Source organism: Melozone crissalis, unplaced genomic scaffold (assembly GCF_028551555.1).
Source record: "Melozone crissalis strain CALT ecotype California unplaced genomic scaffold, PUWL_Pcris_2 ptg000016l_1, whole genome shotgun sequence".
Classification (NCBI taxonomy): domain Eukaryota; kingdom Metazoa; phylum Chordata; class Aves; order Passeriformes; family Passerellidae; genus Melozone; species Melozone crissalis.
Window position 1 is genome coordinate 2218818 of NW_026535794.1, and position 144179 is coordinate 2362996.

Here is a 144179-nt window from a genome sequence, read left to right on the forward strand (position 1 = left end):
AGCGAGACTGACTTCTGTTATCTTTGTTTTTAAAATATATGTTTAGGTTTTATTGGCACAGACATTTGTTTGAGCGATCCAACTATTCATTACAGACCTCATGATTTTCCACAGTAAATTTTCGAGACAATCAACACAGATCAACATTATTTCGTGTCTCATTCCACATTCTTTGGGAGAGTTATGTGTTATGAACAGCCCAATGCCTCAGATTATTACCTTCCATACACAAGATACCCTCGGAATCAGAGGATATCTGATGATATTCTGATGGCTAGACTTCCAGATGTTTTATTTTATTTATCCTACTTGGCTTGTTTTCTAGGACCGAGTCCAAACCAGCCTTGAATCTCAGGGGTTGCTCAACAAATTCTGTGAGGGGCTGTGAAAAGTTAAAAAGCACAGGGGGGGGAAAAGTCTTTGCACAACAAATAATTCTGCAAACTCCAGTATTGTACTTGTGTATTTAAAATAAATGTTGATTAATAACATTGTAAGAAGATTAATAAGGAATTTTAACATGGACTTTTGGGACAGCATGTAAATTCCCAAAATAAACTGATTTCTTGCTGACACAAGTCAGGAAGAAACTTTGCAAGGGCAGCTTTCCCTAAGTGTTATTATGAATATTTTTTCCTGTAGAAGATGGCACTTTGGGAGTCAGGAGAGCTTCTGGATGTGTATTTGAGTCAGGATATCAGCCTCCATTCCCAGGAAATAAATGGAACCAGGATGAGAGGAAGAAAACCACGTGCTGTGGTGTCCTCCTGCCCATGTGGAGCCTCATGGAGCTCAGAACCAAGGAGCACCTTCCTGGAAGGAGTTACCACATCCACCTGAGCAAGGGAGCACATCCAGAGGTAAACAAAGAGCTAGAAGAGGCCCAGGGGGCTCAAAACTAGTCAGAATAAACAAGCCAGTAAGTTGACAACTAATAATTTCACCTCAGTGTGTAAAGACATTGACATAGTTCACTTACTGATAGGCAAGAGGGGTATTTTCATAAAATTAAAATCTTATGAACACTTTTAATGAAAATTTTTTAATGAAAAAATTTTATGAAATTTTTCTTCTCTGAGAAGAAACCATTTCAGTCCACTCTGTTTTCCCTGTAGTTCCTCCATGGTTTTTGGTATTAAATGAGGAAATCCAGAGCTTTAGAATTAAGAATTTGCATTTAGGTGGGGGAGTTTCACCTAAATGTGCAATTCCAGAAACCTCACCTAAATGTGAAATTCCAGAAAAGCCTAATTGCACCAGAAAAATCAGCAAATTAATGATGGACACCATTGTGGTTTGGTTATCCTGAGAAAACCTGCATTGCCTGGCAGCTTTGGAGGCACCATCCCATTCCCTGGAGCTCGTGGACTGGGGACCTCCCCAGGTAGGAGGAATCCTCTGATTCTGGATCTGGACTGGGAGGAAAGTCCATGCGTGGTGCCAGTCATCCAGATCCAGAAAATAAAGTGGTCTCATTTATCCCAGTGTCATCTCTCCCCATTGGGAGATAAAATCCAACCCTGGAAGTGTCCGAAAGGTCTGTGGGTGTGGCAGCTGGGGACATGGGTTATTGGTGTGTTTGGCACTGCTGGGTGAGGATCTTGGAGGGTTCTGCCAATGTCAATGATTCCACGATTCCACTCTGCCTCCTTCAGTGGGAATCACAAGTTCAGTCACAGGTGGGTAATCCATGCTCATCTCCATTGTCCCTCCATGATTCCCATGGGTTTTCAGCTCCCAAATCATGGATGTGAGCTGAACCAACCATATAAACCAAGCACACATCCCAGCCTTGTCAATTTGCTCTGGAATTCCTCTCATCAGGTTTTGTGGCCTTGGTTCCTCACAGCCAGGCCCTACAACACCAGCAGGGCCCTTGGGAAAGACAGCAAAATGAGATAAAAAAGACAAAAATCCCCCGATTTTTGTGAATGTTCAAGGAAGTTTAGAAGCCTTTTGGTAATTTTAAGCCTTCCTCTCTCAATTTCATGTAAATCTCTTTCTGTTCTTTCAAACCAAGTTCAAAACTCGCAGGCTGAAATTCACAATACCCAAAAAAAAAAAAAAAAAAAGGGAGGGGGGAAAGAAAAGGTAGAAAAAAAAAGGAAAGGTAGGAAATTTGAGGATTTTCCCACCCCACCCCACTTTCAACAGCTTCCAAACCTTTTTACTACGATGGCCTGAGAGGGCTCTTTATTTTTACAGCTGCTGCATACCTACTTCTCCTCGCTGGAAGACGCACACGCAGCTCCAGCGATCCTAATCTTCTCATTCCAGGAAAGGAACCAGCTGTAAATCCACTGGAGCAGGATCAGGATACAGCACCGAGGCTGTTGTTCTGCCCTCCTGCTGCTTAAGACTTCCCCTGAACCTCTCTCACACTCAGTCCTGTCGTGGCTCCAGGAGCCTGTGTTTTGAGAATCCCTTCCCATCTCCCAGTCCAGCCCTTAAAGACACTGGAATTAGGATTTTCCAGAGCTGCTGAGACACCCCTGGAAAGCAGCACTGGAGTCAGGTTTGGGTGGGTGGGGGTTTTGGTTTCTTCCAGGCTGAGAGCACCCGAGAGAGGGGCTTGGTTTGCATCCGCTCCCAATTTCCAAACAAATGGCAGGGATAAACTTTCTCCATGCCCCCTCCCTGTCCCTGGGTGATGCAAATGAATTTGTTTAATGATGTGCAGCCCTTGAAAGCACAGCTTCTTCCCACTTTTACTCCAAGCAGGATTTTCCCCTATCCCTGCTGATGTCTTGTCATAGGGCAGGCTGTAAGAGCAACAAAAATACTGGCATTATCTGAAAAAAAAAAAAAAAAAAAATCCTATTGATGCTTGCAAAGAGTGAGAATTTCCCTGCACCCCTGGAAAACTGCTCAGGGAGTCACCTTGTATCCATGAAAACGTCACCTCCAGGCTGAGTCTTTCCCAAATTTTCGCGGTAACCTGGTGCGAGTGTGTACAAACACTCACAATGAGCGCTTAGCAACCCCTCCTGCCAGCCCAGGCAGGGGCAGAGGGAACAAAAATGTGTGGGGATCTCTCCAGCCCTTCCTGCAAGGAAAATAAAGCGGCAAGGAATGGTAAAACCTGGGCTGGGCTGACGGGGAGGAGGCGGAGAAGGACCTCTCTCCCCCTCACCCTCTTTCTCTCTCTCCCTCTTTCCCTCCTTCTCCCTCTTTCCTTCTTTCCCCCTTTCCGTCTTTCCTTCTCTCCCTCTTTCTACCTTTCCCTCTTTCTCTCTTTTCCTCTTTCCCTCTCTCCCTCTGTTCCTCTTTCTCTCTTTTCCTCTCTCCCTCTCTCCCTCTTTCTCCCTTTTCTTCTTTCCCTCTTTTCCTCACTCCCTTTCTCCCTCTTTCTATGCTGTCAACATAAGCCTGGCTTTCTTGGGCTTGGCAAGTCTGATTTGGGGTCCAGAGAACCTCTGTCCTCAGTAAAAGTGGCACAAATGAAATAAAAATAAGAAATACAAAATAAAAATAAAAATAAAAATAAAAATAAAAATAAAAATAAAAATAAAAATAAAAAAAAATAAAAATAATAAAAATAAATTCAAATGCAAATATAAAAAATTAGGAATGTAAATGTAAATGTAAATAACTATAACAACTATACCTAACTATAACTATAGCTATAACTATACACAATATAAATATAAATATTAATATAATATAGATATCAATATAAATATAATTTAAATATAAATTATATATATATGAATATAAATATTGATATAAATATGAATAATATAACTATAGCTATGGCTACGGCTATGGCTACGGCTACGGCTATGGCTATGGCTATGGCTATAAATATAAATATAAATATAAATATAAATATAAATATAAATATAAATAGGGGTAGAGGGATGCCTGTTGTGTGAGGGGATGGGGAAGGAGGAGGCAGCCCAAAGCTCAGGAGATCTGCAGGACTTTTCCACACTGTGCTGTCACTTCTTACCCAGTCTGGACCCAGGGTGTCCCAGCCAGGGGGAATGTGGCCATGGGCCATGGAATGGGATCATCACTCTCAGGGCCAGGGAACGAGGAGATCCTGATCCCAAGGCCACAACACAACCCCCATGGATCTGCTGAGTGTCCTCCAGAGCTGCCCAGGCAGGACAGAACCCCACCCAAGGCTGGCCACGACATGACCCAGGTTTCCCACCTCTGGTCTTGGGGTCTCTGTGGTCAGGATGACCCCGAGGTGTTGGGAAATTTCTTTTTCCCAGCCCTGAGATCGATGGAGTCAGGATTCTTCAGCTGTGGTTCTCAAGGTTGTTTATTTTCTGTTATCTAGAATATTCTTTCTCTGACTGCTGAGATCTGTCCAGCAGGTCACTTCATGGCACAGTGACCACCCTTGGGGTGGTGTTAGCTTTTCATACGTGTACTTTATTTACCATAATTATCCAACACCTATCACCTATGTTAGACAGTCTGTCTCTACTCTAAACCAATCCAAAAGTGCCAACATCACCCAGAAGATGGGAGGCCAAGAAGAATAAAGAAGAAAGACAAGGCACGCCCAAATCCCTCCATCTTGGCTTCTGAACCCCATTCTAAAAACCCCAAAATTCTACTTTTCTATCTTGTGACAAACTAACTATTGTTCTACTTAAACTCTCATGGCTTGTAAATCTTCATCTAAAGTTGTTAATTGTTTCCATGGGCTAAAATCAAAGGCACAGCTGTTTGTGACTCCATGCCTAGGTCTCTGAGCCCCCTGGGCAGGGTCTTGAGCCCTCCAGGGCAGCCAGAGGGATGTCCTGGGTTCTGACACTCTGGGATGTCCATTTTGATGTTTGGTGGCAGTTTTGGAGATGGGGGTGCCTTTATTGACTCAGGAATGATATCCTAACATGGAGATGATCCAGTGCATCCATGGGGTACAATCCTTTGTCACATAGAAATGTTCAAAGACACAGACTCCAGTCTAAGAGCTGCTGGCCATTTGTGGGCTGTGACACTCCCGATCCACCACATTTAAAGGAAATAATGTCTTTTCCCAACCCTTGTTGGCAATGTCACCTCATTGCTCACTTGGGGACAACAGTTCCTTGCTGAATCCTTCACCCTCACATGGCACCTCAGAATAAAACCTGTTTTTTTTCATTTTCTGATAGGCCAGGAAAAATAATTTCTTCACTGGGGGACAGTTATGGGAGATGTGCATGGGTGTCACCAGGATGATGCTCATTTGTCACCAGCTTCTCTTCTTTCCTGCAGTCTCCTGAATGCATTAAACTGCCTTAAAATCCAGAGCCTGGAATGTGAAATGTTACTGAGTGGGTGTTAATGATCCCCAGTCAAAACTCAGCGGCTCTGTGTAAGAAACACCGTGCAGTTTCTAAACAAGCATTTAACAAGCACAGCAACCCTTGTGAGTTATGTTTGGAAAAACCCTTCAAATATTTGTGAGCTGGAATATATTTTAAATTACTACTCATGGGTAGCTCCTCCTGCTGACATCCTTCTTTCCCTTGCTGGAATTCCACTCATGTTCCTTCCCAGGTAACTCATCCAAATGGAAAGTTGACTGCAGGACACCCTCAGAGCTGGAGAAGAATGGCAGAATCTCAGATATTCACCTGCTGAACGGTGAACACCATTAGCAGACTCTCTCTGGCATCCCTTGAAGATTGATTTAGCTGAAGACATTTAAATTTCCTCCCATCCCAGCAGCATTTCAGCCTTGGGATCAATACCTGCCTTAGCTCCATGCAGATAACATGACACAAACCCATAAAAACGCAACCTGGACCACACAACACCGATTTCCCGCTCCTGTATCCCCCAATTCTACCTATGATTTGTCTCCCCTGCTGATGCCTGTGTGTACAAATGTCAGCTGAAAGGGACACCAGCTGCTCTGCAATCCTCAGAGGCAATTTCTAGGCACAGCTCATAAATACCAGCCCTTAAATTTGGCTCTGTCTGAGCCTTTCTAGCCCTGCTCTGCTGCCCTGCTCTCCACGTCTGCAAGGATTAAAGCTCCCCCCAGCCCTGCCCCTCCCTGCCTTTGATCCTTTTGTCTGGCCTGGAGAAATCCAAGCTGAGATAGAAAAGCATGTGGGATACATCAGCCTGGTAGAAAGCTCCTCCGTGTATTAGGCTTCTGGAGGAGCGAGATTTTTGTGGTATGATGCACAGAGCCAAACCTGCCAGCATTCCCTGGAAAGCAAGGAGAACAGGGAGAGGAGGAGGAGGGGAGGGCGAAAGAAAAATCTGAGCTCATTATTTGAGACCTGAACGTGTCACGATGCAAATATATCCTCGTCACGAAACAAAACATCCACCCAGCTGGTTTCCCCACCGCCACCTTGGCCAAGGGGCTCTGAGGAATGGGAGGAGAGGAGAGTCTGGGATTATTGATCCATTTGGAGGGTGAGGGCTGGGTTTGTCCGTGCTGGTGAGGAGGAACAGCTGGAGGGAGCATTCCCCAGCAGAGCAACAGCTGGATGGCCCTGCGTCCATCCCAGCCACATCTGGCACAGGCACGGCAGCGCTGCCACAGCTCCTCGGGCTCCCCATTCCAGGGCTGCTTCCATGGGTTATTTCCCAAAAAATCCTCAGGCTCCCTATTCCAGCGCTGCTTCCATGGGTTATTTCCTTCCCAAAAAATCTTCAGGCTCCCCTTTTCAGTGCTGCTTCTGTGGATTACTTCCCTCCCAAAAAATCCTCAGGCTCCCTTTTCCAGCGCTGCTTCCTTGGGTTATTTCCCTCCCAAAAAATCCTCAGACTTGTCTTTCCAGTGCTGTTTTTGTAGGCTCTTTACCTCCCAAAAAATCTTCAGGCTCTCCAGTGCTGCTTCTATGGGTTATTTCCCAAAAAATCCTCAGGTTCCCTTTTCCAGCGCTGCTTCCATGGGCTTTTTTCCTCCCAAAAATTCCTCAGCCTTTGGCTGTTTGTCACCCGAGTGTCCCCTCAGGCAGTGACACAGCACAGCCCCAGTCTCTGGCAGGGTGACCAGGAGCCAGGGATTGTGTCCATCCATCCCTCAGGAATGCCCTCAGACAATTCCAAACCCAGCATCCAGCTGCATCTAGGGGTGCCAGGGCCACTCCAGGAGCAGCAATGGCCCGTGGGCTCTGTCACAGGACATTCCTAAAGCCTCTGGGCTCCCTCCCAAGTGGAAAACCCTCCCGGCTGGAATAAACCTTGTGTTCAACCACACAAAGGATCCCTCTCAACTCCCCCTCGTCCCAAAGTTCTGACAAATCACTTTGCCCTCCTCGTGCGTGTCACAAAGGGCTTGTCACCCTCCCTTGGTGACACCATCCCAAAAACCCTCCAGGCCAAGCCCTGGCACTCAGAGCCAGCCCACAAACCCTGGGGATGTGTGGATGACCTCTCCCTGCAAGCATCCCCATCCCACCACCGTGCCCCAGAGAAGGGCTCAGCTCTCCAAGCCCTGAACCAAGAACCTCCTGTGCTTGCTGCAAAGCCACAGGGCTCTCTGACCATCTGAAGGTTTCCTTAATTAAAACTAGAAATCAAATTCTCAAAATAGATCTGACTCTATTTTGGGATGAGTCCTGGGTTTGGTTTTGTCCTGGTCAAACTGTCTCCTTCTCTTCCACTGGCCGCCAGTGGAACCAACTTATTATAAAAGTGCTAAACAGCAGAGAAATGATTCCTGAAATAATGGGACAGGACACAGGAGTCAGCTAAATTGCTGGGATTTTAGTGCTCTTGCCCACCATGTATTTGTCACCACAAAGTGTGGAGTGCTGAGGGCCTGAAACACTTCTGGCACAGCAGGCAGGGTGCTAAGGACAGTAAAGAAAAGTCCCTTAAAATTAAAATATTAGATATTAGAAAACCAGGAATGACAGACTTTTTTATTCACATTGGGGAAACTGAGGCAAGACGGCTGACTTGTGAGAAGGAGGCTTAAAGTCTCTTCAATGCACTAAATCCTTTATCTTGGTTATAAATCAAATGATAAATGGGTGAGCAGGAGTATTACTAACATTGACTTCTAATTTAATTGTTTGGAAAAGCTCCTGGGAAAATCTAGGCCTAAAGAAAGGTGTTCCCATCCTCTGTTTTTACAAGGCTGAAGGTTGAGGGGTGCAAAGCCTTCCAAGATGAATGCAATGCAAACATCATCTGCACCTGGAACAGAGGTTGTGTCTGCGCATCCCTGGAAATGCCCAAGGTTGGACAGGGCTTGGAGCAGCCTGGGATAGTGGAAGGTGCCCCTGGTCATGGCAGGGGATAGAAGATGACCTCAAAGGTCCTTTCCAACCTAAACCATTGATTCTATCATTTAAATCCTATGGTGTTGGAACCCTGCTGAGAATTTCAGATTTCTGTGCTGCCAGACCCCAAGAGAACACTGCATTGACCTGAGGCTGTGGAGAAGCTTCCAAAATGGAATGATAGAACTGGGATTGTGGGTGTGGAGTTTGAATAGAAGTGTGTGATATCACAGGGTGGGAAAATCAGAGTTTAAGGGTTTAGAATATAGAAATAGATATAAAGCAAGATGGGGGTTTTAGGGCGAAGGCTGGTCCTTCTACTTCACCTTCTTCCTTCTTCTTCTCCATGGGTTTGGGTGGTTTTGTGTAATTGGACAGAAAAGTCCATATTTCAGACTTTAAGTGATTAATTATTGGGTTAAAAGTCAAAATAATTTAGGTGTCATTTCTTAATTGGACAGTTTAGCCTTAAAAGCCCTTGTAACAAGAGATAGTTGGCCATTTTGTGCCTTGTTAGTGAAGAACTGCAGAACTCACTGCTGTGAAACTGTGACATAGATAAGAAATAATAAACATCTAAGCCTGAATTTGAAATCCTGTCCTGAGAGCTTCAATCCCTACTTTGACAGAGGTAGACAAAAGAAGCCCAAAACTGGCTCTATGGTTTCCCTAAAACCCAACAACAATCCATGAGGGGCCTGAGGACATATGGCATTAACTACCCCACCCATCCAAAGAACCAGGGGATAAAATCCAACCTCAGCTGTCCTGGGAGGCAAATCTAGGGCAAATCTGGATGAGGATAAGACACCCGAGACTGAGGTGAAAACCAAAATCAGTCTTGAACAGCTATATTCCAACTTTGGGATGAGAGAAGGGGAAAAGGAAGTTATTTAGGACATTGAAGGGCTGGAGTGTGTCCAGAGAAGGGAACAGAGCTGAGAAGGGGCTGGAGAATTCCTGAGGGAGCTGGGAAGGGGTTCAACCTGGAGAAAAGGGGGCTCAGGGGGGACTCTGTGGCTCTGCACAGCTCCTGATTGGAGGGGACAGCCGGGGGGATTGGGGATCTTATCCCAGGGAACAGGGACAGGAGCAGAGGGAACGGCCTCAGGCTGGGCCAGGGGAGGTTTAGGTTGGATATTAGGGAAAATGTTTTCCCTGAAGGGGCTGTCAGGCACTGGAACAGGCTGTCCAGGGAAGTGGTTGAGCAGCCATTCCTGGAGGAATTTAAAATATGTGTGGATTCGGCACTTGGGGACAGGGTTTAGTCATGGCCTTGGCACTGCTGGGGCAATGGCTGGACTCGATGATCTTGGAGCTCTTTTCCAGCTGTGAATGATTCTGTGATTTCTCTCTGCTTTGCTTTATTTGGTTTGCTTTGGTTTTCCTCGAGGTTCAGAAATGGGGATGGCTTTCTCCACAAATCCACACTTAATCAGGGTCAGAGCACCGCGCCTCTTCCCACTTCCCAACCGCTGCCTCTGCTCTGCAGAACACCATTAATTAACCCCTGCACCAGAGCTGGGTTTGGCTGCTCCGCTGAGTCCCTGGGCAATTAAAGATGTTAAGGATGACACAGCCCCTGGGTGTACTGGGAAATGGGCTGAGACCACAAATTTGTTTCACGTCAGTCACCACCAACACTCCAGAGCCTTTGGCCACTGCTACCAAAACAGGCTGCTCCAAGCTAGAAGAAAAACAGGAGAGGGATATTTTCTATTTTTCACAATAAAAGTGGATCCAGCTTCTTCAGTGGCACTGCTTGGTTGTCAGTACTGGGACCCTTTCTTAGAATCTCCACAGATGGAATAAAAACAAACTGACCTTTCTTTTCTAATCCAGAGATACAACAGGATGTATTTATCTGGTGGACTTCATTAATTGCTTTCACAGCTACCTTTCCAAGGCAAATGCAAGTTAGAGGGAATTCTTTTAAGGGCCGGATCCAACCCTGGACATCTTTGGCTATTAGAAATTGGAATTTTATAGGAATTCAAATAACAACAGGCACAAAGCTACCTAGTCCAGAGCAGGAGTAAGGACTGTTCTTATTTTATGGAATTACTTGAGAAATAACCAGAAGAGACATGGTTATTATCTCCTAATGCTGTGGAGATATTATTATTTATTGGGATTTTCCCTTCACAATATTTTTGACCTAGCAAAATTATAACTTCTTATTTAGAGCATAACAATCCTGCTCGATTAAGCTGTAAATGCCACTCAGATAAGATTGCTTGGAAATTTGCTTGGTTCCAAAGGGCTCCTGGATTATTGTTTGTGATGGAAAATTTTCTAATGGAAAAATGTCATTTCATCACAGGAAAAACTTGTTCTTTCAGGAAGATACTACCTTAGACCATGTCAGGTTCAGGGTAAAATTTCCCATCAGAGCCTGAAAAATATTCCCAAGCTTGGGAAAACAGATTGGATGAGAAAACCAGAGTCAGCGACCAATTTCTGGGATTTATGATGATGCACGAATTTTATTCTGTAAGCACTCTTCCTTCCTAGTTCTTTGCCTTTGGAATTCCTTAGCTTCCTGAAAAGTTCTGCTGACTTCAGACATCAAATTTCTCAGTTATCCAGGTAGAAAACAAAAAATACTGGCAACATCTTTCTGGCTATGGATTTTAAGAGAAAAGCTGAACTTGGCCCTGTGCTCCATTTCTTACTGATCAGACCCTCGTGGTAATTCCAAATTCAGCCTGTTTCATTTTCAGACACAGGTGTGAAGGACACTTTTCCAAATGGCAGTGTATAGTCTCAGTCCTAGGAGAGGGCTCCTTTGGCAGAATGAGGAGGAACAAGCAGAGGAAGGCTAAGGAGCCATTCCAACCTTGGATGCAGTTAGGATGACACCACACATCCTTCCTGGGTGCTCAGGGCCTCAGTCTTCCAAAAATCCTCAGGAGACAGGGTTCTGGGTTGTAAGAGAGGTGTGTGTTCTATTTCCATCTGTCAGAGGTGGGGCAGTTATCGCTGTTCATGGGGCAGTTTTTTCTTTATCTCTGCCACAGCCAACCCTCCCTCCAGGAGATCTCTGCTGTCCATGGCCACTGAGTGTCCCTGCAGGGCTGATCCAATCCCAGCATCCCATGGGGAGATGCTGCGCCCAGGGGAGGAGCCAAGCATTCCTACCTGGATCCAATCTGGGCCTGGCGCAGCACAGCAGCCTTTGCCCCCTGCATTGCCAGAGGAGCAGCTTTCTGCTGCCCTGCATGGCCAGAGGGAGCCCAGGCCCATCTGCAGCAGCCCTGGAGCTGCAGAGGAAAACTCCCCCCTTGTGCAGGATCCCTGCTGCAGCAGAGCCACAGCTGGCACTGCAGGAGGGCTGAGCCCCCCTGGGATGGGGCTGGGACACCACCCTGGCACACAGGGAGCAGGGACTGCTCTGACTCTGGCAGGTTTTTTTTTTGTTGTTGTTGTTGTTTGTTTTTTGAGGTTTTTTTGGTGGGTTTTTGTTGCTGTTTTTTGTACCATTGCATTTGTATTTTTACTTTTCCTAGTAAAGAACTGTTATTCCCACTCCCATATCTTTGCCTGAGAGCCCCTTAATCTCAAAAATTATAATAATTCAGAAGGAGTGGTTTGCATTTTTCATTTCAGGGGAAGCTCCTGCCTTCCTTAGCAGACACCTGTCTGTTCAAACCAGGCAGATAAATGAAGCTCACCATGCATTCCCCACCCCATGCCTCTGTCCTTGCCAAATCTTCCAGAGCCAAATCCCTGACTTAAGGAGCAAAGTTCTTACATTTCTGTGGCACCTCAGGTTTTCCCACCCTCTTCCTTCCCAGCACAGTTTGTGCCCAAGTCTTCCTTGCACCATGACCAGCAGCAGATGGAATTACAGAGAATGAATTCCCCCAGCAGGGAGGGGGCCAAGGAGCACCCAGGAATTTCCCCCAAAAGCTCCAGGACTCCTCCAGCCTTCCCAGATATCTCCACGTCCTCCACCTCCCAAAATCTGCAGCCCAAAGAGCCCGAGGCTTTGTGCAGCCACTCTTGTGCTGCCCTGGGGGAAACAAGAAAGGCATTTTCTCTTCTTGTCCCTTAATTCTATTGGCAAACATTCCCCACACAACACAGCTGGGCTGGGAAGAATGGCTGGAGGCACCATCTTGCATTTGCCCAATGGATTAGCTGGTAATTGCTTGGGTGTCTCAATTGCAAAAGGGCTCCTGACTCCTTTGCATGGCAGGACAAGGCTTGGTCTTTATTTAATTTATTGGCCATTATTATTTTCCTCCCCCTTTCTCACCCTTTCTGAGCTGTTTCCTAAATCCTTTTTCTCGGGAGGGAGAGGGAGGCAGGGGAGGGTTGTGGGGTTTTTCATTAACAAAGCCTTGTGAGCCCAAGAGTGACTTTGGAAGGCAGGATATTGACCTTTATGGCTCCTAATGCCACGTTACAACATCTAATCCCACATTCCAGGCTGGAAAATGGGGAGAGGATGGGCAGAAGAGAAAATGCCACTCATTGTGCAAAATGCTCCAAAGGAAACAGAGGTCATTGCAAGGGAGGGGCAGAGACGTGGTAACAACAAAAAATGGAATAAAATCAGATTTGGGTGGATTTTTTCTGGGGATGTACAGAAATTTCCAATGCACAGAGGAGCTCTGGAGTGATTTGTCATAATGAGAATTTAATTTCCACTCCTCGACTTCACATCACTGCCCATATTCTCTCAAAATTCATCTGCTTATGACTCTTGCCAAGCATTTATCACCCAGGAGGTGAGGGCAGGGCGAAGCTGCCCAAACCATAACCAGGAGGTGGGTAATGATAAATACAGGCTGGGAAAGCTGGAGCTGCTCATCCTGGAGAAGGGAGAGCTCCCAGGAGACCCTTCCAGCCTAAAGGGACCTTCCAAGAGAGCTGGAGAGGAGCTTTGAACAAGGGCTTCGAGTGATAAGAAAAGGGGGAATGATTTTAAGCTGGAGGTGAGTAGGTTTAGATTAAATATTAAGAAGTTCTTCCCTATAAAGGTGAAGAAACCTGGCACAGTGCCCAGAGAAGCTGTGGCTGCCCCTGGATCCCTGGAATTGTTGGACAGGGCTTGGAGCAACCTGGATAGTGGAAAGTGCCCCTGCCATGGCAAGGGGTGGAACTGGAGGATCTTTAAGGTCCCTTCCAACCCAAACTATTCTAACATTGTATGAACAGCCCTTATGGATGAAAAGTGGAAAACTCCATTTTTTTTTCCCTGTGGGAAATGCTGAAAGACAAAACCTTCTCCCTTTGTCCAGGGAGCAAACAGGCTCACCCCACCAATCCATCCCAAAGGGAGACAGTGTCCAGGACAAGCCAGCTTTGTCCCCATTATCTCCCCAAAAATATTTCCCCCTTTGTCCATTGTTAAATTCTGATTACCAGTCCGTGCATGTCTGAGCAAAACATCATTGAAAGTCTTGTTTCAAGGCACTGTTACACACATAAACAAGGAGGTGGGAAAAAGAAGGATTTGGGCAGAGCAACCCTAAATAACCAATAAGCCATTCATCAAAAAAGAAGAAAAAAATAAAAAAGGAAGGAGGGAATTTATAACATTTGAAAGTCAGCACTGATACCTGTAACCTAAAGAACATCTCAAAAATTTGGTTTGCATCCAAAAAAGAGCCAGGGATGTTTCCAGCACAGCCTTTCCCACTGGTGCTGACTGGGACATCACAACACTGTCTGACCACGGGCTGGTTATTTCTTACAGGGCTCTTTTACCAGCAGCAGTGACAAAGCAAGGAACAGTGACAAAGCAAGGAACAGTGACACAATTTGTTAGAATTTTGGTGGCTGTCGAGCTCCTGAGAGGCTTTAATCTGGAAGTTTGTTTTTCTTGTGAAAAGAAGGAAATATCATGTGAAAACAAATTGATTTTGATAATGCTTTATTCTAGGAAAAAAAAAACCCAATAGAAAATTGATGCTTTAAGAATAAAATTTCCTCGTCTGCCATGTGCAGGGTGGAATGATTCATGTTATTCAAGCAATCTGGGGGAGGAGAGAGGGTAAGGAAGGGGATTAACTTCTTGGGAAAGTTTACAGTGTTTTTTAAGTTCCAGAATTCTCTTCAAAGCCAGGGGCAGGCAGATCCCACACATTTTGTGTGCCTTCCAGTCTGCCTCTCTGTGCTGATCCATCCCCACGTAGAAACCCAGACATCCAACTAATAATTAGAGTTCATTACTGCAGCCTCAGGAAGGCTCCTGGTGTCTTTCTTAGAGCCCTGCCTCCCCTTCTTGTCTGGGGGCAAGTGAGAATCAAAGTTTGTGGCCGGAGATCTGAGAGCTGGGGATGAACACGCTGCTGGAAAATCACCCCTTGGTCCCTTTCCTTGATCCCATCCCGGCTCCTCTGCTCAGACACCCCACTTCTGAACCATTTTTGGTTGATGTTCCTGCGAATTAAACAAAATAAACCCAAGCCAATCAGCCCTGACTAGATTTGGGTTTGCTCCCTTTCCGCAAGACGCACACCAGGGCTTTGCTCGCAGCACAGCCAAAACCAAAGGACAATTAAACTCCAGGTTCCCTTTTAAATTAAACATTCCCTTCCAGGTCGTGGGTTCTGCTCCAAACCAGACAGTGAATCCACCAAGGGGTCGGTGAAAGAGTTCAGTGTTCCCTGAAAATCCCCCTCGCACCGTGGATTTCGGGGATGCCGACCCCATGAACTTCGGGATGGGAACATCCTGATTTTTCACCAGGTTTGTAGAGGGGGGGAGGGATGTTTGTTATTCTCGAGGAATTTTATTATTTTTTTCCTGGATTCACAACAGCCCAGAGGGTTGGAGGAGCTCGTTGCTTTGCTAATGTGTGGTTTGCAACAGGAGCTGCGGGAAGGCTCCTTGAGGGAAAACCAAGCTGGATTCGGGAATGAGCCAAGCCCAAGTGTTTGGGAGGGAAGAGGATGAGGAGAGGGGATGGGGAGAGGCAAGGGAGGGTAATAAGAGCTGTGTGTGGTACTTCCACACAGGAAGAAAAACTCCTGAGGAACGGATTTGGGATGCCTCCCTTTGGAAACAGTTGAAAAAAAATAGGGAGCAGAAGGCTGCATTTAAGAAGAGGTTAGAAATGTTTAAAGAGCAAATAGACCCAAAAAACCCCAAACCATGTCCTTGAGGGCTCCTCTCCCATCAGCATTCCCATTCCAGGAGAGCACACTGGGTAAGGCTACGTGACCAGTGAATGTGTCCTGACCCCAGCTGCACCACAAGAATAATAGAATTCATATTGTGCTTTCCTCTGGTAGAGTTCAGAACACTTTATGGGAAAAGTTGTGTTTTCCACAAAAAAAATGTTCTCCAACAGGAACTGGAACCGGGAAAACAAAACAAAACAAACCCCAACTTTTAGAAATTTTCCATCTGAAATGTAAAAATGGGAGGGAGAAACATTTGAAAGAGGGGAAAACAGTTTTGCTTAAAACCAAAATATTTCATTTCTGAGGGAAAAAAAAAAAAAAAAAAAGCCAAAGCATGGGGGAGGTTCAAGTAGCTTGTCCAGAATCCCACTTGGGACTTGCACCTACATCTCCTAAGCCACAAGTGAGTCTGTCTTCAGTTAAACTGCAACATCAACAGTGATTTCAGGCAAATATTGAAAAATGAGTCCAATTTTACTGGTAAAGGCGCCGGGCCCTAAACCAGCCTCTGGAAAAGCTCTCCTTGCCCACACACATTCCCCAGCACTGGAGTGGAACAGCAGGGAAGGGAGGAAGAGCCCAGAGAGAACATTTTAAACATTTAACTTTTAAAAATTTTGATTGCACAAATGACCTCTCTATCAGTTGGAGGAGTCTGCATGTTTAGCTTGAAAAGATGGGCAAGGATCAAAAGTCCCTCTGAACACCCACAAGCCTTTCCCAAGGCTCCCAAATCCCTGCTGCTCCACTCAGGCAGCTCCTGGAAATTAATTTCCCTGGATGACACCGAGTTTTTTCCGCAGGACCTCCAGGTTTCCTCCTGAGCCAACAGCAAATCCTGCACGGAGTTTTCCCAGGGCACACGGATCATGGGGACTCTCAGGATGTCATCTGCCACTTCAGAGGGACTGAGAGAGCCAAGAATAGCAGAAAGCCAGAGCAGCACATACCCCTGGGTGCTCTACAGCTGTGCTCCAGCCTAAGACCTGTAATTTTCACACCATTTCTCACCACCCTACACTCAGACAGCTCCGTTTTCCCAGCTCTGCGGTCTGAACACCCAGATCTCCAATTTTTACATTGTCTTCTCATTCCGAAGGGCTGGCAGAGCCTGGAGGCAAAGTGCTGTCAGTGTGCTGTGCTTCTTGCTCTGATTTATATTGGCTTCTGGAATTAATTCTTCTGTTTAATAATTATCTCGTTAAGCAAAAAGTGGTGAAAAATACCCAAGCAATGACATGGACGGGTTGATGGATGTTCCGTGATGGTTTTACCACACAACAGCTGTGAGTGAGGTGGGACACTGAGAGTTGGAGAGGAATCCACAGTGGAGTGAGGCAGAAAAAGTCCATTCTGCCTCCTTTCCACCTCCTCCTTTTGGGGGTGAAGAAATCTTTGTAACTTTCAGTCCTTTCCCATCTTTTCAAGCTAAACATGCACACTCTTCCAGCTGATAGAGGTATGGAGGTCATTTGCATAATCAAAAATTTTAAAAAGGGTAGTAAAAGGAGGAATTCTTTATTTGGAAGGTAAATTTGTAGCTTGGCTGTTGGACCATCTGTGCAGTGACCAATGCAACTCATCTCTCAGCTGGACCCAGTCACATTCCAGCAATACCCTCACCCTAAATGAAGCAAATCTGTTCCAGATGGAGAGATTTCCAAAGAATTTTACACCTCAGACCAGCATGAGGTGTAACCAAGCTAATCTTTCATCCAGTGGGACAGTAGAGGATACAGAAAAACACCTCGTAAGGTGGATTTCTTTTCCTGACTTGGTGGGAGTTGGAGCACAAGTGTTGGATCTGCAATGAGACCTTGACACAAAAGCCAAAGCTTGGTCTCTGCAGGAGGATATTGTTGAGGAGGTATTGCTCAGACAAAGCAGTGTGTGATCTTGCCAGTGAATCCAATCTCCGAGGTTTTCAAACCAAAATGGGCTTAGATATTTAGATTTTATTTATTTTTTCTTGGTATCTAAGTGAGTTTAGGTGCTGAAGACTCAGTGAATGCTATTTTTAAACCTTTTGTGGACTTCTGGAAGTTGTGCTGGAACCAGTTCTGCGGCCAGCCCTGAAACACAGCCTGGCAAGAGAAGGGTTAACACAGCACCTAAGGAACGTCTTCAAAATGAAAATGCATTTAAAGTCAGACTTTTGTGTTATTTACTGGCTGATGCAGGCTCAGAGGAACATCATCCTTTACCAGTGCCAGTGCCAATGCTCATTGCACTCAATTATGCCTTGAGAGGCTGCCCTAGAGCAGAGGCTGGACAGAGCTAAAGAATAAAGCAGGGATTTATTAAAAACCTCCTTGGGCTGCACAAGAGCCCAGCCAGGGCTGCACCCAAGATGAACCAAAATGGCCCCAAAATGCACGAGCGCTCCCGGGCTCTCTCCCTGGGATCAGTTCTGCTCCATTTGCACCTTGCAGTTCATTGTCCCATTCCAGCTTTAGCCCAGGCAGTCCCACCCTGCTTGTTTTTCTCTCTCCAGCCCACGGTGTTTGTGCTCCTGGGCTGAGATTGGGATCATTTGTCCTTGGTGCCCAGCTGGAGCAGGAATTGTTTTGTCTCCCTGCTCTGTGCACAGAGCTCACCATGCCCTGATGGGAAGCTCAGACCCACACACTAAAGCAGCACAGAATCTGAAAATATAAAAGCCAAAACCTGAGGCATCATCAAATCCTCTCAGGCTCAGGTATTTCATAGAGCAGGTTCTTGGTGTAATTATCTGCAGTTTTTTGCCGATGGGTCTTTCATAGAAGCCTAAAAACAAGCTCCATGTGAGGAGCTTGGAAATGAAGGGAACCTGCCAGGAACTGAAAGCAAAGAGAAACTGAAGATTGGCCAGGTCTGGCAGGGATGTCTTCTCCAAACTACAGCTGATCAGGGCTGAGGGAATATCTGTCTCCCCGGATTACAGCGAGGGGCCCATCCCGATTCTCGGGGTGACAGCCCTTGTGAGAGGTGAAGGGTGAAGGTCAGCTCCAAGGATTCCTCTCTCAGAGGAGGAAAATTGCGTTGGTGCCACTCTGGCAGCCAAAATGTTTCTTGGGTTGTGCAGGGATCTGCTGGGGATCATGTCCTGCCCTTTTTGTCCTATTTTGGGGTGGGAATGTTGTCTGAGAGGGATTGCACATCCAACACTCATCCATCTTAGCAAGGCACTTCCCAAAGGGCTCTCTCACCACCCTAAGGATGCCCATGAGCCAATAGATTTTGGGTCAAGATCTAAACCAAATGGAATTTACTCTTCCAGGTGCTGTATCCATACCTAAAGCACTATGATGCACATCCTGGAATATTTGGGATGGAGGGTCCCAGTGATTGGAACAAAAAGAAAACTGCACTAATTTAAAATAGGATATCTGTGTTGAGCCAGTATATTTTGGGTCAAGATCTAAAAAAAAATGAAATTCACCCTTCCAGGATCTGTATCCATCCCTAAAGCACCATGATGCACATCCTGGAATATTGGGGGTGAAAGTGAAGAAAAATGTTTTTTGAGAGAGGATCCCAGTGATTGGAACAAAGAGAAAACTGCACTAATTTAAATTAGGATCAGAGTTGCTCAGAAAATCAAATAAACACCAAAATCTATCTGTCAATCCACATCTGAACTTTTCTTTTACTCTTAAAAAAATTAAAGGAAAAAAATCCCAGTTTGGCTTGGATTGAACTGAGTTGAGTACGAAGACCAAAACCAGTCACTAATTAATGGTGTCTCGTTTTCTGGTATTTATGCACCATAAAAATTAATAAGGGACTTCTCTGGGAAAATAAATGGTTAGCTGGAAAGCCAGCTTTGGCCTTTGGTTTTTTTCCTGTTACTCATAACTCCTCAGTGAGATTCCTTGAAACTTTGAGCTGGTTCCTTCCCAGGAACTTTTAGCAACTTCCCAGAGCCAAGGTTTCAAATGAGGAATTGATGCAGCCTCCCTGATATCAGTGGAGAGAGACTGGGTGTAAAATTAAACTGCTCATGCTGATTTCCAGACCTCATATTCCCAAAAAAAAAAAATCAGGAAGAACACACACAAAATTTTCAGAAGCTGTGGATTTAGGCACATCTATATCTGTAATGTTCTACATTTTAAGATTTAGGCACCAAAACTTCTGTTTTTAACAGTGGTAATCACCTGTAGTGGTCACATGGAAGGCAGCAGGGGTTTCCTTTCCTAAAAGAGGTCCAAAATTTGGGAACATCTCCAGTGAGCAATGGAATCTTACCCTGATACTTAGTTTTGTCCAATTTCCTCATATAATCCATTCTGGCACGACATAAGATATCAGCTTAATCCTTTAAACAACATAGCTGGGATTAAATGTTTTATCTGAGCTGGAAACTTCTGCTTTCCAGGAGGTTTAGATGTGGAAACAAGAGGAGAAAGCCACTCATGCAACAAAGAGATTTAGAGCACGAGCAAAGACCAAAAACTGGGATATCAGATATTACCCGCCTTGCTGGTGGAGCTCCCAAATTCTTTATTGGCCTCTCAGTCCCTCAAGAGGCAAATCCATTCCTCCAGCACCATTCCCACTGGTGGAAGTGACCTCCAGCACTTGGAGGGCTGGAGAGGGGAGAGAGAGCACAGCAGAGCTTGGGATGGATCAGCAGAGCTCGGTGGATGTGGAGAAGATGAATCAGGAGCTCATTTTTAGGGCTTCATGGTAAAAACCACCACTGACTCCACATCCTTGCATGGCAAAGGAGCCTCACATGGAATATCTTGAGTCAAATCTCCATCTGGATTAAGCAGGGATAGCTTTGGACATTGTCAGAGCTTTGCTGGTTGATACCAGCCCAGAGCCAGCCCAGGATCATCTTGATTTTTGTTGTGTTGTTGTTGTGCGGTTTTATTTCCTCTGTTTGTTTTCTCTTGGTTTGAACAGACAGGTGTCTGCGAAGGAAGGCAGGAACTTCTCTTGCAATGGACAATGTAAACTCCTTCCCTCTAAATTATAATTTTTGCATCATTTTTAGAATTACAATTTAATTAAATATTATAATCATTTGATTGATTATTAAATAATTATAATTTCATTACAATTAAATAAATAATTATTATTTTAATTATTATTTTGAAATTAAGGGGCTCTCAGGCAAAGATATGGGAGTGGGAATAACAGTTCTTTACTAGGAAAAATAAAAATTAAAAAAAATAAATGCAGTAATACAAAACAACCCTGCCAGAGTCAGAGCAGTCCCTGCCCCCAGTGTGTCAGGGCGGTGTCCCAGCCCCATCCCAGGGGGGCTCAGCCCTCCTGCAGTGCCAGCTGTGGCTCTGCTGCAGCAGGGATCCTGCACAAGGGGGGAGTTTTCCTCTGCAGCTCCAGGGCTGCTGCAGATGGGCCTGGGCTCCCTCTGGCCATGCAGGGCAGCAGAAAGCTGCTCCTCTGGCAATGCAGGGGGCAAAGGCTGCTGTGCTGTGCCAGGCCCAGATTGGATCCAGGGAGGAATGCTTGGCTCCTGCCCTGGGCGGAGCATCTCCCCATGGGATGCTGGGGTTGGATCAGCCCTGCAGGGACACTCAGTGGGTGTGGACAGAAGATAATTAATAATTAATGGCCCATGAACAAAAGAGATCTCCTGGAGGGAGTATTGGCTAGGGGAGAGATAAAGAAAACTGCCCAATGAACAGGAGAGAACTGCCCCACCTCTGAAAAATGGCAATAAAATATACACCCCCTACCACATCTTGCATTTCCAACCTAAAACAGTACAATTCTCCTGGAATCTTTAATTCCAGCTTTTCCCCTTAATGAATCCTCTTCCTGAGCAGCCCAGCACTGGAGAAGGAATCTTGTTTGGGCATTTCTAGGCAGCCAGGTCTTCTTTGAGGCCTGTGGAGAGCAGCGGGTGTTTGGCTGGGGATGAAAGCAGGAACGAACAATGCTGGTTTATTCCTGATATTTTGCTGCAATATTTCAATGATGTCAGAGCCAAACCTTTCAGAAAAAAATATATATGTAGTACACAGGGTTGGGTCCAGTGGCTGGATTAGAAGAACAGGATTATTTTGATTACCTTGATTTAGAGCACCAGCGGTGCTGAATCATGTTCAGCCAAAGAAACATCACGGAGGCAAAATTTACTCCTTTGTACGGAGAAAAGCAGGAGAGGAGGAAGGCAGGGAGGAAAGAAAAATGACTCTGAATCAAAAGATGAAAATATACACCGGTTCAACATTTTCTCCTTGTAATGATTTTCTTTCTTAAGCAGGCAACCACAAAAGACAGAGATGTTTAATCCATTAAAAGTGCAGCTTTCTGGACAGCATAATCCGAGTTTTGTCAAGCCACCAGCCTGCTTCTCCCTGGGTGGGCCCAGGCTGGGGCAGGAATGGGTTTTTATTTGATTCCCTCGGAACAGGTCAGTGTGCACAGGCTTTAGGGATGGTATCAATAACCTCCCCTGGCAGGTTGTCAACAGGAGCACGGGGGGAAATGGATTTTCATCAGGGAGCAGCACAAATATGAATTTTATCTGGCACCACGGTGGCAAGAGGGAGGATGATTTTGGGGAGAGGGATGAATTTCTGCTTCTGTTGCAATGGTTTTCTTCACCAGTCATTCCCATTTTCTTCGAAGGCTGGAAAGGCAGAAGATTTCCCCCACTTTTTGCAACACATGGATTCATGGAGAGAGGTTTTGACAGCCTGGCTCAGGTCAGAGCAGTGCAAATAATCTCTGGTGAAAGAGGGACTTTCCTTGAGTGTTAGCACAGGCAGAGACAAGGAATGGGTGGAAATCTCTCCTGTCCCTTGATCCCCTCCTCTGGAATAGGGAGGACAAGACCAGGATCACTGCATGGCAGAATTTATGTGCAAATACTGAGGGCCTGACTGGAAAATAACAATTACTGGAAAATAACAGGAGAAGAGAAGAGAAGAGAAGAGAAGAGAAGAGAAGAGAAGAGAAGAGAAGAGAAGAGAAGAGAAGAGAAGAGAAGAGAATCCAGGCTTTGCTGTCATGGCATGAGCACCACCAACCCTCCAGCACTGGTCTGTGTGAGGCTGCAAATCATCTTGGACATGGGACATGGAAGGTCTAAATTCCAATTTCAGCATATCCTTGGTCACTTTTCTTGGTACGAGTTCTTGGGCTGCTCTCCCATGGCCCTCATGCCTCTGATATTTTGAACGAGGGCTCAGGGAGCTCAGTTTTGTCTTGAGGGGAAAAAACTGTGTGAAAGCTCTTAAAAACGAGCATATTGGAAAAAAAGGCACTTGGAAAAAAAAATGTGTTTTCCTACTTTATTATTTATACCTTCTGCTTTCATTTGCACACAGGTAGAATCATTTTCTACAACGGTAGAATCACAGGATCACAGAATCATTTGGGTTGGAAAAGGCTTTTGAGATCATAAAGTCCAACTGTTAACCTTGACAAAAGCAAAGAGGTTTTGCCCCTCTCTCCATTGGGAGAAAAAAAAAACCAACAAAACAAAACGTCAAGCAAACATACAAAAACCAAACCAAATCAAAAAGACAGCACCAAATAACCTGAAAATAAAACCCCAAGAATTACAAGTTTCAGTTAAAATTTCAGTTAAAGAAGATTTCCATATTAAAAATTAATTTTGTTCTCATCAAAATGATCAATAAGTAGTAAAAGCAAACTTGATGCCCCCCCAAGCCCCCAACACAGCAGAGAGCTGAGGAAATGTGAGCTGAAATAGAAACGCTCCATCTACAGAGCATTCTGGACTCTGATGATCCTTGTGGGTCCCTTCCAACTCAGGATATTCCATGATTCCTTAGTTCCCAAGAGGTCTCCACGCTGAATCCAGTGCTGCCATTTATCCCAACCTCTGGAGAGAGCAAACACCAAACACTGCTGCACCCCACTCTGGCAAGTAAGGGGCCAAGGGGGGAAGCAGGAAGGACTGACAGACAGAGGTTGAAGGTTGGTTGGGATTCCCTGGAAGGAAACTCAAGGAAAATCCCTTCTGGGGATTCCAGGAATCTGGCTGTGGGTCCTTCCTCACCAAAGTCATCCTACATTTCTGTGTTCCTTCCTGACTTTGGGAGGAGCCAGGTTTATCCCACCATGGGATTCACGCAGAAGAACAATCAGCTCCTTATTCCCAAGGATTTGAGGATCAACCTTGGCTGCAGAGGCTCTCTGAATGAGTGGACACATTCCTGGCCTTATCAAGGCATTCCTAATGGATAAAGTCCTCCTGATGGAGGGTTAGGATTGTGAGGTACAGTGACAAACCTTGTGGTCCCAAAACCACACCTGAACATGAGGGTGGAGCAGATCTTGCAATGTCCATCTGGTCCCATGGGATAGGCATCTTCATCACTGAGGATTTTCCCACAGAGTCTCCAAGTGCATTACCCAGGCATTAAACCACACACAAACTGAGCCCCCGAGGACGTGGAATTAATTGCTCATTTCCCAGAAACCTCAGGCAGTTTGTCACAGGCTAATAAAGAGAATAATGGATCATGGGGGAAAATCATAATTAGGTTCACCAAACGTAGACTAGGCTTCTGTTTTTGTTTCAAATATCAGTTCCACCAAAGTAGGACTATTTTGTGTTTCTATGATTTCCTGAATAAAATTGGGAGGAAATCGTAAAATGCTAAAAAACGCCCACAAATTCAAACCTCTTATCTTGACATGAAAATATTATTCAGAATCTCTGTGGATTGTTTTACTAATTTCCAAAATGGATGATCAAATACTGAGTGATCCCTCCATGGCTGCCAATATTTTTAATAGGCATCTTAGTCAATGTTAGTACAGCTGTCCTTTCAAATCAACTCTTCTGGTGACTCACACTTGGACTGGGAGATTTCCCGAGGTTTTATCTGCTCTTGGTGGGCCCGTCCTTGGATCCCGTCACACGAGAGAGCAGGAGGTTCCTCCTCATCCAAAACACACAACCCACAGCGCAGTGAAAAGGACACACACAATTAAAAGAGGCAGGAAAAGAAGGGAAAAGGGAAAAAAAGAAAAAAGAAAGAGCGGCGGGGTCATTTCATGCTCCAGCAGATCGGCATTTTTATGTAAAACTCTTGGAATGTCATATTCCTGCAGCCACCCTCCAGCCTTACTCATGGCGAGTTCACATCACCTGTTTCCCCTTGGAGTTGACATTTCCAAGGGAGCTTTGGCTCCCTGACGTGCAGTTGGAAAACTGAAAGGCAAGAAAGTCTCCACATTCTGGAGAAAACAGAAAAAAAAACTTTGCCTCTTTGCAAAGCTTCACGGAAACGTCAACAGCCAACAGAAACGGAGACGAGGAGGCCGTGAGACACTCGCCCTCCTGCAGAAAACAACTGGGAATGTTCATCTGAGGAATTAATATTCATTTCAGGCGTTTTATTCCTCAGATTGAACTTTTCCCAAGTCCATCTGACTGAAGGTTCCAGGAAATTCAGCAGTGCATTGACAGAGGGAGAAAACTTTGCCCTCTAAAATCTCATTTTTCAGGTGCAAAAGTGCTTTTTGACCCCAGCTGTGACACGAGAGAGGTTTTGTTTCAAGAGCTGGAGTTTTGTTACTGCCCAGACTGCTCTTAGTACTGAAAAAGAAAAATTAGAAAACTAAGGAGAAGTCTCTGGGCTGAATAATTTTGAAGCCTCCAGTAGCTTGAAATATCTCCAAACCTATTAAACCCTGAAACCAAAATAAACATTTTGTCCTCCCTTCATGGAAGCATAAAGAATGTCTCAAGGCAACCCGTCCACTTGCCTGCCAATCCCAAATTGCCCTCAAGAACATATTCTCCGGGGCTTTGTCAAATCAGCTTCAACATTCCTCAAGCAACAGGGGGTTCTACCACGTTCCTGGAAAGGCTTTTCCACAACCTGGTCCCGTGTCCTTTTCAAAAGCACCGTGAAGCACCCGTTACCTGTGAGTGCTGGAGCTGCAGAGGAATCCAACTTTCCATTCTGTGGTAAATCCCATGCTTTCAAATATCTTTCCAGTCTGGATGCAAGGGAAAGCAACATATTTTCAAGATTTCCTACTAAACAGGGCTCTGAGGGAAAAGAACACTTGCAGCTGATATTAATGTCAATAAAGACAAAATTCAGGAATGAGTTGAGATTTATTGTTTTTATATAAACAGCATGCTGCAGCATCTAAAAAAATATAGGAATAAAAACATTTCCTGAAATGGAAAACTGAAAATTTTCTTTTTAAAGAAAGCTTGTCAGAATTGCTGTTTACAAACCATATCAGTTTTATCAAATTGGCTTTTTCCAATGGGAAAACATTCCTGCAGAAAATTTCCCACTGGCTCGCAAGCAGGGCATTGCAATATCAAGGTCACAAAAAGTGGGTTTTGTTTCTGCTCTCCAAGAATTTCAACTGCCCAACTACTGCTTTCCCAGAAGATGCATTTCACAGAAAATTATTATATTGGAATTGAATCCTTTTAAATTGAAAGAATTTAAATATTTTAATCAGTGCATTCAGGAGCAGTGCAGGACCAATGACTAAATTCAAACAGTGTTTACGTTGAGCCAATTCTTTATTTTCTCAGAATTTAAATTCTTATACCCTTGGTTTTCAAAATATATTGATTCAATTAAGAACCTACATGTTCCTTAAATTAAAGAAATGTCAATATACAACTTGAGCTACTCCAGAATTTCAAATTAATTCTGGGCTTGAGGTGGATTCTTGAATCACAGAATGGTTTGGGTTGGAAGGGACCTTTAAAGGTCATTTACTCCAACCTCCCTGACATGAGCAGGGACATCTTCAACTAAATCGAGCTCTGTTCAACTTGTCCTTAAATGTTTCCAGGGATGGGGCTTCCACCACCTCTCTGTGCCAGCGTTTTACCACCCTCATTGTAAAAAACTGTCATTTTTTTCTATCTAATCTAAACAGCAATACCTGACATAAACACCCATCCCCTCAGCCAAAACCCAATTCAGGCTTCTTGAACTCCCTTCCCCACCAAAGCCCCACACCATTGATTAATAATTATTTGCAGAGGGAAGCTGCCTGCACTCTCAGCCCTTTAATATTGATTAAGAAGCACTCGGCAAGGAAAGGCTGGGTGGCTCCAGCTCTGGGAAGTGCCAAGGAAAATAAAGCTGGTATTAGTGATCCTCAGCGTCTTTGCTGAGAAAAAGGCAGCATTGTGGGCTGGGAGACTGCTCACCAAAGGCAGATCTTTTCCAGTCATCCAACAACAATAACAGTGTTGGATAAATAGGTGGGATACTCACAAGGCGAACCGATGGAGGGAATTGAAAATGAGCAAAAGAAGCAAAAAGAAAAAAAAAAAAAAAAAGAGGGAAAAAAGGAAGGTGTTAAGACTTTCCAGCATTCTGAGAGAACAAGGTTTTATCCTCCGTCGGGGGAAAAACAGATTTACTAAACAGGGTGACCTCACTTGTTTGCACAGCATTCAGTAACATGAATTTTATTACCTAGGGTACCTCCATGGGAGCTTGCAAAGCCTTTCCAGCAGCCCTGTGAAAGATGCCGAGTGTATGGAAAAGACATAAACCAGCTTGAGGAAGGAATGGCACAGCTGGGGCAAACAAAAAAAGGACAGGCTAGAAACACCCTGGTTGGGTGCAAGTAAAATTGAAAGGGAAAAACCCTTTACTGTGAAGGTGGTGGTTGCCCAGGGAAATCGTGTATGGCCCTGGGAGTGATCAAGGCCAGGCTGGGTGGGCTTGGAGCAAGGGAAGGTTGCAGGGGTGGGATGAGATGAGTTTTAAGGTCCTTTCCACCCAAACGATTCTGGGTTTCTGTGATCTGGTGAGCACTCTGGAAAACATTGCTCTGCTCTGCCAAGGGTGGGATGTTTAGCTGGTGGTGAGGAGGTTTCTCCTTGTTGCCTAGGAGGAAAGACCAACCCCACCTGTCTACAGAAGGGGTCCCATGAGCTGTTGGGTGGGAGAAGCTGTCTCAGTGTCTCCTGGGGTTGAGAGCCTCTCGTGGATGGGAGAAGGGCAAGGACAGAGCATTTCCACACCTGCTGGCCCAGGGCTGATCCAACCAGGGTGCTCAGGAACGCGGCTGCCATTCCCTGAGCAGTCACCAAAGTGTGGGGATGGAAATTCCCTGGGAATAGCTTGAAGCCAGCCTTGTCCCCAGCAAGCTTGGACAGTCCTGAGCTGTGAGGTGACCCCAGGCAGGAGTGAACACTGACCAAGAAGTAGCGCATGAGGTAAATTATGACAGTGCTGTTCCTCTGTTCCACTACTCCTCTGAAGCCAGAGAATCCCAGAAACCCACAGAGGTTTGAGTTTAGAGATCCTAAAAGTCATCAGGTTCCAACCAGCCACACAGGAGTTCACAGAATTCCCAGAATGGCCAGGTTGGAAGAGACCTTCAAGATCATTGAGTCCAACCCAGCCCCAACAGCTCAACTCAACCCTGGCACCCAGTGCCACATCCAGGCTGTGTTAAACACACCCAGGGATGGGGACTCCACCACCTCCCCGGGCAGCCATTCCAGAACTTTATCACTCTTTCTATGAAAAACTTTTTCCCAATATCCAACCTGTATTTCCTTTGGTGCCGCTCGAGGCTGTGTGCTCTGGGTGTGTCAGTGCTGCTGCAGACAGAGCCCAGCCCCAGCTGAGCACGGGCACCTTTCAGGAGCTGCAGAGAGTGATGGGGGCAGCCCTGAGTCTCCTTTTCTCCAGGCTGAGCACCCCCAGCTCCCTCAGGGGTTCCTCACAGGGTTTGTGTTCCCAGCCCCTCTCCAGCCCTGTTGTCCCCTCTGGATGTGCTCAGTGTCCCAAGGTCCTTCCCAAGCTGAGGGGCCAGTTTATTAATTGCAAATTAAACAGTCTGTGATTTTCCCTTTTTTTGCTTTTCATGAGGAAATGTCCCCGTGAGAAAGACGAGAATTTTCTGTGAGAAGCACTGGGAGCAACCAGAAGAGCGAACAAAAATTCCTCTTTTTGTTCGTGCTGTCATCCTGGGGTGCTGTCAGCTGGCCCCTTCCAAGGAATTCTCTCCCAGCTCCACCTGGTGGCAAAAAGGACATTTGGGCCATTGCTGTGGTCATCAGGTTGGGCTCCAAGGGGACAGGGATTGTTTGTGCTGAGTCCCTCGTTCTGGGTGGCACTGATGTGACTCCTCCTGTGGGGTGGGAACAGCCCTTCCCTGCACAGGGGAGCAAATTCAGTCCCCGTCCCCTGCCCATGGTGCCATGGGACAGTCACAGCTGGGAGGAAGGAACTTGGGAGGAAAGCAGAGGGAGCCTGGGGCTGGCAGCTGTTCCCAGTGTTTGTCTTGGGGTGGAATTTTTCTTGACCCGAAAGACCATCAAGAAGAGTTTGGACAACACCCTTGGGTGCAAGGTGTGGCTCTTGAGGATGCTCTGTGCAAGGCCAGGAGCTGCACTTGGTGATCCTGATGGGTCCTGTCCAACTTGGGATAATCTGTGATTCCATGAAGGCTTCTCCAAGTGGGACCAGAGCAGTGAAATCTCCCAGATTGGCCTTTGGGATGTCCAAGCAAATTCAGTCCTCTTTCCCTGCCCATGGTGAGCACCATGGGGAAGTCACAGCTGGGAGAAAATAACTTGGGAAGAAAGCAGAGGGAGCCTGGGGCTGGTGGCTATTCCCAGTATTTGCCTTGGGGTTGAATCTTTCTTGACCTGTAAGACCAACAAGAAGAGTCTGGACAAGGCCTTTGGGCACAGGGTGTGGCTCTTGTGGATGCTCTGTGCAGGGCCAGGAGCTGGACTTGGTGATCCTGATGGGTCCTGTCCAACTTGGGATAATCTGTGTTTCCATGAAAGTTTCTCCAAGTGGGACGAGAGCAGTGAAATCTCCCAGATTGGCCTTTGGGATGTCCAAGACTGAACTCAGCTGCCCAGAACTGGGCATCTCGTGCCCTCTGAGATAACCTGAACGGTCTCAACTGTTCTTCCCAGATGAAGGAGTGGAGGCTGCACCGCTGCAGATAACTTCAGCTTTATCACATGACAGTAATGATAAGGGGTTTTAAAAAGATAAGATAAAGATATAGACACCATGAGATAACACTGGATCAGTGCAGGACCCTTCAAAGCCCTTTGAATGACTAAAAAAAAATAAATCCTGATTAGAATATCTGCAGGATCAGGTCAGTTCCTGGTCCAGAATACAGCTCAGACCAGGCCTTAACACAAATTTCTCCAGACACAATTAGAACAGAAGCAGCAACATCATTGCCTGTTTTTATTTTTTTTTGTGTCACCAACTGAGAGAAGGAAAGAGAGAAAGCATAAAAAAGAGAAAGGGAGAGAAAGAAACCAGAAAGAGAGGAAAAAGATTCCAAAGAAAATCCACGTAGCTGCAGAAATGCAAAACATTCTCTAAAAGCAGGAATTAATAATGGCTCTTGTTTTTTTTTTTGCATACTAGAAATTTGATATTTTAAAATGTATAACAGAATATATTCCTGAGAAAATAAAAAATAAAGAAAAAGGAATAATGAAAAAGTCCCAACTTTTTCTTAAAAATAAATATCTAATTTCTAAACATCATAAATTATCAAAAAATCATGAGCTGGCAAAAATTCCTGGGCCTGGCTCATGGTTAATTAAGATGTCACAGCCCCAAACATGCAATGCTTTGACTTCTATCATCAAGCTGATTCCAAACACTGTTATTTATGGCTGCTGGAAGTGGCTTGGGAATGCAGGGTACATCCATTTGGGATCTTCCCCTAGCTTCCACATGCCAGGAGCTGAGGTCACTGGCGTGAAAAACATCAGGGTGTGGGAAGTGGAGCCTTTCTAGGGAGTTATGGGAGCTATAGGGGGAAATTCCAGGTTTGGAAGCACTGGTGAAGCTGTGAAGAGACAATATGGAAGCAGGAAGCGTGGGGAAGGGAGGCAGAGCCATGGCAACAGTTCCTAAAACTCTGCATCCCATGGAATCCCATTTATTCTGTAAATCACCCCAGTGTGAGCTAAGGCCATGTGGAGACAAGCAGAGCAGATGTCCCAATCCAATCCCCACCCATCAGCATCTCCAGGGGTGTTTCCTGCTGCTCCACGTCCTCCACCCGCTTGGGCACATCCCTGTGGGAAGGGAGAGGTGCCCCATGCCAGGATGGAACATGGAATGTTGTCCTGGGTTGTAAGATATATGTGTGTGTGTTCTATCCTCATCTGTCAGAGGTGGGGCAGTTATCGCTGTTCATGGGGCAGTTTTTTCTTTCTCTCTCCCACAGCCAACCCTCCCTCCAGGAGATCTCTGCTGTCCATGGCCACTGAGTGTCCCTGCAGGGCTGATCCAATCTCAGCATCCCATGGGGAGATGCTCCGCCCAGGGGAGGAGCCAAGCATTCCTACCTGGATCCAATCTGAGCCTGGCACAGCACAGCAGCCTTTGCCCCCTGCATTGCCAGAGGAGCAGCTTTCTGCTGCCCTGCATTGCCAGAGGGAGCCCAGGCCCATCTGCAGCAGCCCTGGAGCTGCAGAGGAAAACTCCCCCCTTGTGCAGGATCCCTGCTGCAGCAGAGCCACAGCTGGCACTGCAGGAGGGCTGAGCCCCCCTGGGATGGGGCTGGGACACCGCCCTGACACACAGGGGAGCTGGGCATGGTCTGGCAGGTTTTTGGGTTTTTGGGGTTTTTTTGTTTGCACTATTACAATTTTATTTTTAATTTTCCTATTAAAGACCTGCTATTCCTATTCCGGTATCTTTGCCTGAGACACCCTTAATTTCAAAATCATAATAATTCGGATGGAGGGGGTTTACATTTTCCATTTCAAGGGAGGCTCCTGCCTTCCTTAGCAGACACCTGTCTCTTCAAACTAAAACAAATGTGCAATTGGCTCTTCCCTGGGGCAGGGGAGAGCATGGAGAGAATTCCCACCCTGAAAAAAGGAAGGTTTGGAGCCACACTTTGTCCCCCAACTCCAGAATAAAAGAAAACACTTGGGAATAACCACAGGGAAGTCAGGAATTGCTGACTGATTTCCAAGGATATTTGACAGTTTTCATAATAATTCCCATTCCAGTTGAGGTGGGCATCCAATGGGAGCCAAGCTGGACAGAACACTGGGGAGGGCATCCAGCAAAAAGGTTTTAAATAAATAAATAATTTATATACCATTCCCATTTTATGCTTTTCTTTCCTCAAAATAATCAGCAATAACTCACATTCCTTCCATTGCTGTAGGTGATTCCTACAGCAAATGTTCCACACAGATATTTAAATAGGGAATTAAAAACCCTGTGTAAAGCAAGAATATTCCAGAATGATCATTTGTACAGAAAATAAGAGGGATTTTAAAAACAACTAATTTAAAATGAATAATAATTAAATTAGGAACCATATTTTCAGTTCTATAAATCCTGAATAGTTAAATTATCAGGCCTCCCACACAGCTGCTTGTTTTGCATTTTGAGTGTGTTTAACCTGCTAGAACTGGCTCTGGATTTCTCAGAAATTCACAATACAGAATCCAAAAATAAAAATGGAATATGGATTTATGTAAACAACCTTGCCCCTCTCAGAGTGCTGCAGCACATCTCAGATGTGATTTCAGGAGAGTGAGAGGTAAAATTGAGGTGGTTTGGGTGAGTTTGGCCTTGGGAACATTGTGGCATCAGGAGCCAAGAAATTGGATCAGGAATCTTCAGGATTATCCTGATGATCTCTGAGAATCCTCTTATCTGCAGAAAACATAAAAATTCCCATAAATTCTTTACACTGGATCTACCTTTTTTAATAAAATATATTCTGATTTTCATGGAAAATATTGCTTTTTTCATCAGATTCCCTCCCTGCTATCCTTTCCTTTGTTCTTCCATGCACTGAAAGTATTTTTTTTAATGAGAATTAAAACTCAAATATCTCCTGTCACTGTTCTGAGACACAGTTCAAACTTCTTGGCCAATTAATGTCCCATGGAGGGGACATTTCATGCATCAGGATAATCTAGTGTGCCCAGGAGACCAATCCATGGGGAAAAGTAGAAATAGAAATCATTAAACTGATTTTTGAGGCATCAGAGCTGAATTTCTAATTATTTCCTCAGTTTTCAAAAAAAAAATTGCTTTTTTTCACAGATAAAAAGGAAATGACCCAAAACATTGTCCAATCCACAGTAATCACTCTCACCTGGGTTGTGTTCATGCTGTTGAAATAACCTGTTCCAGCTCATTTTCTGTCACCAAACCTTGCCGAAGCTTCAGAAAAATTCACCTGTGCCTGCTTCTCCCACCTTTGCAGCCTCAAACCGTGACTGAAAGTGGAAACCTTCAGCTCAGCTTCTCCCCAGCAAAGCCCTCCCACTACAGATCCCACTTTCAACTCAAAATCCAATTTATCGCCACAATAAACCGAAAAAGACTCAACTAAACATGGTTTGGGCAAGGCCACCACCAGCCCAGAGCATCCAAAAAAAAGTCAGGAGTGGCTTCTTTGTGGTATTTTGTCCAAATGGCAGCTGATAGAAAGGATTTTTAGCTGAAGTAGGATTTTTAAGAGGGAAAATTCAAAGTTAATGGCAAATGCAACCCAGAAATAAAACTCATTTACAATCAAACCCCCTCCTCACAGTGGCCCTGTAGTTTTGGAGCTGGGTTGGTGTCCCAGTTACTGTCACAAGGAATTACAAAGTGAGGCACAAGTGAGGTCATTCCCACCTGAGGAGGGGAAATCTCTGGTTTTATTGGAGTTTCCTTGCCTCAGGAGACAACAAATAGAGGAACAAGAGGGGTGGCTCATGGAAAACATGATTCCACACCAGCCTTGATGTTTGGGACATTTGGGACATTCATAACCAAGACACCAAGTCAGACAAAGTGTCCCAAATATCTTATTTATGCCTTTTTTTAAGCTCTGACCATGATAATTTTGGTTCTACGTTGTTAGACATAACAAACCCCATTTTTTTCATCCTTAATTCTTACAAAAATAAGTGAAATTTCAGACACATGGGGGATTCACCAAGCAGGGTTAACTGGTAGAATTCCCCAGCAGGTTTTAGGGGATATCTTTAGGCTGGAGATCCCTTTAGTGAACACCTCAGTGCCCAACCACTTTATTTTCATTTTATTCCCCCAGCCCTCCCAAAAGGCTGCCCAGTTCTCCTGGGACATCACTCAGGGAGAGCCTGAAAAGCTTTAAAGCAGAATTTACTTTTAAAAAATAGAATCCCAGATTGGTTTGGGTTGGAAAGGACCTTACAGCTCATCCTTGTCCCATAGGCAGGGACAGCTCCCACCAGACCAAGTTTCTCCAAGCCCCATCCAACCTGTCCTAATCCTTTGAGAGATTCTTCCCTGCAAGTGAGAGGGAGAAATGAGTGTTAATTTAGGCCGAGTGCCCTTGTAATTAGCACCTTGCAAATTAACACTGCCCTGGGAAGCTGAGAAGGGCAGGAATGAAAGAGAAGCCAGGACAGGAATGCCATTCTGGGGAGTTCATCATCGAAGGAGAGGTGGGAAATGGATTAAAAAGCAGGCTCTGGGCTTGAATTCTAATATTTATAATCGATATTTGAATATTTATAATTGATATTCTGGTATTTATAATTGATGTTCTGGTATTAGTTGTGTGGATCTGGGATTCTGGTCTGGTCAGGGGCCATCAGGGTCTGTCTGTTGACTCAAGAAGATTTTGTGCCAGTCCCTGAGTTTGGAATTCTGCAGGAAATGCTGCCAGCTTTTACCTTTATAGGATATGGGAATGTAAGTCATTAATGGGAATCTTTTAGGACAGAAAAGATTTTTAAGATCACCAAGTCCAAGTGAACCCAGCATCACCATGTTCACCATTTAACCACACCCCAAGTGCTACAGCCTCACATTTTTTGACCAATTTCAGGGAATTCAAACAAGAAATAAATAAATGAATGCAGGGCCAGACACAACAACAACCTAAGGAATGAAGAGTGGAGGAAGAGGAGGATGAAAGGCACCACTTCCCTCTAAATCCCACAGATTGTCCCCCATTTACCCCAGGTGGAGGTTGCACCCCCTGAATTCCTGAAGTCTCTTTTCCCTCATGTAAATAATTGAGGGAAGCCGTGGCTGTTCAGTCCTTGAGGATGTGGAATAAAGCCATGGAAAGGTTTAAGGGCCTACAAACACTGGTAAGCCCCCAAATGGATCACCCCCACTTTGTCATTTGATATGAGGCTTTTTTCAATGTCTGGCCACGTTTTATACAAAAAATTATGAATTTGTAAGGTCCAATTATATTTACTCACGATTATTTCAGGAGTAGCTAGAAGCTGATGTGCTGGAGCAGCTCCATGGACTTGTTCCTTGCTTTAATTCCTTCAGTTAATTTTTTAAGTCCAACCAGGAAGAAATGTGGTTTCTCCACCAGCAGAATCAAAGAACCAACCCAAAACACTTCAGGCTTGGCTTGTGAGGGTTATTTGAATTTCTACATCGATTTTAGCCCATTTAAAAAGTGGTAAGGAACATTCCTGGGCAGTGGAACTTGCTCAAATAAATTGTTAAAATATAAGAAAATCTCTGGCGTGCTGCTGGTTCAAGTAAAAGCAGCTCCCAAGTAATTGCTTGGCATGGCTCAGGAGCTGGCATGGGCCAAGGGCCATTCCCAGGGGACATTTTGGGTGGAGACACCTTGTTCTGGAAGGCCAGGACATTTCACAGGTTGGATGTGGGCTGGTTTAGGCTAGGTGGCATCAGCAGGAGGGCTATGTTTAATTAATTCACGGAGCTGTAGCCAAAAAGTCCAATCCACTCCCTGTACCGACAATAACTCCTGGAAGTGGGAGCAGAGATGGCCTGGGAGAGGATGAGGAAGGTTGGATGGCTCCTCCTCCTCTTTTCCAAGGAGCTTCCCACTATCTGGATATCCCAAATCCTGAGGGAAATCCCAAATCCCAATTTTGCATTTGGCAGCAGTTGCACCCTGGAGCCACCAGCTCACGAGGGAGTTGCACCTTCACCATCATCTCCAGTTATGGTTCCCACTGCAGAAATGGAGGACACAAATTGAAATAAATTCCTTGGGAAGCAGGAAAACCCTGCTGCTCTCCCACCCACATCCCACAGCACAGAGCAGGATGTGAGCTCTGAAATGTGGCACAACTTGGGGCTCTGCCCTGCTCACCTGTGGTGCCCCCACATCTCAAACAGCATTGAGGGCACTTCCCACTACCTGGCCCCAGCTCTCAGAGAGATTAAGGGATGAGCTTGACCAAGCCATGTCTCATTTCTGGCCCTCTTTCACCTCTCTGGCTCTGTGTTTGTCATTCTGTTTAGGCTAAAAAAGTTCAGGCATTGCTTCTGTCCCTTAAGCAGCTCAGTTAGAACCTCTAAAAGGAGATGTTCAAAACCACTACACAGCTTGAGCTATGCTAATAGTGCTAATGATGTTAATGATGATTATGATGATGATGATAAAGAATCAATATCAAGTGTTTAAGGCCAGGCTGGAGCAACTTAAGTCCAGTGGAAAGTGTCCATGCCCATGGCAGTGGGGTGGAATGAGAGCAACTTTAAGGTCCTTTCCAACCCAAACCATTCTGTGATTTTGAGACCTGACCCTTTCATCTCATCTCTTGGTGATTAATTTTATTTTTGTCCAAATAATAGTCAGATTTTAGTCTTTCATGCCTGATTAAAAAGAAGCTCAGTTTAAAGTTTGTCCCCTCATTGTGTTTTCTCTTTCTCCTCATTCTGTGTTTTTCCTCGCGTGCTCTTCTCCATTCATCTGTGCTCCATCACTGGTTCCCCAGCTGGGTTACACACAGTTCCACACAAAACTCATCCCTCAGTGTACCTGCAAGCTTGTAAGAGATTTAGGCAAGTCATTACTTCTTTCTAAGCTAAAGGCAACTCTATTTTTACTGGATTTTTCTTCTTATGCTCCCCACCTGCTCAGCACATCCCCAGCTGCAGCCTGACACCACCTTCAAGGCATCTCAGTGACGCTGAGATAAAAACACCGTGAGAGAAAGGGAGGAAGAAGCCTATTTTATTTTTCTGGAGGTGAAATCTCTCATCTGATCCTTGTTTTAATCCCAGATTCTTACAATGCATTCTGAGTCACCCACTTCCTCTGCGGGAACAGCTGTGAAAACCCCACCACATCCTCAGCTCCTGCGGCTTTACGGCTCCCATTAGCAGCTCCTTAAGGGGCTGCCTGTGAGGTTCCAGACCTGCCAGTTCCCATTACCCAGCTGCCAGGAAGTGCAAACGGGAGGTCGGTTGGGAAGCTGAAGAAGGTTGCCCTGCAGGGTTTGGTGGGAAGCAAAGCCGAGGTAGATCCACCTCCCATCCCATCATCTCCAATTGTTCGCTCTTCTGGCTTAAAAGCTGGTTTAGTGGAAGGTGCCCATGGATGGGAATCAAGTAATACTTGAGCTCCCTTCCAACCCAACCTCTTGGGACTTCTGCTGCTCACAGTGACCCCAAGATGTGTCACAAAGTCTCTTTTCCCAGCCCAGCTATCGAAGAAATAGTCAGAGCTCTTCCGTTCTTGTTCTCAAGGTTGTTTATTGCTTCTTATCTATAAAATTCTTCTTCTGGCCTGCTGAGGTCTGTTCAGCGGTATTCAGTATCTTTTTATACTAAAAACTACCTGTACAATATTTACAACTATTTTCCAATACCTATTACCTATGTTAGACAGTGAGCTTCTACTCTAAACCAATCCAAAAGTGCCACCATCACAGCAGAAGATGGAGGCCAAGAAGAAGAAGGACAAAGGCTGGACATGCCCAAATTCTTCCATCTTGCCCCCTGAACCCCCATTCTAAAAACTCCAAAAATCTATTTTTCACCCTGTGATAAATTCACTATCATTCTACGTAGACTTTTGTGGCTTGCAGGTCTTCATATAAGGTTGGTAATTTTTTCCATGGGTCATAATCAAAGTCCCAGGCATCCTGGGCTCTGTGCCAGGGTCTCTGAGCCCCCCTGGGAGGGGTCCCCAGGACTGCCAGAGGGATGCGCTGGATTCCAACACCAACCCATTCCATGACTGTATGAAAAATACCTGGATCAAAGTGCTTGCCTGGTTCCTCTGAGCTTCGAGCTGATGTTTCTCACCATAAGAATGGGCAAAGAAAAGCAAAAGCAGGAGGAGCATTGGTTGAGCAGATTTTTCACTGATTTAGCAAAAAATTCCTTGTGTGAATAATAATCTGTGAGGAGAACACCAGTGGGACACCATCCCAACACCAGCACAATCTGGGTAAAGCTCCAGCATTTCTGTCTGAGGATGGCAGCGCTGATTCTGTGTAATGGAAGCAGCTCTGAAGGGGTGGATTAAATGCCTGGGTGCTTTTCTCACAGCAGGAAATGAGACTAGAAGGTAAAATAAATGAATAAATGCAAGAATTTTGTGTTTATGGGAAGAAGGGAATTGGAAAGGCAAAGGGAATTTGGAAACCCTTTGGAGACACAAGTGAGAGTTTTCAAAGTAACAGAACCATACAATGGTCTGGGCTGGAGAGGACCTTAAAAATGGTCTTGTTCCAAGGTTTAGGTTGGATATCAGGGAAAATTTCTTCTCCCAGAGGGTGCTGGGCACTGCCCAGGCTCCCCAGGGAACAGACACATTCCCAAGGCTGCCCCAGCTCCAGGAGGGTTTGAACAATGCTCTCAGGGATGCCCAGGGTGGGACTGTTGGACTGGATGATCCCCGTGGGTCCCTCCCAACTCTGGGTATTTAAAGCTCAGCTGCAATGAGGAACTGAACAGCTCCAGAGGTCCATTGTTAAGAAAAGGACATTTAATCAAGCAAGACAATGTGCCAGGCAAGGACACATTGACATCAACAGGTCAAGCAAGTCAAAGCCTGGGATAACAACAGGTTTTTTAAATTGTTGTCATTCCCCCAGACTAAATTTGGCCACATCCAACCTATTCTGAGCTCCAGGCAGTTATTTTGGAATCACATCCTGACAGGGACACTCTGCCAAGGTATCCTGACTTCTCCAGCAAAGTGTGATGACCATGGAATCCCATGGGAAGCCAATGGAGTCCCTCAGCCTCCTGAGCTTGTTTAATGATGTCATTTACAATGGATGGAGAGGCATTTCTCCAGCTCAGGGCACCACTTTTGGGGCCTAAATTAGCCCTAAGGCCAGGCTTATGTTCATGAATAAGGCTGAAAGAAGGATCTCCCACAAACACTGTACAAAGACTTTTCCAGCAGATGTGAAGAAAGAGGAGCACGCTTCAAGTATAATTTAAAATACATTTATTGTTTCATTTGTTCTTGCTTTTTTTCTTTTTTTTTTGTTATACAAAGATGTTAAATAACTTAAATACATTCTCAACAGTCACTCAGAATCAGATTTATACCTACAAGCTGTACATATGAGGTAGAGAAAAATAACTTAGGCTCCCATAAGACATTGGAAAATAAACAAAACAAAACAAAAAGAAAAACAAGAAAAATACTAATCCTTCATGTTAGTATTCCCACCTCCCTTTAAAAGGAAATGCCATCCCAGGTGTGCAAAACAAATCCTAGACTTTACATTCCTGCTTCAAATTATTAAAGGTGGGGGTGGTCCAAGGGAAATTCCTGGGCTGGTTCGGTGATTGGTGTTTCAGATGGATCCATGCTCAAGGGGAGCTGGAAGGATTACCCACACATCTCCTCATTTTCCTGAATTCAATCTCACCTCTGCTAAGCTGGATGTCTTTATCCCCTCCTACTGTCAGCAGGGAGAACTGGGACCTCCACATGGGCCAAGCACCTCCCAGAGGTGCCCCAGAGCTGCAGACCAGGGGCTCCTTTCCCAAGGGGGTCATTCCAGACCCACATCAGTGCCAACACCTCTCCCAACACCCCTGAAGGAAGTCATCTCCTGGCCTTTTGGGTCATCTTTCCCAGTGCTAAGAAGGGTTTTATCCCATTTCTGAAAACACTCAGCAACAACAGAGAGAAAGGCAAAATCCCAATGTTTCCCCTGAAGGTGTGTCTGTATAATTCCTGGCCTCACTCCCCACTCCCTCCCTGCACCTGAGGAACTGTAGTTACAGCAAGCCAGAGTAAAACTGTGCTGCCAAATCCATTTTCCTTTCCTCCCCACCCACAAAGCCTCAAGATTCCCTTTTTTTCTTTTATTTGCTCTATTCAGAAATATTCTGCTTGTGAATAATTTGGTCAAATCCAATGTTAGTTGGTGAAAAATAGATCTAAAAGCTATTCAGTGGTAGTACCCATAACCAGGTTTCAGTGGGTTGAGCAGATTCAACCAGGAAGTTGGAATGAGATGGATCTTAAAGACCCCTTCCAACCCCAAACATTCCATGATTCCTATGATTCCTCTGGACCTGATCCTGTGCCGTACTGAGCGATGCGGTCCAGAAAGGCCACATCTTGCATTTCTTGTGGGAAAACGTCACTTTCTAAAAGTCATCACCTAATTAGCACTCTAAAAACTGAAATCCAGGATGAGCTGGCCACGGAAGCCAGACTCGACCCAACAGATGTGCCCGCAGAGCTGGATAAACTGGGAATGAGGAGCTTTACTGCACCTGTTCCACAGGGTACAGAACAGACCGGATTTTACTGCAGCATCAACTGAGGAATTTTTCACAGGCACCATAATCCACCAGAAAATCACCTTAAGCAGCATCTACTCCATGAAAGTACCCTTGAGAAATCCGTCCCTTCATCTGGGGTCTCATCCAAGCCAACCCCAGCCAAAACACCCGACTGTGTGTTCCCTAAAACAGGGCAGCTGAAAAACCGCGGACAAAGGAATTCCAGACCTGGCCTGAAGGAAGGCAGATGTCAATGAGCTGCTTGACAGCAAAATCTCCTCAGAAATTATTTTAGCCCCTGCTCAGGTCTCCAAACCAGCAATCCCAAAAGTGCTATGGAAAACAAAGGGTCCATAAATCATTCCCTGCTTCCCAAGGTGATGGACAAACTTCCCGAATCACGGCAGATCGAATCCCCAGCTCCCCGGTTTTACACTGCCCCATTCAAATAGATAAAAGTTGCTTATGTTGGATCAAGCCTGGAATTTGGTCCTCTTCATTTAACCTTCCAAAATACTCAGATTATCATTTTATTTTCCCCAACCAACTTTTTTAAGAGCTGTTCTTCCCCAGCCAACTGAGCTCAATGGCAAATCCCCAATAATTGCAAATAGATTTGGGATTTCCGCCATCCAGACCCATCTCAAAACCAGGATGTTCAGCTAAAAAAAGGTAAACTCGAAATTTTGGGGTAGATTTTTTTATCTTTCCATTACAAGCTACTCATTTTTCATAACTCATTTTTAGCATTAATAATTATAATAATTAAAAATCCCCTTTGATTAAGCACTGCTTGTTTCACCAACTGGAGTTTTTGATAACTGGAAGATAAGGAGAACATAATGTTTAGGACTTGTTTTGCATTTCTCCACATCCGGCATAAATGAGTCAGTCACACAGAATAGAAGCTTGTTAAAAAACAGATGACGGGTGCAACAATTATTTCTGTGGGTTTTTATTTCTTTTAATAGAAAATTCTAATATAAAACAGCAAACGTTTTCAGTTTGCCTTGTTTACAAAAATATTATATATATTTTTTTTATATTTCTGACATAACTAAAATGCACTATTCAATAAAAATATTCTTCCATCAGCTAACTTCTCTTTTTTAAAAAATTAATAAAAAAGTTATATAAATAATGGTTGCACCCCCCCACCCCAAAACTGATCTGGCTGGATCAGTTTAGGAGAACCAACACTTTGACACTTTTGGGGGGACAGGGGGTGAAAGGGGGTCAGGAACCAGAGGTCTCCCCTCCACCCATCTGTCCTTCTCCAGTTACATCTGAGCAAAATCCTGTTTCTCTGGGGATAATAAAAAGGGGGAAAGTTGCTTTGCACTTTTTTTTTTAATATTTATATATATATATGAAATGATACCATGAAAAAGTTCAGGGACCCAAATCCACCGTTGAAGTAGTTTTACAAAGCCGAGCAATTACACTGAATTGCACTGGAGATCCAATGGTGTGGTGGCAGAATCAGCCTCTCTGGAAAAATCCAGTTTAATCCAGCTGGGACAAAAAGGGTTTTACAGGACACTCCCCAGTGTTTTATACAGGAGTTCCCAGTCTCTTATTTAGGGTTTTCCAGAGTTGAGGATGGAGTAGGACTCATGCTCCATGAGTTAATTCAATTTCAACACATCTCTCACCATCAGAAAACCCAGGCCTAGCACTCCAAAGGGTTTTGAGATGGTTTGACAGATTTTCTCCCAGCTCCTACTTAAGCTCCACTGGATTTTTCCAAAAGGAGGCTTTTGCTCCAATTCCTTCTTCAATGATAAGGCAAACATTGGAAAATGCTGGAACTAAAGACCCCCCACCCAAAACACACCCACAGCGTGGTGCAGGGGGGAGAAGAAAAGTAACCCACATTTGTTTTACCACCCTAGGTCAAAAGGCCAAGAAGACAAGTTCTCCTGATTTCAGAGTGTTAGTATATTTTATACACTGCCTATACATTTAACACATGTGCCTCGCTACTATTTAGTTATTTATAATTTTTTTTTTAACCACAGGAGAATAAACCTTGCTATTTACAATATATAACAGGCAAGTACTATATCCACATGAACATAAATACAATTTGTGGTGGTTTTTTTTTTCTTGTTATTAATTTTTTTGTAACTATTTTTTGTCTTTTTTTTTTTCTTTTTTGTCTTTTTTCTTTTTTTTTAAATACTTACAGAAAGCATCCAGGCTTCAGTGCGTGAGTTATAATACACAGAAGAGCTCTTTCACTCAGTAGTTCATTCACTCTTTGCTGCTTCCTTCTAGACAAGCTTGGACAATCTGTCTGATTTCCCACCCATCTCTCTCTCCCCCACACTGCTGAACACACCAAGCTTCCCTACCCCATCCCATCCCATCCTGGAATTTTTTTTGGCCAGGATATCCATGCAAACACTCCCCTCTCTTCTGCTTCTAGGGACTCATTCTCCTCTCACACCAGTGCAATGTGGAGTTACTCCAGCGAGGTCAACAGAGACAGAGACACCAGTGAAAAGGAGGAAAATGAGGCCCATGGTTTAAATATAACAATAATAATAATAATAATTAATAATAATAATAATAATAATGCACATAAATTGCGGCCCATCCTTTAATTAAGAACACATTTAAAATAAAAAAAAAAAGAAAGAATGGAGCCAGAAATAGTAATTCAGACCCCAAAGTTCCTGTTTTGAGCAGGTTTGGATCTGGTTTTACTTTGAAGGGGAAGAGCTATTCTAGAACACACAAAAATGTAACAGTGAGTTTGCACATATGTGTGAGAGAGAGAGACAGAGGGAGAAAGAGAATTTAACATAATACCACATTGAAACCATAAGAAGGTCCTTCTGAAGGGCTTTACAATAAATAAATGTTCAATATTTATATATATATATATATATTTATGTGTCAAGGTGTGCATATATATCTATATATACACACTGAATAATAGGTTTCTAGGCAATTTATTTTTTAAACCATTAGATAAACTGCTCAGGGGTGAATTTCCCAAAAGCTGTGAGTCCTTCCTGGTGCTTTGCTGGGGTGGAAGGTGGGAATTCCACATGTGGATTCCACTTTCACTCCTCCAGCATTATCCCAACCTCCAGAATTGTACAGCAAATAAGGAAACACCAAAAAAAGAGACATTTTGCTTCACTCTGCAGAGCCATGGTGCTATTAAACAGCAACACTCTGCCCCTCCCACTCCCCCCTCCTCAAGATTTGATACCAACGAGCCAGGCTGGACTGCAGGTATTTGTTACTAATAAAACCCCAAATCTATCTTTTCTCTTCCCAGTAGATGCATATGAACAGCTTAAATATTAGTGGCTACAATTAAGGGGGAAAAATTAAATAAGGAAAAAAAGACTTTGAAAAATAATGGTTTATCTTGGGGAATTACTCTCTTTTTTTTTTTTTACTAATTTTTACTAATGTTTGAGAATCTTGTCTTTTGAACACCAGATCAATGGCTTATAGAAACTTGGTGGAAATTTCTACTACTGGACAATGAAAAATTGCTACCAAAATTCAAACAAAACACGCTCTGCTCCCCATTTTTTCCTTAGAAGTCTTCATTCAGGCAATTTGCTGGCTGCCTCCAATCCACTTTTATATGAAGAACATTGGCATGCCAAGTCCTGGATTGTAAATCTCCTCTTCCAAGCAAATAAATGCTGGAGGTTGTCATGTGTTTCACAGCGTTGGAGTGATCAACCCCTGCAGTCAAATTTCTGGCTTCTCTCAGGTTGTCTCTGTGTCAATTGGTTATTCCAAATCCATAAGTTTGTTAGGATTTAGCAGGTGTGTTTTTTAAAGTACAGTTCTCGATCTAGTGGTTAAAAAAAAACAAACCAAAATCACCTTAAGGTCGTAGGGTTTACATACAGCTTGTGTCATGTACCACTGCCATGGTTTAGAGTAAATGGAATGATGACCTAGGAAAGAAAAGTCAGCTCCTCCAGAGGTCTGATCCAGGCCAAAACGGCTGCTCCACAAGGCAAGACAGCCCCGGGTTCCAAGAGGCACTCGGATTCCTCTTGTCCCACTCAAGAGAAACACGTCCAAATTCAATTCAACGAGTTCCAGTTGGGATTTCTGAAGCAGTTACCACAGGTTGACCTCCATCAGCAAGAGGTGGGAAGAGGAGAAAAAAATAAACCATGCGCCAAGTGAAAATGAAACAAAAGTATCTAGTGGTTTAAAAAAAAAATTTCAATTGAAGACAGCGATAGTGCTAAAGAGCCTGCATTTGGGTGAATCGTTTTAAATAAAGAATGGGATTGGACTGAAGGGGACAGGCACATCTGGTGTTCTGCTGTCTTCCCAACCTCTTTCTTGGATCTATTTCCGTCTGCAGCGTGGTGGACCCAACGTTTACGAGCTGTACTGATGACAATGCACGCGGACAGGGAACTGTCATTGAAGAGCTGATGCTCCCAGTGGGTCTCTTTGTCAGAGCCTGGTTTGCTCCATGTGCAGAAACTCCACTGGAAGAACCCATCATTCCCTACAAATCCCTCTTGAGCTTTAGGAGAAATAAATGTCCGCTTCCAGCACGACCGCACTCGAAGCAGAAAGATCTTTTGTATCTGCTCAGCTCTCTGAGCAGCTGGGTGAGCTCCAGGAATAATGAAGTACAGGATATTCATGCCAAAGGGAATCTCTTAGCCCAGGAGTTCATGGAGGATGGCTGAAACAACGTTCCAAGGAGAAATGATCCGTCAAACTACATAGACGACAAAGGTGAAGGTCAACTGGTGTCTAACCCCAGTGTGACAGGCACTTTTTTCCACATGGTTGGACCTCATGAAAATTCAGTCTACAGGATAAACAAAACAAAAACAAAAAAAAAAAAACCAAAAAAAAAACCCAAAAAAAACCCCAAAACAAAACAGCAACACAGCTGGGTCACCTGTACCCTACAAAGTGCTTATGTCTCAACATAGCTTCCAGATGCCAGAAGGTCAATCAAACCCTGTTTGTCTCCATAGGCAGTTCTCCAAGCTGGCCCAAGTGCAGCAGAAGCCGTGGGTCGTGTCAGTCCTTGCAGGTGTAAACCTCCTCCCTCTGGGTGCACTGCTTGCACTCCACGTAGCAGCACCAACGCACCTGGCACTGGCACGGGCGCGTCACCACCCGGCTCTGCGTGTTGTGGCCCCGGCCGCAGCAGATGCTGTCGCAGTTCTTGTCCTTGTAACACTTCCGTCCCGACGTGCCGGGGGAATAGCGACTCATCAGGCAGAAGCTCGGGGAGTCGTCAATGTAGACGAGGTCCGTAGTCCTTGGGATTTGATCGCTGTGGCCGGGGATGGATTTTTTAGGGGGGGAAATGTCGCCTTCCCCCGTGGCCTCGTTGGTGGTGCTGCCCACCTTGAGCGAGGTCTCGTACTTCTGCTTCAGCTGCTTGCCGATCTCGTGGAAGGGGGAGAGCTGTCTCCAGCACGTCCGGACGGTGCAGGAGCCGGACACGCCGTGGCATTTGCAGGTGGTCTCCACGCCGGCTTTGATGACCTGCAGACACACACACGGCCCCAAAGAGAATCAATCATCAAAGCATCAAGTAAAACATGATATTTTCTAGAAGATGCTTCAGGGACACTAAGTTGATGACAATACATCTGTTGCAATCAGACAGAAAACGCATCCTACAAGAAATACTTCAAAAATATCTCGGTTCCCAGAGTACGACATTCAAAACACATCCTACAGGAAATACTTCAAAAGGATCTCAGTTCCCAGAGTATGACATTCACCTGCAAAAACTTTGCTTAATTGGCTAATTAAAGATAGTAGAAAGGTGCACAAAGATTGTCCAGTGCTGCCACTCATTGTGTAGATAGAGATCTGAAATTGTGATACAACTAAGAGATTAATACATATTTTAAGACCTATCTATCTTTGTTAGTAATAAGTAGGTAAGATATAAAAGTGGAAGAAACAGAAAGAGGTGGGGTGGCACATGCTCCAGAACAGAAATGTGGATGATAGGAACCTTCTCCATACCACAGGACCCCAAACCCAAGTACAAGAAGAAGCAATCTTAGTTTAGCATCATCAATTGACTGATGTCAAACAAAGGATCCAATTCTTTTCAAATCAATGCAATAAAGAAGTTTCATGGCACAAAACAACATCCATCTACTTAGAAACAGCATTGGAATGCTCCAGCTCTGCTTCTCCAGAGAGAGATTTACCTGGGGTACCTCCATGGGCAACACATGAGCAGAGATGTTATTTGGACAGCCACAGATACCCCACATTTTGCCCAAAGATTATAAACACAAATTTGTATTTCTAATTCTCCCACCCTGCCCCTTCCCCAAAATTAGATTCTGTTGACTTTAAATGGGTAAGATACAACCACCCCTTAAATCAGCAGGTGAGGACAGAGTTTGTTTGACAAAGCTGGGTCCTGACAAGGGACCAAAGTACTGTTGAAAGTGCCCTTCCTTTGGGCATCTACGGTACCTAAAAAAGAAGAAAACAACCTCCCCCCATGCCCATGATGGCATCTGGCTCTGCTGTGGCCTCCTGACAGCAGAGGACTGGCTGCAGTCCATTTCCTGACCATCCGGTTCTTAATTATTTGGCTGCACAAATCCTGCTGAACCCCATGTGCAACCGTGCAATAGGTCATGGACTTGGAATTGGGGCCTGGCCCAATTGTGATATTCCAGAAACATTTTTAGAAAGACAATATGCATAATGCAGCCTTCAGCAGAGCCTGTCCAATGGTCACACTTCATTCCTGTGACAGCCAAAGACCTTTGCAAGCGCAATCCAATAATACACAGTAGCATTCGGAGCGGTGACGGGTTACAGGGGGAGATGTGTTGCTGGTTATAGCGCTCAGCTGGGATGCCTTGGGTAAGGCCTGTCACGCTTTGTGTGCCAAAGTGTCTCGCCAAGTCCACAAGAAATCCCACAATGTCAGACAAGAGCGTGCAGAACACATTTCAACACCGAGGGGGAGGGGGGAAAACCCCAACCCGCACCCGTCCCCTCCCTGGTGTAAAGTCCCGTTTCGCTGCTTGTCCAGAAGTGAGAGCTGAGTTCGTGTGAAACAAAGCTCCTCCACCTGATTTCACGCCCACACCATCAGCAAAGCGGGCAGAAATTGCTGGGATACTTGGGAAAGGGCTGCACACTGCAGTCATTCATCACTTCAGGCTTTCCTCAATCTTTCCTCCTCCCCCAGCGCATTTGCATCTGGTCCACCTGGAAAAGGAGACAACCCCCATTGCCCAGGAGTTGGGAAAGCAAGAAACCAACAGGAACTGGCTCAGCTTGCAGTCCTGCTCCTGGGCTTGGAGCTGATTGAACAAGACAGGGTCATGAAACTCAGGAAGGGAACCTGGACTCGGGGCTGTTCTTGTCAGGAGCCACCTCTCTGGAGCTCAGCGGGAGTGCTGACGTTGCAGGAGCGCTGCAGCCAAGGCGTCCACGTGGGGCCGGTGGATACAGCCCAACACGTGTTGGAAAACCTGATCCTGATGGATTGGCAGCTGGCTGATGGCACAGGACCTTCAGTCAGGTGTAAGTATGTAGGTTTACGCACTTGAATCACATCAGCCAGCCAGGGCTGATCTCACCAAGGCAAACACTCGAGTTTAAACACCTCGGTCTGAGAAACACCTCAGAACTCTCATCGCAGTCAGGGCAGCCAGAGCAGGGCAGGAGCTGCAGTGAGGCAAACACCTGCTCCACTGAACAGCTCTCCAGGCTCCACTGACAGCTGAGCACATCTCTATCACCAACAGGAGCCTGGGGACCCAGCCCACACAGAGGCACCTCAGTTCAGGGCATTCTGTGAGCAGAATCCCACCCTCTGGGCCAAACTCAGGTGTTTAAATATCTCCAAATAGCACTAACTGAGGTGCTTTAAAACATTCTCATCACACCAGCTGTCCCTCCACCAGCATAAAGGTCCCTCAAGGGGTACTAATAAGTGTATTTGGGTAGATTAATTCCATTCTCCTCATCTGGGTTCAAAGTTTCACATGAACTCCAGTCTGGATTTTCCAGACTCGCTTCTAGCTCCATGTTAAGCAAGGGACAGCTTTGGTGGACCAAAGCATAAAAGGTTTCCATTGTCCCTGTCCCCATGAATGCAGCAGCTCATGAAATCCAGCATGTGAATTTTCCTGTGGCTGCCGTGCAAGCGCGGTGCATCCCGGCCACCCCGTAAAGCTTCTCCTGGAAGGACCGGGAAGGGCTCAAGAATGTTACGAGGCAGCAAGAGTGAAAATCCTAGAAAAATTCCCTGCCCAGGCAGCCTCCCCTGCTGCTGTCAGTCACGCTGCAGCTCCTCGAGGCGCTGCGTGATGGGGAACTGCTGCCTGCAGCCCCAGCCACCCACGAGCCAAAATGAATCTTGGCAAAGCCCTTCTGGTTCCCGTCCCGCTCCCCAGCTTCCACAACGACCTTTCCTCCTCTTGGTGCAAGCTCCTGTCAGAGACACTTAAATCCACCTCATTTCTTCAGGAAGCACAGCAAGACTGATCCAAGTCAGCAGGTTGCTTGGAGAAAGCTTTGCTGGCTGGATCCTGGGACAAATGTCTGGATCGTGCTTTCAAACTCGAAGGTCTTCTATCCTTCTTCCAGGATAGAAAAACACAGTTTTTATTGCCAAAGAACTCTTAGTTAGATGAGGAAGAGTAAGGTTTTACCATATAAAATCATATTTCAGGAGCTGTAGCAGCTCCTGCTTTCTTTTTAAGGCTCATCATCAGTTCAGAACCTGATTTACCGCCATCCTACACAGACCTGAACCTGTTCTGAGCTCACTACTGAATAATCACTTCATCCACACCAAGGATGTGGCCACCTGCACCTTTGTCACAGATGTGAAGCAGAATGGCTCAGCTTCCATCCAAGACACAAAATATTTCATGCTGCCCGTGGCCCCAACTCCACAGATACCACACAGCAGCAGAGTTGTAGTAACTCAGGAGTAGCAGCAACAAGGAGCATCCTTTTTGTACTGTGTGCTGTAGAGAGCTCCTACCATGAAAACAAAGCCAAACAAAGACAAGTAGTGGGTCAGGGATGGCATCACACACGGGAATTCTGTCCTCGCACTCTCCTCTGAACAACCACCTGGTCTGGCAGTATCAAACAGAACAATTTGGGAGGAAAATAAGGATTTTTAGCTTGACTTAGGAACACAAATTCCCACTGATCTTGCCGTGAGAACACCCAATACTGACAAAATCAGAATGAGGGAAACACAAAGCAAGACAGAACCGTTTTTCTTGGGGTTTTCCAGCTCGGAGGAAACCAGATAGCTCTGCTGGACTGCCTTCCCAACTGGCTTTACATGGGGAAAAGGGATCACAGCAGAGCATTGCTATGCAACATGTAATCCTTCCTCCCAACAATGGTGCGCCGCGAAGCTCAGACTGAGTGCCCCCGTCATGATCAGTCTCAGACATGCTGCAACACACAATTTCTCAGTGTTTTAGCTGAAACGCCGAGGACAGGATTCCCATTCATTCCCAGCTGGGTCACGGGGCTCTGGCAGTGGTTTTTTTTTTTTTGGTTTTTTTTTTTTTTTTCAGACAACTCTTGTCTGGGCAGCAGCAGCCCAGGGCGGACACCCGGCCGTGGGAATTTCGCGCTCATTGCTCCGCTGTCGTCATGGCTGGGCTGCGGCTCCAGGGCTTCAAACCATTCGCTATGGTTTGGGGGAGAGGAGGCAGCAAAGCCTCCTCACAGGCAGCTCATCCAGGGAAAAGCCTTGCCTGGCTTTGGGAAGGGCTTTGGGATGCTTCCCCACAAATCCAATCCTCTCTGTCCCCTCTCCAATTTAAATAGGCTTAGTCATTCTCTCAGCTCGAGTATTAACGTTTGTTTGGACAGCAACCATGGTCCCCACACACAACCAGTGGACCAGACTTGTCCCTTCACACTGGCCAATGCCACTGGCTGAACTATAAAAGTTTCACAGAGTGTTAGTTGTCATCCTTTCTTTTTTTTTCTACCTTGCTAAAAAAACCCCTCTTTTCAGCCTGTTCTCAACCTGCTTTTTCAGAACAGTTCCCCTCCCATCACCCTTCTTCCCTCTTCAAAAAATTCATATTTCAGTGACATAGGTATTAAAACACAAACATTTAAGCATAGAACAACATAACCCTACTTAAAACTGAGAACTTCAGAAGTATTTTCCCCATGCTCAGTATTCCTAGCATGCTTCCCATGCTAAAAAAGCTCCACATAAACAACCAACTGCAATCACTTATGGGACACAGCAAGCAATTTTTTTTTTCCAGAGTATTGATTTCCAGGCCTAAGAAAGGCTTTGGCTGAGCCATTCTCAGCCTGAAATGAGAGGAAAATCCAGAGAGCACGCCTGGGCATTCCTACCTGTCATAACCTGCAGCCATTAATACCAGTGGTGGCCCTGAAAACTGATCTGTACATTAAGAGCTCTTCTCAGGCTGTTATTTGCCGGGTTTGATTTGTACCTTGGTAAACATGTGATGCCCCATTTCTCACTGCAAACACATCCCTAAAAAACTGCCAAGAAGGATGCTTTATGTCTTCTGGGTTTTTTGCATGCACCAAGTGGATTAAGCTCCAAAATAGCAATTATTACACACCATGAGGGTGCAGCAAAGCCTGAAACTGGACTGGAACTGTGTTAATGAGCAGGAACTGTGTGAGACTGGATGGTCAGTGCTTGTAAACACTGTCTCTGCAACAGGAGAGTTGTGCCTCCCTCCGCCTGTGTGTGACCTTTAGTGAGTCACTTAATCTTTCTGGGTCTCAATTTCCCCCCTCTGCCCAACGGAGCTCCAGAAATGAAGAGGGTGGCATGCTCTAACAACGTATTATGTGATAGCTCATGAAGTTCCTCAGACAGATGATAGCTGGGCAAACATCTCCCTGATATGGAGAGTGCATCTCCAGCCCTCCAGAGAGATCCCTGCCAGCGCTGCCTGGGGGGGAAAAGCCATTCCTCAGATGGAATTTCAAAATAAGCAAGTCAACAGCAAGGGAAAGTCCAGGCACCTCCCACTATCCTCTCCAGAGCATCCCAGACGGTTCCAGGTGTAGCTGCCTCAGGGTGGGTCTGGACTTGAAGCCTACAAGGGTGACAAGGACCATGACAGGGGCTTGGGACAAGGCGAACTTTAGGGTCCCTTCCAACCCAAGCCATTCCAGGATTCTGTGATCCTTCAGAAACACTTGCTCTGCACACACCAAAGCATCTTGTGCAAAAAACAATGAAGCCTCATGAAAGGAACCAGTTTCAAAGCAGGAAACTGCTTGAAGAGAGATCTTTTCTTCTTCTCCATCTCTACCTCCCCAAAATTTTGTATTAAACACTCAAGACAACTGTGGTTATACATGGACTTCAGGCAAAGGTTTGTGGAAGGATGAAGGAAAAAGGCAGTGAGAACATGATAATTTTTTTTCTAGGGTAACAGCAGCCCCTTTTAATTGTGCTCCTCATGAAAGGAACCAGTTTCAAAGCAGGAAACTGCTGGAAGAGAGACCTTTTCTTCTTCTCCATCTCTACCTCCCCGAAATTTTGTATTAAACACACTCAGCTCTCAAGACATGAACTTCAGGCAAAGGTTTGTGGAGGGATGAAGGGAAAAGGCAGTGAGAACATGATAATTTTTTTTTTCCTAGGGCAACAGCAGCCCCTTTTAATTGTGCCCCTTGGATCTGTAAGACATGCTTGACCAGACATACCTCTGGAAGAGGTCAGCACTCCTGGGATTAAGAAACTTAGCAACGCTCCGGAGAGGGAGTTGGAAAGTCATATTTAATGATACTTGGCTGAGAAACTGGGCAAATTTAATTAAAACATCACTTACTCAAGCCCAGTGGAACTAATTGAGTGCTCTAATATTCCGCCTTTTCATTAATGGGTTACAAAAGAGGGCTGCACTTGTGTGTACAAGGGGGAAAAGGGGGGAGGATGGAGAGAAGATGAGAGCTTTAGCAAGGCTGCCTGGGCTTCATTTAATATAACTCAGAAACTTCATTGCTGGCAATGGAGCTTTAATACAGTTGACTTCTCCCCCCAAAACACCCTCTCCACCCAAGACCCCTCGGAAAGAATGGCTGAATGAGGGAGAGTAGATCTGGCAAAGGAAGGGAAATTGCTTTTTTAATAAGTGGTCTATTCAGAGCTCCTGCTTTTCAATAAAGAGAAGGCTGGAGAAGTCCTGGTCTAATTACCTCATCCTCACACTAGACAAGCTCACCCTTTCATTAACCACTGAGGTCATATCATATAACTTGGTGAGCCACCACGGGCACAACATGTTCAGTGATTATTTCACTGGTGGCAGCAAAATTACAGGCAGCCCATCAAGGTTGTAAAAAAGCAGAAGTGAATTCATAATTAAATGAGAACGTCTACCAAGAGACACTAAAACTAGGCGGGATAGGATCATGTCACCCTCGCAGAAATACAGGGATTGTTTGCTGGTGTGACACCATGGAGAAACTGGTGTGGTGACCAGGAGGGGAGAGGATTGCTTGCCAAATTAGTCAGTCCAGCACAGGTCCTTTTTTTTTTTTGCTGGGTCTCAAGGGACTATTTGTATGTTTTGCCACGGTTGGGAGTAATGAGATGGGAGAAATGACACGTAAAGAATCAGTGAGAGACCACCAAGCTTGTGCTGTATCACTCATAGAGACTTCTCCACTCCCTCAGTGAACACACACATCCACACACTGAAAGAACTTCAGCTCCAAACTGCTCAGCTCCAAAATGGCACAAATCAAGGCTGTCTGCACCCCTCTACTGCCTCTGATCAACCCCAAATCAAACCCAGATGAGTTATTGTTCCAATAACCACGCTAGGTGAGTCCAAAAGGGTTTCATTCTGCTGCAGTCACTGAGCAAACCCTGCTTGATAGTGGCAAAGTCTTTATGGAAGGAGTTGGTTGGTGGGCAGCTTCTTTGAAGGCACAGAAAATGTGCTGAGATTCATCTTTAACTCACTGCCTTCCTCAAGGGAAATATCCACAAACTCAGCAAGGAATGCAGTGGTGCTCTCAGCCTCCATCCTCTCATCCCTGCACTTGCAGTGGGAACAGGGGGAAGAGCAGAGATCAAACCTGGTATTAATCCACACCTGAGAGCAAGCAGTGCCAAGGCAATCCATCCACCACATCAAGAGGGTAAAACTGGTTTCAATATTCTGGAATCTGAATTAAGCACTGCAAGTTTTGACTTTGTAGTCACAAAACCAGGCTGGGTCCTCATCTCTGATCATCATCTTAGTGATACCAAATTGTGCCAGTGGTTTAAAGCCAAATATCCTAACCATACAAATGTGTGTTCTCCTGATCTTCTACCACCACCCTCCTGAAAGTTTCCTCCTCAACATTCCCTCCTTCTCTGCCTGGCTCCATGGTGGAGCTGTGAGCCTGCTGGGCTGCTTGGCTTGGCTTTCCACCACGCCATGGCCAGTGAATTATTATATCCAGCAGCACAGATAGAGAAATCATTTCAACTGCTGCTGCAAACAGGCAAAGGAGAGCTGTCACACAGCAATCCCAGCTCAACAGAGACGTTGTGGGTGGACGAAAATAGGAGCAGTGGATCACTGACCTGCAGCAGAGGTCTGTGACTTGGGTTGCCAGGAGGGCTCTGGGTGTCTGGACAACCGTCACAACCGTTACTCAGCTGTTCAGCTGCAAATACCACACTGAGAAACCACTGCTGGTGGCCACAGTGCCACTGTGCCAAGGGAAGAGGAGGCAGAGGATGCTGGGGAGTCCTGCATCTTCCCCTGGGAGCTAACTCACAAGGATCAGGACACACAAGGGAAGGTTCAACCTCTCAGCTCATCCTTGGAGTTTGTTTAACTCAGAGTTGTGCAGTGTAGAGCACAGATGATAATTAAAGACACAAATCCTAAATCCAAGAGTGGCCTCAGCCATATGGACAATCCTGACTGCAGCTCCTGGGATTGGGAACACTGGGAGTTGAGCCAAACCCATCTGGGAGGTTTTTAGCCCTGCCACTGTTGGTGGATACCCCTGGAGCTACAAGGACGTGCCAGTGGCAGCCGAAGTCCCATCCTTGGAGGTTTTGATGAGACTGTGTTGTGTGACTCTGGAATGAAAGGAGAGCCAGGACACCTCAGAGAAACATCCAGCATGGAATCACAGCTCCATGGGCCACCTTCTCCACTGCCATCCCATCTGCTACACACTCAACTCTAAAAGATGGGAATGGAAGGAGAATGAAATGAGAGCCAGGACATCTCAGAGAAACATCCAGCATGGAATCACAGCCTCCATGGGCCACCTTCTCCACTGCCATCCCATCTGCTGCACACTCAACTCCAAAAGATGGGACAGAGCAACCAACACCAGGGTTGAGACAAGTCCCATCATCCTGCAAAGCCTGTTTGACACGTCAGGGAGCTGCCACAGGAGCTCAGAGACACTGAGCCCTTTAATCCAGAGCAGGAAAGCTGTCAGCCAAAACCAGACACCAGCTAAATCCAGGATATTTCTAATCCTGATCTCAGCGCTGTCTAGGAGCATCTGGTAGTGGGGAGAGGGGGAGACACTTTGCTGGCCAGCCCTGGCTGGTGGCATTCCCCAATGCCCCAATTCCGTCGCGAGGAATGACATTTTATACATAGACACAGCAACAACTGAGCTGGGGTGGCCATTCCTAGAATGCACAACTGGCTGGGCTGCATTTGCCTGGGAAACTGGAGACCCAGGTCCCCCATCCCAGCCCCAAGCCTGCATCCAATCACACAGACAATAACAAGGCTTGAGGGCTATTTCTGTCCCAGCAGTATTGGAGGTTGGTGCAATGAAACACTGATCCTGAGCACCTGTGCTGGCCAATCTGAGGGATTTTCGTGTTGGAGCAACTCTAGGCTAGGTACAGCCAAGCATTTTATGGGAGAAGGTGGAAAGCCTCTTCTTTTCCCCTCGCTGGGATGACCCAGCACTCGCAGACACTTTGTCCTTTACATCTGTCACGGAAAATGCTGAGCTGGAAAGGGACCCACAGGGATCATCAAGTCCAAATCCTGGCCCTGCACAGGACGAACCCAAAAATCACACCATGTGTCCCAGAGCATTGTCCAAATGCTTCCTGAATTCTGGCAGTCCTGCAGGGAGGCCCCTAGGCAGCCTCAGAGGGGCTGTAAAGAGCAGGAAGAGAGGATAAAGATGGGAAAAGGAAAAAGGGACTCTACAACCAAGCACCATCTCCCGCTCTAGGTGACACAGGAGGTTTCTGTGTTCTAGGTGACACAGAACACAAAACTGACGGGGCTATTAGGTCTGAGGTCAGCCAGAAATTAATCTCTCCACTCTGGTTCCCTGCCAGCTGTTTCTCCAGCCAGTTTTAAAGAAACCTGGCCAAGGAGATGCTACACTGTCCATGCTTTACTGAGCTGCTGCAAGAGAAGCGTCCCTCAAGGACGTATTGTGGCAGCATAAAACCCTTCCTCCATGTTCTACCTCATGTAAACCTCTCCATCCCTTTGTGGTGTGAAACCCTCTCCTCCAAGTGGGAAACCAGAATCTTTGTCTCCACCTCCTATTTCCTAAACCTGGCCAGTCCCATTCCTCTCCCTCTAGTCTCTCTCCGATGGTTTTGCACAGACAAAACCAGAGCATAATCCCACAGCTCAGCCTTCTCTCCTCCAGGAGGAGCATCACTCCATCCATTTCACCTCCAACACTCCTATTCCACACCCAAAACCAGCATAATTCCCTCCAAAACCCCACAGCAGCCTGACCCCACCACTCCGCGGCACCTTCAACGCACCTTCATGCCCACCAGGTTGTTGTGGAAGTCCACCCTGGCTCGCAGGTCCTTGTTGGGCTTCCTCCCCAGGAACTCCTTGACGAACTTGTTGCTGTACTTGAGGTTGTCCCCGCAGCCTCCCCACTGCCAGGCCTCCCTGTTCTCCAGGTCGGGCGCCTCGTCGCAGGTGCAGCGCTCCATGCGCCCCGCGCTGCACGCCTTGGCCATGGCGTGCGTCAGCCCCGCCGAGGAGATGGCGTACAGGAAGGCTGTCTCCTTGAAACCTGCAGGGACAGCAGGGACAGGCTCTAGTTGCAGCTTAAAGTGCTGGGGGAGATGAAACAGGAAAGCCTTACAAATATGATTTTCTGGCAAAAGATTTGGAGAATATGGAAACTATAAGTGAGATGAAATGAAAGCAAGCTTTGAGATACCTCAGTTACTGAACAATGGGGCAACAATGGTGTGGCTGCCTGAAGGTAATTCCCTTTTGATGGAACAACACTCTCTGCTTGCAGGTAGCCCCAAGGGTCGAAGTAGACCCTGCCAGCTTGGCAGAAGGGCCCAAAGAGGAGTTTTTAGGGTTTAAAATGTAACACAGTATGGTAATGTAGTGATTCTTATAGGCTGTATGTAAATGCTATAGGATTTGTATCTTGGACTAGATTGGTTAGTGAGAATCAGAATATTCAACACAGAAGATTTATTGTATTGTAATGGGAACTTCGCTCTCTTACCTCTTGTCTCTTAGCTCTTACCTCTCGTCTTTTACTTCTTGTCTCTTAGCTCTTGCCTTTTACACTGTTACCCCTTTTACTCTCTTATCCTTTTACTCTCTTACCCTCTCATCTTCTCTCCGCCTCTCTCAGTCCTGTTCCGAGCTGTGGCTGGCAGCTCCCAGCAGGGCCCTGCAGCCAGGCCCTTTGCAATAAACCCCAAATTCCAAAAGGCCCCTGCACACAGGCCCTTTGCAATAAACCCCAAATTCCAAAAGGCCCCTGCACACAGGCCCTTTGCAATAAACCCCAAGTTCCACAACCTGGCTGCAGAGATCTCTCATCTCCATCCATACCGACCGTGCTACCCTCCATCAATCCTATATTAAAGAAAGGAAAAACTCACAGGAAATGGAGGTAAAGCCTATCGGGAGAAGAGTGTGAGTTGCGTCATGGAGTAAGAGAGTGGTAAGGTTGGAAGGTGTGGGAATTCACAAAATCAGAGGGTTTTGGGAAAGCTGCAAAAGGCAGGCCTCAGAGACAGCAGAACTGTGATTAGAGCTAAGCAGCAGCCATGAGATTGGTCAGCAGAAAAATTATGTAAGAAGTAGAAAAGTAAAGACAAATAGAACAATGGTCTGTGTTTTAACCCTTGTCTAGAATAACTCTCTAAGCTACAGAAAAGTTTATCTAGCGAGATATTAGGGAGTTCTAAGCTTACTAATGGAGCTCTGTGCATTGTGTTTTAAGGCTTACCAGCAGGTATTGGATTCGAAATAAGCAAGCATTGTTTAAACTAAGGTACCTGTGCTTATAGTGGTTGGATGGAACTACTGTCAATGGGCTTTTGCTTTGTTTGATTGGTCAAAATACTTATAAAATAAGTTGTAACATTAAGTTCTGTGTCTGCTGCCTAGAATGTGAGCTGCTGGCATCTTCCCATTGTCATAACCATGGAATGAGACTGATGCTGGAAAATAAATCAGCTCAAGGCACGTTCCTGGCAGTTCCATCCCGTTTGTGATTTGTACAGAGACCCCAGCTGGCAACAGAAGGGACCACGGTGGGGCAGCTGGTGGCACCTCCCTGCTCCAGCAGGGCCATCCCACAGCACAGGGCTCAGGATTACATCCTGGAATATCCTGCTCTGGAATATCCCCAGTGAGGGAGACTCCACACCAGTGCTCAGTCACTGCCCAGGAAAAAGTTCTTCCTCAAGTTCAGGTAGAATTTCCTGGGCACCAGTTCCTGCCTGTTCCTCCTGTGGCACTGCTGGGCACCTCTGGGAAAAGCCTGGGCTGTGCCCTCCTGACTCCCTCACAGCATAAGAAGCTCTACTTGCATCACTGATGGTGAAGAGGGCATGGGGGAGGGCAAGGAATGATGGACAGAGGTGGCACAAGGATTCAGGAATACACATGGAATCTGGCCAGCTCGGTGCCTGTCACTCTGTGTCACTCACAGTCTCTGCCTGAAAATGGAAAGAGTTGAGCAAGAGTTGTCCCATCCCTGGAAGTGTCCAAGACCACGCTGGGCAGGGCTTGGAGCAGCCTGGGATAGTGGAATGTGTGCCTGCCCATGGCAGGGGGTGGAACTGGATGAGCTTTAAGGTCCCCTTAAAGCCAAAGCTTTGACTCCATGAAGAGTTGGACCGGACATGGAGGTACCACAGCTGCTACCAAGGGGACACCAAACTGCAGAACCCAGCAGAGGCTTCCAATCCTCTTCACACTTCCCTCTCCTCCTGAATCAAATCCCTCAGTCCTGCTCCAGACTGGCAGAATTGTTGACAGATGACACCACCAAGAGATGTGTCACCCAACGCAGCATCTCACTCAAAAATACCCAGTTTACACCTCAAACCTCCCATGCAGAGCCTTTCTTTACACCTCCACACTCACCTGCAGGGATGTGACAGCATCCACACCCCCGACAGGCAAGTGACACCCAGAGGGACCCACGGTTTCAATCCAAATTATAAAAGCCAGAAATAAAAAGCAAACATGGCAGTATTTATAGCTGCCCATTCCCCAGCTATGGAAGCTGTAAACGACTGCATATTTGAGATGCAATTCCAGAACAGCTTTGGATGGGACTCAAGAAATCCCCCACTCAAAAATAACACAAGTGGATGGTGACAGTCGTGGATATATCTGTGAGCTGGTGTGTCAACCAAGGACATGCAGAGACACTGCCAGGTCATTTTTGGAACTGTTCCTTGGGAGGTTCATGACACTCCAAGCAAACTCATGCGGCCATTCCCAGAGTCTGCCTTCCCAAAACACTCCCAGGAGCAGGAAGACTGATGAAAATCCACCCCAGGACACTGAGGCTTGGTCCTCCCAAGGGTTCTGAGGTTCTACTTCCAAATTGTGGTAGGAATTATCCAATCATTCTAGTGCTCACCTGGAAAAGGAGAACAGGAACCTTTTCCTCTCTAGAAACGACACTAAAATAAAGAAGATTCAGCTCTACATTCACTGAGGACACTGCATAGAGTGGTGAGAGTTAAAATAATAAATTTTGTTATTTTAATATTCTGACAGCCCAGAAACACCTTCAGCACTGCAAATACTCCACTGGAAGTGGAGTATTCTAAATTCATATATTATATATATGTGGAGGTGAGCATTCTTCATATATAAGTGGAGTATTCTAAGTTCTATATTCTAAATTCATACAACAAAAACTCATGGGTACCCAGATGACTCCTCTGGCTAGAAAATGCCTTCTAAGCATCTCTCATCCTTTGTAAACTGTGTTTTTTCACTAAAATCCTTGGTTTTCTTCTAGGTTACACTGCAGGTCAGACTGCCCAGATGCCTGTCAGAGGGATGCCACTACCAGAGAGAAGTCCCCAAGCCTCTGTGCTCCCGGATTGGAGAATTCTTGCCACAGCCACACAGAATGAAGAGGCACCAGTGCCAAACAGAGAATCCTCAATGGGGTGGGGCGTGCAAACCCTCCAAACAGAGAATCCTCAATGAGATGGGGCGTGCAAATCCTGCCCTGGAGCTCTGAGCCTGCAATCATGGCATGGTTTGGGTTGGAAGGAACCCTGAGATCCATCCCGTCCTGGGCAGGGACAACTTCCACTATCCCAGGTTGCTCCAAACCCCATCCAAGCTGGCCTTGCACACTCAACTCCCAGCCATCAGCCTTCTAAGCATCTCTCATCCTTTGTGAACTATGTTTTTTCACTAAAAACAGTTTTTTCTAGGTTACACCTCTGGTCTGACTGCCCACATGCCTGTCAGAGGGATGCCACTACCAAAGCCAGCTGTGCTCCTGGATTGGAGAATTCTTGCCACAGCTAGACAGAATGAACAGTCACCAGTGTCAAACAGAGAATCCTCAATGGGATGAGGTGTGTAAACCCTCCAAACAGAGAATCCTCAATGGGATGGGGAGTGCAAACCCTCCGAACAGAGAATCCTCAACAGGATGGGGAGTGCAAACCCTCCAAACAGAGAATCCTCAACAGGATGGGGTGTGCAAACCCTCCAAACAGAGAATCCTCAACAGGATGGGGTGTGCAAACCCTGCCCTGGAGCTCTGAGCCTGTGGTTTGGGTTGGAATGGACCCTGAGATCCATCCTGTCCTGGGCAGGAACACCTTCCACTATCCCAGGTTGCAAGCCCTATCCAAGCTGGCCTTGCACACTCAGCTCCCAGCCATCAGCCTTCTAAGCATCTCTCATTCTTTGTAAACTGTGTTTTTTCACTAAAATCCTTTGGTTTTTTCTCAGTTACACCCCGGGTCAGACTGTCAGAGGGATGCCACCACCAAAGACAGCTGTGCTCCTGGATTGGAGAATTCTTGCCACAGCCAAACAGAATGAAGAGCACCAATGTCAAACAGAGAATCCTCAGTGGGATGGGGTGTGCAAACCCTCCAAACAGAGAATCTTCAATGAGATGGGGTGTGCAAACCCTGCCCTGGAGCTCTGAGCCTGTGGTTTGGGTTGGAAGGGACCCCGAGATCCATCCTGTCCTGGGCAGGGACAACTTCCACTATCCCAGGTTGCTCCAAACCCCATCCAAGCTGGCCTTGCACACTCAGCTCCCAGCCACCAGCCCGAATTGCTGAATTGGGCAGCCCAGCTCTCCACCCTGCTGAATCCGGAGCAGTTGTGGCATCCCAGCAGAAAGTCAGCGCCGTGCGACCACAACGCATTCCAGACCTGACAGAAAGCCAGCAGGAGCAGCTCATCTGCCAGCTTCTCCCTTTCCACCAGCTTTGTCTCCACTCCTCCCCTTCCCCACACCACTGAGAGCTTCCCAAATTCCCTGTGCCCATCAGCACGGGGATCATCTCACAGCTCCCAACGAGCTCCATGTGACATTTGGCTCTGGCCAGATTTTAAAGCCATCTCCACCACGCACTATTTGATTGCACCAAGATATTTTGTAACAAGATAATGAGCTTTAAATCAATGCAGGCATTCTAAGCCCCAGTGCATTGACAGTCTGCCGGGCCTGGCTATCCAGTTTCAGCCATTTCCAAAATTGTGCACGAGGATCCAAAGAGGATAACGAGTCCCTTAAACAATCCCCTGTTATTTTAAGAAACGGGGGCTGCATCAGCCCAAGCTGCCAACCAGCAGCCAGGGTGACCAAAGTGTAAAAAAGTTTCTGCTTTTAAGTGAAAAAAGTGGGGGTTTTTTTCCCCTTTTTTTCCTTTCTCCCTGGAAGAGGAGGAGGAGAAACAAGCCCTCAGTGATGGATTTGGAAAGCTGTGTCCTAGTGGGTGATACATGTCAGCCTTTGCCCTGGGGTACCACTTGCTGCAATGCTGAGCCAGGAACCAGCAGCTCCTGCAGAGGAGGAGGAGGAGGAGGAGGAGGAAGATTTACAGAGCACTGTGTTACTGCTCAGGAACAGCACCTGAAGGATTTACAGCAGCGGGGCAGGGCAGAGATGCTGCAGGGATATAAACCACGGCAGAATGAGACAGCAGCAGAGCCCTGCAGCCCTCAGAGCTCTCATTTATCACCCAGATCCCTGACAACGGAGGGGTCTCCGTGGGGTTTTAACTCCAGGCTGCCCTGCCCAGGGCACAGGCAGGTCTGAAGGAACGAGCTGTGGCCTCCAGGTGTCAGCATGAGAAAGTGCTTGGCTTCCCCAAGGCACCACTAATCCAGGGACTCCTCTGGCATGCAGGGATATTTTTAAATGTCTTGCAGCTCTGGCCCGGAGCTCTTGGGTTTCATAAGGACTTTCCTTGTTTCCACCAGTCAGTGACAGTGCATTAGTTAAGCCCCGGGTGCTTCTGAATTACTCCTCCTCACTAATTAAGCCCTGCAGACCTCTGCTCTTATCTTTAAAGCCTTTCACACCCTGGCTTTTCCAGGATCCAGGCCTATTGCTGAGTGTGGGGTTTTCTGGAAGGCACTAAAGCCCTGGAGCCCCTCGAATGCTGTCTGTAAAATGGTGCTAAAATAAGAACTGGATTTTACTGGGAGGGTGGAAGAAACTGGATTATATGTGGAGGTACAAAGAAAATAACTAAAAATATCGCCTTCTCTTCCAATAATCCTAATTTCTGGCCATCTGCACCTGAGCTGCTGGAAGAGGTGTGGGAATTAATTACCCACTGCTCACATCTTTGGCAATAAGAGATTTATTGCAAGGATTTATTTATTATTAATCTGCAGGTTTTGCCCTGAACTATGACAGGGCTCCCCTTGTCCCCTCTAACAGGACAGCACAGAACAGTCTGGTTTGCCTTAATTCCTTAAAAAATGTGTTTTCTCAACTTTTTTCCAGAGAGACTGGCGTGATAAACAGGAGAAATAAATAGGAGAAATGAACGGGAGAAATAATAAAGAAAGAAAATAAGAAAGAAATTAATAAAGAAAGAGGGGACAGCTCTGAGAGCTTCCCAACGCTCTCCTCCAGTGGCAGCTGAATTTCCAGCAGAAATGGGCAGAAAATGTAACTGCAGAGAGCTGCACAAACACCTCCAGCCTCCAAGGGGAGCAGCCAGGGCCAGCAGTGGGAAGCAGAGAGAGCAAGCCCATAAATTACCCCCATTAGCACATTCTCTGCCTGCCCTGCACTTCCAGGGATGAGCTCAGGCCTTGCACGGAGCTCGGAGCTCGTGGTGGACCTCGGGGGCAGCACCACCAGGAAAGGACGTCCCAGGGCAGGATGACCCCCCGACTCACCTCTCTTGAGGAACCTCCAGACTCATTTCTCCTGAGAAGCCCCCCAAACTCACCTCTCTTGAGGAGGCCTCCCCTCAAGACCTCCCTTGAGGAGGCCCCCCCACACCCCCCAAACTCACCTCTCTTGAGGAGCCCCCTGAAGCCCTCCAGTCTCACCTCCCTTGAGGAGCCTCCAGACTTATTTCTCTTTAGGAGCCCCCTGCAGCCCCCCAGACTCACCTGCCTTGAGAAGGCCCCTGAGAAACCCCCAGACCCACCTCCCCTGAGGAGCCCCCAGATTCACCTCCCTTGAGGACCCCCTGGACTCTCCTCCCCTGAGGAGCCCCCTAGACTCATTTCTCTTGAGGAGCCCCCAGACCCCACAGACTCACCTCCCTTGAGGAGGCCCCACAGACTCATTTCTCTTGAGGAGCTCCACAGACTCATTTCTCTTGAGGAGCCCCATAGACTCATTTCTCTTGAGGAACCCCTCAGACTCACTTCCCTTGAGGAGACCTTCCACACTCATGTCCCTTGAGGAATCCCCAGACCCCCAGACTCACCTCTCTGGAGGAGCCCCCAGAGTAATTTCTCTTTAGGATCCCCCTGAGGCCCCCCAGACTCACCTCCCTTGAGGAGCCCCAGATCCCCAGACTCACGTCTCTTGAGGAGGCCCCAGACTCCACCTCCCTTGAGGAGCCCCAAGATTCATTTCTCTTTAGGAGCCCCCCAGACCCCCAGACTCGCCTCCCTTGAGGAGGCCCCAAACACACCTCTCCTGAAGAGGCCTCCCCTCCAGACCTCCCTTGAGGAGGCCCCCCAGACTCATTTCTCTTGAGGTGGCCCCAGACTCCCCTCCCTTGAGGACCCCCCCAATCCCCCATACCCCCCTCCCTCGCTGACCCCCCTGCAGCCCCCATCCCCACCTCTCTTGAGCAGGCTGGCACGGTAGCGGCCCTCGAGGGTGCAGTTCCAGCGCTCGAAGCGGAACTGGTACTGGCACTCCAGGGCGCTCATGCTGATGGCCTCCATCAGCGTCTCGGCCACGCCGGGGTCGCGCCGGCACATCCGGCGCTGCTTCTTCTCCAGCTTCAGGCGGTCACACACCTTGTAGTGGGCCTTGACGGCCGCCTCCTCCATTTCTGAGGTCAGAGGGAGGATGGTCAGGGGTTCGTTCCCCGTCAGCCTGCAGAGAGACACAGAGGGACCATGGTGAGGGCATGGAAAACAAAAAATTACTGCAAGAGTTCCCAGAACAACAATGTTGGCAGAGACAGCAAAGCAGAGATGGGTTTAGAGAGACCTTTTGGGATGGGGACACTCCTGCTGCAGCCTTGGAGGAGACCTGTGTGCTCTGGCCAGTGCTTCTGCCCTGCCGTTAAAGCCCCTTCCTTCCACAGAATCACAGAATTCCCAGAGTGACCACGTTGGAAGAGACCTTCAAGATCATTGAGTCCAACCTGGCCCCAACAGCTCAACTCAACCCTGGCACCCAGTGCCACATCCAGGCTTTGTTAAACACACCCAGGGATGGGGACTCCACCACCTCCCCGGGCAGCCATTCCAGAACTTTATCACTCTTTCTGTAAAAAACTTTTTCCTAATTTCCAACCTGTATTTCCCTTGAGGCTGTGTGCTATGGTTGTGTCAGTTCATGGAGAAAGAGCCCAGCCCCAGCTGAGCACAGGCACCTTTCAGGAGCTGCAGAGAGTGATGAGGGCAGCCCTGAGTCTTCTTTTCTCCAGGCTGAGCACCCCCAGCTCAGAAATTCTCCCCTGTGAGGGTGGTGAGGCCTTGGCACAGGTTGCTTAGAGAGGCTGTGGTTGCACCATGCCTGGAAATGTCCAAGGCCAGCCTGGACACTGATCTAGTGAGTGGCATCCCCACTCAGGGCAGGGGCTTGCATCTAGATGGTATTTAAGATCCTTCCAACCCAAACCATTCTGGGATTCCATGAAATACAGCCTGTGATAGAAATGGGATCAGGATCTCCTGGCTGAGCATCCCTGTGGACTTGATTTACAGTGGGGCTCCTCACAGTGTGTGTGCAAGGTGGCAGCAGGAAAAACGAAAGAGGAAATATTTGGATTTATGCTCCCTACTGGATCTCATAGAGCTTGTTTGGGCATAAATCCCTGGCCACCTCCACCGCAGGACTGTGTTTAAAACTGAAAGTGGAAAGAAATCATTTCAGGCGCCTCACTGCATGAACTTGGGGAACTGGCAAAAATACACGAGCACCACTGTCACTGGGCATAAACAAAAAAATCATCTTAGCACACCAAGCAGAGCCAGAACCCAGCTGGGGAAGGGACAGAGGATGATTTGTCCCTTCAGAGCCCCAGAGACACCCTGAGAAGGCACAGAAAAGCCACCCTGCCCTCAGCAGAGGAGATCCTGACACAAAACCCAGCGAGCCACAGCCCGAGGCTGGAGTGCAGGACACACTTTCCAGTGTCGGGATCTCTCACTGCTCAGAGCGACCCCGAGAAAAGTTCCAAAGTCTCTTTTCCCAGCCCGGTGCTTGAAGACAGAGTCAGGGCTCTTCATTTCTCATTCTCAAGGTTGTTTATTGTTCCTTATCTATAAAAAATTTTCTCCTGCCCTGCCGAGGTCCATCCAGCAGGACAGTTCCAGGCACTCTGCCTGCCCCCAGGGCAGTGTTATGTCTTTATACTAAAAACTATGTGTACAGTGTTTGCAATTACTTCCCAATACCTATCACCTATGTCAGACAGTGAGCTTCTACTCTAAACCAATCTGTGAGTGCCACCATCACAGCAGAAGATGGAGGCCAAGAAGAAGAAGGAGAAAGGCTGGACACACTCAGATCCCTCCATCTTGCCTCCTGAACCCCCATACCAAAAACCCTAAAATCTACTTTTCCACCCCATAATAAATTCACTGTCATTCTACTTAAACTGTTGTGCCTTGCTGATCTTCATACAAGGTTGGTAATTTGCTCCACAGGTCATAATCAAACCCACAGGTGTTTTGGGCTCTGTGCCAGGGTCCCTGAGCCCCCTTGCAGGGGTCTTGGCTGCTCAGGACAGCCAGAGGGATGTCCTGGCTCCTGACATTCCAGGAGATGCTGCCAAAAGCTTTTACAAGACAGAACAAGCTCGAAACCTCAAAAAAAACCCCATAACCCAAAGAAATTCATGTCCCTTTGCCTCATCCCCTCCCTCCCCCAGCACAAGGTCCTTGACTCTACAATGGGCAACAAAAGATGCCAGGGGACTGTTCCTGGTGTCAAGTGGCAGCTGCTGGCACAGGACCAGGCTGGCATGGTCCCCAGGAGCAGAGAGGCTGCAGGAACATCTGCTGGGCTCAGGAGAGCTCTGCTGGCCAGGCTGCTGTGCCCCACTGTGCTGGCTGTGCCCTGCTCCGGCCAGGTGCCAGTGCCCACAGCCCATGGGAATCACCACCCGGCCATGAACAGCACCTGCAGACACATCCCACAGCCAGAAAAGGAAAAAATGGATGAAAAATCTGGAAATCCAGGGCTGGGAACACGCTGGAATGTTGCAGGCCTGCACTGGGGAAGGTTGGGGACATCTCCTGTGCTGCAGGAGCACTGGGAAAAATGGGGGTGATGGGAATGGCTCACACAGCACCTGCAGACACATCCACAGCCAGATAAGGAAAAAAATGGCTGGAAAATCTGGAAATCCAGAGCTGGGAACACACTGGAATGTTGCAGTCCTGCACTGGGGAAGGTTGGGGGCTTGGACAACTCTAGTGCTGCAGGAGCACTGGGAAAAATGGGGTGATGGCAATGGGAACCCTCTTTGCTGAGATGCTGGAAAAGCCCCACCTGTCCTGCAGGAGCAGAGATTTTAATGCTGGTTTTAATGAGTATTTCTCTGTAATTAATGGCACTGGGAAAAATGGGGTGATGGCAATGGGAGAGGAGCTTCTTCACCCTCTTTGCTGAGATGGTGGAAACCCTTAAAGCCCCACCTGTCCTGCAGGAGCAGTGATTTTACTGCTGGTTTTAATGAGTATTTCTCTGTAATTAATGGCACTGGCAAAAATGGAGTGATGGGAATGGGAGGGGAGCTCCTTCACCCTCTTTGCTGAGATGGTGGAAACCCTTAAAACCCCACCTGTTCCACACAGGAGTGTGGAACCCAGGACATTCCTCTGACTGCCCTAGAAGACTCAAGACCCTGGCAAAGAGTTTAAAAACCTTGGCACAGAGTCAAAACCACTTGTGCCTTCGATTTTAGCCCACAGAGAAAATTGCCAACTTTGTGTGAAGACTTACAAGCCACACGAGTTTAAGCAGAATGATAGTGAATTTGTCACTGGAAAAGTGGAAAAGTAGAATTTTAAAGACTTAGAATAAAAGTTCAAAAAGCAAGATAGAGAAATCTAAATGTGTCCCATCCTTCTTATTATTCTTGTCCTATATCTTCTGCTGTGATAGTGACACTTCTAAATTAGTTTAGAGACAGACTGTCTAACATAAGTGATAAGTATTAAAAAATTATTGCAAATAAAGTACACATAGTTCTTAGCATACAAAACTAACATCACCCAAAGACAGTCAGTGGGCCACAAACCAACCTACCAAACAAACCTCAGTGAGCCAGAAAAGAAATGTAATAGATTAAAAAAATAAACAACCTTAAAAACCAAAGCATCTTGACTTCTTCAGATGCAGGGCTAGAAAAAAGACTCTTTAATACCTCAAAAGCCATTTCAACCACTAAAAACCCAAGATAGGAGCAGTGATTTTCTGGTTTTCATGAGTATTTCTCTCTAATTAATGGGATGCCAGCAGCACAGGGACTCAGGATGCTTTAACTCCCAAACCTTGGTGCACAATGGGCATAAAATCCTGCCCTGAGTCCCAGCCAGGCACATCCAGTTCAGATCCAGCCATTACTGAGGCACTGATGAGGTGATTTAATATCAGATATATCTCAGGGAGGGAGCAAAAATGGGATTTTTAGGACAAAGATGGGCAGGCAAATGTTCTCCTTCAGTTACACTCAAAGGTATTGATATCTCTAGAAAAATCCTGCGTTGATAAAAGCACAGAGGGATTGGTGGGAAACATGGAAAAATATCTTCCCTCAAGTTTTTCTGCCCTCAAAAAAAAAAAAAAAAAAAAGTCTTCTGAAAGGCTAAACAGCAAGGTCTATTTGAAGCATATTTTAACCCTTTCATTTCTGGTCTGTCCCAGCTGCTCCCTAAGGAGAGGGGGACATCACCCAGCCCTGGTGCCTCCCAAAACTCCCAAAACTCAGCCCCAAAACTCCCAAAACTCAGCCAAAGCTCCCCGAGGCTCATTCGGGAGAGAGGTGCCTCAGTCTGAGCTTCACAGGAGCAAAGATCTGTAACAAAATCTCCAAGATGTTCATTTCTGGCTTTCCTGCTACTCTAAAGATTCATTCCTGCAAAATTCCATGGTTGGCACAAGAGTCCCTCAGCTGGGAAAGGAGAGGGAGCGAGGGAGGCATCCAAGCATTTCCTAAGCTCCCTCTCCCCATTTTTCTTTCCAGCTGAGCAGGGATTGTTCACCTGAATGGTCGGGAAAAAAACTCCAAGGATGCTGTAGCAGATGGCTCTTGGAGTGAGGAGGGAGATGGGAACTGATCCTACAGCCAAGATTTCTGCAGAGCAATTGGTGATTTTCACCCTCTTCCCACTTTTCCCCTTCTTGCTTGGCTTTGGGATACTTAAATTACACTTTCCCACAGATCAGTCTTCCAAAACTGGCTGACAGTGATGGTGTTTAGGTGACAAAAGTCACCTAAACATACACAAAATAAAGATCCGTGGTCCAGCAGATGGTAGGAAATGGGACTCATGGTGCTTCACAGTGCCACAACTGGCAGAAGAACCACCAATGAAACACCAAGATGAACAGAGATCCCATCACTGCCTGCATTGCTGCTCAGAAGCATCCCTGGAAAAAGCCAAGGAGTAAATTGAGGGGGAAAAGGGGTTTTCCCTCACCAGCACACAGAAACCCTGCCAGGTGAAGAGCAGGAGCCACACACACAGACCCACACACACACACGTTTTCCCTTCGGGGGCCCTTGGCTCCGCACGCACATTCCAGAGGCCCTGGGGACAGGGCTGAGGTGGCACTTTGCAGAGCGTGGCATCAATCACAAAGCCCGGGCAGAGGCAGGGAGAGCTGCCCCACCTGACACGCTGCTGCATGGAGCCCTTCTAATCCCACAAAGCCCTTTTATGCAACCTCAGCTGAGCGAGGTCCTGTAAGGCAACGGTGTCAGTCGGACGCTTTCTCAGCTCCTCACAAAGGCCAAGCTGTTCTTGCCAAGGAAATGTTTCAGGGGCTGTGTGTGTGAGTGTGTTTTTGTTTTTTACACACCTAAGCCAAGGCTGTTACAATTAAATTGCCAGCCAGAACCCTGTGATTGTGTAATTTTGCTCCAAGAAGGGGCTGAGCGGGAGATGGAGCGGACACCTCTAAGTGGAAAAAGGTTGAAACTGGATGGTCTTAAAGCCAAGACCGTCTAAGCCAAACTCAGCTGGTTCTAAGCTAAGAACCAGCTGTTCTAAGCCAAACTGTTTTTAGTTTTAAGATTCCAAGATTCTAAAGGGTTCTGTGTGTATGTCCACCAGGAACCTGGAGAGAGAGCAAACAGCTCATTGCACACAACCCAGGAAGCTTTACCTCTCTGGGAGTTAACTCTGAGAGCAACATAAACCTCCAGAGCCAAGAGATTGTTCATAGAATTCAGGATTTTCAATTTCTGCTGCAGAATTTTGCACTTCGTGGGTCCCCTTCAACTCGGGATATTCTGCAGTTTTAATCTTTAATGCCCAATTTCTGCTCCGAGTGCAAATCCAAACCTCAGGAAGGACCTGGCTTCCCCACCACCCTGACAGGAACCTTTGCAGGATCCTTTGTGCTATTCCCATTCGAGTTCCACCACTCTGAAGCCAGGAAATCAGAAGGTTTATAATTAAATCGAGTGCCACTGGAGCTGGGATCCGAGGTGATCTGTTTCCTCTGCTGCTCCCATCTGGAATGACAGGGCTGCTGAAATAATCCATTCCTATCCCACTTCCTCCTCTGTTAGGAAATTTCTCTTTGGTCCATCTGTACAGTGACTGGATTAATTCTAATTCCACTTTCCACATTTATCATTAATTGATGTAAAAAGCAAGACCCATCTGGTTTGCACACACTCTATTTGTGTCACTTCCTTGGTCGTGAACTTCATCTCAAACATTGCTAATTACATTTTTTTCCTGGAGTTCAATCACCCAAGGATTTGGGAGTGATCCCAAGCAGAGCCCTGGCCACTACACAGGCCAAGTTTTATTTGTGACATCACGGAATTATTGCCCTTCCAAGAGGCAACTCAAGACAGATCCCGCTTCCCACTCATCTCAGGGGTCAAGAGTTTCTATGGCCTCATCAGCTCACACTTCCATCAGTGCCCCTGGATTTTCCCTTGCTCAAGTGGGGACTTTCCTGCTGGGGATTGGAGCAGGATGAGGCAGATTCAAGGCACCTACACTGACCTGTGAGTGCACCCTCATTTTTGAGGCGCTCCAGAGTTTCCTCTGCTGCTCCCATCTGGAATGACGGGGCTGCTGAAATTCTGCATTCCTACCCCACTTCCTCCTCTGTTATGAAATTTCTCTTTAGTCCATCTGTACAGTGACTGGATTAATTCTAGTTCTACATTCCACATTAATTTTTTCCTGTGGAATTGCCACACTTTCAGCCCTTTTTCTTCTCTTTCCACCACTTTTCCTTTAATAATTAAAAAAAGCTTCTGGAAACTTGACAGCTTGACCACGAGTCTTCATCACAATACTTAAATTAATGATTGCACAGCTCAAGGAGTCTGAGTTATGCTGGACACCAGGCCTGTATTATTTTATTTTGCACCCAATAACCTCCAGTTGCTCTCTCTCTCTCCCCTATCATCACATTCCCACTCCGTGAATCTTTCCTAAATTGATTTATCACACTCCTCCTCCCACAAAGGCTATTGAATATCTGGAGTATAAAAACCCAAAAGTCCAAGAAAAAAATCTGAATTTCAGGAAGAGTGATGAAGATTTGATATTTGGAAGAAGAGCTGGATATGGAAGGCTCAACCACCTCATTCTGCACTGTCCTGTTTGGGTTTTTAAGTGTTTAGAGATTAAAGTGCTCACATGAACTCTAAAATATCCCAGATCTCTTTATATTACAGAAAAAAAGGCTGTGGACTCTCCAAACTTCAGGCTTCCAAAATGAAATCTCACCAAGTGCTCACAAAGATTGTTCTGCTGGAATTCTCCACTTCTACCTCAATCCTTTCCTGATATAATTTTCCCAGTGATCCCCTGACAGGATACTGTGACATTGTGAGGCTCAAGGAAGGTGACAGGAGGAAAAGTCTGAGGGAATCCAAACCACCCAGGCCTTCACAGGACAGAGCTGGAGCCCAGCCAGGAATCAAACCCAGCTTTGCTAAAACTCATCTTTGCAAGTTCCACCGTCCCTCATGGCCGTGCCAGTTCTCCACCCTCAGGTCCATTCCCTGGGCTCTCCCTGTCATTGTCCCCAAACAATGGGGCCTGGCTGTGGGAGACCAGAAATAAAGCAATTATAAACTCCAGCAAAGAGTGAAGCAATTCCCATCACAATTACACCCCAATGGCTGTTTTGATCCTTATCTTCCTCTCAATAGTGTGGCCAGGCTTTCTTTAGGTGACAAGCTCTCAAATGTCACTTCCTCCTCAGTCAGCAGTGCCCAAATCTCAGTTGGAGTTTCTAGAGGAGTCACAGCCCCAACACAGAGGCTACTACACACAGAATTCACAGAATGACCAGGCTGGATGAGACCTTCAGGACCATCGAGTCCAACCCAGCCCCAGCACCTCAACCAAACCCTGGCACCCAGTGCCACATCCAGGCCTTGTTAAACACACCCAGGGATGGGGACTGCACCACCTCCCCGGGCAGCTCTCCTGGTCTCTTGCTGCTCACAGTGACCCCAAGCTGTGTTAGAAAGTCTCTTTTCCCAGCCTGGTGCTCGAAGGAGTCAGAGCTCTTCATTTCTCGGTCTCAAGGTTGTTTATTGTTCCTTATCTATAAAATTCTTTCTCCTGCCCTGCCGAGGTCCATTCAGCAGGACAGTTCCAGGCACTCTGCCTGCCCCAGGGCAGTGTTGTCTTTTTATACTAAAAACTACATGCACAATATTTACAATAACTTCCCAATACCTATCACCTATGTTAGACAGTGAGCTTCTACTCTAAACCAATCTGTGAGTGCCACCACCACAGCAGAAGATGGAGGCCAAGAAGAAGAAGAAGGAGAAAGGCTGGACATGCCCAGATTCCTCCATCTTGCCCCCTGAACCCCCATTCTAAAAACCCCAAAAATCTATTTTTTCACTATCATTCTACTTAAACTGTTGTGGCTTGTAATTCTTCATATAAGGTTGGTAATTGTTTTTTCCAAGGGCTCAACCAAAAGTCTGTGCCAAGGTCTCTGAGCCCCCTGGGGAGGGGCTGAAGTCCTCCAGGGCACCCAGAGGAATTTCCTGAGTTCCCATAAGCAGCCATTTCAGAACTTTATCACTCTTTCTGTGAAAAACTTCTTCCTGATATCCAACCTGTATTTCCCTTGAGGCTGTGTGCTCTGGCTGTGTCAGTGCTGCTGCAGACAGAGCCCAGCCCCAGCTGAGCACAGGCACCTTTCAGGAGCTGCAGAGAGTGATGGGGGCAGCCCCGAGTCTCCTTTTCTCCAGGCTGAGCACCCCCAGCTCCCTCAGGGGTTCCTCAGGGCTTACTACAACATTACACACTCCCCAAGACACCAAGTAGGGGTGAGAGGCCTTTCCAAGCTCACAGCATGCAGGTGGGAAGCAGCCAAACCCCACAGCCCTGTTCCAAAGGACAGCATGTGCTTGATGGGTTTTTCTAATGGAAGATTCTGGAATTTTAGGACAGAGGGAAATCCTCTAAGGGCCTTGGATCAGCTTCTGAGCAATGGGAAGGAGGAGGATAAAAGCGACAGCACTGGGGAACTTCCAACCCAGCAGATCCCACTCACCAGGAAAGGAAGCACCAGTCTCCTTATGGAATCTGCTCAAACAGATTTTTGGTTTTTTTTTTTTTTTAGGGAAAAAAGGTGCAGATTCATGTAGGTTTGAACCATTCAAGCTCTCTTCAACCATGCCTGGACAGATCCATACAGCAGCTTCCTCTGAGCCATCTCTGGATGGACACATGGACATGGAAAGATCCACAACCTCAGGTCCTACCCAGAGTTATTCCAGCATCCAGCAAAAAGGGAAAACAACAGCTGCTTCTGGACAAAATAAACCAATGGTGCAAACCTCCGGCTTGTCCCTTTCCAGCACAGCTTTCCTCCAGCACTCAGCAACCACTCTGAGCCCAAAGTTCTTTTTGGATGCTACCACAGAGCTTCATTTTAGATGTAGATGAAGCTCACATGGAAGTTGGAAGATTTCCCCAGGCCTTCACTGAGGAGAACACTGGACTCCAACCAGCAGCAGGTTTTTAAATCAGTTCAGAAGGGATTTCTCTGGGAATGGGACCAAACATGGATGGTTTTCTCCCAGATACAGGATGGTTGCTGCATGTATAAATAAACTTACATCAAATTTCCTGCCAAAGCAGGCCCTCACCTTCCCCTGGACAAATTACCAACAAGTCTGGCATGTGACACATAAAGGAAAAAACCTCTCAGTGGACGAGCAGGGAAGATGTGACTCAGCTCAGGTGTGGAGGGCTGGAGATGTTCCCATTCCTGCAGAGGATTTTATGGGATGGAGGTGCCATGAGGAACAGCTCCATGAGGAGCACCACAAGCTCCAAGCTGCTGCAGCATTCCCCTCTCCTGCAAAGCAGGTCTGCACAGGTTATGGATTACAACTCATTGAAGGGAGGATTTGCCTTCCCTGCCCCAGTGAGGGGGAACAAACTCAGCAGAGGAAAGAATCAATTTAGGCTCTTTGGTGGTGCACCTGAACCACAAGGCTGAAGAATTTCTCCCTCTTTTCCCCCTCCTCTCCTTACACCAAACCTTATTCAGGAGGTTTCCAGCCCATCAGAGCAAAAGATAATTTGATTTTAGGTAAAAACCTCAGCCCCAAGACCTCATTCCCCTGGAAGGACCCACTCTGTCCACAAACAAGCAGAGAAAGAGGGCGGGGAGGGAAAGGTTGTGTTGTTTCCTCTCCCCTTCATCCTCTCAAGAATGAAACAGCAATCAGGGAGATTTACAAAGGATTTTCAACCCAACGGTGCCAGTGGAATGCACGGGCCAGGCGGCAACAGGGGCTTTCAGTGCTGAGTTAAGAGGCATTAGCTGTGGCCCTGGCAGCCTGTGCCAGGAATTATCCCCCCACACCATCCCCTCCTTGGCTGGACAGCTCCTGGACCCCCAGTCCAAACCCCTGCTCCTTGGCCAGCCACTGCTTATTTTTATTTTATTTATTTTATTTATTTCAGTTTATTTATTTTAATTTAATTTATTTATTTCAATTTATTTATTTTAATTTATTTATTTTAATTTTTTAGCCTAACATGATTTCTTTTGGCCTGGAGCCTGCTGCAGCACAGGCAATGAGGAGTTGGGACTTTTATGCAGGGAAGCAGAAAAAGTGCAATGGAAGATGAAGAACTAACCCAGAAAAGAAAATAAAAGGTTTGTTTTGACCCATTAACTCCACGTGGTCTAGAGGAGAGGAAAAAAAATTAAAGCCCAAAAAGAGACAGATTTTTAAAATATTGGGGCTTTTGTTTGGGTTTTTTGGGGGGGGAAGGAGGAATAGTTTGTGGGGTTTGGGGTATTTTTTATAGCACTGAATATCCTTTCATCCCAGGATCTCAGCTCCATCCCTGACACAGGGTTAGAGAAATTCACGCTCTCAGGCAGAGGGTGAGATTGTTGAGCTGTCCTGTGCAGGAGCTGGACTCAACCCTTGCAGGGCCCTTCCAACTCAAGATACTATTTTTAATATTCCATTATTCCATTAGTTTTAATCTAAAATTGGGCCTAAAACGACATAGAAGACAAAGGACATTTCTAGATGCCACTTACAGAAGATATGCATCATCACCCTGTCTTGCTTTAGAGCAGCTTTTGGTGAGATTCAGGAACAGGAAAGGACCACAAATGTCACGGATCACACGACAGATCACAGCAAAAGAATTTATACAAGACTTTAAACACAGGAGACCAAAGGAGGTGGCTCAGGGGCTCAGTGGTTTGAGTTTCTTGTGCCAAACTTGAGCCCCATGGAAACCCATCTGCTCCTACCACAAATCCCAAATTCCTAGAAGCCAAAATGTCATCTATAAACCTGCAGAAATAGCAGAAATAGCTTTGATTTTCTGTTCCAAGAAAAGAAAATCCAAGTTCATGACCTTTCTCACCAGTTTCCCTTATCTGGGAGGAGATCCATAGAATAAATGGTATTTGGCATTTGAAATCTAAACAAAGAGGCCCAAAAGCCCCATAAATGTTTGTTCCCTGAGCTTCTTGCACTGATGCTGCTTTTTATTCATTTATTTTACCAAGAAGGAATCAGAAAGCACCACACAGGGGGTAAGGACATTCCTTCAAAAGGGTAATTCAACTCTCAGAACACCTCCTGCCCATCCTTCTTTTAAGGATCAACTGTCCAATTAAGAAATGACACCTCAATTATTTTTACTTTTAACCCAAAAACCAACCACCCATGCCCTGCAATGGGGACTTCTTATCCAATTACACAAAACCACCCAAACCCATGGAGGAGAAGGGAAAGAAGGAGAAGAAAGAAGGAGAAGGAGGAGGAGAAGGAGGACCAAATCCTGCAGATCCAGCCAGGGCTGGAAGCTCCACAGGGAGAGCTCTGCTCAGGGCAGTGCAGGGATCAGACCTTTTGACTCAGACCAGGCACAGCATAAAAATAAAATAAAATAAAATAAAATAAAATAAAATAAAATAAAATAAAATAAAATAAAATAAAAATAAATGGCAGCCATTGAGAAGGGAGCCATTTTTCCAAAGTGCACATCATTGAACGTCAAGGCTCGCTGCCACCGGATGTTGTGGAGCCCAGAATGATGAACAGACTCCAAAATGGATTAAACAAACTCAGGAAAGGGAGGTTCAGCCAGCTGGGTGATGAAACACGAGGGCTTAGGAAGCCTTTAAACCACAGGCAGCCAGAAGGACACGTCAGGAGCCACATCATTGCTCCCAGCTCTTCTTGGATCCCCAGAGATCCGTGAGTGGCTGGAGAAATCTTTGATTGACCCCAGATGGCAGCTCTTGTGTTCCCAACCACCTGCAAGGTGCTTCTTACTCCACTCCACAATGTTAAATGTTGGACATTTAATATTGAACCCATCTGCACTCTGGAACCCTTCAGATCGCAGCAGGAATGGCCCCAGAGGTGTCAGGCACACACCACACTGATATTTTACCAACTGAGGCCTTCCAGGGCTTAAAGGAGTCTGATAAAAGAGAGAGAGGGACTTTTTACTGATAAGAATAAAGGAATAAGTTGAATCTTGTCTTCTTTTTTCCAAGGTCAGGATTAAATGTGTGAGATGGAATTTCTTGTTGGGACTCAGATGTTTATCAGTTCGTATCTCTGTCACAGTCTCACAAACCCTGAGTTCTGCAGCACTTCACTCCAACAAACTAAAAATGCAGCCCCATCTCTCTCTCCACAAGGCCTTTGAAGGATCAGCTGTCCAATTAAGAAATGACACCTCAATTATTTTCACTTTTAACCCAATAACCAACCACCCATGCCTGCAGTGGGGACTTTGTTATCCAATTACGCAAAACCACCAAAACCCATGGAGAAGAAGGGAGAAGAAGGGAGAAGAAGGGAGAAGAAGGGAGAAGAAGGGAGAAGAAGGAGCAGCCTCCACCCCAAAACCTCCATCTTGCTTTATATCCATTACTGTATTCTAAACCCTTAAACTCTGATTTTCCCACCCTGTGATATCACACACTTCTATCCACCCACAATCCCAGTTCTGTCATTCCATTCTGGAAGCTTCTCCACAGCCTCAGGTCAGTGCAGTGTTCTCCTGGGGGTCAGTGCCTGGCAGCACAGACATCTGAAATTCTCAGCAGCCAGGGCTCCAACAGGAATAGGACAAGGGGGAATGGTTTTAAGTAAAGAGATTTAGATGAGGTGCTACAAAAAATTCTTGGCTGGTAAAAAAACCGGTTGTGCAGAGAAGCTGTGGCTGCCCCATCCCTGGAAGTGTCCAAGGCCAGATTGGATGGCGTGGGAGCAATCCCAGCAGGGCTCCCACCCACAGCACCCCGGGCACGCCGGGCTGTGGGCACGGCTCCCACAGCCATGTGTCAGTGTCAGTCTCCCCCTGCCAGGGAATGCATCTGACTTCCCACTGAATTCCTGCTTGTCTCCCTCACACCTCAGCCAGCCCTTCTGTCCACTTTGGGGGGTTGTGACCGTGTTCACAGGGGTCTGAGGATGGGGGAAGAGATGAGGATCTGACTCCATGTTCCAGAAGGCTGATTTATTATTTTATGATGTATATTACATTAAAACTATACTAGAAGAATAGAAGAAAGGATTTCAGCAGAAGGCTAGCTAAGAATAGAATAGGAAAGAATGATAATAAAAGCTTCTGTCTCAGACAGAGAGTCTGAGCCAGCTGATTGTGATTGGCCATTAATCAAAAACAAGTAACATGGGCCAATCACAGATCCACCTGTTGCATTCCACAGCAGCAGATAATCAATGTTTACATTTTGTTCCTGAGGCCTCTCAGCTTCCCAGGAGGAAAAATCCTAAAAAACAGGATTTTTCATAAAAGATGTCTACGACAGGGGGTGAAGGCTGCCCAGCTCTGCAGCAGCAGGGTCTGGCTGGGGCTGTCCCTGCCTTTTCCCATCTGTGGGACAAATGGTGCTGTCCATCCCCAACACTGCCCGGTCTGTTCCCAGCTGATGCTGCAGCCACAGAGCTGCCCTTGCCCAGACCACAGAGCCTGGCAGCCAGGCAAGAAACTCCTTGGAGCCAAGGCAGCAGCTTCCCTGTGCACACATACCCGCTCCAGCAGCACAGCAGCTAAAGAGAAAATCAAGTTTGCTCTCCAGACAACATAAATGAAATTAGACCTTTGAGGAAAGCACAGCGAGTGCAAAGAGCTTGTTGAGTTCATTTGGACAGAAAAAACAACTGGAGAATGAGCTTCTTCCTCCTTGCCCAGCCCTAGTTTTACATCCAGGACCTGGAGGTCCCAGCTGGAAGCAGGGACTGGCTCTTGGTCAACTTCTGGAAAAATGACAACTTCTGGAAACCAGCATGTGGATTCAGGGAGGAGGGGTGTCAGCTCCCCCTCCCCTCCCAACGTTACCAGCCCCTATTAGATATCCCTGGGAGGTCAGCTCATGGAGGATTGGGATGGTTGGGCGGTTTGACACATCATCTCAGCTATTTTGGGAGCAGTTTACGGGTCTGCAATTCCTCCCCTGCACAGCCCCGATAGCTTTTCCACTCTAATGTCACATTATCCTCGTGGCAGGTTTCAAAACTAAACAGGTGAAAAAACAAACATTCGGGGCACTGCACAGAGCAGGATGCACCAGAGGCTTTGGGGTGATGGGGTGCTGGAAGTTTATCCTCATCCTGAGCCCCAGCACAGGTTGTGGGAACCCCTTGTGAGTGAGCACAGAGGTTGATTCCTTACAAAACTCAACAGGAAGACACCCAAAAGGATCTCTCAGGGAACTCATCCCATGCCCAAAGATGTCTTGGGAATGACTTCCTGGAGGAGCCTTGCAGTCCTGAGGCTTCAAATGGGACTTTAATGGTCAAACCTCAGCTAAACAAAGCACTTCTGGCCAAGGTTTCAAACTCTGGTAAGGATGAGCCAACAGTGCAGGGGAATGTTCTTGCTGCTCCATTCTGGAACAGGTTCCGAGGAAGTCACCAACACCACAAACCAAGTTCTGCTCCAGACTCAGGGTCCTTCCTTGCCCACCTTCCACCCACCCTGAGCACTGCTCTTGTCCTGGGGCTCCCCCCGCCCCCAAAGCCCTGCTCCTCCACACCTCAAGTGTCCCAGCAAGAGGAAAATGGAAAGAACAAACAGGGTGAACATCTGCCCTCAACCTCCTGATGTTCCTTCACCCCCTTCCTCCAAGGGCTGCATCCAGGCCCAGCTTTGGGGAAGGGAAGCTGATGCTGGGGTCAATCAGAGGGGGCAAACAGATCAATATTGATGTTTTTACTAGATCTCAGCTATCTTTCCAATGTGACTTGACTGCAGAACAGTGGCAAGGACCTCAGCCAGAGCTACCCTGGCCAACACTTCAGGTGAACACCCTCAGGATCCTTGCTAAATTCAGCACATACCTGGTTTTTTTTTATACTACATAAAGTCTGACCGAACAAAGAGGCACATTAACCAAAATACCCCAGGCCAGGGAAAGCCAGAGTTTTATTCTGTGGACTGAACAGCAACCATAAAAAATGGGGAAAAGAGGGAGAGACTTTTTTTTTACACAGTGATAGGAAAAGCAGAAAGAGTTTTAAACTACAAGAGGAGATATTTTGATTAGATACAAGGAAGAAATTCTTCCCTGTAAGGCACCACACACCTGGAAGTGTCCAAGGCCAGGTTGGATGAGGCTTGGAACAATCTGGGACAGCAGGAGGGTGGAATTTCAAAGTCCCTTCCAACCCAACCCAATCCAAGCTCTGATTTTCTGATCCACTTCCAAGCAATGCATTTGTGCTCAGTAATTGAAATCCTTTGTGCATTAAAGCAGCACGTGGGGCACACTCCACCAACCAGTATTAAGGAAAGCATTTCCTTCCTGTATTGATCACCCACCCACCCCACAAAGTGGCATTAAAAAGGCAGAGGGGGGGGGACAACAAGCCAAGTGTTATACATAGCAAATTCTGATTAGATTATGAAACTTTAAGAAGATCTTAACAAGTGGACAGTGTGCATTTTACATAATTAGCTTGGTTGCTTATAAATGCCTCCCATAGTGCCAATGGCAGATTTTCACCACCTAAAATAGCCTAAAGCTGTCGGATTCAGGAGCTCCTGCCATCCCAATTTAGATCAACTCAAACACACAAAACCACGAGGTGGTTTCGTTACACCGAGATTAAGAATTGAATCGGCTCTTGTGTGCCTGGATGGTGGAAGGGGTAAAAGATTACAGAGGGCAAAGACACATTATGTCACCCTAGCCCAATCCCCACTGAATGTGGCAGCTGTTCCTTGCTGGGTTTTGGGGGATTTTGGGTCACTTTTGGGGGGACAGAGCCCGGCTTTAGGGCTGGATGTGAAGTTGTGGGATGCCACAGCTGCATCCATATTCATGGAGCTGAGAGCTGCTGCCCAGCTCTGTGAGACTCATCCTTCATCAAACTGGGGCTGTTCCACTCCAATTCCAAGAAGCAGCTCGGAGCAAGCCTCGAGTTACAACCACTGCCTAAAAAAGGTGACCTCAGGAGCAGCAGAGCAGGTAAAGAAACCATTTGATTTGCAAGCTGGGGGTGTTGGAGAAGGAAGTCCCAACAAAAGCAGAGCTACACTGTGTTATTCCTTTGCCCTTCTCCATTTAAATTGAAAAATATTTTAAATTCCAATTAAAAAGTGCAAGAAAACATTGTTCCTCTGCCTTCCTGCACTTAAAGGGAAAAATATTTTAAATTCTAACTAAAAAGTGAAGGAAAATGTTATTCCTCTTCCAATCCTCTGCATCCCTGCAGTTAAAGGGGAAAATATTTTCAATTTTAATTAATAAGTGCAAGAAAATGTTATTCCTCTGCCCATCCTATGCATCCCTGCAGTTAAAGGGGAAAAAATTTTCAATTCTAATTAAAAAGTGCAAGAAAATTTTATTCCTCTACCAATCCTATGCATTCCTGCAGTTAAAGGGAAAAATATTTTCAATTCTAATTATAAAGTGCAAGAAAACATGACAGGAGGTATCTTAAGGAAAAACTCTCATGAGAAGAGTGTCCACAGGTTTAGAGTTATCCCAGCAGGTAAACATCATCCAGAACACCTTCTATCAGTCTGTGTGAGTTCCCATTTCCTAAAACAGCCAACAAAAGCTCAGAAAAGCAGCAGAGCAGAAAGACAGAACTGAAATCAGTAAAGCTGCCATGGTCTAAGACTGGTTCCTCTCAATATCCCACACTGGGCATTTCCAAGCGCCAAAGAACTTGAGGGAAAAGGGAAATGTTTCTGGTACCCTCCAGGAGAGCTGGAGAGGGACTGGGGACAAGGGATGGAGGGACAGGACACAGGGAATGGCTCCCAGTGCCAGAGGGCAGGGATGGATGGGAGATCGGGAATTCCTGGCTGGGATGGAATTCCCAGAGCAGCTGTGGCTGCCCTGGATCCCTGGAAGGGTCCAAGGCCAGGCTGGATGGAGTTTGGAGCACTCTGGGACAGTGGGAGGTGACCCTGCCCACATCAGGATAGTGTCATGATGTTGAGTTTTTATCTTTTTTTCTCCATAAGGCTTTTTAAGGACAAATTTTCTAATTAAGAAATGATACTTGAATTATTTTCACTTTTAACTTAATAACTAACTAGTCATGTTTCACAATGTGGACTTTTATCTAATTATATAATGCTACTTGAACTTATGAAGAAGGTGAAGAGGGATTAGTTTCTGTTTTAAAACTTCTATTTTGTTTTATATATATTATTACATTCTAAAATTTTAAACTCTAAGTTTTCCACTATGTGATATATACACATTAATTCAAACTATACACTCATAATTTTAGTTTTATCATTTAATTTTGGAAGCTTTCTCTACAGCCTCAGGTCAATGCCGTGTTCTCTTGAGGGTCACTATTTGTTAGTACAGAAAGTCTGAAATTTTCAGTAACCAGGGTTCCAACAGCACGAGATGATTTCTCCTTTACCCTTCTAATCCAAACTATTGAGTAACTCTACAATTTCCCTTTGTTTTAACAGTTTTACTCTTTAAACCTCAGAAATGGGAGATTTGGAGGGTCTATTTCCCAACCAATCTCCAGCACAGGGTTTGAATCTTTTCCTTTGGAAAGATTGCTGAGTTTCAGCTGAATGGAAGGCATTAGGTTTCACCTGTGAGGAACTACAGTGAGGCCAGAAGTCCCAGCTGAGAGAGACCCCAATAATTAAAACATTTGGGAAAAGCCAACTGGTGCAATTTCTGCACAGAGCATTGACCCAGGAGGATGTTCTGCCTCACAACATAAAGTGTTTGTGTTGAAAACACAGGATCCATTCCCAATCAACTTGCTAAATATTCAGAGCTCACATCTCATTTGAAATAATTATCTGCATCCCTAAATTCCTCTGAAAACGCCCAGAACGCTACAGAATCCATCTGTGAAAGAGATGAAGAGATTTGAAAGTTTGGGGTCTAAATTATTCTTGGTGAATTCCTTTGGGAATAGGAGCGGAAGAAGCAAAAGGAACAAAATCATTACAGACAAATTACCTGAATTTGAGCCACTCAAGGGCCAGGAAACATCCGCATAATTCTGTGTATGTAGTAGGAAATCAATTCTACTAAAAATAATAGAAAAATGGCCATACTCTGCAAGGCAGCAGAATCCTTTTCCGCATTCCCATCTTTTCTTAATTCCCTAAGGACAACTAAAAGGAAAGGAGGCAGTGGGCAATGGGAGGAGAAAACTCAGTTTTGAGAATTAAAATTCATTCTCATAGCATGACAATAAAAAGCAAATTCAGGGAAAGAACATTCACAGTTGTTCCCAGGTCATCAGTATTCCTCATTTTCCCTGGCTTTAGGTTTCCCTGGTGTGACAACCAAATACAGGATGACCTATAATAACTCCAAGTACTCCAAAGTAATGAAAAGAAATCTGATTTTCAGCATCAGGAGCAATGCTGGAGTAAGTGGACTCTTGACAGCTTTCTCTGAGCTCTGTGTCAGACAGCACCTTAAAAACACCCACGAGGACCCAAATGTGTTTTCCATGGAATAGAGAACATGGATAATGTGTTCTAAATCAGCCCTGGGGCCAGGCAGTTAATGAGAACAGAAAAGAAATGTTCAGTAATTGCCCATTCACTGCAAGGGGAGAGGAATTGCAGAACAAACCTCGCATGGAGTCACGGGACAGAATTCCATGGCAGGGCGCAGGCATGGAGGGGATGACTGAGGTAACTCCTCTGCAGCTTCCCAAATTAAACTCTGAGCTCTTAATTAGCAGTAATTGTGCAGTAAAAGGTGTCTCCAGATACCTGGGGTGCTGGCATTGGATCACAGATTACAGCCAGATTCACTTGCAGATGCACTTTTGGTGGTTATGCTCAGTTTTTCATGGATTTGCCAGGAATTGTGTCCAGCACTACAAGGGACAAGCAAATTCCAGGGGGTCCAGAGTGTATCTGAGGGTACAGACACACCAGGAAAATCCTGGGGTGCGAATAAATAAAAAGTGAATTTTTTGACAACACAGGTGGAATTTGTCCAATATGGAAGCACAACAACAAGGGAAATAAAAATTAAATAAAGATTAAAACCCTCACATTGGGTATATTCCATAAGCAAGACAGCTTTGCTGGAAGTCTTCACAAACAACCTGAATCCTCCTTTTCAGTTCAGCTCTTGATATTCCAACACGAGCAGGGATAAAGAACACTGAGAACCATTCTTGAACTACTCCATCAACAGATGCTCATTAGAGCTAATCACAACCAGAGCAGCCCCAGCCTGAAATGGAGTTTCCATCTGTCTCCAAAATGCACGTGGGCTTAGCTGTACAAATCCCACATCCCACCTACTTCTGTGGATCTGGACACTGAGTCATTATTCCCAGGAGGATACAGGGCACAGCTACATGGGGCCTATCAGAATTAGAGTTAACAAGCTAAAAATATATTAAAAAAAATAAAAGCAGAAGGATCTGAATTATTTTTCAAGTGTCACAAAGGTGATTAGCTATAGAGTAAAATCTCAAAAAAATATATTAATAATGATATTGGAGAAAGAGCAGACTTATATTCCCAATTAAAAATTAAAAACTTGCTTATGAATAAATCTCCTCAGCAGGGAGGATAAGCAGAACCAGAGCTGCCCACTCAATACAAGAAGACAACTCAGGGCAAAAGAAAAATTTGTCTGAGCCCTGCCTGCACTCCAATTTAGCCTGAGTAGTTATTTTTTCCCTGAATCCTGTGGCAAAACATATTTAAAAGGAAGGGCATGAATGCAAATTGAATGGAAATTCAGCAGATTCAAGGCAACTTGGGAGTTTAAGCAGACCCAGGGTGAGATCTGCCTTTGGTTTCTTGGACAAACCAAACCAGAATTCCCAGCTCTTTCAGCAAATCCTACACAACCACGTTGCTGAAGCAGCAGCTGAAACCCAAGAGGTCTGTGACAGAACTTGGCCACGTCCTTGCCTGGGAGCCGGGATCACATTCCCCAGCCCCTCGCTCCGTCTGAGCCCGAGACTTTCCCGCTGGCCCCGTGTCAAGAGCCCTGTCCCACTCCCAGCCTCGGTGGCTCCTTGATGCCAGAGCCTCCTGCCAGACCTCCCTGAGGCTGGGGAGGTGTCCAGCATCCATCCCTGACCCTCATAACCCCAGGGAAACCAACCTGGATGTGCCACAGCTCGTTTCCGTGAAACCCCGTGAGCGATGGATGGCATGGCCTGAACCGCGGGAACGAGAGCAGCGGGAGCTTTGTGCTCCACATTTGTTTGCCATTTGTTTTCCTGGTGCTGGAGAAAGGAATCCCTCCAGTTTACCCCTGTCCAGCCCCAAAACAGCAGTGCCCCAAAAATGTTTTGCTCACAGGCAGCTGGAGCAATGAGAAATGAAACCAAAATCATGGAGATATAGGGAGGGAATGACTGGGAGATGTTCACTTCATTGTCACAGGTCTCCGGATGAAGGGAGCAAGAATAACCCATCCTAGCACAAAAATATTGCTATTAATCATCAAAATACTCTTTGTATTCATTTCTTCCACCTTGTGTCACATTAAGCAAGAACTCAAGACTATTTTCCCAGGATCATGACTTCCCACCCAACTTTCTGCTGAAGGTTTTCCACCTTGAGGGCTTTGACATTCCAGGAAAAAACCCTAATCCATTCTAGAAGCAAAGTGAAGTTTAGCAAAGCAAATGGCAGCTTCAAGGAGGAAAGTACTGCCCAAAGAACACAAAGATAAGAGGAAAACCTTTCTACCATAATTTCTTTGTCAATCAAAAGCATTCTTCACCCTGGAATTTTCCTCTGAGGTAAAGAAGGCCATGCCACTAATTAAAAAAAAAACCCTCAAAGTTTCCAAAGCATTTCAAGTGATAAAACCCAAGTTAGAGCCTGGAAATAAATCGTAACAGTAATATGCACACACTTGAGAGAAGAGGGGAAGAAAAAAAAAACAAACCAGATATAAACCTACACTGGAAAAATCTTGCACTTAAGCGTAGCCAAAATGCCAGTTGCTACATGTCACATTTGGGCGCTCCAGGCAACGCTATCACAATGGCTAACAGGGGCAGGCAGAGCTCCAAGACCTGAGTCCAAAGCCCAAGAGGACACACAGATGCTCCTCGGAGAACAAGGATGGCATCTCAGGCTTTCTGCTGAGGCTTTCACACACGTTCAGCATCCTGAGCAGCGGCGCGAGTCAGAGCAAGGCTGCGACCTTTGGGACGCCGTTCCCAGCTAATCCTGCCTGAAGGAGGGCCCCAGAAAACATTTAGATTGAAGGATCCGTGAGATTAAGATGTTTATCCGTGCTGTGTCCTGCACAGTTGGGATTTCAGTGTCTCCTGGCTGCACGAGCTCGGGAGGACCAAGGGCCAAGAACGAGAGAGGGGAGGGATAGCAACGCTCACAACTGCTCCGAGTGTTTGCTGGAAACCTGTCCCCAGGCTGCAGATAAAGGAGTAAAACAGGATCAGGGGAGATTTTCCCCACATGGAAACACCTTGGGAGGCTGAGCTGACACAGCTGTTGGGGCCAACAAGCAAAGAGCACGGTGTGAGACTATGTAGGGTGAAATGCTAAAGTTTTACAGATGTTCGTATCTGGCTTTGGCCAGGAAAGGTGCTGTGAACCCCTAAAGGTCACACCAAGCTATCAACAGCCCAAAGAGGACTCAGAACAAATATTAAGGTCAATTAACTCCTGCTCAGCCTGGAGAAACCAACTGTGTGCAGAGCTGAGGGTCTCCCTCCCATTCCAACCTGTAAGGGCATTTGGCACCAGAGTCCCAACAGAGAAACCTCATGAAGACACTCAAATCACAGAATATCCTGAGTGGGAAGGGACCCACAGGGATCATCAAGTCCATCTTCACCCATGCAAAGACACCCCAAAAATGCCAGCCTGTCCCTGAGAGCATTGTCCAAACACTCCTAGAGTTCTGGCAGCCTCAGGGCTGTGCCCAACCATCCTCTGGGGGAAGAAGTTATCCAACCTGAACCCCTCAACAGCTTCCTGCTGTTCTTCTGGATCCTGTCTCTGGTCACTACAATGCCTCAGGTTTCAGCTTTTATGTTTTTCAGATTCTGTGCTGCTTTAGTGTGTGGGTCTGAGCTTCATATCAGGGCATGGTGAGCTCTGTGCACAGAGCAGGGAGACAAAACAATTCCTGCTCCAGCTGGGCACCAAGGACAAATGATCCAAATCTCAGCCCCAGAGCACAAACACCGTGGGCTGGAGAGAGAAAAACAAGCAGGGTGGGACTGCCTGGGCTAAAGCTGGAACGGGACAATGAACTGCAAGGTGCAAATGGAGCAGAACTGATCCCAGGGAGAGACCCCGGGAGCGCTCGTGCATTTTGGGGCCATTTTGGTTCATCTTGGGTGCAGCCCTGGCTGGGCTCTGGTGCTGCCCAAGGTGCATCCATGGAGGAGATCCTTTGAATAAATCCCTGCTTTATTCTTTAGCTCTGTCCAGTCTCTGTTCTAGGTCAGCCTTCACAAGGCATGAACTACAGAGAGGAGATCAGTGCCTGCACCTCCAATTCCCTCAGGAGGAAGCTGCTGACTGCTGTCCCTGGAGAATAATTCTGAGCTCTCCCAAGTTTGCAGCAAGGGAATGAAGGTCCCCAAAGCAACTTTGGCCACAGAAAAACACACCTTGGACAAAGTGGAGGAGAGTTTAGGTGATACCGTGGGAGGGAGGATGAAGACATCAGCAAGAAAAGAGACTTCCCCAATGCACATGGAATGAGGAGACAGGGATTTATGGAAAAGTGACCAGTAAAGACCTTTCTATCCCATCTTCATCCTGGAATAATTATCATTTGTAGAGAGTCCATAGCAGTTTGCCAACTCCAGGTTTAGGAAGACAATTTGGGTCACAGGTGAGGAAACAGCACAACTTGGTTCCAGCACACTGCGGTTCCTAGAGAGGTTGTGGATTCCCCATGCTGGAAGTGTCCAAGGCCAGGCTGGACAGCGCTTGGAGCAACCTGGGACAGTGGAAGGCTCTCTGTCCATGGCAGGGGGTTGGAATGAGATGGGCTTTGAGGTCCCTTCCTACCCAAACCATCCTGGAATTCTACAGAGTCATGCTTGGATGCTGCATGGCAGGAGATCCATGAAGGAACAGGACAAGTCTGGCAACCACTGCTTCCAAAATATTCCTGGCCCAATACCTCCTGTGGCTCATTTAGGATGATGGGAAGCAGGTCCTGGGCAAGGATGGTCCCTGATAATTCTATGTTCTTCCACATTTGGTCATAATAAGTGGATGGGTGAATCAGAGAGAAACTACTGGACATTCCCCAGCAAGGTTTTACAGCTTCCAAAAAAAAAAAAAAAAAAAAAAAAACCCCAACCAAAAAGTCCCCAAAAAACCCCAACATTAGTTCCACACTAAAGGTCCCAAACCTTGTGAGGCAGGTTTAATTTTAGAGCACACTCATCGGATTTGCTTACATAATTTTCTTGATTTGGAAAGCTTTTTATTTTCCTTAGTGAGAAAAGCTGTCCAAATTTATCACGTTAAGTAGGGGGCTGCTTGCCCAAAAGGATCTTAAAATACATTGGCTGCGATTTTCCTTTTAAAGTTTGCATATCACAATTAGGGCAACATGGAATTAGAGCAGCTTTAAAGAGTGAGGTGGGAAAGAAACCATTAAAAAGGACAAATCCTTACCAAATTATCCTGGCACCTAAATGCAACAGCTCTCAGGTTGTCCAGAGGCTGCTGAAAACAGGGCAGCAAGAGATCAAGAAGTGTTCCAGTGTGAACCCATTAAGCAGGATGTATATAAATCCCACAGCAGAGATTTTGAGTGATTTTTAAGAGTTTTCAGTGATTTTGAGAACATCATCTTTCTCTCAGGAACTACTGGAGAAGATGTTGGCCTAACTGGACAAGAGTTTGGTGGGCAAAGGAATTTTCCCTTTGGATCCTCAAAGGGACAGGACTTGGCTATGATTCTACTCCAGACTTAAATCTGTTCAGCTCCTCCACCCAACCACCAGTTGATCGCAGCAAGAACTCATGAAGTTCTTAGGCTCTTCCTAGATTTGTTCTTCCCAACACAAAACCACAAAAAGCCATAAAATCCATACACCAACATCTCACTCAATCCATGACTCCCAATTTTGACGCTGATTAGTTCATTTTTGTAGATGGAAGTTGAGGATCTCCTCAGAGTTTCCATCCCTGTGGAAAAGCTGCAGGAGTAAAAAAAAGGGGGCAACTTCCACAGAAAATACAGAAAACTTCACCAATCCCATGAATGCCACAGGTCAACATCCCTCAGATTGAAAGTTTACAGGAGGAAAAATCCAGTTTAGGTGTTGCCAGGTATCTTCTACCTACTGAAAGCTCATTTCTAGGGCCACTCCAGCAGATCCTTTATCCCCCACACCCAATAGCCACAGTAACACACGATGCAAGAAGTGGCACTGAAGTGAAATAATTTAATTTGGGTCTAAAATGAAAACCTCCCAGGACAAGCAGGTCTTGCATTTATGGTTCCAGCACTCCTGACTGCTTAGAAGAGCAGCTCTGGAGCTCTACAATCCCCCCACAAGGGATGGAAAATGACACTGGGCTGCTTTTGGATGTGAGCACTCTCATCTTGAAGGCAGCTTGTTGGATTCCCCCTCTGGCTGATGGTCACAAACTCAAACTTCGTGAGCCTGACCTCAAAGAGGCCTTCAAAAAGCTACTCTAGAACAGACAGAGAACCATGGAATGGTTTGGGTTGGAAAACACCTTCAAGACCATCCAGTGCCACCCCCTGCCATGACAGGGACGCCTTCCACCATCCTAGGTTGCTCCAAGCCCTGTCCAGCCTGGCCTTGGACACTCCCAGGGATGGGGACACTCCCAGCTATCCCCAAGAGAGAAGAAGGTTTTGATGTATTAATGCACCTCTTCATAGATCCTGAGGTTTAAAACCAGCATCATTCCCAAATAAAAATATGTCCTGAGGTGAAAGAGTTCTCAGCAACACCTCGGTGTCTTCTCAGGAGTTTCTCAGTTGGACACCTAGATAAAGTTGATGTGTTCTCAGTAGTCTTTCAGTATTTCCCAGAGCAAAAAGTCCCCAAAAGCCTTAAGAGATGCTAAAGATGAAGTTAATGGACTTGTGTTTTAAAGAAGAAAACACCAGCACCTCATGGTGCTAAACTCACCAGGCACTGCCACCAAAACCTAGGGAGAAAGAGCTCTCGGCCCAGATAATTAAAAACAATGTCATATAACTAAAAATTTAAATTTAAAAAAGTATTTATTTTTGTGGGTACTCTTTGAGCAAGAACAGACTTAGATTAGATATTAGAAAGAAATTGTTCCCTGTGAGGATGGGCAGGCCCTGGCACAGGGTGCCCAGAGGAGCTGTGGCTGCCCCTGGATCCCTGGAAGTGTCCAAGGCCAGGCTGGACAGGACTTGGCACCCTGGGACAGTGGAAGGTGTCCCTGCCCATGGCAGGGGGTGGAACAAGATGATCTTTAAAGCTCCTGCCAACCCAACTCAACCCATTCCAGAATAAAGAATAAAGAATAAACTCCCCAGATCTGGCCTTGATTTCCATCACCGCTCCAGAAAACTTCACCAGAGAAACCAGGCTTGGAGCAGAACCACAGCAGCCACATTGTCACTGTTTGTGCCAAGCTCCAGCCAAGCCTGAAGGCCACCAGGGCCTGAGGAGCAGCTTGGTGATGTCCTTCAGCTGCTGTGGAGAGGGAAGGAGGAGCTCCTTGGTGGCAAGAAAATGGGATTAAATCAGTTTAGGGCTCAGGCAGAGCTGTAAGCGAGACACAGCCTCTGCAGGGCAGCACAGAGGGGCCTTTGAGGGACTTCTGAGCTGCAGCACAGAGAGGTCTCACAGCCCCAGCACATCAGGGCAGCAGCAGCAGCATCCATGTCCTGCCTGTGTGCAGTGTCTGTTCCCTTCTCCACAGCCTGCAGGGACCCTTCATCAGAGCCATGAACAGCCCAACCTGATGAAACTCAGGGTTTGTTCACCAACCCCCCCCCAAAAAATCCCTACAGGGCTGCCAGCTGCTGCTGTGGCCACCCAAAGTGCTCCCCCAGCTCTGAAGGGATGCTGAACCAAGGAGAGGAGCTGAAATATCCTGAGCAGGAGGGGAGGGTGAAGTTACACAGGGCTATTAGTAAAATAAACCTTGCTCTGGCACGCTGGAGGAGCCTTACCCAGAGCAATGCTGGCACTCACTGCAGTCACTGCGTTTAACCCTTCCTTCCCTTGGGCAGGAAAGGTGGCAAAGCCGTGCCCAGCAGCCATTCCCTCCACAATCTGCTCAAAGTTGCTCCTCAGGGATTAAATTTGGATGCAAAGCAGGGATCTGACAGGGGTCAGGATGGTATTAGGTCAGAGAATGGGGTGTGGGATGAGGACAAAGGGTGGAGAGCCCCATCTGCAGAAGGGTCAGTGCTATATCTTCTCCCCTTCACAGTCAAAACATTTAGGATCAGCATGAAGGAAATAAAAAGTCATGATATTTTCCCCTCAGGGATCTTCCCTGGCACTGGCAGGATTCCCCTCTTCTCCTCCACACCCACATCAGCCAACACTCCAAATGCAGAGGAAAAGCCCTGTCCCACCCAGCTCCCTCCAAAGCAAGAATTATCCAGGGCACCACATGGAGTGAGACTGTTTTTCACAAAAACTTCAGGAAAACTGAGGCCAAAAAGTCTTTCACAACCACAGCTCACCCTCAACTGGAGGGAAACTCCCCAGCTAAAGGAGGAGTGTGCTGTTGGTCAAATATTCCCAGTTCACCCAGAGATTCAGAACAGCAGGGAAAAGCTGATGTGTGACTCACTGCCCTGCATTTTTGAGTGAAAAAGCAAAAAGAGCCTGGGTTGAAGAGTTAAAGGGGGAAAAAAATTAAAAAATATTTGAAAACAAAAGTTCAAAAAATTAAGGAGAGTAAACACCTGTAAAACACCAATTTTCAGCAGTGGCTCAGCGGATGCAGGAGGAGCTGGTTCACACATGAGCTGAGGTGAAGTTTGCAGCTCTCAGTGTGAGAGGCTGCCTGCATTAGTCACCAGTAAGGGGACACTCCAGCAACGCTCAACTGGAACGAATGGAGCCCAGGAATGCAAAGTGGGGCGGTGAAACCACATCAGTTCTGGAGTGCCTCCTCCAAACAAGGCTCTGAAGTGCCCTTAATTCAGTTCAGCCTGCTTTGCATTGAAATCGAGTCTGTTAAAGTGAATTAAGGACCTTTAATCCCCAAGGAGAGTGTTTCCATCAGAGCTAGTTAAGAGTAATTGAACTAATCCACTTTAAAAGTCACTTCAGATTAGTTGTGCTAAGTGGCTGTGCAGATGAGGCCTGGGAGCACAGGGACTGTCTCTAGCATGCAATAATCCCATCAATCTGCCCCAGGGAGGACAGCTCAGGCCTGGGAGGGATCCAAACCACTCCAATGAGAGCACTAATAGAAATGTCTCCTGGTGCCTGACAGGTGCCACCTGGTTGCTACCAAAGGCATTTTCCACGTGGATTTTCTGGGCAGACCATATTTGCTGGGCATGGCCAAGGGGAAGTTGGGTTTTATGGGCAGCATCTCCCACTTGAGCCATGCTCACATCCCCTCACTGAAATACCAAACACAGCTCTCCCTCCATTCCCCCTGCCCCAAAGGGATCAGAGGATGGATATGGGGTCTGTGCAGGTGGGAAGGGGTGAACTCCACCCCATACTGATGGCTGGGGGTGACTGGATCCCCCATTTAGTGCTACCTCACCCACCCCACTCTTCTGCAGGCTCCCAGGGTGTTTGCCCCCTCATTTTCATCCCAGCTTCTCCACTGCTTAGAGCAAAAGCAGGTCAGCCCCACACAATTCCCACAGAAACAGCAATCAGGAAGCTAAGAAGGGCAATAAAACCAAACAAAGGGCTATCATCCCTCACTAAAATATCAAATACAGCTCTCCCTCCAGTCCCCCTGCCCCAAAGGGGTCAGAGGATGGATATGGGGTTCAGCAGGTGGGAGGGGGCGAAATCTATCCTGCACTGATGGCTGGGGGTGATTGGATCCCCCCTTTATAGCACTACCACACCCACCCTGCTCTTCTGCAAGCTCCCACTTCCCACTGCTTTTCATCCCAGTTTCTCCACTGCTTAGAGCAAAAGCGGGCCAGCCCCACACAATTCCCACAGAAACAGCAATCAGAAAGCTAAGAAGGGCAATAAAACCAAACAAAGGGCTACCAACCACCCCAAACCACATCCTGCCTCCATTTTTACCCCAGGTTCCCCTTCCCCAGAGCCAGCAGCAGCACAGGGCAGGCTCAGCCCAGGTTTTGCCTTTCTAGGAAACCACAGAGCCCCTGTTTCACGCAAGCCACTGCTTCCCCAGCTAAGAATAATCCCCCCAGCTGCTGTTTGATGTCCCCATCGTCATGGATGCAGTGTTTTTTCTCGGGGACATCCACAGGGAGAGGCTGCGTGTGTTCGCTGCCGTTAATGTTTCCTGTGCGGTTCGGGCTGCTTTACCTCCAGGTATGTTTATTCCACTACTCGAGAAAAGCAGCAGACTTTTTAATGGAACTGTTGATATTTTTCCTGGCTGCTGCTCCTCCTGGAGAGGCGAGGCAGCGTACAAACGGAGTTCATTGCTAGCTCCAGCCTGGAGCTGCTCTGCTCCTCCTGGGACCGCGGGGAATTGAAGGTTTCCATTGCACTGGTCAGGTTTCCTCCTTCTCCCCAGCCTTCAAGTTTCAGACACACAAACAGAGGAGCTCGGGCAGCTGACAGGAGCAGGAGCAACGTGTGGCTGCTGCTTGAAGCAAGGGCAGCAGCTGCCCTGGAAATGCAGCCACGCACCTCCCAGCCAGGCTCTGGGAAAGGAGAGCAGGTGCAACGCTGCACCCCCAAAATGAAGCCTGCACCACTCAGCTCGTTCTGCAGCCAGACCTGGAGGGCTGGAGCTTGGTGTTTACTGCTTTAAAACACTTCAGACCTCACCAATTCAGCAGGAAGATTTCTACAAATTTGTCTTTGGATCCCCCCACAAATTTGCCTTGGGGTCCCCTCTATTGCTGCAACAGGAGAAACTCCACCCAGAGGGCTCTGCTTTGTCAGGCACATATTGAAGGCATCTTTAAATAAAATCCATAGCCCAACAGCCTTTTGGGGCTTTAAAGGATGTGCACCAAATCCCTGACTCAGCTCAGAGCTGCTCCCTGTGAGAACAGCCCTGTGCCACAGCTGAAGGTATTGTATTTGTGGGGTGCCCTGTGGCAGGAAGGAACGATGGATCTGACTCCATGTTCTGAGAAGGATAATTGTTTATTTTATGATGCTATATTATATTAAAGAAAGCTATACTAAACTATACTAAAGAATACAGAAAGGATACTTACAGAAGAATAAAAAGATAATAATGAAAACTCCTGACTCTTTCCAGAGTCCTGACACAGCTTGGCCCTGATTGGCCAAAAAATTAAAACATTCACACCAGAAATCCAATGAAACAATCACCTGTGGGTAAACAATCTCCAAACACATTCCACATGTGAGCACAACACAGGAGAAGCAAATGAGATAAGAATTGTTTTCCTTTTTCTCTGAGGCTTCTGAGCTTCCCAGGAGAACAACCCTGGGCAGAGGAATTTCTCAGAAAATGTGGATGTGACACTGAAGCACCCAAAGCCACGCACACCCTGAGCAATCTCTGCTCCCTTCACCCACAGTGGGGTAAAACTGAACATCCAGACAGGTCAGACAGCAACTCCAGAGAGACTTCAACCCAAAGCACTTGACAGGAGAGCCCTGGGAGCAGACTAAACAGCCCCACACAGGCAGGGAGGAGCAGCTGTCTGGGCAAAGCCACTGATGTGGCCAGCAGCAGCACTGAGCATCCCTGGGAGCAGCTCAGCTCAGCCCTGGCTCTCTGCAGGCTCTGAGAGTCACCTCCCACTGCTCACCATGAGTCTGTGAGGGGGCACATCCAGGCAGAAACAGCCCCAGAGCCGTGGTGTCACAGGGCCAGCCCCAAACTGAGGCGTTTGTGTGGCTGTGAGTCAGCCCAGGCCAGGCTGTCAGCTCAGCTGCCCCCTCCCAGCAGAGCTCTCAGATTTTCCATGAGCCTGGAGCAGCCCCAGGGATGCAGGGCTGAGGGAGAATGCCCTTCTCCTGCCCTAGGACAGCCCTGCTGAACCCAGGCTGTGCTCTGGGAACACAAAATCCCACTGCAGTTACTCCTATGGCATCTCCATAACATCAGATTTGTTTCTTCATCATTGGGGATCGCTCCGCAAGATCAGCTGATCCAGGATTATTCCTGGTCCCACCACCCTGCAAGCACCATCCCTTTTAGCCCAGTGCCCACCCTGCACCTTGCAGAGAGGCAGATCTGCCTGAAAACACATTTTCCTCAGCTCCACAAACCAGTTTGGACATTACAGCTCGTAACACTGACCACAGGGACTGCTCAAAGCCTCCCTCACACCCTCCCAAGGGCAGCTCTTCAGCTCCAGCCCTCTCTCTCTCCAAACTCATGCTAAGCCTCTGGATTTCCAGAGTCAACAAGGGACAAGCCAGGAGATAGAAAGAGTCCCCAGGGACGCAGCACAGCTGTGCTAACGAGCCAGAGGAAGTGTTGGATCTTTGGTCAGACCCTGTAATTCAGCTCAAGTGGCTGCTTCACCTCTGGCCTCTCAGATCAACTTGTTAACCACAGACTGGGAAAGAGCTCCCTGCTTGCTCCCAGCAGGAGATTGATCTTTGGCAGGGGCTGAAAATGCTGAAAATTCCCCTGCCCCCCTCACCTTTGATTGCAGAGAGGCCCAGAGATGCAGAGAGAGAGCGCTGAGCTCCAAGTTTGCCAGGTATTTCAAGATCTCACCTTACACTGGGAGAGGATTAGTGCTAGAAAAGAATTTTGTCAAGATTAAGCCAAACAAGTCAGTTCTTTTAAACCAAGTATCAGCTCTGGTGAGCTGTCCCCTGAGGGGTTTGGGCTGCAGGATTGGGTTTCCTGTCAGAGGAGAGCAGCTGATCTCCATGTTCCTGAGCTGGGAACGGTCCCCTGAAGCCATGGATTGCCCTGGGAGAGGCTCTGCAGCCAACACCAGTGGATCCAGTCCAAGGTGGACGCTCATCCCAAGTCCAGCACTGAGCCGGCTCCCAGCTTCCCAATCCAGGGTGTAAAAAAGCTGAGAAACACCAAAATCCAGCAGCCTTTCCATGTTAACTCAAGTGCAAACACATTTTCTTTGATTATCTGGGTAATTTTCAAAGCCTTGGCTGATGAGCCCTCAGCCACCATTCCCCACTACCCAAAAGCTTCAGCAGCCATCTCTACAAAATGTGCAGTTACACCACCAGGGCTGCCTGGCTTTGTTTTGCTGGAATACCAAACATCAGGTCATAAATCTTAAAAAAAAAAATCATTAATCCAAAAAGAAAATGAGAAATTATATTAATTTAATTATATTAGTTATATTCTGTATTGTTTTATATATAATCAGATATACAATAATAAATACTAAATTATTTTATACTTATTTATACTTCTTTATTATGTTTATACTATATACTATAGTATTTTATTATTATTCATTATTATATATTAATATATAATAATACATATTGCTATATATTATATATTACATGTAATATAGATTATATTATATATTATTACATGTAATATATTATATATAATATTAAAAATATATTATATATATTACATATATAATATACATATTCTATAATATATATATTTTATATATAATATTCATAATATAATATATAATATAATGTAATATATATAATATAAATATGTTATTTATTCTTATGTATCAGGTTTATATTATTATATTTACATTATATTTATTATAGTGATAATTATATTTAATTACATAATTATATCAATATCTGTAGTAATTATATAATTGTACAATATTAATATTTATGGTAATTATATATTTATCTTAATATTTATAGTAGAATAGTAAAGAAACAATACCCCCAGCTCAGCAGGGGTTGACAACAGGGGTTCCCAGTGAGGTCTGCACTGGGAATTAGCTGCAGGAAAGCCATGAGGAGCAGGGCACAGCAATCCCTCTGTGCTGTTCCTTTTAGGATCAGGTGAGGGAAGGCTACAAAAATCCCAGCAAGTCATGAGAAGAACCTGCCATGGGACACCTTCCCCTGTCCCAGGGTGCTCCAAGCCCATCCAGCCTGGCCTTGGGCACTGCCAGGGATCCAGCGGCAGCCACAGCTGCTCTGGGCACCCTGTGCCAGGGCTCCCCACTCTCACAGGCAGGAATTCCTTCCCAACATTCCATTTTTCCTGCTCTCTGGCAGTGTGAAGCCATTTCCCCTTGTCCTGTCCCTCCATCCCTTGTCCAAGTCCCTCTCCAGCTCTCCTGGAGCCCCTTTAAGCGCTGGAAGGAGCTCTGAGGTCAGAGTTAAGAGGTGCTGAAGATCCAGAAGCAGAAATCCCAGTGTGAAGCTGTGGGCTCTGAATCAGAACAAATAATTTTGCCACTTGTGTCCCCTCCCAGGGGTCACACCCAGCATACCTCTCTGGGTCCTTCAAAATAAGCTGTTAATTTTTTATATTATTTCTTTTCCTCATCAATTGACCTCTTCCAAAAGGATATGGCCTTGAAAACAGCAGTGGCTTGACCCTCTTTGTGCTGGGAGGCTGCTCCAGAGAAATTCAGAGATTTCAACAGCACACCAAGGTTCTGGTTAAACTTCTGCCCATTCCTGCCTCAGCCAGCCTGCAGGTGTGGCACATTCACATCTTCTGGAAAAATCCCTTTTCCCAGGGTTTTTCTCCTGGGAAGCTGAGAAGCCTCAGAGAAAAGGAAAACAATAGTTATCTGACTTGTTTCTCCTGTGTTGTGCTCATGTGGAATGTGTTTGGAGATTGTTTACCCACAGGTGATTGTTTCATTGGATTCTGCTGTGAGTTGTTTTCACTCTTTGGCCAATCAGGGCCAAGCTGTGCCAGGACTCTGGAAAGAGTCAGGAGTTTTCATTGTTATCCTTTTAGCATTCTGTCTGTATCCTTTAGTATAGTTTAGTATAGCATTCTTTAATATAATATAGTATCATAAAACAATAAATTAGCCTTCTGAGAACATGGAGCCACATTCTCCATTCTTTCCTGCCATGGGGCACCCCACAAATAAAATTAGCAGAGAGGGTTTTCAGCCAAGCCCAGATGTCCTCATGGGTCTCTCAGTGGTTTGTTCACATCTAGGGGAAATCTGCTGCTCCACACCACAAAAGCCACCTCCTGCTCTGCTCCATGGCCACTTTTGCTGCTCCACTCTGGAAGACCCCAAGAAGTTTTTCCAAGAAAGGAAAGTTTTGCTCCAATTGGGAAATTGCTCCATCCAAATTCCTCCATCCAGCACATGGCAAATGCAGAAACCAGAGCAAGCTTGCCCCAAACTCCATGAGCAATTAATGCTGTTTTAATCAGCTAGGCCAAATGGATCTGCTCATGAAATTCCTGCCAACTCCCATCCAGCCTGTTGGGAATCAACAGGAATTGGGTGTTCCACGCTGTATCCCAGACTCAGCATTTCTGTCAGACACTGTTGAGTCTGCATTTTCTGTGGTGATCGAGAGAAAAGAGGTTTCCTCTGTGTTTTTCCCCAAAAAAGAGTTTAGGGTTTTTTTAAGCTGTCATTTCCCCTTCCCCCATGATCCTTCAGCAACTGAATTAACAAAATGCTCCCCACACCTTAGAGAATGGTTTATAATAACAGACTGGAATGCTACAAAACACAATCAGGAGCTGCTGGATTCATTTGAAACAAGAGTTCCTGGTAAGAGCTGAGGGAAGAAAGAAAAAAAAAATAAAAAAATCAGGATATATTCTTCTATCAGCTCCAGCAAATCCTGTAAGTGCTGTGTTTATCCACGGAATCAAAATACTCCCTGTTCCACTTGGGGAAGTGCAAACACGCATTACAATAAAATGTAAAGCTTGCTGAGCTGATAAACTTCATAAGTGTGTTTTATGACAGTATCTGCAGAGATAAGGCTCATTAGCACTTACAGCCAGCAGCTGAAGGAACCTTATAAAGCACAGTCACAAACAGGAGAAGAGGAAAAAAAAAATTTGCATCTTGACGTCAAAAAAAAAAAAGCTTCTAAAGGGTTAACCCTTTCCATAATAATAATCCTAATAAGTTCTGGGTCCTCTCAACTTGACCTGTGCTATGGAAAAAGCCAGGAAAGCAAATCCTAGCTGGCTGATGTTGGTCGGGAACCTGCAGCCACAATGTGCAGGAGGAGCAGTGGCCCCCCATGACCATTTAGGAGTGCAACCACCAAGCCCTGTGCTCCAGGGCTCCTCAGGTCAAGGAACCAAGTGTAGGAACTCAGCACAAGCCACCAGAGAGCTGTTCTGGCTGCAGGGAGAAGGGGCAGCTCCAGTGTGAAGGGAAGCCAGAGGCTCAGAAGGTTTCAGGTTGGAAAAACAGGTCCAGGAGAGTTCTTGGATTGCTCCAACAAAGCCCTGGGAGTTGGGAACTTGGGAAGTTTGTGTTTAACAGAAGGTTTCAGTGTGAACTCGGCACCATCCCTCCCCAGAGGGGTCTCAAAGAAGCACAGGGACAGAAATTGAGAGAGAGCACATCAAGACAATTTGAATGCATCAAGTCCTCTCCTCAATCATCAGGGGAAGCTTTGACCCCTTCCTCTTCCACAGAGCTCAGGTGGCCACAGAACCCAAGCCCTGAAGGGGCCACATTAATTTATTCTTCCATGGAACTGGAGCAGAGGGGATCTACATGGAGCTTCTGGCATCAGAAGTCCTCCCACCTCTGGTAGTCCCCACAGTGGGGATATTCTGATTTAACATCTGCAAAACCTAAGTCCCTCTTAGAAGGTGTCAAGGCACAGAGATGAAACAGGAGACAGGGAAGGCAAACCCAGTGTTGAGCTCTCCTGAGCCAACATTTCCATGCCACCACCCCTGTGCAGCTCTGGACCACGAATGCCTCACACTGTGGGAACATCAGTGATGGCCACTGGTCCAGCACCTCCTCTGGCTGGCCAGCCACCCCCACAACAGCTGAACCTCCACAGTTTCTTCTGACTCAGATTTTCCACTAAAAAAACCTTAAAGAATGTTTAAATACCAACATTTATTAGAAATAACAACACTGTTAGCACGTCCTTAAATGAAGAGAATGGAGTGGAGCATCCCTGGGCCAGGAATATCCACAAGAGAGCTGGGGAGAGCTTTTTACACAGGTAGTGATGGGATGAGTGGGCATGTTTTAAAGTGAAAGAAAACAGGTTTAGGTGAGGTGTTAGGAGGAAATGCTTCCCTGGGAGGGTGGGCAGACCCTGGCACAGGTGCCCAGAGAAGCTGTGGCTGCCCCTGCATCCCTGGAAGTGTCTAAGGCCAGGTTGGACAGGGCTTGGAGCACCCTGGGATAGTGGAAAGTGTCCCTGCCCATGGCAGAAGGTGAAACTAGAAAATCTTTTCTAACCCAAATCATTCCATGATCCTCCAAGAGGAAACTACACCAAGTCTGCCAGCACAATGAATTAATCCAACAGAAATATGAAGAAAGCAGCAAAAACTGACAAAACTTGCTCTGATCAGAAAGATTCTGACTAAGCTGCATCACAGAGGCTTCTCCATGCAGTCTTCCAGACTTTCCACTTCACCTGCTCCCCCTTCCCAATCCCACAGCCTAATTCAATTACCTGCCACCAAATAAGCCTTCAGGCCATTCTCATTACCCCGATAAAGCACAAGGCCTTTAATTATTAAACACTCTGGGGCTCTTTGTGTTGGGGTTGTGGGGCTGGACTCCCTTTTATTGTTGTCAGCAGCTTCCAGAAATGAAGTTAATCATTGACCAGGCCTTTCAGCAGGAGACCAGAGTCCTGTGGATTCCTGGTCTCTGGTTCTGCATCACCAGTCAGGCTAAAAGGAAGTCACCAGCCTTCTGCTCTGCCAAGTATCCACTCAATAGTCTCCTAACAACCCATCTTCCCCCTCCAAGGTGTCATTTACAGCACTGGGAAAAAGAAAAATGCAATATTTGGACATGGAGGCTGCAGCAGTGCTCATCATTAACCTGAGTTCAGAGAGGAACAGCTCCAAGGAAAGGAAACTGAGGCACAAGGTGGTGGTTCCAAAATGTCAAGCAATGTGATCAATCCACTACTTAAGCCAAAAAATTACTAATTCTTATCTAAGTTAACGCTGCTCCATCCAGGAAGAGCTTCCAGGCACTTCCCGGCCCGATCTGGGACAAATCCTGCTCCCCAAGGATGAAGATGCATGTCTGGCACGGTTATTTTTCAAAATATTCCTGGCTTTGCCACCACACTTGTGGCACTTCATCAAATCCAGTTCCACTTCCAGGCACCTCCAAAGCAAATGCTGCTTCTGGGCACAGGGTTCTCTCTCCAGAGGAATGGAGGTTAAACACTGCTTTGAGTTGACCCAGAGAGGCCAACTTTGGGAGGCAAGCCAGGCAGGACTCACAGCAGTGACAACCCACCCAGCTCCAAAAAAGCACAGGAAGGGGGGGAAAAAAAACAAACCCACCCACCCAAACCAGACAAACCCTTCCATTTTTCCAAGGAAAACCCCAAATGCAGCAGCTGAACCCCGCAGAGCCATGTGGGAGCGGCGGAACGCGCGGCTCAGGGCGGGATGGCCGAGCCGGCCTTTCCGGGCACTCCAGCTGTGTTTGCCTGCCTGCTGCATTCCTGCCTCGCCAGCCTAGGCCAGGTTTTGTTTTTTTGGGTCGTGCTGGGAAGCAGCTGCTCCATCTCACACACGCCAGAGCCCGGCGGAGCCACTGCGGCCTGGAGCGGCCTGCACGTGGCCCCACACCACCCTCCAGTGACAGCCACACACACACGGGCTCTGCCATTGCCCAGAGCGGCCCACGGGCTGGGAAAAACGGGCAGAGAGCCTGTGGGATGGCTTCACCTGGAGGGGACACTCCAGCTGGCAGAGCCCGTGGGATTGCTTCTCCTGGAGGGGACACTCCAGATGACAGCCGTGGTGACTTCATGCCCCGCTCAGGAACCCTGAGTGGTGCCTGAACTGCCCCTTCAAATCCAACATCCTGCTCTTTTCCAAGACTCTCTTAACAAAATCACACCCTGAAGGATGAGGTTTCTATCCTAGAGCTCACACTGGAACTTGAGGTGACTTCACATCCCACTCAGGAACCCACCCCAGAGCGCTTTACGGTGCCTGAACAGCCCTTTCAAGTCCAATGTTTTGCTCTTTTCCAAGCCTTTCCTAACAAAATCATACTCTGAACAGCCCCTTCAAATCCAATATCCTGCTGTTTTCTAATTATCTCTTAACAAAATCACACCCTTAAGGACAAGGTTCCTATCCTACAGCTGATGCTGGAACACACGGTGACTTCATGCCCCGCTCAGGAACCCACCCAGAACATTCACAGCACATGAACACCCTCTCCAAGTCCAACATCCTCCTCTTTTCTAAGTCTCTCCTAACAAAAATACACCCTGAACAGCCCCTTCAAGTCCAACCTTCTGCTCTTTTCTAAGTCTCTTCTAACAAAATCACACCCTGAAGGACGAGGTTTCTATCCTACAGCTGACGCTGGAACTCAGGGTGACTTAATGCCCCACTCAGGAACTGCCCCAGAGCACTCATGATATCTGAACAACCCCTTCAAGTCCAACATCCCACTCTTTTCTAATTCTCTCTTAACAAAATCACACCCTGAAGGATGAGGTTTCTAGCCTACAGCTGACTCTGGAACTTGCAGTGACTTCATGCCCCACTCAGGAACCCAGCCCAGAATGGTCACAGTGCCTGAACAGCCTGCAAATCCAACGTTTTGCTCTTTTCTAAGTCTCTTAACAAAATCACATCCTGAACAGTGAAGTTTCTATCCTACAGTTGACACTGGAACTCAGGGTGACTTTGTGCCCCGCTCAGGAACCCTGAAGGTGCCTGAACAGCCCCTTCAAGTCCAACATCCTCCTCTTTTCCAAGTCCCTCCTAACAAAATCACGCCCTGGACAGCGAGGTTTCAATCCCAGAGCAGAGCAGGGCACCTATCCTGCACCTGCCAAAGGGAATAAAAATACACAGCGCTTCCCACACTGCAAAGCCCGCAGTGAGTGGTGTGTTGGTAAATTAGGGCAAGCTATGCTTCCCCTGCCTCCCTCCCTCTCCCCCCGTGAGCATTTGAGGGTTCCTGTTGCCTGCGTGCAGGGGACAGATCAGTTACATTTATGCAGAACATTGCAATCTGTCAATATAAACACTATGTAAGCATGAGCCACTTGTAACATTACTACTGTCTTGACAAGTGTTTGCAGAGGGGGCAGAGCTGCTGGGATCCTTCTGCTCCCGGAGGGAAAGCAGAGCAAAATCCCAACCAGCAGCAAAAATATTCCTTCCAGCAAGAATAAAAAAAATAATTTTTTTTTTTTTTAAAGAAAAGGGGTGCATCAAAACTGAATCTGACTCTAAATCAGAACACAAAATAGAGGAGTTGATTTATGGCTTGGGTCACTCCAGATCAGGAAAGCAGAAGCTCCCACGGGTTGGTTTCCCTTCCCACCAGCACAGGGCACAGCAGGATTGAAGTTCCTCAGCCCCCCTGTCACCACAGCATGGCTAATCCTGTCACCTGCCACCTCCAAAGCCCAGAAGTGCAAGTCCCAACACAATTCCCAGATGCTGCTCTGGCATTCCCACCACCCCCAGCCACACTGGAGAGAGGAAAGGCAGGGAGGGAGGGGAGGTACCCACACCCAGAGCGTGTCAGGCACCGGGAAAGCAGAGCAGGGAGGAAAACTGAAATGCAATGCTTTCTCAGGGATCCTGGCAGCCTGGGGCTGCTCCAGACTCCCCCCAGCAGCCTGCTGGAATATGGTGCAAATTAGTGCTCAGACAGCCCAGCTGCAGAGCCCGTGGCTGGACATAAAAGCAGCCTCGCTCCTGGGGCAGCCGGTGCATCCCAGCAGGCTGACACAGAGCCCCAGGCAATGCCTCCCCCCAAAAATTCAAAATTCCACAAAATTCAGCCACCACCATCATCATCCTCCTCCTCCTCAAGGGCAACTCTAAGTGCACAAAGAGCCAGCAGGGCTGTGCTCAGTTTTACAGACATGCTTTTTCCTCTCTGTCAAAAAGTTTCTTATCAGCCAAGGTTCAGGAGCTGCAGCATCACCACATCCCTGATCCCTGCAGCCAGGCTCTCCAGCTGCTTCCTGAGAGTTAGGGCAGAGCCAAACCCCTCCTGAGCAGGTGCCTGCAGGCTCTCAGCTCTGCTCAGCATCACTGCAGGTGCAGGAACCCTGGGTCTTGCTGGCACCTGCTCCAGGAGGAGGGCAGCAACACCCAGCTGCCAGAATTCCCCTCAGAAAAAGGGAAAATGGGAAGATCTCTCTTTTCCTCCACAGACCATCAGCACATCTCCCAGTCAGGGAGCTTGAGGATGGAGCAGAACAGCAGCAAGAGCCCCACCTGCACCCCAAACTCTGCTTCCAGAGGGCGTTTATCCTACTCAGCCACTTGTGCATCCCTCCAAGAACACCAGGGAAGCACAGCAGCCTCCAGCCGTGGTGTCCCCAGCCCAGCATCCCCTCCTGGGACAGGCTCAGACATAACTCCATGCTGACACAATCTCATTACCCTGTAACCATGCCCCGTTTCTGTCCCTGGGCACTCATTCCCCACCAGGCCAAACATTTGGAGACGTGGAATTCTTTCCCTGAAATAAAACATTGGGGCTGGGGGGGGGGGGGGAAGGGATCATCCACAGCTGTCTCTGTCCCCCTCCAGGCTGAGGAAGGGAGCAGCCAAAGTGTGACATCTGCTGAGCACTGCCTCACTCCGTGCCCCAGCACCTCCTCCACAGGGATGCCAGCACCCAGAGCAGCCAGCAGGCCACCAAAAAGTGGCTTTGCTTCAAAAGAAACATCCCTTTCCCTGCCTGGAGGGTGTGTTTTAGCCCTGGTCATCCAGCCAAGCTGTTAGCAAGGATTTGTCAGAATGAACAGATGTGCTGCCTCACCTGGAGCAGCTCCTTCATGCACGTGGCAGAAGAAAAAAGATCAATACCAGCCTTCCTAGGACATTTGCAGAGAAAACTGGGAAGTTCTGCAGGAACTCTCTGCAGTTCTACTTGCAGAGAAAACTGCGGAGTTCTGCAGGAGCACTCAGCTTTTACCAGGTGGGATTTCTTTCCTTACCAACAGAGAGAAACCCACAGCAAGGAGGGCTCAGCTCTTCCACACACACTTGTGGATTATCAGGAGCTGAGATCTCAGCACTGACTATTCCCAGTGGCCCCAGCAGCTCTGCAAGTGCAACCTCTGCTCTTGGAAGAACAAAGAGGGGGGGGTCAGCTGCTCCTTCGCTGGGGCTTTAACCAGAAACAAGGAGGTTTTGCATAAGCAAACTCCACTGCACAGCACAGCAGCCCTGGAGTGCACATCTGGCTGGGGGCACATCTGGCAGCATCTCCTCTCTGCCAGGCAGGGAGTCTCAAACCAGAAACAGCAGCTGTACCAAGACACAGAAAAACCCAAAGCGGTCAGGACAGACAGCAGACCCTGCCCTTGGCTCAGAATGTCCCTCCTACAGCTAAAAACCTCTCCAAGCCAAAAGAGAAACCCCAGAAGGAACTGGAATGAGTTACCTGCTGTTCTAGAGCAGATAGCAGCACTGCAGGGATTAATGGGAGAGTTACAGCCAAGCTCCTTGCAGAGCCCGTCAGTCCCCAAGGCACAACTGAGCTGCACTGTGCCGGTGGTCCTGGGCAGACACATGAGCCAGCGGGCTGGGAACAGCCCTGTGCACACTGCCCAGGGAGAAAAGGGCTTTTCCTAAAAACCTGCACACACAGGACAGGCTGTTTCCTTAGAAAACCAGCCCCAGCAGCAGGAAGTGAAACGGTTGTGGAGTTGGAAACAGAAGATGTAAGTAGCGCTGTTTGGAAAACTTTGCCAGACCACAAGCAATGGACAAGCCTCAACACCAGGATTTGTTTTACTGGAAAGAAGGGGGGAAAACCTCAAGCCTGCTAAAACATTCTCCAGGGCTGGTCCAGGGGCTCCTACCAGTGGTCGCAACACAACATCCCCAAAAAAAGGAAAAAAAAAAAAAAAAAGAAAAAAGAAAAATAAGCAAGAACTCCCACTGTTGTGTAAACTTACACAAAACCTCTTACACAGGTGCTCGCGTCAAACTCCTCTCTCAAACCGACAACATTTTGCGACAAATTGTTTAAAATTAAGGATAAGAGGCAGCGACAGCCCAAAAAGCACAGAGGGAAAACGCGCACGGAGCTGACGCGGCTGCGGAGGGCATTGAACGGGAGCGGGGTGAATTGGCTGGTCCAACTCACCGCACGGAGCCGGGACAGCGGAATAAGAGGGATAAAAATAGTGGGATAAATCCCCGGGATCGGGGGGATAAAACCTCGGTATGATGGGGATAAAACCCCCGGGATAATGGGGATAAATCCCCGGGATCGGGGGTCGGGAAGGGATCGGGATCCACCTGCGGGACGGGCGCCGGGCCGGGAGCGCCCCCTGCCGGCCGCGCCCCGCGCCACGCACAGGTGAGCGCCGGGGATGCGGCACCCGCGGATCCCCCAAAAAACAACGGGCAGCACCCCCTTGCCGGCAGGTGGTGTAGAAACCCATGCTTTAATTGAGGGGGAAAAGGAGTTTTCTCCGCGCTGTCCCGTGCTGCGGGGTTACTGGTGCGCTGCAGGTCCGCTCAGTGCGGGGAACGGGGGAACGAAGCGCTCGTTCGCCCCCAGCCCCGGGACTCAGCCCGGCAGCTCCCGAGGGGCTGCGACCCTCGGCTCCCGGAGCGCCCGGTCCCGCCTGGCAAATCCAAGGGGATTCCGAGCGCTGGGACGCCGGACAGCCGCGGGCACAGCGCTGTCGCTGCCCCTGTCCCGGCTGTCACTCCAGGAGGGGATGCCCGCACCCCCGAGAGACGGAGGGTGCCCGCAGAAGAACAGCGGCATCCCCAGCAAAGCGCAAAACCCCTTGAGCATCAAAAAACACAAACTCGGGCAAAAGTTAAAGAGCAGGAGCGGGGGGCACCTACCCGAAGTAGGCGGCGGAGGGCCGCGGGGCGCAGGCGAGCAGCCCTAGGAGCGCGCAGGAGGAGAGCCATCCCAGCAGGACGTGTCCATCCAGCATCTTGCAGCGGCGCCGGCGCTGCTCATCTCGTTCCCCCGCCGCGCCCGCTGCGGCCCCGCCGCCCGCCCCGCTTCTTATAGCGCGGCCGGCGGAGAGAGCCCGAGCGGCGGCGGGGCGGGCCGGGGAGGGGCCGCCGGGGGGGGGAGGGACACGGGGGAGAGGCGGGCTGCCACACGGGGACACGCCCCGGGAGGAGGGACACGGAGCGGATGGGCGGGGAGAGAGCGGGGAACGCGAGCGGAGCGGGGAGAGGGGAGCGCGGGACGCGCTGGGGAAGGGGAGAGGGCAGGAGGGGAGAGAAAAGAGCAGGGGAGAGAGGGATGAGTGTGCCAGGGTGGGTGTGCAAGGGATTGGCGTCTGGGCATGGCATGGGCAGCACGGCCAGGTGTGCAAGGCGTGGGTGTTGCAGGTGCCGGGGCTGCAACAGGGAAGATGTGCAGGGGGTAGGCGTGCCGCATCTGGGCAGCTGTGCAAGAATGGAGCAGTCCTGAAAGGGCTGGATGTGCCAGAGGTGGGTGGGCAGCTGGGAAAGAGATAGGTGTGCCAAATCTGGGCAGTTGTGCAAGAATCGAGCAGTCCTGAAAGAGCTGGATGTGCACGGGGTGGGCAGCTGGGCAAGGGGGAGGTTTGGCACATCTGGGCAGCTGTGCAAGAATGGAGCAGTCCTGAAAGGATGTATCAAGGGGTAGGTGTGCCACATCTGGATGGGTGTGCAAGGGACTGGCATCTGGGTATGGCATGGGCAGCAAGGCGTGGGTGTTGCAGGTGACACCGCTGGGTGGCCGTGCAAGGATCCGGGAGGTTGTGCAAGGCGGAGGTTTCGCACATCTGGGCAGCTGTGCAAGAATCAAACAGTCGTGAAAGGGCTGGATGTGCCAGCTGGGCAAGGGGGAGGTTTGGGACATCTGGGCAGCTGTGCAAGGGATTGGCATTTGGGCATGGCATGGGCAGCACTGCCAGGTGTGCAAGGCATGGGTGCCACTGCCAGGTGTGCAAGGCATCTTCTTAGATGAAGATCAGCAGGTGACAGGGCTGAGTGGTCGTGCAAGGGTCAGGGAAGGTGTGCAGGGAGTAGGTGTGCCACATCCGGGCAGCTGTGCAAGAATGGAGCAGTTCTGAAAGGGCTGGATGTGCACGGGGTGGGCAGCTGGGCAGGGGGGAGGTCTGGCACATCTGGGCAGCTGTGCAAGAATGGAGCAGTCCTGAGAGGGCTGGATGTGCCAGGGGTGGGCAGCTGGGGAAAGGATAGGCGTGCCACATCTGGGCAGCTGTGCAGAGGTCGGATGTGGGAAGGCACAGCCGTTGCACACTCGTGTGCACACCCACAGCGCTGTGAGCGGTGCAGGCACACGGAGCAGCCCGGGCAGGAAGCAGTTAATGCCCTGAATGTCACCCTTGCGGCCGGCCGCGTTTTTCCAGGTCTGTGGATGTCACTGTCACCGTCATCGTGGAGGTAATTCCAGCTCCCGAGGACGGGAAGGTTCCCCTGCTGAGCGTGTGTGTGTCACACTGCTGAGCCAGCCCGTGTCCCCGTGGGGACACAGCCAGGAGGACGCTTGGCACTGGGCTGCCATCTCAAAGCCACCATGCCAGGGGGTTTAAGCTCAGCCCACAGAGCTGTGCCCAGCAGGTGACATTTGGTGTATGATGAGCAGCAAGGTGCTCAGAGTGGGGGTCATTGGTGTTTCTGACCCCCAGAATGTGTGGGCAGAGCAGTTCAGGAGCCACACAGGGGGACAGTTCATGGGGATGAACCTTTTATCCTGGAATAGCCCCTGGAGTGACACAAAATTCAGCTCAATAAATTTATTCTCACCCCTGACTTGTACCCTTGAGCATTTCCAGCCTTCCCAACACTGTGCAAACTGTGTGGATCCTGCTTATTTTTGGGGTGAGAAAGACAAAGATTTTTTAATTTTTTTTTATTTTCTAATGTTTAAAACATCTCAGCCCAGTCCCTGACCACATTTTTGCCAAAACAAAAGCGTCCTTGTGGAAAAGCATCGTTCAAACCACCCGTGCGTGGGATGTGGGGCTCCCACTGTGGCTCTGCATCTGCACCCCTTGGGATGGGGGCTGAAAGTGGCTTGGGGTGGGTGTCCCATGCACTCCAGCTTCCTCAAATCCACGTGATTCACCATTATCTGGGAATATCTCAGCTTCCTTCTCCCAGTGAAGTGGCACCGAGTCAGCCCCCTGTGGGTGCTGGGGGTCAGAAGCCCCGTGGGGCCACCACAGTCATTTTATTTCATTAAAGCCCCATCTAGAGGCCTTTCCTGGAGGAGAATTCGGCAGATAGGACCTGTGCCAGGGTCATGCTGAGTGTCCTTATCCTGCCACCCGAGCCCTTCCAGCTTGGGAAAAGGCAAGGCAGGGCTGGATGTGGAGGCCAGGACAAGCAATGTTATCACTGGGAGGCTTTTCCTGAGCGTTTCTCTGGTGAAAAAAGCAGCTTAGGAGTCATTTTCCACGCACATCGCCAAGGAGCTGGTGATCCCAGCACGTGGAAGGAAACTCCAGTTGCTCCAGGCAGCCCCTGTGGGTCATGGAAAGGCAGTGAGCCCCTTTGCTGTTACTCATTTTCTCTGCCAGACCCGGGGTGATGCCCTGGCTGTGTGTGTGACTCTTTCCAAAAATAGTCCCCACTTCTGCTTCCAGCCAGGACAAAAAGGGAAGCCCAAGCAGGCAGTGGCTCCTCCAGGGCTTTGCTGCTTGGGGAGCACGCATGCAGCATCTTCCTGGGACAGCTTGGTGGCTTCCAGGTCCTCCAGGTGACACAAATCTCGGTGTTTCTGCTCAGAGCGGTGGCCTCGGGCGCTGTCCCCGCAGCCACCGACAGCAGAGGGCAGTGCCACATAGGAGCAGTGCCACACAGGCTCTGGAAAAGGGAATTTTTCTGTCCGGGAGGGAAGGGAGACAGCAGAGCCAGGGGGAAGCAGCCAAGCACCCAAGGGATTTGGTGGCGTAAGTGGTGTCGCAGACATCTTTTCATGAAAGTCCTTTCCTTTGGATTTTTCCTCCTGAGAAGCTGAGAGGCCTCAGCAACAAAATGTAAACATTGATTATCTGCTGATGTGGAATGCAACAGGTGCATCTGGCATTGGCCCATGTTGGATGTTTCTAATTAATGGCCAATCACAGCTCACCTGGCTTGGACTCTCAGCCCAAGCCACAAACCTTTGTTATCATTCTTTCCTATTCTATTCTTAGCTAGCCTTCTGATGAAATCCTTTCTTCTATTCTTTTAGTATAGTTTTAATGCAATATATATCATAAAATAATAAATCAGCCTTCTGAAACATGGAGTCAGATCCTCGTCTCTTCCCTCAACCTGACACCCCTGTGAACACCATCACAAAGTGGCAGTTCCAAAGGGTCATAATTGTTTTCTTTGGGGTCAAAAGATGCCAGGTGCAGGGATAATGCTGGACAAGGAGCCCCAGAGTTGTTGTCATCTCTGGTGTGGCAGCAGCACAAACCCTATGTCCTCACCCTGTGGGAAATGGATTTGGAGAGAATTTTTAAAATTACCACAACCCCACCGTTGTTCTTCTGGAATGTGTTCCTGCAGGCAAAGCAGTTCTGGGAATGACCTGTGAGGATCCAAGCCTGGCATCCTGCAAAGGGTCCCAAAATCCCATTCCCTGTGTCCCTGTCCTGTGGGTGACACCATCCCATGGCAGCTCAGCCAGCACTGCTGTGTCCACTCCAGCAGGCTCTTCCCAAGGGTGGGTGATTTCAAGTTTTCCTGCTCCATGACTCAGCTCTGGAGCAGAGCCTGCCTGAGGCTTCCCCATCCCAGAGGAGCCATCGCTTCCATCCTTGTGTGTTTTTTGCAGGAATCCCAGCTCATCAGTTCTCCAGGGCTTCCCTTCTGTCAGAACCCAGCACATCCCTCTGGCTGTCCTGAGCGGCCCAGACCCCTGCCAGGGGGTTCAGAGACCCTGCACAGAGCCCAAAACACCTGTGGGTTTGATTATGACCCATGGAGCAAATCACCAACCTTGTATGAAGATCAGCAAGCCACAAGAGTTTAGGTACAATAATAGTGAAGTTATCACAGGGTGGAAAAGAAGATTTTAGGGGTTTTGGTATGGGGGTTCAGGAGGCAAGATGGAGGGAACTGGGTGTGTCCAGCCTTTGTCCTTCTTCTTCTTCTTGGCCTCCATCTTCTGCTGTGATGGTGGCACTCACAGATTGGTTTAGAGTAGAAGCTCACTGTCTAACACAGGTGATATGTATTGGAAGTAATTGTAAACATTGTACACGTAGTTTTTAGTATAAAGACATAACACTGCCCTGGGGGCAGGCAGAGTGCCTGGAACTGTCCTGCTGGATGGACCTCGGCAGGGCAGGAGAAAATTTTTTATAGATAAGGAACAATAAACAACCTTGAGACCGAGAACCGAAGAGCCCTGACTCCTTCTTCAAGTGCCAGGCTGGGAAAAGAGACTTTGGAACTTTTCTTGGGGTCACTCTGAGCAGCTGGAGATCCCAACACCCTTCTCTCCCTAAAGCTTTGCTCCAGGTGTTTTTCTCTGCAGTGCAACACCAGGTCCCGCCCACCATCCAACACATCCATTGGAGAGCAGGGGATTTTGCCCATGGAGGTTTCTCTGCCTCTCCAGGGCAGCCACTCCAGCTCACTGGGACTGACTCACAGGAGGGTGAGAGGCAAGGAAAATACCCGTGAGCTCATCTCGCTCATCCCTCCCTGCCAGTCCTGCATGGATTCCCCATGAGATATTTGGCAGCCACTCCCAGGTTGGAGTAACCCAAGCAGGGCAGGAGGGGCAGGGACCTCACCGGGCTGGGCTGGGCCGGGTGGCCGAGGCCGTTCCTGGGATAGCTGAGAAGCCTCTGGTGGTGTTTCCTCCTGGAGGAGCCACTCACATTTCCCTTCCTCAGTTCCCTGAATTAGAAGTGGGCCTGGCATTTCTGTGCCCTCCAGAGGGAGGCTGAAATAACAGACAGGAGCCAGGAATGTCACATTCACGTTTTCTGAAAAATGCCTTCACTCAGGATTTTTCTCCTGGGAAGCTAAGAAGCCTCAGAGAAAAAGAAAACAATTCTTATCTCATTTGCTTCTCCTGAGTTGTGCTCATGTGGAATGTGTCTGGAGATTGTTTACCACAGGTGATTGTTTCATTGGATTCTGCTGTGAGTTGTTTTCACTCTTTGGCCAATCAGGGCCAAGCTGTGTCAGGGCTCTGGAGAGAGTCAGGAGTTTTCATTATTCTCTTTTCAGCCTTCTGTCTGTATCCTTTCTGTATTCTTTAGTATAGTTTAGTGTAGCATTCTTTAATATAATATAGTATCATAAAATAATAAATTAACCTTCTGAGAACGTGGAGTCAGATTCACCATTCCTGCCTTTGTTGGGGCACCCCACAAGTGCAATATTGGGAATGCTGCCTGCCCACGGGACAGTGTTTGTCCCACTGGGATCACACCCTGCTATGGGATTTGCTGGGATCCCCAACAAAGGAAGGAATGATGAATCTGACTCCATGTTCTCAGAAGGCTAATTGATTAGTTTATGATACTATATTATATTAAAGAATACTAAAGTATACTATACTTAAGAATACAGAAAGGATACAGACCGAAGGCTAAAAAGATAATAATGAAAACTCCTGACTCTTTCCAGAGTCCTGACACAGCTTGGCCCCGATTGGCCAAAGAGTGAAAACAACTCACAGCAGAATCCAATGAAACGATCACCTGTGGGTAAACAATCTCCAAACACATTCCACATGTGAGCACAACACAGGAGAAGCAAATGAGATAAGAATTGTTTTCCTTTTTCTCTGAGGCTTCTCAGCTTCCCAGGAGAAAAATCCTGGGAAAAGGGATTTTTCCAGAGAATGTGAATGTGACACAATGAGGGTATTTAATGTTGTCTGAGACACTGTGGGGCATCTGGGACATCCACCTGCTGGGCATCAAACCTTCTGGATGCCTGCATGCAGGTGGGGCAGCCTGTGGGGGATTTTAGGTGTCAGGAAGTCCCTGTGGTCACACCCCTTCAAGGTGAAGACATCAAGATTTAGATATTTCAATGTGCATCCAAATCCCAATTTTCAAGATCTAGAGGTTAATCCAAAGGTTTCCTGTGGCCAGCAGAGCTTTAAGGGCAGTGGGAAGGAGAAGAAAGCAGCCAAATTGGTGAATTTGTGGTCACTGGGACCTGGGGGTGCTTTTCCACCCTCTGCATCCTTTCCTTGGGCATGAGCTCTGGCACCAAGAGTCTCCTAAATTGTCACGAGCTGCCATGGGCTGCTGCCAGATTTTCCTTTGGCCACAGACCTGAGAGCCCCAGAGCTCAGGTTTTATTGGGAAGTGATAAAATAAACCCATTTGCTGCAGGAACATTCAGAAGGGGAATCCCCCAGGATCAATGTCAAGAGTTGCACCCAAGCTGTTTTTGCAGGGAACACGTGGCCAAGAGCAATGGCTTTACAAAGGACTGGAAATTTAAACCCTGAAGTTTTTATTTAGCAGAAAATTAGCATGGCATGCAATGTAGACCTGCTGGGGAGAGAAACCTGGCTGGGGACAGAGCTTCTCGTTGCTTTTATTGGTTTGCAGTGATCTGTGTTGGGCATTTTTTTGGGGATCATCTCCTTTCTCTTCCCTTGCACAGGCAGGAGTTCCAGTTACTTTTTTAGGACAATGCAAAAGGAGACAAAAAATAAATGCTTTAAAAGAGTGAGGTGGGGAAAGTGGAGAGTGGCTACAGGAAGCAGCAGAGTGATCTGCAGGGAGGAATGATGTAGAAATGACTGATGGATGGCTGAAACACTGATTTTCTGTGGCTTGTAGATGCCATCTGCAGAAAATGAATTGGGATCTGAATTGAAACTGAATTTGTGGGCCCTTAGGAAAGGGAAAAGTGGCCTCAAAAAGATGTAGCTGGTCAGACTGAAGAAAGTTCCTGTGATTTTCATCTGCTGCCCCATCCCTGGAAGTGTCCAAGGCCAGGCTGGAGCAACCTGGGACAGTGGAAGGTGTCCCTGCCCATGGCAGGGAGCTGGAACTGGAGGATCTACAACACTTCTTCCAACCCAGACCATCCTGGGACTTTGTACCAGGCATGAAGCTCCTCCTCAGCCAGGTTTTTCCTGGATTCCCAGTAAAAAAAAAAAAATCAGCCCGGTAGCAAAGATTTTGAAATTAAAGCAATCAGACCACAGCTGTCCTTCAGGGGGATGAGATCCCAAAGGATGGAGGGTTTGTTGGAATTGGATGGAGAGGAGCTGGGCGAAAGCAGAGGGGACAAACAGACAGTTTATTGTTTATTTAAACAGGCAGTTTATTGTCTATTTAAAATAAACTGTGTTTATTTTAAATAGGTTCATTTTCTGTGCAGGGGAGGTTTTTCTGTATGTTACTTTGCATTTCCCTCTTGAGGAAGAGCAGATATTTTCTCTTTGCTCCTTTGAGTAAAATACTCTTTGTTATTCTACCATTTGCTTTGGTGAATTTTAGCTCCTGAGTGAATTTCCTGGGTGTCCTGAGGTTCCTGGGGTTGGAAGCCAAGCTGGTGATTTCTGAGTGACCCCTCCACCCCTCAGCCCTGTCCCTGCTGCTGCCAGCCAGGCCTGCAGACAGGTCACACTAATGTTTAACTCCAGCCTGTGTCACTGCATTCAGAGCCTGCTTTCCCTCCCCTCCGCACAGGTTTATTCCCAGTGGATGCAGTGACCCCCTCACCTCTCGGTGTCCCCTACACCAAACAAGGCTGGCTGTGCCTCCCCTGCCCTTCACAGGGACATCTCCTGAGAGCTCCTTTCATCTCAGCTCTCCAGCTCTGACCCTCTCCAGGGGGCACATCCTTCCCTGGAGCAGCAGAAAGGATTTGTGTTGGGAGGAACAGGCGGATTCCTGGGATGGGATGGGGATGGGGTCCTGAGACAGGTCAGATCCAGGACTATGGCGGGAGAGGGCTCTGATTTATTGTCCCTGAACAGAAGAAAAGCCATCCCTGGGATCCTTTGATGTCAGATTTGCTTCCTTATCTTTCACTTCAAGGTTGGATATTTGGTCAGGGCAGTGAGACTATGATTGATGATTACGATATGATTACTATGATGATGATTTTATGTTTTATTATTATCTATAGTTGTAGTTATTAGGATGACTATTATGGTTATGGTTTTATTATATATTTATTGTATTTGCTGAGTCCCCTGATGAATCTGACTCCATGTTCTCAGAAGGCTAATTTATTACTTTATTATACTATATTATATTAAAGAATACTAAACTAAACTATACTAAAGAATACAGAAAGGATACTTACAGAAGGCTAAAAAGATAATAATGAAAACTTGTGACTCTTTCCAGAGTTCCAACACAGCTTGGCCCTGATTGGCCAAAGAATGAAAACAATGAAACAATCACCTGTGGGTAAAAAATCTCCAAACACATTCCATATGAGCACAACACAGGAGAAGCAAATGAGATAAGAATTGTTTCCCTTTTCTCTGAGGCTTTTCAGCCTCCCAGGAGAAAAATGCTGGGTGAAGGGATTTTTCAGAGAATGTGAATGCCACATACATTATTCTCATTATTGGTATGATTATGATTGATGATTATTGATGATGATGATACCAGGTTATTATCACCATCTGCAGTACCTGTGCTGTGAGCTCTGCCCCATAAGCTCCTCCAGGAATGCAGAAACCTCTGGCACAAGGGCCCTTGGAGTTGTTCCCGTCTGGACCCAGCCAAAGAGCTCCCTGCCAGCTCAGCCTGGCTGTGTTTACCTCACTCTAAATTTCCTCGATGGGAAGCCTGTCCCATTCCCCCTAATTTTAGAACCCTCAGCACATTTTCTCCCTGGAGACCTGGATTAATTCCTACTGCTGACCCTCTTCTCCAGCCTGGTGGCCACGACCTGTCCCCAGCACCCTGGGTGACATCAGTGCTTAACAACAGCAAAATCAGCTCCATGACACAAGAATCCAGCCAGGCTGTGGAGCTCTCTGAGTGGGAAGGGAACCTGCACTTCAAAGCTTACTCATCCCTGCCCTGGAAGGCTGTGAGTGCTTCCCAAGTGCCAAGTGTCCTCTGGGGAGGAACAAACACTCCAGGTGTTTGCAGACCACTCTCCTCCTGCCTCTTTCCTCCTGGGATGATGACAGAAAATCAACGCTGCTGTTCCTGGAGTGGACTTGAAGTGTGTTGACCTTGCTGAGTCACACAGGCCCCAAGGCTGCTGAGGGTAGTCCTGTGTCTGGTCTGTCAGCCCTGAGTGGCTCAGGTGTCTCTTTTTTCCCCTCCAGGGTGTTGTTTCCTGGTCTTGGGGGGCCAGGCTGTGTGTTTTAGGAGATAGGGAAATGGTTATATCCTGCCCAGGGGGATGGGAATGCATCAAGGGAGGTATTAAATGTTGGATGCTGAGAATTTCAGATTTCTGTGCTGCCAGGCACTGACCCCCAAGAGAACACTGCACTGACCTGAGGCCATGGAGAAGCTTCCAAAATGGAATGATAGAACTGAGATTGTGGGTGTGGAGTTTGGATAGAAGTGTGTGATATCACAGGGTGAGAAACTCAGAGTTTAAGGGTCTACAATATGGTAATATATATATAAAGCTAAGATAAAAGTTTTAGAGTGGTAACTAGTTCTTCTTCACCACCTTCTTCAAGGGCTTCAGTATTATTTTGTAATTCGACAAAAAAATCCACATTACGAGACATGAGGGATTAGTTATTAAGTTAAAAATAAAAAGGACATAAGTAACAGCTAAATTACAAATAAATAATAATAAATAAATAAAGGACATGTTCCCAGTGTGTTGGGGGTGGTGTTTCCTCCTATCAGTTCCCTGTGGGAAGGGACAGATGCTCTGGAAGTGACCAGCTCAAGGGAGTGGAGTTGGATGCTTAATTTTGATTATATGTGGAATCAAACTCCTGATGAATTAAAGTGAATCATAGAATCATGGAATACCCTGAGCTAGAAGAGATCTACAAGGATCATCCAGTCCAATTCCTGACCCTACACAGACGCCCCAACACCCTGGGCATCGCTGGGAGCAGTGTCCAAACCCTCCTGGAGCTCTGGCAGCCTCAGGGCTGTGCCCATTCCCTGGGGAGCCTGGGCAGTGCCAGCACCCTCTGGGGGAAGAACCTTTCCTGATATACAGGCTGACCCTCCCCTGGCACAGCTCCATGCCATTCTCTGGGTTCTGTCCCTGTCACAGAGAGAAAAACTCAGTGCCTGCCCCTCCACTTGGGGTGAAAATGCACATTTGTCACACAGAGATGTTTAGGCCAGGATGCAATAATGAAGTTTGATATTTGCTGAATACACTGAGGAAGAAGATTTGATCCAGAGGCTCCTTCCTTGACACTGACAAACTCTGATTTCTCACATGGATGAGTCCAGGTGATCACGTAGATGTCCCCAGGGCCACACAGATGTGGTGCTTGGAGACATGGTGCAGGGGGATTTGGCAGTGCTGGATGAATGGTTGGGCTTGATTCCCATCGAGTCCAACACAGCCCCAACAGCTCAACTCAACCCTGGCACCCAGTGCCACATCCAGGCTTTGTTAAACACACCCAGGGATGGGGACTGCACCACCTCCCCAGGCAGCCATTCCAGAACTTTATCACTCTTTCTATGAAAAACTTTTCCCTGCTATCCAGCCTGTATTTCCCTTGGTGCAGCTCGAGGCTGTGTGCTCTGGCTGTGTCAGTGCTGCTGCAGACAGAGCCCAGCCCCAGCTGAGCACGGGCACCTTTCAGGAGCTGCAGAGAGTGATGGGGGCAGATCTGAGTCTCCTTTTCTCCAGGCTAATGATGATGATCTTGGCTTTCCAACCTCAGTGATTCCAAGGTCTCCCAGGAATTGAAATATTGGTGTAAGACTTCTCCAAACAAGAGACACCTCCAAAATGATAGCAGAGAGCAGAACTGAGCCCCCGACTCCTCCATGACATCTCTGATGGATCTATTCAGACAGCAAAGGGTGCAGGGTGGGGTGTGCAAGCTCAGGACTTGCATTCAGAGTAAGAGGAGACACTCCTGAGACCCTGAAACCCTGAATGGTGAAGGCTCTCAGCCTGACTTTCTGCTAAAAGAATTTGGAGTGAGCTTTGCCTGTAAGCTCACAACCATTTGTGAGAAATTCCACCTGCTCTAGGGGAAGGTGTCCTGCCCATGGACAGATGATTTGTAGGGTCCTTCTGACCCAAACCATTCTCTGATTCTGTGATATCTGATAATAATTTATCAGATATCTGATAAATTATTTAACTGATATCTAATTTAACTGTTGGAAAATCATTTGGGGTGGAAATAATATTTAAATGACAAGACAGGAACTCCTCCATGTGCTCTTGTGCCAGAGGTTTCTGCATTACTGGAGGAGCTTATGGGGCAATGCCCACAGCACAGGTACTGCAGATGGTGATGATAATCTGGTATCATCATCATTATCGTCATCATCATCATCAATAATCATCATCACACCAATAATGACAACAATATATAATAAAATACATAACTGCAAGAGTCATACCAATAACTACAACTATAGGCAATAATAAAACGTAAAATCATCATCATCGTCATCATCATCATCATCATCATCACATCATAATCATCATAGTCATCATAATCATCAATCATAATCTCACTGCCCTGACCAAATATCCAACCTTGCAAGTGAAAGGTAGAAATAATAATTTCATAATTTCATTTCATGGATCTGTGGGTGTTTCTGCTCTGCACACATTTTTGTTGGTGCACACAATGTGTGTATTACAGACACATATGGATTTAGCAGAGTGTATATCTACAGCCACACATGGATTTATATGTGGTTTTGCTCATTTTGTAACCACCAGAGCCTCCCAGCCTGGCGTTTTCCCTCTCCCTGCTTGTCCCAGTGTGAAATTCTTTTTTTCCCTGCTGCCTGGGAAGTCAGCCTGTCACATGAGCAGCAGGCCAGGGGCATTATCTGCCTGCCTTTCCTCCTGAACAATGTGAGTAGATGATTAACTATTAAAGCAACACACTTTGCTGAGCCATTAACCAGGGAGGAAGGCCTGAGCTGGGCTGAACAATGGGCTCCATACAGAAACCAGCCCAGCCTGCCCATCCTGGAAGTGCCTCTCTGACAGAGCTGGGTGAATTTTGAATTTTGCCTTGGAATGGCTCAGTTTGGGCTCTCACACAGCCAACCCCGTGCTCCCCACCTTTCCATCTGCCCTGTGCTGACCTTGGAAGCTGATCTCACCCAAATCAAACTTTGGGAGGTTTAGGAGCTGCCACTGCTTTTCCAGGCTCCCTTTTGCATGCTGCAGGAATGCTGTGTGGGAATTGAGGAGATCCTACTGATGCCTTGTGCAGGCTGCCCTAGCACAGAGGCTGGACAGAGCTAAAGAATAAAGCAGGGATTTATTAAAACCCTCCATGGATGCACCTTGGGCAGCACAAGAGCCCAGCCAGGGCTGCACCCAAGATGAACCAAAATGGCCCCAAAATGCACGAGCGCTCCCGGGGTCTCTCCCTGGGATCAGTTCTGCTCCATTTGCACCTTGCAGTTCATTGTCCCATTCCAGCTTTAGCCCAGGCAGTCCCACCCTGCTTGTTTTTCTCTCTCCAGCCCACGGTGTTTGTGCTCCTGGGCTGAGATTTGGATCGTTTGTCCTTGGTGCCCAGCTGGAGCAGGAATTGTTTTGTCTCCCTGCTCTGTGCACAGAGCTCACCATGCCCTGATGTGAAGCTCAGACCCACACACTAAAGCAGCACAGAATCTGAAAATACAAAAACTAAATCTGAGGCATCACTAAGTCAGCCAGATTTACTCATCTGGAGGCATTGGCCAAACACAAGACAGAATTAATCATGTCTCTCTACTAATAATTACTAATTAAATCTTTTTGGGAATTATGGTGCTCCATTCCATCCTGGCTCTGTCTGTCAGATTCATCCTCAATTAAACCATCCCAGAATCACTGAAGAACTTGGGTTGCAAGGGTCCTTAAACACCACCCCGTTCCATCACTCCTGTATTTTAAAATCCACCCAGTTCCATCTGGATGTGTGTTTCAGAGTCCCTCTTTTTGTGTTTTGAAGACCATCTAATGTGTTTTAACGGCTAATTCCATCATTCCTGTGTTTTAAAGACCACCCAGTTCCACGATTTATTTTGGGTCTGTTCCTGCTCAGCTGTCCCACACTTACCCCCTGGCATTCTCCTTGGTGGGTGCCACTGGAGAATCAGGGAAAAGAATTTCCCAACTCTCTGATTTCAAAAGAGAAGGAAAACTGGTGATGTGATGAAACAAAGGAGGGAACTCTTCTATCTGGATGTCATCAAAATAAGGATTTGACACAAAAACTGGACACTGAGATGGGAAGATTCCACTTTTTTGCCCCTGCCCAGGTTAGTACATGGATACAGACTGGGGAGATGTTCTGCAGTGTGTACATTTGGTACATGGAATATTCCTCAATGCACCTCAGGCTTCCCAGGAATACTGAAACAGGCAATGCCCCAAAGGCAGAGATCCTTGGAGTTCCATTTGACTCAGATTTCCAAGGTTCTTCAGTACAGTAAGTATGAAAACAGACCACAAAATATTTCTTTTGGGGGAAGAAGAGTGAAAAATGGGTGAAAATCCTACTTTTGTGGCACTTGGAGATCCAGTTCTGGGGTGATTATGTGGGTGTTGGGTTCATGGTTAGAGTGGATGATCTTGAAGGTCTCATCCAGCCTTGATGACTGTGATTTCCCGAATTGAAACTCTGAAAAAAAACATTTATTTGAAACAAATAAGGATGAACTTTCCAACGTATTGAGCTTCATCTCTGCTTTCCCCTACAAATTCCTTGAAAAATCCCTTGTCAGATGAACCAAATACATGATAGAAGTCAGATTTTTGGCCAGATCTGGAGAGACCCAGTACCTTTAGGATGAGTATCCTGCCCTGGAGTCTGCAAATCCATCCCAGCTTTCTACTGGGGATGGCCTTGCTTCCCATTGCTCTGCTTCCCTCTCAGGTTTCTGTGCTTGAAATGGCTCCCAAGGTGTTAGAAAGTCTTTTCCCAGTCCCGTGACCAAAGAAGAAGTCAAGATTCCTCAGCTCTGCTTTTCAAGGCTGTTTCTTTTCTCTTATCTATTCCATTCTTTCTCTGACCTGCTGAGATCCGTCTGGCAGGTTGGGTTGTGGCACAGTGACCACCCTTGGGGTGGTGTTGGATTTTTATAATAAAAACTACAAGTACTTTATTTACAATAATTTTCCAATACCTATCACCTATGTTAGACAGTCTGTCTCTACTCTAAACCAATCCAGAAGTGCCACCATCACAGCAGAAGATGGAGGCCAAGAAGAAGGAGAAGAAGGACAGTACACACCCAGATTCCTCCATCTTGCCTCTTGAACCCCCATTCTGAAACCCCAAAATTCTACTTTTTCACCCTGTGGTAAACTCACTATCAGTCTACTCAAACCCTTGTGGTTTGTAACTCCTCACACAAAGTTGGGAATTTTTTCCAAGGGCTAAAATCAAAGGCACAGGTGTTTGTGAATCCGTGCCAAGGTCTCTGAGCCCCTGCCAGGGTCTGGAGTCCTCCAGGGCAGCCAGAGGGATGTCCTGGGTTCCGACATTTCCCAACTATCCACAAACCCCCATGGTGATGTCCCACCCCAAACACCCACCAGACAACACAGCCCTGGACTCTGAGCTCACCCAGCCCTGTGGGCACAGAAATTGGGATGCTCCAAGATTCCAGGGCTTCTGGTTGTCTCCCAAACTGGGTTTGGTCAAAGATTTGCACAGATGACAGCAAAACCAGAAGGCCTAAGGGATATTCAGAATTTCCCTAGCTGGGAGTTACCTGTTGAGAGCTCGAATTTTTGCTCTGCTGCTTAGCTGGGGACAATCCTGGGAAAGGATTTCAGGGATGCAGCAGGCTGGGATGAGGTTTGCAAGAACTTGAGCAGCAACTGGAAGTTGTAAAATGATTATTTCTGTATTTTGGCTGGGCAGGGAGGCAAAACCACTGGCAGCAGACAGGTAGAGCTGCAAGAAAATTACTCTATGCTCAGAAACTCCAGAATTACAGAACAGATTGGGTTGGAAGGGTCCTTAAAGATCATCCAGTTCTACCCAGCAACACTTCCACTATCCCAGGGTGCTCCAAGCCCCATCCAGCCTGGCCTTGGACACTTGCAGGGATTCAGGGGCAGCCACAGCTGCTCTGGGAGCCTGAGCCAGGGAGGAATTCCTTCTCCATATCCCATCTCAACCTTCTCTCTCCCATTTTGGACCCATTCCCCCTTGTCTTGTCACTCCAGACCCTTGTTAAAAGGACTTTTGAACTCGAGTTTTCTTTCAAAAGGCTCATTTTACTCACAAGAGCAGGGATCACTCACAGGAACCTTCTCCTAACTTGGCCAAAACCTGGCAGTGCTCACAAACCAGGCCAGGTGACAACACCCAGCTCCCAGAGACTCTGGCTGGGGACCAGACAGATGACAGCCTTCAGGACAATCACATTTCAGTTCCAGCAGGAAATCATAAGCCCAGCTTCAAAGAAAGCAAAGCCATGTGAAATAAAACACTTTTATTAGCAGGGAACATCCAAAAAAGTGAAATAACACCACCAGCATCACCCGTCCTCCAAAAATAAAAGCAAAGAGAGAGAGAATTTTCAGCCGGGCTGGAAAATCCCTGACACACCTTCAATGGGTGGGCTTGATGCTGTGGCTACAAAAATATTTCTGCTCAGTTTGTTTCTGGCTGCTCTGCAGCTGAAGGGTTGCCAGATCTCTTGGCTGGATGTTGCCACATTTCTCCTCACAGAGAAAAGCACAGCACAATTCTTCCCAAGAATATTTCTGGGATTCACATTCTCTGAACCTCAGAGAAAGGAAAAGCAACTTTTATTTGCTGTGCCTGTATTTGTTCACAAGTGAAATGCATTGTAGAAAATCGTTTACCTAAAAAAAATTAGGAATTAAATTCTAGTGTAAGTATTTTAATTCACTAACCAATTAAATCCACGTGTGTGTGTATCAAGACTGTCAGCTGACAGTCACAAGATGCTGCACAGTAAAGCATAATAAAGTGCTTAGCAAATTCAAATATAATATAATGTAATGTAATGTAATGTAATGTAATGTAATATAGTATAATATGATGTAATGTAATATAGTATAATATAATATAATATAATATAATATAATATAATATAATATAATATAATATATTATAATATAATATAATGTAATATAATGTAATATAATATAATATAATATAATATAATATAATAATTAGCCTTCTAATAAGATGGCTAATTCCTCTTTTTCCTTTTTTACTCCCTTTTTCCTTCTTTTTCTCCCTGTTTTCCTCTTTTTCCTTTTTACTCCCTTTTTCCCTCTTTTTCTCCCTTTTTTCCTCTTTTTTCCTTTTTTTTCTTTTTTTCCCTTTTTTTCTCCCTTTTTTCCTCTTTCCCCCTTCCCTTTTTTTTCTTCTTTTTTCCTTCCTTTTTTTTCCCCTCTTCTTCCTTTTTTTATTTCCTTTTTTTCCTCTTTTTTCCCCCTTTTTTCCTTTCCCTTTTCTCCCACACTACCTCATCTCTCCTCTCCCCTCAGGAATTGTGCATTAAATGCTTTCATGTATATTCAAGGTCAAAGAGCCTTGACTGGGGCATCTCCCTGGCCCCTGCCTCCATCCCCAGGGGGACAGAGGTGACCCTGAGGACAGAGGGACAGGTCAGCACTGGGATATTTACCCTCCCTGTAACCCTTGATTCCCCCTCTTCTCCCCCAATTCCTGCCCCCACAACCCCAATTTCTTCATTTCCCCCTTCCAGTCGCTCTCCCAGTGAGCCCAGGAGTGTCACAGCTCAGGGTTTCAATGTTAATTTTATTCTAGAACAGAATTAATCACCTCCGGAATATCTCAGTGTTTCAATGTTAATTCTATTCTAGAACAGAATTAATCAGTTCAGGAATATCTCAGGGTTTCAATGTTAATTTTATTCTAGAATAGAATTAATCACCTCTGGAATATCTCAGGGTTTCAATGTTAATTTTATTCTAGAACAGAATTAATCAGCTCAGGGTTTCAATATTAATTTTATTCTAGAACAGAATTAATCACCTCCGGAATATCTCAGGGTTTCAATGTTAATTTTATTCTAGAACAGAATTAATCACCTCCGGAATATCTCAGGATTTCAATATTAATTCTATTCTAGAACAGAATTAATCGGCTCAGGAATATCTCAGGGTTTCAATGTTAATTTTATTCTAGAACAGAATTAATCAGCTCAGGAATATCTCAGGGTTTCAATGTTAATTCTATTCTAGAATAGAATTAATCAGTTCAGGAATATCTCAGGGTTTCAATATTTATTTTATTCTAGAATAGAATTATTCAGTTCAGAGAGGTGCTGAGCTCACACTGGGGTTTCTCCATCCCTGAGCACAAGTCCAGGTCTGTCTTTTACACCTGATTTTCATAAGGAAATGACAATTTTCCAATTGTCCTCACAATCCCTCAAATAATGGCTGGTTAATGCAGGTTTTACAGCACAGGGTGAAGGTGGGAAGAGTCTCTGCTTCCTTGGCACTGCTCCTTCAGAGCTCAAAAATCCCTCCTGCAGCTCTGCCCCACAAAATTCCTTCATTCCTGATGTGTCTGGATGCCATAAAGACAAAATGGACCGGATTTTGCGCTGGGATTGATTGTACTAAAAATCATTCTGGTCCAGACTATGAAGTCCATCATTCTCTATGAAATTACCAACAAAAAGGTGAATTCCATGTGAGGAATTCCTCCCTGGGTTTGCTCAGAGGGGCTGTTTTGATGGGATGGATGTAATGAAGGAAAAGCTCTGCAAGAGCAGAACACAGCTCAGGAAGGATGTGCATGGAAGCAAAAGGCAAAAAAATTCCCTTTCTAGGTACTTCAAAAAAAAATTTTGCCAGCTTTTGGAAACGTCAATGAAAGGAAATGTGTTTTGTTGCCAGAACAAAAGGATTGGACATTAACAGAAGCAAGAAGAGAGAAAAAAAGGGACATGAGAGGCTGGAGCCCCCATGCTCTGGAGCTGGAGAGTTGGGAATGTTTCCCTGGAGAGGAGAAGCTCCAAGGAAACCTCAGAGCCCCTGGCAGGGCCTGAAGGGCTCCAGGAGAGCTGGAGAGGGACTGGGGACAAGGATGGAGGGACAGGACACAGGGAATGGCTCCCACTGCCAGAGGGCAGGGCTGGGTGGGAGATTGGGAATTGGGAATTCCTGGCTGGGATGGAATTCCCAGAGCAGCTGTGGCTGCCCCTGGATCCCTGAAATGTCCAAGGCCAGGCTGGATGGGGCTTGGAGCAGCCTGGGACATGGGAGGTGTCCCTGCCCATCCAGGGGTGGCACTGGATGAGCTTTAAGCCCCTTCCAACCTTTTCACACTTCCATGATTCTCTGGAGGTCTGTGCAGGCACCTCAAGGTCACTTCATGCAAAAAGGTGAAGAATTGGTGCTACTGCTTCCTAAATTAGAGGGAAAGGGGAAAAAGAATCCTAAAAAATGACCCCTTTCTCTTCTTGCATGAGATACTTCCAAAGTGTTTTATTGTGTGTCCTGTAATCAGTTGAGGGAGGGGATCCCTGAGGGGAGGGAGGTGTGGGGAAACCTCCAGTTTGTTGAGATTTAAGGGGCTCTGCTGAATTTTGACCACCTTGGTGCCCTGGCTGATTCTTTTCCCATAAGATTGCCCAGTTTGGGATAGATTTGCAGAGGGAAAATTGAACATGTGCAGCCCAATAAGCACAGCTTTGAGTCCATGGAACTCAGAGGGATCCCAGATGGATCTCAGGGGGCAAAGCTGGTGGCTCCATCCACACCTTCTGCAGCAGGGGACACACTCAGCCTTACAATACCCCCATATCTCTCCATCCAGCTCTGCTTTGCATGGAAAGGGTGAAAAACTGCTGTAATTTGCTTTTTGTTTTCCATAACGCTGCAACTGGCCTTTTCTTCACTCACAAATTGGGAAGGGGCAGGAGTGGGGACCAGGGCCATGCTACTCCTTATTCCAGTGGTTTACACAATCCAGAGCCCTGGGGGAACAGGGATGGTCTCAGCCTGGCTCTCAGCACTCCAGCTGAAAGGATCAGGAGTGTTTTCATCACATTTTTGCCCCTCAGAATTATTGACTTCGATGCCTTGTGAAGGCTGCCCTAGAACAGAGGCTGGACACAGTTAAAGAATAAAGCAGGGATTTATTAAAAGGCCTCCATGGATGCACCTTGGGCAGCACCAGAGCCCAGCCAGGGCTGCACCCAAGATGAACCAAAATGGCCCCAAAATGCACGAGCGCTCCCGGGGTCTCTCCCTGGGATCAGTTCTGCTCCATTTGCACCTTGCAGTTCATTGTCCCATTCCAGCTTTAGCCCAGGCAGTCCCACCCTGCTTGTTTTTCTCTCTCCAGCCCACGGGGTTTGTGCTCCTGGGCTGAGATTTGGATCATTTGTCCTTGGTGCCCAGCTGGAGCAGGAATTGTTTTGTCTCCCTGCTCTGTGCACAGAGCTCACCATGCCCTGATATGGAGCTCAGACCCACACACTAAAGCAGCACAGAATCTGAAAATATAAAAGCCAAAACCTGAGGCATCACCTTTCCCTCCTCTCTCTTGTTTTGTTTGTTCCTAAACCTCCATGGGGAGCACAAGGGAGGCAATCTGCTCTGCTCTCACTGCTGGCTCTGGGTTGAGAAGCAGAACCCATCCCCTGCCCCATTCCCAGGGGATTCCATGCAGGCTGTAGCTGCAGTTTGCAAGGGCATTTTGGCCCCTGGCAGTGTGTGTGGGCATGCAGAGCTCTGCTGGCCTGTAAATCATTGTCAGCACCCACACACAGCAGGCCACAGGTCAAGGGCTGAGCACTGAAGCATCCCCTGCCACCATGGCCTGATTTATGAGCAGGCCCAGCCCTCCTGAGATGGTTCCTCACCTAAGTCCCAAGCTCTGGGGAGCTCAGGGCGTTTTCAGGGCATTCTGTGGGTGCAGGAGAAGCAGCTTGGTCACACTGAGATGCCTCAGATATGAGAAGTGCTGGAAAGGAGTGATGGAAAGGACACAAATCTCCTGCAGAGAGGCCCCTGGAGCACTGAGCTGCTGCAGGGCCACCTCTCAGTCCTGAGATTGGTGTGGGTGAGGCATGGCCGAGGCACAGGACAGCCAGAACATGTGCTGGGGTCTCCTTTGGGTGATCTGCTGAGAGATTTTGTGCTTGTTGCTGTGAGCCTGAGCCAGGCAAAGCAGTGAGGGTGGAACACACAGAAATCATCACGATCACCTTGCAGATCTTAATCCCCTTCTTAACCTTCTTATCAGCCCAGGGCCTTTCTTTGCCCCATTCCCACATTCTTTCTGCATCCACCTCCAGGCCAAACCAGTCCTCACATCCATCCCTCAAACCAGCCCCCTCCTTGAGGGGTCTCAAATCCACCTCCTCCCAAAAACCAGAGCCTTCCTGAAGGGTCTCACATCCACCCCCGCAAAGCCAGACCCCTCCTGAGGGGTCTCACATCCACTCCGCCAAACCAAGTTCTCAGAAGGCTGATTTATTATGATATGATATGATACGGTATGATATGATATGATATGATATATGATATGATATGATATGATATGATATGATATGATATTATATTATATATTAAAACTATGCTAAAGTATAGAGAAAGGATACAGACAGAAGGCTGGAAAAGAATGGAATACAATAAAAATAAAAAAATAAAATGGAATAAAATAAAATATGGAAAAATAAATCAATAAAAATAATAAAATAAATTAAAATAATAAAAATAAAATATGGAATAAAAAGAAAATAAAAATTGAAAATAAAATAAAATAAAATAAAATAAAATAAAATAAAATAAAATAAAATCTCCTGACTGACCCGAGTCCTGACACAGCTGGACACAGCTGGATTGGGATTGGTCATTAATTAAAAATAAATCACATGGAACCCATCCAAGATGCACCTGCCACAGTCCAAAGCAGCAAAACACAGGGAGAAGCAATCAGATCGTTATTGTTTACATTTCTTTTCTGAGGGTTCTCAGGAGAAAAATCCTGGTGAAGGGATTTTTCATAAAATATCATGGTGGCAGTCCAACGTGGAGGAAAGGGAGGATCCCTGGTGCCCTGGGTTCCTCCACTGGGACACCTTCAAAAGCCAAAAAAGAAGGTGTGCAGCTTCCAAGAGCGTGTTCCTGCTGGCCTGGGCTGCTGGGCAGATAAAAACGATTCCCATCCCATTTCAGCACTGACTTTAAATCCTCCCAAGTATGTGCGAGGAGGCCAAGGCTTGTTGGCATTTTATCCATGCTGGACCTCGGCCATGCTTCCTTCAGGTCCTGTCTTGAAGCAAAGCCACACTGAAGGTTTCAGGGCTCCTGTGAGTTGCAGCAAAGCCTGGAAAAGCTGGAAAAGGCCGGGATAAATCTCCAGCAGCAGCTTTTATGGTGAGTGAAGATTTAGGGGCTGAAGGTGGCCTTGCTAGTGGAAATCAGCGCTTCTAGTCTTGGCCTGAAGCAATAGGAGCCTCCTCCAGCCAGGTGACATCAGCTCTTGGGGGTCTTTTTTTCACCTAAGATAGCTCAGCTACCTTTGGAGGCATAAAATCAGCAGGATGGCTTCTGTTGCAGTGTTGGAAACAAAAAGATTTAATGAAAGGCAAAATAATAAACTCTTTACAGAGAAAAACCAATCTAGGTGCAAGAGGTTCTTCATACTGGTAAAACACCTCACAAAAGCCATTGGTTTCTTTGTTCACTTCTTTTTCTAGTAAATTGCCCAAGCGAAACTTTTTAGCTCCTGTCCAATTAGCTATCCTTAAGTCTGAAGTCCTCCAAGCCTATAAAATGCCTTTTTCACCTAATCAAAGAAAAAAACTTCTAGACTTCTTTCCTTAAAAAAAAAAAAACCACCAAAAAATAGTTTTGTCATCCCGTCAACAAAAAACACATTCCTACAATAGGAGGAGCCTGAAATTTGGGAAAAGGGTTTTGGGTGAGGCAGTTGGGAGGAGGTGAAGGACGTGGGGACTGGGGAAGGACACAGCCTTCCCTCAAGTGCAAAATTGGGGTTTGCATTTTCTCCCTTGTGGTCCCTTGTTAAACCACAGTGTGATTTTGGGCTTGTCCTGGGCAAGGCCAGGATTTGGATCTGTTGATCCTCATGGATCCTTTGTTCTCTTCTTTTTCTAGTGAATTGCCCCAGTGAAACTTTTTAGCTCCTGTCCAATTAGCTATCCTTAAGTTTGAAGTCCTCTAGGCCTATAAAATGCCTTTTTCACCTAATCCAAAGAAAAAATTCTAAACTTCTTTCCTTTTTAAAAAACAAAAAATAATTTTGACACTCTGTCAACACAAAACACATTCCTATAATAGGAGGAGCCTGAAATTTGGGAAGAGGGTTTGGGGTGAGCCACTTGGGAGGAGGTGAAGGATGTGGGGTAACTCAGCCTTTCCTCAGGTGCAAAGTTGGGGTTTGCATTTTCTCCCTTGTGCTCCCTTGTTAAACCTCAGTGTGATTTTGGGGTCAGGACCAGGATTTGGACCTGTTGATCCTCATGGATCCCTCCTGGCTCAGGAAATTTTGTGATTCCAAGTGTGATTTGCAGGAGCCGTGTAAAACTGCAGGACTAGCACTTACCTGTGCTGCTGGATGATGCCTGGGTGACTCAGACTTGTCCTGGGCTCAAACTGCACCTTGCTGGGCTTTCCTTTGATGTTTGGGGTTTTTCTCTTTGCTTTGGGGGCTTTCTTTCCTTCCCACAGGTTGTGAGTAAGAATTCAGTGATTCAGGCAATTAAATCCACACATGGGATGGAACCTGGCAGGCCAAAGCAAATCCCAGCACTGCTCTCTTCCACTTGGCAATTGAATAATATTTGTTATTATTTATTTATTATTTATTCTCCTTTTCATTCTATTTTTATTTCTATTTTATTTCTTAATATGTATTATTCTTTATATTCCTAATCAGCAGGAAGATCCCTGCTATAAAAAGTTGAATGCCTTTATTTTGCTTTTTACAGGTCGAGGTCTTAACGCACAAGGGATTGAAAGTGTTGAAAATGGAATAAAAGAGAGGCTCTTATTTGCTTCTGCAGCAAGTGTTTCTCTGCTTTTCCAGATGTGGGGCTGGAGAAAAAAAGGTTTTTTCTGCCTTTTTGATGGATTCTTTGCTGGTCCCTGATGCCCAGTCTGAGAAGGTCAGATACACACCAGAAATCACAGGATTCCCAAAGTGCCATGGCTCACTAAATGATGAAAAACTGGATTTTTCCAAGGCAGAGAGAAATCCTGCATCCCTACAAGTGGAAAGCTCAGGAACAGAGATGATGCTCATGGAAAAGGCTGGGAAAGTCTGTGCTGTTCTCCAGGCTGGCAAAGCCGTGCTGCTCCTCTGAGTGAGGAACCACCACTGCCCTCGGGGAGTTTTTTCAGGTTTTATTGGCAGAACCGGCAGCTTTTATCACGAGAAAGAAGCAGAGGAACAGGATTTGTTGGAGACTTTCTCCTGCCTGCCTGCTGCTCTTTTCCACTGGCCTGAAAGCTTTTCCTCAGCACATCCCATGGAAATTTCATTCCAGGGACTCCAGAGCCACCTTGCTGTGGGCACTGGGAGAAGCTGCTCTGAGGGATCTGCAGGAGGAGGGTGTGGAAATGGCCCCATCTGTTGGCCACAAACCTTTGGAAACCCAGGGCACTGGGAATATTTCTGTGTCTGCTCTGGGGTGCCCTGACCCCCAGAGCAGCACTGACTCTGACCCTCATTCATGGAGAAAGTTTCCCAGACTTCAAGACAGACTGGAACCCACAAAAGTGTGCAATAGATTACTGAGAGCAGTGTAGGTGTGTCACTGGGTGAGAAATTGAGGGTTTGGGGTTTTTAGTGTGTTGTGGATGGCAGCAAGATGGAGGGCACAGGGTGTCATCCTGGGTTTCTTCTTCATGCTGCTTCTTCCTCCTTCTCCATGGGTTTGGGTGGCATTTTGTAATTGGGCAGAAAAGTCCCCATTGCAGCTCTGTGGGATCAGTGATTGGGTTAAAAGGGAAAATAATCCAGGTGTCAGTTCTTCATTGGATAGTTTAGTCTGAAAAGACTTTGGAACAAGAGATTGTTGGCCATTTTGTAGTGCTTTTCCAACATGCTGGGCCTGGTGTGGACAGCGTGCAAAACTCTAGATAAGATAACAACAAACAAGAACTTGGAGACCAAAAAGATCCAGTGCATCTCTTCCCTGACACAAAACCACTCCAGGAGGGTCTCTCCAGCCAGAGTCCCAGAAGTTGGGGAATAATACAACAGAAATCCTGATACAAACCTGGCCTGGAGCACAGGGAGCTCCAGATCACCTTAAAATCACAATTGTTCCTCTATGTCAGAATAAAAACCCATCATTCCCCACTTCTCCTGTGATTTCCCTGGGCTTCTGGGAGCTGGAATGGGCAGATGAGCATCTCCAGCGTAGAGATAACCAGAAATTAAATAAAATAATCCTTGCCAAGCTGAAGACATTTATTTGTTTCAGGTGCTTTTTCTCCTTTGGTAACAAGGCTTTGAGTCGAGAGAGTGAAATGCTGCAGGAAACAAAAATAACCAAACCCAAACAAACAAAAAGTGGCTTTTTCATACATTTACAAGTGAGGAATCCACTCTGCCTGCTCTCTGCTCGTTGTGTAGGAAGATCTGTGAATTCCAGGATATTCTGGGTGCAGATAAAGCTGTCCTGGTGCTCCTGATGAACCCAAACTCTGCAGGATCCCTGGGAAAGGCTTTAAGGCAAAGCAGAGGAGCAGAAGGAGCTGGGACGGGTTGGGATGCACCTGCTCCACAGACGGTTCCATGGAGAACCAGTGCCATCTTCTGGCAAACGAGACCTGTCCCTGCACAGCCCCAGGTTTTGGATCTTTTTTGGGCAGGGAGCTCTCCAGAGGATGTCCCGACATTGTGTTGGCTCACACTCAGCCCTGAGTTGTGTTTTTCAAGGCTGTGTGCAGCTGGAGGATGAAATAATGTCCCTGGGAGAGCTGGAAATCCACCTCTTTTCCATGCCCATGCAGGATTGGGTGATTGTAAAATGTTCTGGGAACTCAGTTTGGGCTTCTCAGAGGGAGATGAAGCTAAGTGACATCAGCTCACTTCAACCCCCCCATGAATGGCACCACCCAAACCCATGGAGAAGGAAAAGGAGAAGGAGAAGAAAGAGGAGAAGCCTCCACCCTGAAACTTCCATCAAGAGTTTTCTCCTGGAGAGCTTAGTGCACTCCCAGATGTGGGGAATCCATACAAAACTCCCTCCTTTATGGATTGTTTGCTGCTGTTTTGCCAAGGTGGGGATTAAATGTGTGAGATGGAATTTCTTGTTGGGACTCAGATGTTTATCAGTTCTTATCTCTGTCACAGTCTCACAAACCCTGAGTTCTGCAGCACTTCACTCCAACAAACTAAAAATGGAGCCCCATCTCTCTCTCTGCAAGGCCTTTGAAGGATCAACTGTCCAATTAAGAAATGACACCTCAATTATTTTCACTTTTTACCCAATAACCAACCACCCATGGCTGCAATGGGGACTTCTTATCCAATTACGCAAAACCACCCAAACCCATGGAGGAGAAGGAGAAGGAGAAGGAGAAGGAGAAGGAGAAGGAGAAGGAGAAGGAGAAGGAGAAGGAGAAGGAGCCTCCACCCCAAACCTCCATCTTTCTTTATATCCATTACTGTATTCTAAGCCCTTAAACTCTGAGTTTCCCGCCCTGTGATATCACACACTTCTATCCAAACTCCACACCCACAATCCCAGTTCTGTCATTCTATTTTGGAAACTTCTCCAGGGCCTCAGGTCAGTGCAGTGTTCTCCTGGGGGTCAGTGCCTGGCAGCACAGACATCTGAAATTCTCAGCAGCCAGGGTTCCAACATGGGACTAATTCTAATTCCAGTCCCAATTCCAATTCCAGTCCCATTTTCCTAAACCACTGAGAGCGAGGCTAAAATCTGGGATCTGAGACATGGCTTGGGGCCATCCTGAGCTGGCAAGCAGAGCCCTGAATTACCCTCCTTTGAGCTGTGGGTTCCTCCCAGATGGCAATCTTTAATTTAATCACTCTAATCACTTAATTTAATCAATTTAATCAATTAATTAATGCTCTGATAACTGAAACTGCTGCAGCTGGGTGGTTCAGCTCTGGCTGGAGCCACAGGGAGGACCAGAGCAGCTGAAGCAGACAGAGATGGATAAATCCCATCCCCCAGACCACCTTTTCCATGGACAGGACAGCTTTTCCTGGGAATATGGGCAGGTCATTGGAGTGATCAGAGTCAGGAGTTATTCAGGTCTTATTGTCCCCCTGTACTCAGCCCTGGTGTGGCCACATCTCAAATCCCAGGGTCAGTTTTGGGTTCATCATGAGCAGAAGGACATTGAGGGGCTGGAGCGTGTCCAGGGAAGGGAACAGAGATGGGGATTCCCTCTTCCCAATGCCTTTTCCCAATGCCTTTTCCCACCCTTTTACTCCCTTCCGAAGGGAAAAGGGTCTGGATTTCCCTGACAGAAGATGGGCTGAGGTTCTTCCAGCTCATCCTTGTCCCTGCTGGGTGTCCCTTTTCCTCTTTGGCATCTGCCCATCTGTTCTTTGATCTCCCATTCTGGTTTTGCTCTTCCTGGTTTTTCATGGCTTATTCTTGGGATGAATCTGCCTCCCCTTTTCTCTGTCCCTATTTCACTCCAGTTGTGTCCATCCTTCTCTTCCCATCTCTGCAAAACTTCTCTTCTGAGTTCTCCTCCTCTTCCTCCCTTTTGGACAATGAGAGGATCCAGAGGGGATCTTTCCTCCTGTTGTTAATTCAGGATTGTAATTCCAAGAGCTGGGTTAGGTGAGGCCAGGAATGACAGAGGAGTGAGGACATTGAGATCTTCTGAAGCATCAGGGAGGGTCAGGAAGGGGAGACCAAGATCAGTGAGAAGGGAGCAACCTGGAATGTGTCCAGGGCAGGGAATGGAGTTGGAAAGGGGCTGGAAAACTCCTGAGGGAGTTGGGAAGGGGCTCAGCCTGGAGAAAAGTGGGCTCAGTGGGGCCCTTGTGGCTCTGCACAAATCCTGACAGGAGGGACAGCCAGGGGGGATTTGGGATCTGCTCCAGGGAACAGGGACAGGAGGAGAGGGAACAGCCTCAGGCTGGGCCAGGAGAGGTTTAGGTTGGAAATTAGGGAAAATTTCCTCACCAAAAGTGTTGTCAGCTGTGACCGTGTTCACAGGGGTCTCAGGATGAGGGAAGAGACGAGGATCTGACTCCATGGTTCAGAAGGCTGATTTATTATTTTATCATATATATATTATATTAAAACTGTACTAAAAGAAGAGAAGAAAGGTTTCCATCAGAAGGCTGGCTAAGAATAGAAAAAGAAAGAATGATAACAAAGGTTTGTGGCTCGGGGCTCTCTGTCCGAGCCAGCTGGGCTGTGATTGGCCATTAATTAGAAACAACCACATGAGCCCAATCACAGATGCACCTGTTGCATTCCACAGCAGCAGGTAATCATTGTTTACATTTTGTTCCTGAGGCCTCCCAGCTTCTCAGGAGGAAAAATCCTAAGGAAAGGATTTTCCATAAAAGATGTCTGTGACAGTTGACCACCAGAACAATCTTCTCAAGAAACTGGTGGAGTCACCATCCCTGGAAGTGTTCCAAGCCATGTGGGAACATGGGTTGGTGGTGAACACAGCAGTGCTGGGTTACTGCCTGGATTTTATGATTGTATTGGTTTGTTAATTTGAGATTTTTAGGTTAATGTATTAATGAATGTGGTGGGTTTAGTCTTGGTCAATTATTATATTAGAATGAGCTCATGGACAGGGCCTGGCCTAGCTGCAACGGGGGCTTCCTGTTACCTTCTTCCAGACCAGAAAAAAAATGAAGTTTCTAAGTTTCTGTCATCCTTAACGTCTGTTTTTCACAAAAGTACACACAACTTTCTAATATTTAGAAGCTTTACATTACTTCTGTAAATGCCTCCCATACAAAACTAAGACAAAGATCTTAGAAAGCTCCTCCAACCCCAAAAATTCTAGGGACACTTTGGTGAAGTTCAAATTCCCTTCCCACCTGCTCAAGAAGTGTCAAACCAGTGGACAATGAAATGACTTCATATAATCTGAAGTTCTTCGCCTGGGGCCAGGTGCTCATCTCTTATGGGGATTTTGGAAGGAATTTTGAATGAGTTAGAGAGAGTACCTCTGAGTTTTTAGATGATGGGGTTTATTTTCTTATTTTCTACAGAGGCAGGAAGGGTGAGTTTGGTTCATGTCATTATAGCATGGTTCAGAAGGTCACAAGACCCTTAGTTACAAGACTTTTTAAGGAATTATTAACTAATAAAATATTTCTAACAAGGATATTTATTGTTTTGACTCAATCCTTAAATATTTTGTGTTATGGACCCATGGTACAGTGTAAACTTTCTTAGTCAATCATGTTGTGATACACAAACCTACAGTGCTGCATTCTAAACTCCTTGTTTACATCTGTAACTACTTTTATTTTTCTATATTGTAAACTCTAAAACTCTAAACTTTCTTCTACTTAACATGTCTCTGCTTTAAACTACAAATCCACATTTTCATTGCTAGCACTTAAGTTTGGAAGCCCTTTCCAAGGTCTCAGATCAAATCCTGGGTTTAATTCTAAACTTTGGCTCCCAGGCCCAAAGATCTGAGAGCTCCCTGCATTTTGGATTCCAGCAATCTCCTTTCTCACGTCCCCTGAAGAAGGCAGAAAAGGAATTTTCGGGAGCTGTTCCGTGGTCACTAGATGGCAGTGGCTGTTCACATTTGGCAGCTCCCGGCAGGTGAGGAGCGGCCCAGGTGAGAAGGACGAGTTTGTGGTTGGCAATTTGGAACCACTAAAGGTTCCGTGCTGTTGCCGACCCTACCTGTGAGGCGTTCCTACACTTCAGTGCTCCACACTTTGTCCATCTGTGGAACTCACTGCAAGAGGGGAAAAAAAAAACCCCAGACAATAATTTATTTCAATAAATAAATTGATTTACACGTTTATCCTTCTTGCAAAAGCATAGGAGAGATAATGCAGTGATGGGACAATGGGAATGGCTTTGAGCTGAAAGAGTGGAGATTTGGATGGGATATTGGGAAGGAATTCTTCCTTCTGAGGGTGGTGAGAGACTGGGATGGAATTCCCAGAGCAGCTGTGGCTGCCCCTGGATCCCTGGCAGTGCCCAAGGCCAGGTTGCATGGAGCTTGGAACAGAGTGGGACGGTGGAAGTTGTCCCTGCCATGGGAAGGGTGGCACTGGATGGGCTTTAAAGCCCAACCCATTCCAACCCAACTCAACCCATTCCAATCCAACCCAATCCCTTCCAACCCATTCCAACCCAACCCTTTCCAACCCAACCCATTCCAATCCAACCCAAACCATTCCAACCCATTCCAACCCAACCCTTTCCAACCCAACCCATTCCAATCCAACCCAAACCATTCCAACCCATTGCAACCCAACCCATTCCAACCCAAACCACTCTGTGATTCCATGATAACGACCACCAGCAAAATAAAAAATTAACATTGTGACAAAGGTGAGAAAAATTCTCATTCCAGGAGAGAAAGGGGCCCATTGCTGCTGTGGGTGTGAGTGGTCCCCCATGAGACCACTCCCAAGGAGAAGCCTTAATTGGGCTTAATTTGTGACGGCAATTAAGGGAGGTAATCAACTACTCCAGTTATGGTTGACCCAATGTTTGCACTCTCACAGAAAGATCTTCTGAGGGAGAAAAAGGCTCAGGTGCTGTGGGGACACTAGGGGGAATCTGGGACACCTGTAGGGACAGCAGTGACAATCTGAGACACCTGCAGGGACACTTGTGACTATCTGGGACACCTGTAAGGACACTGGGACACCTGTAGGGACACCTGTGATAATCTGGGATGCCTGTAGAGACACTTGTGACAATCTGGGCCTCAGGACATGCAGGAACCTGTCATTCCCTGGATGTCCACACCTGGGCACCTTTGGAGGTGCTGAAGGCACATTGACACCCAGCATGGATGGAGCCCAGGCAGATCCTCCCCTGGGTTTGTCCTCCGTGCCTGGCACTGGTTTTCCCACCTCTACAAGTGGGATTTCTCTGGGATCTGCAGTGGACATCCCTGGGGAGCAGAGAGGATGTTCTCCATCCACTGTGTTGGCTGAAGCATCCTGAGGGATGGAGAGGAGGAGGGGGGAAGGAAGGATCCACTCCCCATCTCTGCAAGCCCACAGTGGTGGTCACTGCCCTGCAGACAGCCCTGGAAAAGCAAAAAAACATCTTAAAAATTGGCTTTTCCCACAGTTATGGACCATGCCTCCCATTCTCCTTTTATTTCTTGAAAAACCTGAGATAAAGTTTTAAAAATTCATCAGACTCCAAAGAGGAGTTGGAAAAAACCTCCAACAGAGCAAAACTGTCCTGGTGGTTGGGACTGTGAGGGCCTGCTTCAATAACAATGAGTAAATTAATTGGTTTTTTTTCCAAAATTATATGGCTGACATATTATTATATTAATGGGATTTTCAATTGTGGCAGTTTCCTGCCCAAATCTTGCCAAGTAGAAAAATTCTTTAAAATATATAAAATTTATCTATCTAGATGTATATATATGTAAATTTATATCTATAAAATTTATATCTCTAAAATTATATATATATATATATATATATATATATATATATATATATATATGATTGGCTGCTTTGGTTTTTTGACTTTCTAATTATTGATTTTTGTGGTGGCTGGAGGAATTTTATTGCACTTTTTTGGGATGGCCACAAGATTTTAACAGAAGCTGAGACTGGACCTCTCTGAAGCTGAGCACAGGACAGCAGGTGCTCATCTGGGAGGTGGATTTTTAATTTTGACTCTAATATCCAATAATAATCTATATTACCCTTGGTAATCAATGAATGTTCATGTATTAAATGTAGGGGGGAAAAAAATCTCTTTATTTGCAAGCTCACCTCTATTTAATCTGTGATTTTGTGACCAAGTGCCATCACTCAGAGCAGCCTCAGAGGTGGCAGAGACCAGATCTGATCTTAGACATCCTCAAGGGTGAAAAGCCCAACCCAGAGACTCCAAGCCATACTGGAGCTGTTGTTAAACTTTTCCAGAAGATAATCTGGAATGATTTGATTTATCAAAGCATGAAAGTGCTGTTTTCCTGCTCCTGGGGTTTGCTCTGTTATTATTAGAACCCCGTGCTGTCTTGTGGCAGTGAGTTGCTGGGTTTAATCATCAGCCATCTGTGGAGAAGTGGCTGCTTTGACCAATTTTAATTTCAATCCCATTGGGCTGGATCATGAGTCAGAACAAATTACAGCTCCTTGACTGATTTCTCTGCTGATCATTTTGTCTGCAGCTCTTACTCACCACCTCTCAGCAATGAACCCCTGATATTTTTAACCTGCTCCTCTTTTCTATTTCTCTCCCTTTCCAATTTTGACAGAGGCTGAGTGGAGCTGAACAGTTTCAATCTCACGAGGCGCCCCCAGCATTATTCCCATTTTCCTCCCAGATGGATTCTGGCTCCATTTCTCTATTTTGGGGGATCAGCCCTGCACAGGGAGCTGTCCATCAAGGACACAGCTTCTTTTGGAGCCGAATCCCTGCCTGGTGCCCACCAACCTGGGTTCTTCCAAAGCGGCATCAGCTGCTCCCTGTGCTGGGTGACATCAGCCAGTCTCATTTGCATTGTGTCATTAATGTGGTAATTAAACCCCAATTAGCCTAAACCATCACTGGGGTTTTTGCCACTTTGCTCCCACGTCCATCATCTATTTTTTAACCAAATTTGACCTGGATGATTCCTTCTTCCTCCACTTTAACAGAAACTGGAATATTCCCTCTTGTCCACCTTTTTCCTGCTCTTCCCATCACTTCATCTTTCCATTTTTCTCTGCAAAATTTGGGGGTTTGTTGCTGATTTTTCCTTTTTTTAAATAATTCTGGACAGCTGCTGGTTTCTCCATGAGCCACCCTGAAGCCTGGGAAATCCATAAATCCGTCCCATATTCACAGTCCATGGTAACACTTCAGTCTGAACGAGGTGAGAAGCCACTTGTACACCCAAGCTAACACAGAAACCTTGGAAATGCTTGAGAAACATTTTTTTTTTACACTTTGTTGGATATTTCCATGCTCCCATGGAGATATGGTTTGTGTCTTTTTAGGGATGTCATTGCTGTTAAGACTGAGAAAATTGGCATTATTCAGCCTGGATGTGGTGTTTGCTGGGTTTCCAGGACGAAGGAGGAATTTATGAATTTGACTTTATGTTTTTAGAAGGTTAATTTATTATTTTATGGTATTATATTATATTATATTATATTATATTATATTATATCTGTTATATTTATTATATTTATTATATTATGTTATATTAATATATTATATTATATTATATTTTAAAGAATAGAAAAAAGATACTTACAAAAACTTAACAAAATACTACTTAAAAACTCATAACCTCTTCTAGAATCTCCACACAGCCAGACAGTAATTAATGATAAAGTAAAACCAATTCACATGTCAAATAAACAATTTCTAAACCACATTCTAAAGTAATTAAACAAGAAAAAGCAAATGAAATAATATTCTTGTCTTTTTCTCTGAAGCTTCTCAGCTTCCCAGAAAAAAAAATCCTGAACAAAGAAAATTTTTCAAAAACTATAATTAGTAATAGATATATAATATATATATTACATATATTATTCTTTTTATATGTAATTATATATATATTCATATATATACATATATATAATATAGATTTTATTTTATATATATAACATTATATATATTATATTATATTATATATATTATATATATTATAATATATTATATATATAGTATATTATAATATATTATAATATAATTACACCTGGAGAGGAAAAGCTTTTGGGTGACCTCACTGTGGCCTTCCAGAACCTAAAGAGAGGTGACAGGAAGGATGGAGAGGGAATATTTCCAACAGTCTGGAGGGACAGGACAAGAGGAATGGCTTCAAAATGGAAGAGAGTAGATTTAGATGGGACATTAGGTGGGATATTAGGGAGGAATGCTTTACTCTGAGGGTGGGCAGGCCCTGGCACAGGGTGCCCAGAGAAGCTGTGGCTGCCCCTGGATCCCTGGAAGTGTCCAAGGCCAGGCTGGATGGGGCTCGGAGCACCCTGGGATGGTGGAAGTTGTCCCAAGGAGCCCCAGGATGGACAAGAACCCTGAGAAGGAAACCCTAAAAACCTGAGGTCAGCTCCAAAGTTCTGCCGTGGTGGTTGAGGGTGCAAAGCTCCTGAAAGTTCATTTCTTCCATGTCGCAGACAACTTTTATGGAAAATCGTTTCCTTAGGATTTTTCCTCCTGAGAAGCTGGGAGGCCTCAGAAACAAAATGTAAACAATGGTTATCTGTGGCTGTGGAATGCAACAGGTGCATCTGGGATTGGCCCCTGTTGGATGTTTGTAATTAATGGCCAATCACAGCCCAGCTGGCTCAGACAGAGAGCCTGAGCCACAAACCTTTGTTATCATTCCTTCTTATTCTATTTTTAGCCAGCCTTCTGAGGAAATCCTTTCTTCTATTCTTTTAGCATAGTTTTAATGTAATATATATCATAAAATAATAAATCAGCCTTCTGAAACATGGAGTCAGATCCTCGTCTCTTCCCTCATCCTCAGACCCCTGTGAACACCGTCACACTTCCACCCATCCTAAAAATTTCGAGACTTCCAGGGTTTGCCATGTCCCAAACTGCAGGAAGTGGCACCTGGGGGTTCGTGATGCACACAACAGTGCTGGGTTGAGGGTTGGAATTTGTGATCTCAGGGGTTCTCCCCAAATCCTGTGATTCTGGGAGGTGCCAGGCAGCCCCTGGGTGGGGACATGTGACAAAAGGGCAGTGGGACCAGGTGGCTTCTTGTCCTCATCAGCAGCTCCCTCACACCCTCCCTTAACTGGGCTGGACTTGTCCCAATGGCCTCATTCAGAAGAGCTTCAAGGAGTGTTTAAAATTGCTGATTTCTTCCAAAAACTAAAAATATTTCAGAAAATTTGCTTTATTTATGACCAAGCTTTCCAACCTCACCTTGTCAGTCTCCATTTTTATGCACTGCTCCCTCAAATATCTGTATCTCCCAATTAAGTAGGAAATACCTCAATATTTGCTGTTATTTTGGGGTTTATTCACAACACAGCAGCTTCTGGGTTGTGTGTTTTGTGCAAATGTGCATCAAGCTCCATGGTGGGCAGAACATTTCAGAAAACGCCTTCCCCACCTATTTTTAAAAATTACAAACTGGAAAGTAACTCGAGGCTCCAGATGTATTTGATTCCTTCAAATCTTCCAGGTTCTGAGAGAAGGATTCCACATTTGTGGAATTTTGGGGACTCCAGGTGGAATTTTGGGGTGAATTTGTGGAATTTTGGGGGGGGGGGGGAGAGAGAGAGAGAAAGAGAGAAGGAGGGAAAGAAGGAGGAGAAAGAAAGAAAGAAAGAAAGAAAGAAAGAAAGAAAGAAAGAAAGAAAGAAAGAAAGAAAGAAAGAAAGAAAGAAAGAAAGAAAGAAAGAAAGAAAGAAAGAAAGAAAATTTCTGATATCTGGGGTGCAAAAATTTCTGCGTGTCTTCCAAATTTGCAGGGTGTGCAAATTTGTGCAGCTCCAGCTGCCAGGAGCCCACTGAGAAGGAAAGAAGGTGAGGACAGGATGAGGAGAAGATCAAACAGAGATGAACTCCATCCGTGAACCACCTGCTGGGCTTTTCTACCATCTGGATGAAGATCCAGCTCCAGGTCAGGCAGTGATGCCACCAAACTCAGGCATGGGAGCACAGCAATCCCTTTTTTGGGAAAAGCAGGGTTGGGCAAAGATGGCTCAAGTCCTCTCAGGAGAGCCAGGACTTCTGAGCTCACCCAAATATCCCCACCCTGCAGTCCCTTCCTGCCACAAAGTTCCTTTCTCCTCCTGTCCACTGATTCCTGGGGAGTTCTGCAGGAGTTTAACCAAGGCCTAAGAGGAGAAATAACTTTTTTAGTGGCTCCTACAGCAGCTCCAGGATTTAAGCTTTGCCTTGGTAAATAAAGGCATTTTCCAGGCTCATTCCTGCTGTGACACCAGCAGGGTAATGGCACATGGGTGACCCACTGCCCTGTGAAGACCCAAACACTTTTTCTACCTGCAGAGAAAGTGTAGAATCCTTTTTTTTTTCCTTAAAAAAAAAATAAAGAAATTAAAGAAAAAAATTTACAGCTTCCAATGGGGCCAAGCCCTGCAGATTTTCCTCCACGGAGCCAAGAGGATTTCTGGGCGGGATCAAAGCCAAGTAGGGCTGTTCAGAGGCAAAGTTCATCAAGCCCTGTGATTTCCTTGCCATTCCCATGAAAAAAACCAACCCCAGCAGAGCCCAGCTCTGCTCCTTTGCAGGCTGCAGCCAAATCCAACCCACATTAAGGGAGTTGCTCCACATTCATATTGAAAAGGGGGCGCTTGCCAACCTTCAACTCCTCGTTTTCAACTCCTGAGCCCTGGCCTGGGGAAAGGATTGTGTGCAGGAATATGTTGGTGCAGTGCCTGGCACTGGGGGTTCTGGCTCATGACTGGGATTTGTAAGCAGCCCCTGCAAGCCTTGTGAAGCATTTGAAGTCTGGTTTCCTTGGGAAACTTGGGTGAGCTGATTATGTCGAGCGAGCGTCTCCATCCGCTCGTTTCCTCCCCTCCAACTTCTGCCCCCCTCGGCCAATCCCAGCCCACGCTGGCAGGGAGATAAAAGTTTCAGTGAGATTAAGTTGTATGAAAATAAGGGCACAGGTAGGGGAGAAAAAAAAAAAAAAAACCAAAAACCCAAAACCTTATTAGTGCATTTGCCTCCTTTCCCCCGGGAGAAAAGGGAGAAAAGGGAGCTCAGCCCTTATCGGAGCCCGCAGAGGAAGGGGGAAGGTGCACCAAGCATCATTAGCTGCGTTTCCCACTGAATTTCTTGCTGCTAAAGCCACGTTGCTTCATGCCCAGGGCTTGGAAACAGCTTTTTAAAAGAGTGGGAAGAATGGGAGGATGTGGGCTTGATTTTGGTCCTGTAAACACGAGGCTGAGAGCGAACCGGAGAGGTGTAGCCCCGGCTTTTGCTTCCAAATGCTGCAAATTCCGTGGCAAAATTCCCTCAGTAGAATCAGAGGATAGCTTGGGTTGGAAAAGACCTTAAAGATTATCTGGTTTCAACCTTCCTGCCATGGGCAGGGACACGTTTCACTATCCCAGGTTGCTCCAAGCCCTGTCCAACCTGGCCTTGGGCACTTCCAGGGATCCAGGGGCAGCTTCTCTGGGCACCCTGTGCATCCTCACCACCCTCACAAGCCAAAGAAATTCTCCCTAATTTCAAATCTAAACCTTCTTTCAGCTTGAATTCATTCCCCCATAGGAATGACCAGCATCAAATCCATCAGCATCCCTGCCTGGGCATCTCCAGGGATCCAGGAGCACCCTCAGCTTCTCTGGGCACCCTGTGCCAGGGCTTCACTACCCTCAAAAGCCAAAAAAATTATCCCTAATTTCAAATCTAAACCTGTTTTCAGCTTGAATTCATTTCCTCCATAGGAATGAACAGAATAAAATCCATCAACATCCCTGCCTGGGCACTCATCCCTTGCCCAAATCATCCCATGGACATCACAGCTCCAGGCACCTGAGCAAAGAACCTGATTAGTGGCTTTTTGCCCCATTTTAATTCACGGATTAAATGGATGCTGGGCCAGAAACCATCTGCAGGTGTCACCCCAGCACACGGAGTGGAGGCAGCAGGAGGGAGCTGGGGACAGGTGGCCACCCTGCAAGTGCATGAAGACATCATAACTTGGAGTAATTTGTAAACAGGCTGAAAGAACATCCACCCTCCCTGGAAGGGGGAGAAGTGGCTCTTTAAACCCTGGGGATATGACCTCTTGTCCTCTCTGTTTATAAGAGGGAGGGGAAGAGGGGGGAAAAAGGCAAAAAAAAAAAAAAAAAGGAGGGAGAAAGGGAGAGAAAGTCAGACTTGTTGCCGTGTTAAAACCTGCCCCCCACCATCAGCTTTTGTGATGAAAATGGTGAGGGACACTCTGCAGCTCCTGCTTCTGGCTCTTTGTCATTCAGGCTTTGCAAGGGAGAGCTCCTTGCTGTTTATTTATCAACTGGGATCCCTTGTCAACACCTCCCTCGACTGAGGTTTTAGCACCTTGGTGGGGTTTTGTGGGTTTTTTTAACTGCCTCGGCCAAATCCTTCACGTCTTGTCCTCCCCTGGGTGCAGGCTGATCTTTTCTTCCACCAATTTTGCAGGAGCTCTTCTCCCCTTGGCACCAGATTCTCCTGCAGCAAAGCACCAGGGACAGTGAATTTTGGGGTGTAGGGGAGATACTCCATTATTCATTATTTATTTCATTATTCATTATTTATTTCATTATTCATTGTTTCTTATCGCACCATTTCCCCACTTCTGGCCCCCTCCAAGCTCCTCTTTCCCATCCTGTGGCTGCACCACAACTTTGCCATTGTGATATTTCCAATGAAGCTGTTTTAAAACAAACATAATCCCAAAAAAGAGGTAAAAATTAATCTAAAAAAATTACATTCTGCACTTTAAAACCACATTTAAAGGTTTGAAGACCTTGACCAAGGCCTTCAATTATTATCTCACCATTTCCCCACTTCTGGCCCCCTCCAAGCTCCTCTTTCCCATCCTGTGGCTGCACCACAACTTTGCCATTGTGATATTTCCAATGAAGCTGTTTTAAAACAAACATAATGCCAAAAAAGAGGTAAAAATTAATCTAAAAAAATTACATTCTGCAATTTTAAAACCACATTTAAATGTTTGAAGACCTCGACCAAGGCACCAGTGCAATATCAGGCAATAATGCAGATGCTCTCGTGCTCTCAAATTGTACCCTGTGTTCCTATTAGTGATTTTAATGTACCTTAATTAACTTGCTCTGTGGCTGAAGAGAAGACACTCCAGTCTGGGCAGTTTTTCAGTCCAGTGCTTGTCAGCAGCCCAGAGTAATCCCTGTTTAAAATGCATATTGATTTGCAAACACGAGGCTGAATCCCAACATTCATCTCA

General features: G+C 46.7%; 1 protein-coding gene across 1 annotated transcript; it reads right to left on the reverse strand.

Moving 5' to 3' along the window:
* Positions 1–41945: 41945 nt before the first annotated feature.
* Positions 41946–106046, reverse strand: WNT9A (Wnt family member 9A). The gene is made up of 4 exons (XM_054274081.1): positions 105912–106046; positions 63311–63570; positions 55541–55803; positions 41946–45279 (listed from the first exon to the last, which is right to left on the reverse strand). The coding sequence occupies exons 1-4, from the start codon at positions 106004–106006 to the stop codon at positions 44806–44808; spliced, it is 1092 nt and encodes a 363-aa protein (XP_054130056.1). The 5' UTR covers positions 106007–106046; the 3' UTR covers positions 41946–44805.
* Positions 106047–144179: the final 38133 nt, after the last annotated feature.

What these genes read in the sequence shown, in the direction of transcription:
- WNT9A (XM_054274081.1), bottom strand. Translation starts at nt 106,006, where the DNA reads ATGCTGGATGGACACGTCCTGCTGGGATGGCTCTCCTCCTGCGCGCTC. An exon ending in CCCTCCGCCGCCTACTTCGG is followed by an intron (nt 63,571 to 105,911) that starts GTAGGTGCCCCC and finishes GTCTCTCTGCAG; the next exon opens with GCTGACGGGGAACGAACCCC. An exon ending in TGCCAGCCTGCTCAAGAGAG is followed by an intron (nt 55,804 to 63,310) that starts GTGGGGATGGGG and finishes CTGTCCCTGCAG; the next exon opens with GTTTCAAGGAGACAGCCTTC.